Below are 140,665 nucleotides of genomic sequence, written 5' to 3'. Positions count from 1 at the left end.
TTGGCTCTGGCTGTCCCCACACCCCCAACCCTTGTAACAGGAGACTACGGCCCACCCCCCACTACCACCATGACTGTGAGCCCAGCACATCGCACGGAGAATAAGATCCAAACTCCTCCCCTGCCCACTACCCAGCTGGGCCCCTTCCCTTTCTCTCACCAGCCCCAAGGCCTCCCTCCTGAAACTATTAATAGCTCTGTCCTGCCTCAGCGGCCTTGCCCTTGCTGTTCCTTGTTCCTAGAACACTGATCAACCCCAGGTCTTTGCCAGACTCCTCATTCTTCAAGTCTCAGGTCAAATGTCACCTCCCCAGAGGCCTTCTTAGACCCCCCTTCAGCTACTTTCTTTCACATTCTCCTGCTCTTATTCACTGAATTCATTACCATAGGAAATGATCTTTGTTTTCTTGTATATTTTCCATTCCTTGCCTCCTCTTCCCTGCCCAGGCTATGCGCTCTAAGAGAGCAGGAACCATGGCTCCTTTGGTCACTGCTGTGTCCCAGAGCTGAACTAGGGTCTGGCCCAGAGAAGTTAAGCAACTTGCTCAAGGTCACACAGCATACTACTTGAAACACAGTAATGTAGTGTCCGTTGAAGAATAAATTGTTGCCTTATGGTTCAGTGTCCTCCTGTGCAAAATGGGCACAAAATATGAACTTAACCCGCAGAGTTATGACACCTCGGCACTTAGCACATGGTAAGCATTCAGAAATGGAAACCACAAGAGACCGTTCTGTTTCCATCCTGGGTTGTCATTTTTCCATCCCCCAAACCCGGCAGGAGGCTCTGAGGGGGCACATAAAGGGTGTGGGGCTTCAGGCTCCCTCCCCTTTAACAGGCATGAAACCCCTCAGTTTTCTCATCCACACAATGGGGACTGTCCCCAGGCCCTCCCTCCTAAGGATTCCGTGCTGTGCCCCTGGGTGGTTTCAGGGAGTGTGGGGGTCCAGGCCTGTGTCCACCTTTCACCTCCCATCCTGTTTTCCAGAGAGGCCCCAGAACAATGGACGGGAGGCTGGAGCCTGCCAGTCTGGGCCCCTCCCAGGTCCCCTGCCGATGGAGGGGGGTGGGGCCTTCCTGTGGCTGGACAAAGGGCCACTGCTGCCCAGGTTCTCCAGCAGCCAAAGGCAGGGGCAGAGCCAAGGCTCAGGGAGCTCCCATCTTAGGTTACTCAGCGCAGGCCAAACCTGCAGGGTTACACAAACACACTGCTTCGCACACCCACAGAGCAATATACAAATGCACACACCTACACGCCCAATGTGGCACTTATATGTACGATTCACACAACAGACAAACCCAACAGTCACACACCAATAGACACAACCTGCCAAATGCACAACGCACAACAGTACACCATAATATACAACCAACACACTGACCTCAGCACACACTACCGAAACACCAAATCTGCACAACCAACACACCAAAAAATAGAGAACAAGGAAGCAATGTCTCAGAACACCCCATTATCACTCCTAACAGAACCACATGCAATCAATCCCCTCAACAAACAGGACACACAGACATGGGCACCCACACTACAACATTGTAAACACAACACGCACACCTATACAGTCCTGCTCACGCCAAAACACCTGGGACTCCAAGATGCCAACACACATGCCCGCAGCCTTAGAGAAATCCACCACCTGAAAAAGGATAAACTGGCTTCCTGCAGGGACCCATCCCCACCGTGCGCACCATGCGCACCGTGCGCAGACCCAACCAACACCCACCCGTACCACGTCAGAGATCTCCCACCACAGCCTTTCTAGAGTACACAGTCCCCTTACTCTCCACACACACACAATTCAGAATCCTGAATAAAGGCCGGGCGCGGTGGCTCACGCCTGTAATCCCAGCACTTTGGGAGGCCAAGGCAGGTAGATTACATGAGACCGGAAGTTCGAGACCAGCCTGGCCCACATGGTGAAACTCCCTCTCTACTAAAAAGACGAAAATTAGCCAGGCGTGGTGGTGCACACCTGTAACTCCATCTACTCGGGAGGCTGAGGCAGGAGAATTGCTTGAACCCAGGAGATGGAGGTTGCAGTGAGACGAGATCGTGCCACTGCACTCCAGCCTGGGCGACAGAGCAAGACTTTGTCTCAAAATTAAAATAAATAAAATAAAATAAAATAAAATAAAATAAATAAAATAAAATAAAATAAAATTCCTGCATAAGCCCCAAGGACACACAACCACACCCATCCAGGGCCCAGGCGTCTCTCTCCTCTAGCACCCATGAATGCAGGCCTTGGCCCTGCCCAGCGTGGAGGCGTGGGAGCTGACCTGACCCTGGCAGCCTGGGAGGCATCAGCCACCAGTCAGGAGTGCCCCGAGGCCAACTGGCTACACCCTGGGCAAAGCTCAGCAGAGACCACTGCCCCTAGCTGCAAGGACCTCTGAGGTGAGAGTGGAGAGACTGGGCAAGAGGCCTCCGGGCCTCTGTGGTGTCCCCATATGACCACTGGGTGAGGGACGGAAGGCCCCAGAGGTCCGCTCCCAGAAGCAGTGGCCCTCCTCTCTGGCGCCCAGCCTGACCCTCCTTTGACTCACCTGCCTCCCATATAACTGGCTTCCCTCACTGCTCCAGGGCCCGGAACCCAGGAACCAGCTGGAGTTGAATGTCTCAGGACCCCGCCCAGCTCCCTGCCCACCTCACAGAGCCTGGGGCAACCACCACCCTCCTGGCTCAACCCAACCCTGAGTACCCAGTCACCAGGGGGCGGCGCCTCCAGCTGCACCCTCACCTCGGGCCGATTCAGAGCTGTACTCCTCAAATACTATGACTCATGATAATGTATGTTTTCTTTTAAAAAGTATATATTTTTTCTGGCTGATGCAAAAGCAATGATGTGCTGTTTAAAAGAAAGCTAAAGGCTGGGTGCGGTGACTTACGCCTGTAATCTCAGCGTTTTGGGAGGCTAAGGCAGATCTTGAGGTCAGGAGTTTGAGACGAGCCTGGCCAACATGGTGAAACTCTGTCTCTACTAAAAATACAAAAAAAGGCCAGGCTTGGTGGCTCACGCCTGTAATTCCAGCACTTTGGGAGGCTGAGGCAGGCGGATCATGAGGTCAGGAGATCAAGACCATCCTGGCTAACATGATGAAATTCCGTCTCTACTAAAAACACAAAGAAATTAGCCTGGTGTGGTGGCGGGTGCCTGTAGTCCCAGCTACTCGGGAGGCTGAGGCAGGAGAATGGAGTGAACCCAGGAGGCGGAGCTTGCAGTGAACCGAGATCGTGTCACTGCACTCCAGCCTGGGCGACAGAGCAAGACTCTGTCTCAAAAAAAAAGAGCTGGGTGTGGTGGTGTGCACCTGTAGTCCCAGTTACTCAGGAGGCTGAGGCAAGAGAATCGCTTGAACCAGGAAGGTGGAGGTTGCAGTGAACTGAGATTGCATCACTGCACTCCAGCCTGGGCGACAGAGCAAGACTTGGTCTAAAAAAAAAGAGTTTATGTGATTTAAGCCTGGGCACAGTGGCTAATGCCTGTAATATCAACACTTGAAGAGGCGGAGGTGGGAGGATGACTTGAGGCCGGGAATTCAAGACCAGCCTGGGCAACATAGCAAGAACTCTCTATAAACAAATTAATAATAAAAATTAAAAATTAAAAAAAATATCAGCTGGGCCTGGTGGCACATGCCTGTAGTGCTAGCTACTGGAGAGGTCGAGATGGGAGGATTCTTTAAGTCCAGGAGTTTGATGCCGCAGTGAACCCCATCTTGCCATTCACTCCTGCCTAGGCAACAGAGGGAAACCCTATAAAAAAAAAAAAAAGAAAAAAAAAAGAAAAAAAAAAAGACGGGCTGGGTGAGGTGGCTCACACCTGTAATCCCAGCACTTTGGGAAGCCAAGGCAGGAGGATCACTTGAGGTCAGAAGTTCAAGACCAGCCTGGACAACACAGCGAGACCCTATCTCTACAAAAAATTTTTTTAAAAAGCCGGGGCTGGGGCAGTGGCTCACGCCTGTAATCTCAACACTTTGGGAGGCCCAGGAGGATGGATCACCTGAGGTCAGGAGTTTGAGACCAGCCTGGCCAACATGGTGAAATCATCTCTGCTAAAAATACAAAAATTAGCCAGGTGTGGTGGAGGGTGCCTGTAATCCTAGCTACTCAAGAGACTGAGGCAGGAGAATTGCTTGAACCCAGGAGGTGTAGGTTGCAGTGAACTGAGATTGTGCCACTGCACTCCAGCCTGGGTGAAATTCTGTCTCAAAAAAAAAAAAAAAAGAAAGAAAGCTGGTGTGGGTGGCATGTGCCTGTAGTCCCAGCTACTGGGGAGGTTGAGGTGGGAGGATTGCTTGAGCCTGGGAGGTCAAGGTTGCATGATGATGCCACTGCACTCCAGGGTGACAGTCAGACCCTGTCTCAAATAATTAGAAGGAAAAGAAGGCTGGGCGCAGTGGCTCACACCTGTAATCCTAGCACTTTGGGAGGCCAAGGTGGGTGGATCACGAGGTCAGGAGTTCGAGACCAACCTGGCCAATATGGTGAAACCCTGTCTCTACTAAAAATACAAAAAGTAGCTGGGCGTGGTGGCGTGCACCTGTAGTCCAGCTACTCAGGAGGCTGAGGCAGGAGAATCGTTTGAACCTGGAAGGCGGAGGTTGCAGTGAGCTGAGATTGCACCACTGCACTCCTACCTGGGCGGCCGGGCGAGACTCCGTCTCAAAAAAAACAAAAGAAGGAAAAGAAAAAAAAAAAAAAAAAAAAAAGGCACGCAGGTTCCTGGCAGTCAGTATTCAGCAGGCAGTAGTTATTATTACAGTGACTATACCTCTAATTGGGCATCTCCACCACCACTGAAATAGAGAGCTTTACAATCATTAAATAATAAACGATTAGTGTGCACTTGCTTTGTGCTAGGCAAAGCATGGAAAGAACATGACCTAGGCTCATGCTCTTCAGAGCTACATTTAGTTGAGGGTACTCAAATGGGAATAAACACCGCCAGTCATGTGGTTGCTTCCTTGCTGCTGTATCCACATGCCAAGGACACAGAGGTGCGGTGGGTAGGTAGACATGGGGTCTCGCTATGTTGACCTGGCTGGTCTTGAACTCCTGGCCTCCCAAGGGTGTGCTTTGTAGGAATTAGAAAAAGGAACCCCTTACTTCAAGCAGATGGAGCCTTCCACAAAAGCACTATTTGTAGCACCTTTGTGTTCCTTTCAGCCTGCTCAGTGGCCCTGCAAATGTGACCTCTTCCTGGGGAGCTCATAGTCCGCTGGGGAAGACAGACCATAATGAGACAGTCACCCCTCAAGTCCCCAGTGCTGTGATGGGAAAGCACATGAGGTTATGGGAAGCTGCCAGTCAGCTAAGGGAGATCCGAGAGGCCTTCCTGCATGAGGAGGTGATAGTCCAGCTGATAGACAAAGTGAGGAAGCGTTATGCAGATGCTCCTGAGCCCCAGCATTTGCATATCTGGGATGTCAGCAGGAGACAACTGCAATGTCACCCTGCAAAAAACATTAAAGTCTGGCCTAGCACATGGCTCACATCAATAATTCCAGCACTTTGGGAGGCCAAGGTGGAAGGATGACTTGAACTCAGGATTTTGAGACCAGACTGGGCAATATAGCGAGATCCCATCTCTAGAAAGTATTTTAAAGGGCCGGGCGTGATGGCTCACACCTGTAATCCCAGCACTTTGGGAGGCCGAGGCAGGTGGATCACCAGATCACCTGAGGTCAGGAGTTCAAGACCAGCCTGGCCAACGTAGTGAAACCTTGTCTCTACTAAAAATACAAAAATTAGACGGGCATGGTGGCAGGCACCAGTAATCCCAGCTACTTGGGAGGCTAAGGCAGGAGAATCCCTTGAACCTGGGAGGCGGAGGTTGTGGTGAGCTGAGATTGCGCCATTGTACTCCAGCTTGGGTGATAAGAGTGAAACTCCGTCTCAAAAAATATATATATATACATATTTTAAGGAAAAAATTAGGCATGATGGCACGTGTGTAGTCCCAGCTACTGGCTACTGGGGAGGCTGAGGCAGGAGAATCACTTGAGCCTGGGAGCTTGAGGCTGCAGTGAGCAGAGACGCTGCCACTGCACTTCAGCCTAAGTGACAAAGCGACATGCTGTCTCAAAAAAATAAAAGGCTTGTCTTCAAAAAGAAAAAAATTAATAAAAGTTTAAAGTCTGATAATATAGAAAATGTTGGTAAGCATGTGGGAAAATAACGCTCATCCAGTGCTGGTGGGTGTGTAAACTGGTATGACTACTTGGGAACTCAATTTGGCAATATCCACCAAAAGTGAACATTTGAAAACACCCTATGAGCCAGTGATTCACTCCCACGGACATACCCTGGGAGTCCTGCACACGAGAAAGCAGATGTGGGCAAGAATGTGACAGCCATTTCTCCAAGAACAACAAATTGAAAACTAGGCCAGTCGCAAGCGGCTCATGCCTGTAACTGCAGCATTTTGGGAGGCCAAGATAAGAGGATCAGTTAAGGCCAGGAGTTCAAGACCAGCCAGGTCAACATAGCGAGACCCCATGTCTATTTTAATAATAATAATAATAATAATAAAAAATTGAAAACTACTTACTTGTCCAACGACAAGAAAACAGGGAAATGAAATGGCGATGGAATCGTACCCAGTATTGAACAGGAATGAGCTACATCTGTGTGTATTCTGCTAGATACCTGCATAACAAAATATTGCTTAGGGAAAATGCAGACTTTTTTTTAGAAGTATAAATTTTAAAAAACACACAATGGTAATATATTTACATGTAGTAAAAGTATCAAAAAACATAACCTGGAAGAAAACATACCCAAGTCATTATGTTAATATTAATTGGGGAATTGCATGGTGGGTGGGGTGGCAAATAGTCTTAGAGAAAAGGGAAGACGGCTCTGGTTAAAAGAAGGCTAGTAGCTTGGTTTGCTGGCTCATACCTGTAATCCCAGCACTTTGGGAGGCCAAAGCGGGAGGATCACTTGAGCCCAGGAGCTCCAGGCCAGCCTGGGCAAAATAGTGAGACCTGCCTCTCCAAAACAAAAATTAGCCACTCCTGGTGATGGGCACCTCTAGTCCCAGCTACTGTGGAGGCTGCAGTGAGCAGATCCCTTGAGCCCTGGAGTTCAAGGCTTCAGTGAGCTGTGACCACGCCACTGCACCACTCGCCTGTAATCCCGGCATTTTGGGAGGCCGAGGTGGGCAGATCATGAGGTCAAGAGATGGAAACCATCCTGGACAACATGGTGAAACCCCGTCTCTACTAAAAATACAAAAATTAGCTGGGTGTGGTGGCATGCGCCTGTAGTCCCAGCTACTGGGGAGGACTACAGGGCAGGAGAATCCTCTGAACCTGGGAGACGGAGGTTGCAGTGAGCCGAGATTGCACCATTGCACTCCAGCCTGGGGACAGAGCGAGACTCTGTCTCAAAACAAAACAAAACAAAAAACACAAAAAGACAGGAGCACTCTCTGTAAAGGTTTGTTCTTTGGAGAAAGAGAAATAGGCACAAATACAGCTGACAGTTGTCAGTCTTGAGTGGTGGGAATGTGATACTAGGAACATAAATCGCTATATTTCTCGGTAATTTTTATATTTTACAAAATCAAGAGTTAAGCAGGCAAAGGAAAAGGGGTGTTCCAGGGTGAGGGGCCACCGCAGTTGGGAGTTTTTATTTTCACACGTCCTCCCAGCATTTTATTTTATCAGACTTTAGCGTTTTTTGCAGGGTGAGATGACAGTTGTCTCCTGCACTTTGGAGGTTTGGGGTTCAGTATGGAGAGGATGCCTCAGTGAGCCCGAAGTATTTGGTGCGGGGGAAGAGCGGGTGTGGGGCTGCGGCCAGGGGGACACGCGGGCCCTTCTGGGGAGAGGCAGGAGGGGCGGCGGCCGCCCTTGGACCCAGCAGCCCCGGGCGGCGACTTTGGGGTACAGCCGCGGGGGGAGAGGCCATTCACCCCGACTTTGTTCGGTGGCGCACCCGCCTGAAAGGCGTTCCTGGGCGCCGTGTCCCGCCCTTTGGGACGCCTGGGGGCTGGACCCGCCGCGCCTGGCAGCCGCTCGCGGCAGATGGGCCGCCCTGGCTTCCCGCACTCGGACCGTGGGAACCGGGCCCGGCGGGCGGGGGCCCGGGCGCCGGGAACCGCCCCAGGGGAGCCGCGCGCAGATGGGGCGGGAGCCGAGGAGGCGGCAGATGGGTGCGAGGCCGGCCTGCGGCCGCGCGACAAAACCGAAGGGCAGATGTTCTCGGCCAGATGTTCCAGGAGCTGGGGGAGCCTGGGAAAAACCAGCTTGCCTTCCCTCCGCCCTTCCCCAGCGGCAGCTCTGGGCGGGCGGGTGGAAAGTGCGGCTGGCTTGGCCGCCCCCCGGGGCCACTAGGAAGGTGGGAGCTGAGGTCAGGGCCTAAGGACTTCTCAGGTGAAGCTTGTACCTCTAGCCTCCTCCACCACACCAGCTGTCCCACCTTCTTGCTGGAGAGTACTAAAAATGACATCTCAGGAATCTGGTCTGAACGCCCCTCCCCCATGTGACCGCCTTCCCCCCACCCCTCTTCTTCTGCACCCCGCTGTCTGCCACAACACCATCAGCATGGTGGCAGCAGTGCTCGCTGATATTTATAAAGCTCTTACCGGGCTTTAAAGCATTATCTTATTTAATTCTTACACCCACTCTGTGCTGAAGGTCGCCTCTATTCTGATTCAAGCAGCCGAGACAGAATGAAAACGTTAAAATAATAATAATAGGCCGGGCGCGGTGGCTCAAGCCTGTAATCCCAGCACTTTGGGAGGCCGAGACGGGCGGATCACGAGGTCAAGAGATCGAGACCATCCTGGTTAACACGGTGAAACCCCGTCTCTACTAAAAAATACAAAAAACTAGCCGGGCGAGGTGGCGGGCGCCTGTAGTCCCAGCTACTCGGGAGGCTGAGGCCGGAGAATGGCGTGAACCCGGGAGGCGGAGCTTGCAGTGAGCTGAGATCCGGCCACTGCACTCCAGCCTGGGCGACAGAGCTACACTCCGCCTCAAAAAAAAAAAAAAAAATAAATAAATAAATAAATAAATAATAATAATAATAATAAAAATAAAAATCCCCCGGGCGCGGTGGCTCATGCCTGTAGTCCCAGCACTTTGGAAGGCCGAGGCGGGCGGATCACGAGCTCAGCAGTTCGACACCAGCCTGGCCAACATGGTAAAACCCCGTCACTAGTAAAAATACAAAAAAATAGCTGGGCGTAGGCCGGCGCAGTGACTCACGCCTGTAATCCCAGCACTTTGGGAGGCCAAGGCGGGCAGATCACGAGGTCAGGAGATCGACACCATCCTGGCTAACACGGTGAAACCCCGCCTCTACTAAAAATACAAAAAATTAAGGCCGGGCGCGGTGGCTCAAGCCTGTAATCCCAGCACTTTGGGAGGCCGAGACGGGTGGATCACAAGGTCAGGAGATCGAGACCATCCTGGCTAGCATGGTGAAACCCCGTCTCTACTAAAAAAATACAAAAAAACTAGCCGGGCGCCGTGGCGGGCGCCTGTAGTCCCAGCTACTCGGGAGGCTGAGGCAGGAGAATGGCGTGAACCCGGGAGGCGGAGCTTGCAGTGAGCTGAGATCCGGCCACAGCACTCCAGCCTGGGCGACAGAGCGAGACTCCGTCTCAAAAAAAAAAAAAAAAAAAAAAAAAAAAAAAAAAATTAGCCGGGCGTTTTGGTGGTGGGCGCCTGTAGTCCGAGCTACTCGGGAGGCTGAGGCAGGAGAATGGCGTGAACCCAGGAGGCGGAGCTTGCAGTGAGCCGAGATCGCGCCACTGCACTCCAGCCTGGGCGACCGAGCGAGACTCCGTCTCACAACAGCAACAACAACATAGCTGCGCGTGTTGGCGGGCACCTGTAATCCTAGCTACTCAGGAGGTGGGCACCTGTAATCCTAGCTACTCAGGAGGCTGAGGCAGAAGAATCCTTTGAACCCGGAGGCTGAGGTTGCAGTGAGCCTAGATCTCGCCATTGCACTCCAGCCTGGGCGACAGGGCCAGACTCCATCTCAAAAAGAAAAATCCCTTTCAGGTGACGGACTGTGAACAGGGAGCTCTTGAGTGATAAGGAACTTCTCCACGGTGGCAGCGAGTACCAGGCAGAACTGGGGTTGGAGTCCCGGATTCTGGAAGCTGTGGAGCATCTCTTGCTTGCCAGGCTGTGGGCTAGCGCTGGCATATTACAGTAAGCAGAATATTGTTGCACTAATCTGACTGGTATGAACCCAAAAGCAGCTGAAACAGGTCTCAATCAATTTAGAAAGTTTATTTTGGCCCAGCACAGTGGCACACCTGTAATAGTAGCACGTTACGAGGCCAAGGTGGATGGATTGCTTTGGCCCAGGAATTTGAGACCAGCCTGGGCAACACAGCAAGACCCTGTCTCTACATTAAAAAAAGAAAAAAAACGCCTAGGCTCAGTGGCTCAGGCCTGTAATCCCAGCACTTTGGGAGACCGAGGCGGGCAGATCACCTGGCATCAGGAGTTTGACACCAGCCTGGCCAACATGGTGAAATCCCATCTCTACTACAAATACAAACATTAGCTGGGCATGGTGGTTTGCGCCTGTCATCCCACTAACTCGGGAATCTGGGGCAGGAGAATCATTTGAATCCGGGAAGCGGAGGTTGCAGTAAGCCAAGATTGCACGACTGCACTCCGGCCTGGGCGACACAGCAAGACTCCGTCTCAAGGAAAAAAAAAAAGAAAGAAAGAAAGAAAAAAGAACTTTTATTTTGCCAAGGTTAAGGACATGCCCATGACGCAGCCTCAGGAGTGTGCCCAAGGTTGTAGAAGGGAATGTCTGGGTTACAATAAGTGGTTGTGACGACCAAGGTTTTATCATGCAGATGAACCTCCAGGTGGCAGGTTTAAGTGAGAATAGATTGTAAATGTTTCTTATCAGACTTAAGGTCTGTGTTGATGTTAATGCAAGTCAGCTTTTCCTGAATTCCAAAAGGAAGGAGGGTGTCATGAGACAAGTTCGACGCTCCCCCAACACCTGCTTCCATCATGGCCTGAACTCATTTTTCAGGTTCATTTTGGAATGCTCTTGGCTGAGAGGAGGGGTCCATTCAGATGGTTGGGGACCCTTAGAATTTTATTTTTGGTTTTACTCTTGTATATAGTGAACAGAATCGACAGAAGTCTGTCTTGTGCGGTTTTTATTCTGGGGGACACAACACAGTAAGTGCAATATCTATGATCTCATCTGGTGATAAAAACTTAGGCGCCGGGAGCGGTGGCTCACACACGTAATCCCAGCACTTTGGGAGGCTGAGGCGGGCGGATCCCCTGAGGTCGGGAGATCAAGACCACCCTGGCCAACATGGTGAAACCCTGTCTCTACTAAAATACAAAAATTAGCCAGGCGTGGTGGCAGGCGCCTGTAATCCCAGCTACTCAAGGGCTGAGGCAGGAGAATCGCTTGAACCTAGGAGGCAGAGGTGGAAGTGAGCCGAGATCATACCACTGCACTCCAGCCTGGGCATCAGAGCCAGACTCTGTCGCAAAAAAAAAAAAAAAAAAAAAAAAAAATTAGCTACCTCTCCCATCCAGAAATGAGAGTCGAGGCTTCTGACTTCCCGGGCTCAATTTATCCTCCCGCCTCAGCCTCTTGAGGAACTGGGACTACAGACGTGCACTATCACACTTGGCTAATTTTTTTGAGATGATGTCTTGCTCTGTGCCCAGGCTGGAGTACAGTGACACAATCTCAGCTCACTGCAACCTCCGCCTCCTGGGTTCAACCGATTCTCTTGCTTCAGCCTCCCAAGTAGCTGGGATTACAGGCGTGCCCCACAACGTCCAGCTAATTTTGTATTTTAAGTAGAGACGGGGTTTCACCATTTTAGCCAGGCTAGTCTCAAACTCCTGACCTCGAGTGATCCGCCCACCTCAGCCTCACAAAGTGCTAGGATTATAGGTGTGAACCACTGTGCCTGGCCAATTTTTGTATTTTTTTGTAGAGATGGCGTTTCACTATGTTGCCCAGGCTGGTCTTGGACTACTGGCCTCAAGCGGTCCTCCTTCCTTGGCCTCCCAAAGCGTTGGGATTACAGGTGTGAGCCACCACACCTAGCCTGGAGTTTTCCCTTCTCCTGTGACCACCTATTACTGTTCATGTCTCATCACCACCAGTTGTTTTTGTTCTTTTTAACTGACCCTGTATGGACCACTTGTGTCTGAAGCTGGGCATGGTGGCATGCTCCTGTAGTTCCAGCTACTTTGGAGGCTGAGGCCAAGGATCACTTGAGCCCAGGAGTTCTAGGCCAGCCTAGACCCAGTGTCTTTAAAAAAAAAAAAAAAGCCGGGCGCGGTGGCTCACGCCTGTAATCCCAGCACTTTGGGGGGCCGAGATGGGCGGATCACGAGGTCAGGAGATCGAGACCATCCTGGCTAACCCGGTGAAACCCCGTCTCTACTAAAAAATACAAAAAATTAGCCGGGCGAGGTGGCGGGTGCCTGTAGTCCCACCTACTCGGGAGGCTGAGGCAGGAGAATGGCGTGAACCCGGGAGGCCGAGCTTGCAGTGAGCTGAGATCCGGCCACTGCACTTCAGCCTGGGCGACAGAGTGAGACTCCGTCTCAAAAAAAAAAAAAAAAAAAAAGATTATATATGTATTTGCTTGTATCTCACTAGGTAACTGATGACTGTGGCTGCCTCCAATGGGGAAGAAGGGAGACATCTGTCCTTTCTGAATGTTGTAACAGGAACATATATTACCTATTCAAAAATGAAATGAAATTAAAATATAAAGAGGAGAGGTCTGGATTCAGAAAAGATTAAGAAAAAGCTCTGGGCCGGGCGCGGTGGCTCAAGCCTGTAATCCCAGCACTTTGGGAGGCCGAGACGGGCGGATCACGAGGTCAGGAGATGGAGACCATCCTGGCTAACACGGTGAAACCCCGTCTCTACTAAAAATACAAGAAAAAAATTAGCCGGGCGTGGTGGCGGGTGCCTGTAATCCCAGCTACTCGGGAGGCTGAGGCAGGAGAATGGTGTGAACCCGGGAGACAGAGCTTGCAGTGAGCTGAGATCTGGCCACTGCACTCCAGCCTGGGCGGCAGAGCAAGACTCCATCTCAAAAAAAAAAAAAAAAAAGAGAAAAAGCTCTATAGCCTTGGGATTTTTTTTTTTTTTTTTTTTTTTTTTTGAGACGGAGTCTTGCTCTGTAGCCCGGGCTGGACTGCAGTGGCCGGATCTCAGCTCACTGCAAGCTCCGCCTCCCGGGTTTACGCCATTCTCCTGCCTCAGCCTCCCCAGTAGCTGGGACTACAGGCGCCCGCCACCTCGCCCAGCTAGTTTTTTGTATTTTTAGTAGAGACGGGGTTTCACCGGGTTAGCCAGGATGGGCTCGATCTCCTGACCTCGTGATCCGCCCGTCTCGGCCTCCCAAAGTGCTGGGATTACAGGCTTGAGCCACCGCGCCCGGCCTAGCCCTGGGATTTTTACCCACTCTGAGATTGTGTGGTTTGGAGACATCTGTGAACAAGTGGGTTAAACTCACCTGGACCCATGATTGATTAGGTCTAATAGTTGCTCAGTCATAGCCACCTGGAAGTGGGATGGGAGTGCAGTGGGGGAGGGGTGTGGGAAGTGGGGACCTTGGAGGTAGTGAATGCCTTATCATTGTGCTGGGTGCTCAGAAACAGGAGCATTTCTTTTCTTTTTTTTTTTTTTTTTGAGACAGAGCCTCACTCTGTTGCCTAGGCTGGAGTGCAGTGGCGCGATCTTGGCTCACTGCAAGCGCCACCTCCCAGGTTCACGCCATTCTCCTGCCTCAGCTTCCCGAGTAGCTCGGACTACAGATGCCCGCCACCATGCCCGGATAATTTTTTGTATTTTTAGTAGAGATGGGGTTTCTCCATTTTGGTCAGTCTGGTCTCGAACTCCTGACCTCAGGTGATCTGCCCACCTTGGCCTCCCAAAGTGCTGGGATTACAGGCATGAACCACTGCGCCTGGCCCCCTTTTTTTCTTTTCTTTTTTTTTTTTGGAGACGGAGTCTCGTTCTGTCGCCCAGGCTGGAGTGCAGGGGCTGGATCTCAGCTCACTGCAAGCTCCGCCTCCCAGGTTTACGCCATTCTACTGCCTCAGCCTCCGGAGTAGCTGGGACTACAGGCGCTGGCCACCTCGCCCGGCTAGTTTTTTGTATTTTTTAGTAGAGACAGGGTTTCACCGTGTTAGCCAGGATGGTCTCGATCTCCTGACTTTGTGATCCACCCGTCTCAGCCTCCCAAAGTTCTGAGATTACAGGCTTGAGCCACTGTGCCCAGCCCCCCCTTTTTTCTTTAACAGCTTTATTGAGAGATGATTCACATACCATAAAATTCACCCATTTAAATTGTACAACTTGGATGGGTGTGGTGGCTCACACCTGTAATCCCAGCACTTTGGGAGGCCAAGGTGGGCAGATCACTTACGGACGGCTAAGAGTTTGAGACCAGCCTGACTTACTTGGCAAAACCCTGTCGGTACTAAAAATACAAAAATTAGCCAGGAGTGGTGAGGTATGCCTATAATCCCAGCTACTCAGGGGGCTGAGGCAGGAGAATCACTTGAACCTGGGAGGCAGAGGTTGCAGTGAGCCAAGATTGCACCACTGCACTCCAGCCTGGGAGACAGAGCGAGACCCTGTCTCAAAAAAAAAAAAAAAAAAAAAAAGTGATAATACTGATTTTCTGTTACTTGCTATAATTATCCTCACCTCCCAGAGGCCTGCTGTGATTGCTCCCAGCCACCCCAGTCTCTGTCACTTCTCACAAGGTGGAATAGTGTATTTATTTGGAGAGTCATTTATTTCACCAATATTTGAGTTCCTGGTGGGTACAAATCAAATAGAAATTATAATTCCAGCTAGGCATGCTGGTTTACACCTGTAAACCTCAGCCTCCTGGGTTTAAGCGATTCTCCTGCCTCAGCCTACTGAGTAACTGGGATTACAGGTACCTACCATCACACCTAGCTAATTTTTGTATTTTCAGTAGAGATGGAATTACATCATGTTGCCCAGGCTGGTCTCGAACTCCCGACCTCAAGAGATCCGCCCGCCTTGGCCTCCCAAAGTGCTGGGTTAGTAAAGGCATGAGCCTCCCAGGGTGTTGGGATTACAGGTGTGAGCCACTCTGCCCGGCCTTTCCCTCTTTATTCTGGCAATCCAGTTCCCCAGCGTGTCCTTACTACCATTCCCATTATAATCCTCCCAATCACCCTGTTTGAGAATGAGGAAACAGGGTGCTGAGGATGGACTGGGAGTCCGAGGACATGGGTGCCCTCTCTGACTTACTCTTGCGACCAGGGCGCAAATGGGGCTGGGGGCTGGGAGGAGGCGAGCTGGTCTTCCCCTCCATCCGCCTCTCTCCCTTCCCTGGGAAAATCCAACAGGTGGTGGGGCCGTGGCGCTGTGGGGCATTGTGCGGGCCCTGGGAGGGTCGGAGGGCCCAGTGTGTGTCTGGGAGAAGATGGATGCCTTCATTACCATGTGAATCCTGGGAAACCGCTGCCTAGGCTGGGTGGTGGGTGGGCGTGGGCCGCGGGTCGCGGGGCTTGGTGTTCTCAGGCCCAGACCACACAGCGGCGGCTGGGAAGGCGGGGGAGGGGGGGGGGGCGGGGGGCGGGGTCTGGTGGAATCCCGAGAGACCCACTAAAAAACACCACCACCACCACCACCACCCAAAAACCAGAACAGATCATGGACTTTTTCCCTCTTCTTTAATGTCTTATTTTAGGACATTTCTATCCTGTGGGGCTTAAGAGAGATACAGACTGGGAAAAAAAATTTATTTTATTTTTTATTGAAAGCATCACGAATTTGTGTGTCATTCTTGCTCTGGGGCAATGCCAATCTCTGTCTAGTTCCAATTTTAGTATATGTGCTGCCGAAGAGAGCACCGAAACCAATTTTATTAAGGAAGTAAATACTCTCGTGGTTTTTCTTTTTCTTTTGGCTTTCCCTGTTGCAACTTCCCCAGATTGTGCCGCCCATTTGGGCCTGAACAGAAAAATCTGAGCCTTTCACAGCATGCGCACAATCAGCAGCTCTGTGGAGGCATTCCCAGGAGCACTTTCCCCCAGTGGCTTCACTCTGGATGATTAGCAAATAGCTGCTGAGCAAATTGGAAGAAGCAGGTTTTAGGCTTGAAAAACAAAGCTGTCGTCAATTTGGCCAGAGCAGAGAAGACTGGCTGGTGTTTTGGAAGGGGGCAGGTAGCAGAGAGAGAAGAGTAATCGGAATAACAACAAGGACCACTGACTATTTATCCCCATTTTACAGATGAGGAAACAGCCTTTGAATCAGTTGGCCAAATCACACAGGGAGAGAATGGCACAGAATTCCAAACCCTGTTTCTCTAATTGCAGAGTCTGTGCTCTTTCTGGGGTTTCTCCATGAGGCCAGAAGAGAGGAAGCCACAGAGAGGCCGCTGCAGAAACAGACTGTGCGGGGCCTCATGCCTGTAATCCCAGCACTCTGGGAGGCTGAGGAAGGAGGATTGCTTGAGGTTAGGAGTTTGAGATCAGCCTGGGCAATATAATGAGACCCTGTCTCTACAAAAATATTAAAAAATTAGCCTGGCCGGACGCGGTGGCTCACACCTGTAAGCCCAGCGCTTTGGGAGGCTGAGGCGGGTGGATCACGAGGTCAGGAGATCGAGACCTTCCTGGCTAACACGGTGAAACCCCATCTCTATGAAAAATACAAAAAATTAGCTGGGCGTCCTGGCGGGCGCCTGTAGTCCTAGCTACTTGGGAGGCTGAGGCAGGAGAATGGCCTGAACCCGGAAGGCAGAGCTTGCAGTGAGCCGAGATCTCACCACTGCACTCCAGCCTGGGCGACAGAGCGAGACTCGGTCTCAGAAAAAAAAAAAAGAATTAAAAAGTATTAGCCGGGTCAGTGGCACACATATAGTTCTAACTACTTGGGAGGCTGAGGTGGGAGGATTGCTTGAGACCAGGAGCTTGAGAGCTTGAGGCTGCAGTGAACTGTGACTGCAGTGAGCTGTGACTGCACCACTGTGGGATGATCCAGGCAAAGGGAAGCATGAAACAAAAAAACAAGACCTGAAACACACACACACACACACACACACACACACACACACAGAGAAAGCAGGGCTGGGTGTGGTGGCTCATGCCTGTAATCCTAGCACTTTGGGAGGTCAAGGCGGGCGGGTCACCTGAGGTTGGGAGTTTGAGACCAGCCTGTCCAACATGGAGAAACCCTGTCTCCACTAAAAATACAAAATTAGTCAGGTGTGGTGGTGCATGCCTGTAATCCCAGCTACTCGGGAGGCTGAGGCAGGAGAATCGCTTGAACCCGGGATGCAGAGGTTTCGGTGAGCTGAGATCCCGCCATTCCACTCCAGCCTGGGCAACAAGAGCGAAACCCTGTCTCAAAAAAAAAAAGAAAAAAAAAAAAAAAAAAGAAAGCAGATGGAACAGCGCACATTCACAAAACTTGCACAGGCAATGCCTTTGCAAAAGCCCTTTTATCAACCCAAACACTTCCACATGATCTCTGTCTCTTACACACACCCACACACCAACGCAGGCACTTGCTCACAAATGTTTTCAGAAACACATACTCCTAAACATACGCAGACACAAACACACAATCATGCATTCAGAAACATAACCATATAGAAACCCATCTGCAGCACTGGTCCACGTAAGATTTCAACTTCACCCTTACCCACAACTTGTAGAAACCCAAACATTAGCACAGATTCTCCTTCCTCTGCCTCCCAGGTTCAAGTGCTTCTCCTGTCTCAGCCTCCTAAGTAGATGGGACTATAGGTGCGTGCCACCACACTAGAGTAATTTTTGTATTTTTAGTGCAGACAGGTTTCACCATGTTGACCAGGCTGGTCTTGAACTCCTGACTACAGGTGATCCGCCCGCCTTGGCCTCCCAAATTGCTGGGATAACTGGCATGAGCCACCATACCCAGTCCATTAGAATAGATTATCACAAGAGCAGGCACTCTCAGTCAAACACCTACCCCCCACCCCAGCATGCACACATAATTGCACAGAGAACCTGTCAAGCAGAAAGGACCCCGGTCAGGCAGAAAGAGGCTCAGCTTCTCCCCCAAACTCCACACCTAAGAATCCTGCTTTCCAGACTCAGTGCCCTGGGTTTTCCCTCACCTTCTCTCCATCTGAGTGTTACCAGTGCCTCCACCTCCCCTCCCCCACTTCAGAGCCCAGCTGGGCCCTGGGGTAGCCTGAGAGGGGGTGGGTGCCCAGCTTCTGGCGGCAAAGGAAAGCACCTGTCTGAGGTGGACGGGCCCATGGGGGTCTTGAAGCAGCACCTTCTCTGAGTACCCCTAACTCTGGGCTGATCCCAGGGGGCACAGAGCTGGGACTGATGGCTTTGGGAAGGCAGTAGGGAGGGCCCATTGAAGACTCCACCAGGCATCCTCTGCAGGGGTCTGCCTTCACATGAAGATACCCTTGTTTGTCACACCTGTCTGCCTTAAAATGACAAAGGTTGGATGCTGTCTGGGTGTGAGATGGGATGACGACTGGAATGGGAAGAAGGTTGTTAACTATGGAAAAAATATCTCATTTAGATCTGATTTGGGTTAAAAAAATGATAAGCACAGAAAAAAAATATGAAAGTAATCTATGGGTGGCCGAATGTGCTGTTTTATTTTCAATGTTTTTTACAGCTATTCTAATTTTCTTTTCTTCTTTTGTTTTTCTGAGACAGGGTCTCTGTCACCCAGGCTGGAGTGCAGTGGTGCGATCATGGCTCACCTGCGGTTCAGGTGATCCTCCCATCTCAGACTCCCAAGTAGCTGGGACCTCAGGTGTGAGCCACCAGACCAGCTAATTTTCGTATTTTTTTGTAGAGATAGTTTCACCACGTTGTCCATGCCAGTCTGTAACTTCTGGGTTCAAGCGATCCACCTGCCATGGCCTACCAAAGTGCTGGGATTACAGGCTTAAACCATGGTGCCCGGTCTTTTCAAGACCGAATCTTGCTGTGTTGCGCAGGCTGAAGTGCGGTGGCACTATCATGGCTCACAGCAGCCTTGACCTCCCAAGCTTCCTCCTTGGCTCAAACAATCCTCCTGCCTCTGCCTCATGAGTAGCTGAGACTACAGGTGTGTGCCATCATTTCTGGCTAATATTTTAATTTTAATTCTGTAAAGATGGAGTCTTGCTATGTTGCTGAGGATGGTTTCAAACACCTGGCCTCAAGCAATCCACACGCCTCGGCATCCCAAAATGCTGGGATTACAGATGTGAGCTACCATGTCCAGCCTAATTTTTTTTTTTTTGAGACGGAGTCTCCCTCTGTTGCCCAGGCTAGAGTGCAGTGGTACAATCTCGGCTCACTGCAACCTCTGCCGCCCAGGTTCAAGCAATCTCCTGCCTCAGCCTCCTGAGTAGCTGGGATTATAGCTGGCTACCACCGCACCCGGCTAGTTTTTGTTATTTTTTTAGTAGAGATGGGGTTTCACCATGTTGGCCAGGCTGATCTCAAACTCCTGACCTTGTGATCCACCCGCCTCGGCCTCCCAAAGTACTGGGATTACAGGTGTAAGCCACTGTCCCCAGCATTTTTTTTTTTTTTTCTTTTTTTTGAGAAGGAGTCTTGCTCTGTTGCCCAGGCTGAAGTGCAATGGCACAATCTCGGCTCACTGCAACCTCCACCTCCTGGGTTCAAGCGATTCTCCTGCCTCAGGCTCCTGAGTAGCTGGGATTACAGGTACCTGCCACCATTCCTGGCTAATTTTTGTATTTTTAGTAGAGACGGGGTTTCACCATGTTGGTCAGGCTGGTCTCAAACTCCTGACCTCAGGTGATCCACCTGTCTTGGCCTCCCAAAGTGCTGGGATTACAGGCATGAGCTACCGCGCCTGGCCAAGAAAATTTTTTTTAGAGATTGGGAGGAGTCTTGCTATGTTGCTCACGCTGGTCTTGAACTCCTGGCTTCAAGCATTCCACATGCTTCTGCATCCCAAAGTGCTGGGATTACAGGTGTGAGCCGTGTCCAGACTAATTAAAAAAATTTTTTTTTTTTTTTGAGATGGAGTTTCACTCTTGGTGCCCAGGCTGGAGTGCAACGGCACGATCTCAGCTCAGTGCAACCTCCACCTCCTGGGTTCAAGCGATTCTTCTGCCTGAGCCTCCCGAGTAGCTGGTTCTACGGGCGTGTACCACCACACTCAGCTAATTTTTTTTTTTAATTTTTAGTAGAAACAGGATTTCACCATGTTGGCCATGTTGATCTCAAACTCCTGACCTCAAATGATCTGTCCACCTTGGCCTCCCAAAGTGTTGGGATTACAGGTGTGAGCTACTGCACCTGGCCGTATTTCTTTTTAATACAGACGGGGTTTCACTATGTTGGTCAGGCTGGTCTCGAACTCCTGACCTCATGATCTGCCTGCTGGGGCCTCCCAAAGTGCTGGGATTACAGGGGTGAGCCACCGTGCCTGGGCCAAAGGTTTAACAATACAAAATGAGGCTGGGTGCAGTGGCTCACGCCTGTAATCCCAGCACTTTGGGAGGCTGAGATGGGTGGCTCACGAGGTCAGGAGATCAAGACCATCCTGGTTAACACGGTGAAACCCATCTCTACTAAAACTACAAAAAAAAATTAGCCAGGCCTGGTGGCTGGCGCCTGTAGTCCCAGCTACTTGGGAGGGTGAGGCAGGAGAATGGCGTGAACCCGGGAGGCGGAGCTTGCAGTGAGCTGAGATCGCGCCACTGGGTGACAGAGCGAGACTGCTCAAAAAAAAAAAAAAAAAAAGAGCAGGGTGTGGTAGCCCGCACCTGTAGTCCTAACTACTCAGGAGGCTGAAGTGGGAGGATGGCTTGAGTCCAGGAGTTTAAGGTTACAGTGAGCTATGACTGCTCCACTGCACTCCAGCCTGGACTACAGTGACAACCTGCCTCAAAAACAAACCAACAAGCAAAATACGCATGCATCCACACACAGCTTAGTTTACATATATAGCAAAAATCTTCCAGGCCACCTAACTCCTTTGTATATTCCTTGCCCTCAAATTTACTCAAATAGTATTTCCCTTTGGAGCCTCTTCCATAAATATCTACTGAGGACACACTATGTGTGATTTCCATGTATTATTTATTTTACTTAATCGTCACAGCCATGAAGTAGACGAGGAAAGTGAAGCTCAGAGATGGGAAGTCACTTGCCTGAAGCCGCAGGTTGGTAAACATTAGACTCAAGGTAATTTGATAATTTGTGTCCATTTATGAAGTGCCTGCCATAGCCAGGCCCTGAGGATTGTCCCAAACCTTTATATTCACTCATACAACAAATACTGAGTGCCTTCATGTTTCAGGCAATGGGCCAAGTGTTGGGGCTACAGTGGGGAGGAAAATAAAGGCTTAGCCCATGGTTGAGGGAGGTTCAATTGTTCACCCCATTTTTCAGGTAAGAAAACCAAGGAAGAGAAGGGAAAGAAATTGTCCTGAGGTCACACGAAAATAGCTGAGGCTAGGCGCGGTGGCTCACGCCTCTAATCCCAGCACTTTGGGAGGCCGGGGTGGGAAGATTGCTGGAGCCCCAGTTCGAGACCAGCCTGAGCAAGCGTGAGAACCGCCGTCTCAACGAGTAAAACAAACAAACAAACAAAACAGCCAGGCGTGGTGGGACACATCTGTAGTCCCACCTGAGGCGTGAGGATCGCTTGAGCCCAGGAGGTCGAGGTTGCAGTGGGACGTCATCACGCCACTGCACTTCTGCCTGGGCGACACAGCGCGACCCTGCTGCACAAATAAAAAAGGAAAAAGGGAAAAGAGCGGAGACAAGCAGCCCCGCTTTACAGGTAGGGAAACTGAGGCACAGAGCAGTAAAACGACCTATCCAAGGAAACTCAGCTAGTAAAGGCAGGGACAGGGATCGCAGGCTCTCGGAACTCACGAGTCCCCGCCAGGCGCATGGCCGCTCCTTTCCCCCGGTGGGCGTGGCCAGGCCAGGCCCGTCCCCTCCCCTGAGCGCGTTCCTGGCAGCCCGGCCGGCCGTTTCCTGCCTGCGTCGCTGGGCGCGCGGGCGGGCGGGCAGCCCATCTGGCGGCCCCCGCGGGGCGGCGCGGGGAGGCGGCCCAGACTTGCTGGAGCCAGGCGCCTGCCCGGGGGCCCCCCTGCCCGCCTGGAGAACCCAGGTGTGGCCGCGGCGGGGGTGGGGGGTGGTGCTTTCCTTCCCGCTCGCTCGGCTCTTCCTGACGCACGAGGGCAGGATGCAGCCTCCTCCCGTCCTCTCCTCGGCCTCCGCCTCCCGCGCCCTGGCCCGGAATCCTGGAGGGAATCCAAACGCGGGGCGGGGAGGCCGGGGCAGGCCCCTGAGGCCCCGCCCCTGATAGCCATTTAATACCACCGCAAGTCTTGACCGTATTTTGGGGTGACCCAGCTTCCCTGCTTGTGCAAGAACAGCTGAACTCTGACCTCCTGGATGGCCGACTTTTACCTTGCTCCTCAGGGACCCCAGACATGATCGTAGGAACCGGAGTCACTACTGCCGTAAGCCATAGCGCTTGACATTATCCATTTATTCAGCGGTTTCAAGTCCCGGCAAGCGGCGTTTGACCACTTCTGTTCCCTGCCCAGTGCTTAACTGGTACCTGGTGCCGGCCTGATGGAGGTTCTGAAGGCTTTCCCTCAGAAAGCTGGACCCGCCCTGGGAAGCAGGTCCTTCCCCCTTCACAGTCGAGCACAGGGCAGCGTGGGCTAGACCGCTCCATTCACACTGCAGGAGCCAGCCCTGCTGTCAGACTCCGAGGTTGCCGAACCTTCTCCAACGCTGACCCCCCAAAAAGGGAACAAGGGATCCAGTATCCTGATCATGTCAAACAGCACCACGGTGAATACGAGTCTTGGAAGCCAGACACTCTGGGTTCACATGCCCCCTAGGCCCTTACTTACGGTCTCTGCCTCAGTTTCCCCATCGTAAGAATGATGTAGGTACCTCAAAGGGTGGTTACAGCGATTAAGTAAATCTAAGATACATTTGAAACTTGAACACGGGTTTGAACTGTGCGGGTGCACTTATACATGGACTTTTTTTCTACCTCTGCCACCCCTGAGACAGCAAGACCAACCCCCTCCTCTTCCTCAACACAAAGACCAGGATTAAGATCTTTATGTATGATGATCCACTTTCACTGAAAAAAATTTTTTTTTTTTTTTTTGAGACGGAGTCTCGCTCTGTCCCCCAGGTTGGAGTGCAGTGGTGCAATCTCGGCTCACTGCAATCTCCACCTCCTGGGTTCAAGTGATTCTCCTGCCGCAGCCTCCCAAGTAGCTGGGACTAGTCGCCTGCCACCACACCTGGCTAATTTTTGTATTTTTAGTAGAGACGGGGGTTTCACCATATTGGCCAGGCTGGTCTTGAACTCCTGACATTGTGATCCGCCTGCCTCAGTCTCCCAAAGTGCTGGAATTACAGGTGTGAGCCATAGTGCCCAGCCCATTTAATGAATAATATATTTTTAAAACTTATTTTTTGGGCCGGGCACGGTGGCTCAAGCCTGTAATCCCAGCACTTTGGGAGGCCGAGACGGGTGGATCACAAGGTCAGGAGATCGAGACCATCCTGGCTAACCTGGTGAAACCCCGTCTCTACTAAAAAATACAAAAAATTAGCCGGGCAAGGTGGCGGGGGCCTGTAGTCCCAGCTACTCGGGAGGCTGAGGCAGGAGAACGGTGTGAACCCAGGAGGCAGAGCTTGCAGTGAGCTGAGATCCGGCCACTGCACTCCAGCCTGGGCAACAGAGCGAGACTCCGTCTCAAAAAAAAAAACAAAAAAAACAAAAAAAACCTTATTTTTGCATTCCCTCTACTACTAAATATGTTTCTCTTATGATTTTTTTTTTTTTAGACAGTCTTGCTGTGTTGCCCAGGCTGGAGTGCAGTGGCGCCATCTCAGCTTACTGCAAGCTCTGCCTCGCGGGTTCACGCCATTCTCCTGGCTCAGCCTCCCGAGTAGCTGGGGACTACAGGCGCCCACCATCACGCCCGGCTAATTTTTTGTATTTTTAGTAGAGACAGGGTTTCGCTGTGTTAGCCAGGATAGTCTCGATCTCCTGACCTCGTGATCCGCCCATTCCGGCCTCCCAAAGTGGTGGGATTACAGGCGTGAGCCACCGCGCCCGGCTTTTTTTTCTTAATAACATTTTCTCTAGCTTACTCTATGATACAAATACACTCTAGTACATATAACATACAAAATGTTTTGACTGTTTTATGTTATCAGGTAAGGCTTCTGGTCAACAGGTGGCTATTATTTGTTTTGGGGGACTCAAAAGTTATACAGATTTTTGACCATGCGGTTTGGTGCCCCTAATCCCTGTGTTGTTCAAGGGTCAGTTGTACTACCATAATGCTAGTGACATGTGAAACACAAAGCGCACACTGGGGTCTCAGCAGGGCTGGTTTTCCCCTTGGAGCCGTCATGGGATACTGAGGCACAGAAACAGAACCGGATGAAGCAGGGTAGAACTTGGGTTCTAGAGCAGTTTCCTAAGGATTCACCCCAAACCAGGTGAGACTGGCATCAAGCCCACTCGGGGCCCTGTGCAACCACCCACACTCCCTCCCCAGCATGCAGGCCCAATCCTTGCCCTGCCTGGTGCCATTTTTCCATGGGACTCTGGCGGTGGCGGTTCACATCTGGAGTCTAGACTCGCAGGCTCTGTGGGCCGGGCCTACTGCCCGGGCTGGGCCACCACTGCCCGCTGTTTGCTCAGCTGAAGCTGGTTAATTGGAATTAGAGTGGCCTCTGCGGTGCCGGCTGGCCGGGCGGGCCCTGGTCCGCTGCTCCGGAGGTCTGCGGAACATCTGGCTGTGCCAGGACAGTCATTAGGTGGCAGGCGCTCGGCGCCACTGCCACCTCAGCCTCTGCCGGGGGCTGGTGGTGACTCAATAAGGCTTTTGTGGGCCCTGGGCCGCAGAGCCAACCATGCTGTGTGCCTGGGCCGCCTGCCCCATCTGCCGCCCTCAGAGGGGCCTTGTTCCAGGACCACATGGCCTCAAAAGTCGGCTGGAGTGGGTAGAGATTCCAGAAGCCGCTGAGAGGGAACCCCCTCCCTGAAAGGAAGAAGCCTTTTGAGATTTTCTACCCCTTTCCCTTTCTATAGAATCCTGGAGCCAGTAAAGTTGAGTGGCTGGGCCTCAGGGATGCCCAGCACACCAACCACAGTGACTTGGTCACAGGGGTCTGGGGAGGATCTGCGGTCCTTAGGAACTTGGAATTCAGTTTGGTTTGGCTAAGGTCAAATTGATGTCCATAGGCAAGCTGCCTCAATTCCCTCATCTGCACAGTGGAGCTAATAATAGCACCTACAGCCCAAGACTCAGAAGGAAGTGAAATCCTCTATCAAGGTACTTAGTACATGTTAATACCTAGTGAAGGTACTACAATCACACTCCTGAGTCTCTGGTCATGATTGTCCTTCGGTCACTTCCAAACTGGACGCCACTATTATTTTCAGCCTTTGAACCTGAAGCTTTGGGCAAAGAAGAGCCCTGGGTCCATCAGTTCAGTGGCCACCCTCTTCTGTTTCCCCACTCAGTGACCTCATACCAGATGGGTGGATGAGGGTTGTGGCCACTATTTGCCTGGTTTGGGGTGGTGTGGGGTCAGTCTCCTGCTGGCCAGGGCTGCTGTCTTCAGCAAACTTTAGGGAAACCCGGGCCCTAAGATTTCAGCTCTTAGGCCCCAGAAAGCCTCTGACAATCACTAGGCTCAATCCTTCCTCACTCCAGCCTCTCTAGAGGTCCTGGCCCTTGTGCTGTGACTGGCCCCACAGCAATTTTGGGAAGAAACCCAGGAATGGGCAGAATGGGAGTGAGAAAGTCTTGATCTTCAGGGTAACCTAGACTCCAAGCCCTCACCAGCTGAAGCCATGTGGCCACAGGGACCAGGGAGGTTGGCAGGTTCTACAGTTACTGCTTCCCTTGTGAGTCAGGTCAGCCCTGGGTACTCCGCACCGCTCTCACCACGGTGAGTGGGGGACTCTCATCTGCCAGCAACCTTGCTGCCCCCAAGTGTTTCTAGGAAGGTGGTGAGAAAAGTGACAGCTGGTGAGAGAGAAGGCTCGTGGGCCCCCTCTACTGGCTAAAAGGTGTTTTTGGGGTGCAGGGCTGGCCAGGCACTGGGGTGGGCACCCTCAAGGGGCTTGCAGAAAAGATTCTGGGTGGGCAGGTGAGACCTAGAAAACCGAGGGCAAGACACTGGGTGCTTACGCAGAGAACCTTCCGGGAGCACAGTGGCCCGCCCTGGCCATGGGATGAGTTTTTAATGTGAGGCAAAATCAGTCCACAATACAAAATCTAAAAATCACACCCACTTTTCCCACTTGGCTCCGGGGGAGGGGGAAGCTGGGGGTTTCTTTTGCCTGCAGGGTGTGGGGAGGAGCAGAGGAGGGCCAGGAGAGGGAGAGGGAAACAGAGGCCACAGAGGCCTGGCTGGAGGTATCCTGCTGGCCCCTGCCCTGTCCTGGAGCTGCCCTCAGTCTCCTGTGCCCTCTGCCCGTGCATGCCTGTGTGGGCCCAGCCCCCATCTGTCTGGTCTGGCCCTGAAAGGCTCGGGCACCAGCCGCATCATTTCTCTTTCTTCTCCAGCCCCTTCGATGCTGATGCCTCTGTTCCTTTGGATTCTGTCACTGCCGCTGGATCCTTAGGATTTGACTCCTCATAACTGACCAAAAAACAAAACAATAATAATTCATTTAGAGGAGAGGGTGAGCAGAACCTTGGTTGTCCCCTTCCCCCACCCCCATCCTAGGAAAGCGCCTGGTCACATGCGGAGCGTCAGCCCTGTGTCCACTGCCCAGCACCTAACAGCACCTGGCCCCAGCCCTACTGCATGCTCTCCTCAGACAGGCTGCTCTGCTTTCTCTGAGCCCCGGGGGTGCCAGGAGGCAGCGAGGGCAGCACCCAATGGAAGAGAGGTTGGGCCTGGGCTTGCGTGGGCTGACTTCAAGCTTCCTGAACCTTCTGCTATAGCGTGGAAAAAGGGGCGGCCATGACAAGGCTACAAGAGATGGAGATAGGCTGCCTCCCAGGGCACACAGCATCAATCAAACAGCTCAGCGCCAGAGGTGAGGGCACTGCTGTACTGGCAAGTGGCAAGGTGCTGCTTTGAAGACAGGCACCCTGGCTTAGCTCCTTCTATGGGCTTCACTTTTCAAGCAACTGAGTTCATGCCAAGGACAATACACATATTTCCTCACCAGATCAACCCCGTGAGGCAGGAATGTGCCCACTTACAGATGAAGAAAGTAAGTGACTTGCCTAAGGTTATACATATTCCTTGAATGGTAACAGTATCTACTACTGCATGACAAGGGCCATTTCCATCCACTATGAGTGGGTCCCGCATTACTGTTGAGGGCAGGAAGCTTAGGGGTTGTCCTGCTTCCCAGCCCCATGGCTGGGTGCAGCCACTGCCCAGTGGTTGTAGAGGAGCTGCCTCTTGCGGCCTACTCCTGGTAATGTTCCCTGCCCTGTACCCTGGAGCTGCAGTGTCTGCCCTACCTTGGGCCCCGGGGCAGTAGGGGGAAGCGGGCAGGTGGGCACCCGCTGGGCATTACATGGCGCTGGGATTCTGCGGGCGCCGGCGGCGAGGGCCAGCTAGCTTCTGTTGCATGGAGTCGGCCAGGCTGGCTGGGGAGCCCGAGACTGTGGGGAAGTGGGTGAGCCTCGGGGTATGAGGCAGGATTTCCGCCGAGGACTCGTAGCTGTGTGAGAGACAGAGAAGAGACAGAAAAAAGAGATGGATAGGGAAAGACTAAGGGAAGACAGAGACTTCCTTTCCAAGGAGCAGAGAGCAGAACCGTCTTGTTTTTACCTATTTCTGCACTTCCAGATTTTATGGAAAGAATATTTGGAAAATGAAAAAAGATGTACCTAGACAAAGGCACATCAGGCCACTGTGCAAAAGAACAAGCATGCTCTAGAAGTGTATGTGCTGCTGTGGAAACACCTCTAAGAAATACCGTGGAAACGCAAGGTGCAGAATGCTCGAAGAATGCCACCGTCTGTGCAAGAAGATGTATACACACGTCCGCGTTTCAGTGCACAGGTGTCTGAATGTCTGTGTAACACTGCTGGCCTCTGTGGGATAGCTGGAGCATGAGGGTGCTCTCTCTGTTACAGCTCTGGAATTTTTAACTATGTGAATGTGGTATCAATATAAACATAAGTAAATCAATAAAAAAAGGGGGGAATAAAAGGGAAAAGTAAAACAAAAGGTGGAGAATTAGGGGAGAGAAATGGGGAGGAAGGAGGGAGACAGACAGAGAGAGAGAGATCACTTGCTTTTTACCCCAATCTAAGAACGTCCAGGGTAGGAGTGGAGGACAAAAAGTGGGGGCAGGGTACCTGTATGGCAGAACATTTAGCACCAACCAGGTAAAGGCCACGGGCACTCTCTGCCTTATGTATTCAGAGCTTTGCCTGATGAGGGCACAATAGCATTGGGAGGTTACCCCAAGGGGAAGGGCAGGGAAACCTGGGCTGGATGGGAGGCAGAGGGAGGGTGAGAGGTGGGTGCTAAGCTCAGGGATTGGGTGCCATGCCCACTCCCAAAGCTCCCCGAGACCTGTCCCCAAGTTCACCCCTAGGTCCCACTTGCCTAAGACCACAGAGCTTTGCTGGGTGAGGCAATGTGGGCAGGCAGGCTGGGGGCTGGGGATTCTAGGCAGGACAGGGAGGGCAGAGGCAGGTCCGGGGGAAGGGTGAGTCATAGGCTCCCCTGCGGGGAGCCAGGTGCACAGGAGGCCCTGGCAGGCACTCTAGGGACAGCTTGGAGGCCAGGCAGGTGGAACTGGGCGGAAGGCTCCCGAGTAGGCAGCTTTAATCGCAACTGGCAGCTATTTCTAGGTCCCTGGCAGGCAGTGTCGGCAGTGCTGTGGGCAGACACCTGTTGGAGTCACGAAGGCCTTAGGGTATGGGTGGGGCTGTGTGCAGGATGTGGCAGGTGTGGATATGGCCCTGGGGAAGGGGTATCTGTGTGAGATACAAACAGATGGAGAGAAAGCAGTGAGCTGTGGGTTACAGCCACAGAGGTGAATGAACAGGGACTGACACCTGCCTTCTACTCAGGGCACTTTCTACCACACTAGGGCATCCCACATGCCCCCTGTTCTATTACTCACATGTGAAAACTGAGCCCATGAGAGGGGAAGACATGTCTGAAATCACCTGGGGGCAGAGTCACCAGGGCTTCTGACAGTAGGCAGAGAAAAATCCACAACAGCTATTCTTAAGATCTGGCTAGCATTTGGATGGGGGGATGCCTAGAGGGCCCTGATGCCTTGTGCTCCCCTGGCTCCTGGCTCAGGGGAAGGTTCCCACTGGTACCCACAGGCCAGGTACCCATGTACTACTGGTGGAAAGGGCGAGGGGTGGGGCTGGTGGCAGGAACAATGTTCCCCCTGAGAGGTGTACAGACACAACCAGCAGGTTCCACTGACTGCCAGCAGGTGCACTGGTGCCCATGAGGACATCTGCCCCCCACTCTGCCTTACCTGAACATCTCTGTCACTTCTCCCTTGGCCAGCGCCACCAGGACAGGAAAACCGATGCAGGCAGGGACCAGGTATAGGAGGGCAGGCTACGAGAGGACACAGGCTGGTGAGGCCATGCTGGGCACGGCACTGCTTCAGGGCCATACCCAGCACCCCAGACCCCTCCTGGGCTGAACTGAAGGACAGTGACTGGTCCAGGACCACAGGAAATTAGTGGCTGGACCTGAACCCAGGGCTAACTCCCAGACAAGGACTGCTCCTCCTGAGAGGAATGCAAGAAAACTAAGAAACTCAAGCAAGCAGGGCTTCAAGGGTTCCCAGGGGTTTGGCTGGCAGCATCTGAATCACCTGGGTCACTAGGTTCAAAATGCAACTTCCTGGTTTGGTCCTACTCCCAGAGACTCTGCTTCCTGAGGTCTGGGGCTCACACCTGCATTTTAGCAAATGCTCCAGATGCTATTATAGTGATGATGACGTCACGGCTGCGCTAATGAGTACTTGTTGCAGCCTGTATTAAGATGACCTAGCTGGCCACTGGCTCCCCCAGGATTCACATCCAAGCAATTTGGCATGTCTGTGCCGAGACTCCTGGTAAAGCTGGGTTTGGAGAAAAAGATAGTTATACTAAGACCCCAATCATGAACATCTACTGTACAGGCACTGAGCTTAGCCTTCCCAGGAATAGTCAGCCCACTGGCACATCCCATGATGGTTATCCTTTTGCAGAGGAGGAAGATCAATGCTTCACAAGGAGAGGGCTCAGCCACCCAAATCTGGTTTTTTTTTTTTTGAAATGGAATCTTGCTCTGTCACCCAGGCTGGAGTGCAGTGGCACGATCTCGGCTCACTGCAAGCTCTGCCTCCCGGGTTCATGCCATTCTCCTGCCTCAGCCTCCCAAGTAGCTGGGACTACAGGCGCCCACCACCACGCCCAGCTAATTTTTTATAGTTTTAGTAGAGACGGGGTTTCACTGTGTTAGCCAGGATGGTCTCGATCTCCTGACCTCATGATCTGCCTGCCTCGGCCTCCCAAAGTGCTGGGATTACAGGTGTGAGCCACCGTGCCCGGCCAAGTTTCTTTTTTTGTTTTTTGAGACAGAGTCTTGCTCTATCTCCCAGACTGGAGTGCGATGGTGTGATCTTGGCGCACTGCAACCTCTGCCTCCCAAGTATCTGGGATTACAGGTGTGCACCACCATGCCCAGCTAATATTTGTATTTTTCAGTAGAGATAGGGTTTCACCATGTTGGCCAGGCTGGTGCACTTGCGTTCCTTCACATGGAGTCAAGTCCCTTGCTACATGCTCTGTAAGTCCCTCTAATTTCCCTCACAGCATTCTCACTTTGTCTCCCGGACTGAAATGCAGTGATATGAACATGGCTCACTCACTGTAGCCTTGACCTCCTGGGCTCAAGTGATCCTTTCACCTCAGTCCCACAAGTTGCTGGGCCTACAGGTGTAAGCCTCCATGCCTGGCTAATCTTTAGGGTCTGGTAAATACTCAATGAATGGCTCCTTCATGGCGCTTCTTCATGGGTGCTCATGAAGTGAAGAGGTTGTCCTGAAGAGGGTGAGAAGACTTCATTCCCTTTTTTTTTCTGAGACAGTTTCGCTCTTGTTGCCCAGGCTGGAGTGCAATGGTGTGATCTCAGCTCACTGTAACCTCCGCCTCCCAGTTCAAGAGATTCTCCTGCCTCACTCAGCCTTCTGAGTAGCTGGGATTACAGGCATGCACCACCAAGCCAATTTTATTTTATTTTTTGAGATGGAGTCTCACTCTGTTGCCAGGCTGGAGTACAGTGGCGCAATCTTGGCTCACTGCAACCTCCACCTTCTGAGTTCAAGTGATTCTCTGCCTCAGCCTCCCCAGTAGCTGGGACTACAGGTGCCCACCACAACGCCCAGCTAATTTTTTTTAATTTTTAGTAGAGACGGGGTTTCACCATGTTGGCCAGGATAGTCTTGATCTCCTGACCTCGTGATCCACCCACCTCGGTCTCCCAAAGTGCTAGGATTACAGGTGTGAGCCACCATGCCCGGCTAATTTTGTGTTTTTAGTAGAGATGGGGTTTCCCCATGCTGGTCAGGCTGGTCTCGAACTCCTGACCTCAGGTGATCCACCCACCTTGGCCTCCCAAAGTGCTGGGATTACAGGTGTGAGCCACCACACCTGGCTGGAGACTTCATTCTTAATGTAAAGCCAGCCCTTGGCCAGAGAACAAATAAATCTTTCCCACATGCCCTTGATTCTAATATTCAGACTTATTTCTTGCCATCTGCCATAGGTGGGCTGTGATCAATGCTGTATTACGTATATTAAATTATTGAATCTAACAATCCCTAAGTAGGCTGGGAGTGGTGGCTCATGCTTGTAATCCCAGCACTTTGGGAGGCTGAGGTGGGTAGATCAGCTGCAGTCAGGAGTTTGAAACCACCCTGGCCAATGTGGTGAAACCCTGTTTCTACTAAAAATACAAAATCAGCTGGGCGTGATGGTGCATGCCTGTAACCCCAGCTACTTGGGAGGCTGAGGCAGGAGAATTGCGTGAGCCCAGGAGGCAGAGGTTCCAATGAGCTGAGATCACACCACTGCACAAAGGCAGAGGTATCCCTTACCTCGAGCACTGGGACTACCTGTGTGTTGGAGAGCAGGGGACCCCATGGAACACAGTCCCCTCACGTCCTGGATCCCCTTTCCAAGAAGAATTTTTAGAGGTGCCCACTTGGATGACTAGGGAGAATGGCTAGGCTGCTGCTGGTAACACAGGACTTGGGCCAGGGTTCAGGAGTTCGTTAGTCCAGAGTCCAGATAGCCATCCAGGGCTCAGCCTGACGTAGTGTCCGCATTCTTTCAGCGCTGCAGTTGCCCCATAAAGGAGGACTCCTGTGTGCCAGAGCTCTGAATGGGTGCCTTTTCCCAGTCCAGCCAGGCAGAAGGCGAGGTTGCCCCCTTGTGGCCACTGGGGGAACTGGCTCTGGGCTTGGACTCCAATAAGGGGCTGAGAGCTGCAGAGACCTCCAAAAGGCCTCTTAACTAGTTCTCCAGTCCAGCCAGGTCCAGTCACTCTCTGCCACCCCTTGCCATATGCATGTTACTCTCAGCTTACACACGCTTGAAGCCCTTGAGCAGAAGTGAGAGGCAGTTCCACAATGGTTCTTGGTTTTTCTACTTATGGGCTAGGGGCCTTTTGACCTTCCATAAAGTAATACTAGGACTAAATGAGTTATTAGCAAAAGAGTTTAGCACAGTGCCTGGCACAGAGTGATTTAAAAAAACTCCAGCTTTGGTGATTAATTCAAAGATGACTCGTCTGTATTTGGGCCCTGGGGAAGGGGAAAGGGGACAGAAGCAGCAAGCCCAGAGTTGTTACCACAACAGGGCTCCCTTAGCCCCTGTTCCATGCTGGCTTTCCCATGGCCAGGGCTTGACAGCCTGGGTGTGGTTTCCATGCTGACCCAGGTTTGAATCCCGGCTTTATCACATACGTGCAGTGTGCCACCTCAACTCGTTTCCCCACCTGTTCACAAGGACCCTCACGGGTGCAGAGCCTGGCATGTGGAAGTGCTTAACAAACAGGAGTTCTTATTATTTCCAGCAGAGAGTAGGGCAATCCTGTCTGCTCACTTTCCCCTGAATCTTCCCCTCTCAAGGCCACACTGAAGGCTCCCAGTCCTTGTGCTATGTTGCCTCATTCTGTGGCAGCTCAGTACTCCATCCTCATCTTGGTGGGAGAAGGAGGCAGAGCCTGGGCTACTTGGGAGTAGGGGGAGGGAGGCCCCAGTACCCAACACCTACTCCAATCCTGTTCTTCTCTGTCTGCTTCCCACTACCAAGGCTGAGAAGCCAAACCCTCTTTCCTGGACTCTCCTGTAGCCAGGGTTGCTTTAGGACCCCAATCTGGCCCATAAGATGCTGAGAGGGTTCTGGGAAAGTTCCTGCCTTCCTGATGAAGGAAGCAGTCATGGCTGTTATGCTTTTCCCTCCTTCTTGCCTATAACGTGCCCATGCTGCTTGGAGCAGTGGCAGCCATCTTGCAACCACAAATGAAAGGCCAAGAGAATCACAGACATGACTGCTTCAACACCAGAGGAGAGTGCCTATCTCTGGACTGCTTGCATTTACAAATAAATCCTCTGTAAGTTCCTCTATTTGCAGTGAGGTGTTCTTGACACTCTGATACCATCCTGCTCACCTGAGCATGCTTGAAGATGTGCATGATGAAGATGGTAAGGCCCAGGCCAAAGATGTAGGCCGCAAAGCTGGTGTAGAAGTAGGTGTGGGTATTCTTCTTCAAACTTCAGGGAAGGTGTGAAGAAAGAGGAGGGTTAGATATAACACCCCTTCTGAGGGAGCTGGGGAAGACCCTAGAGGTTGTGGGGGTGACTGAGCTCTGGGGTGGGAGTCTGGAGGTGGGTGTGCACGCTGATACTGCCCCCAGCTATGTGTCTCTGGACAAGTTGCTTTCCTTCTCTTAGCCTCAGTTTACACATCTGCAAATGGGAAAATGAGGAGCTCATCTCCTTGGTAGTTATGAATGTCAAATGCTACAACCTAGAACAGTGGCTGTAAGACTTTAGTCAGCATAAAAATCATCTGGAAAGTTTGTGAAAAAATGCAGAATTCAAGGTCCCATCCCCAGGGAGTCTGATCTAATAGCCCTAGAGCAAGGTCCAGGAATCTGCATTTTGAAAAAACATCTGCGTTGAATCTCATACTGTTGGATCATGCTTTGAGAAACACAGATACAGAAACTGCAAAGGTAAGTTACTACTTTTAAGTGCAGTGGACGTAATAGTTCAGTAGCCGATTTGTGGTACTAACAGATGCTGGCTGCATAAATAAATGCCAGTGGCTTCCTGGAGGTGATTCATCCAAGATCAGCTTCAGAACAGATGAATCATATGCAGCCCGACATTGCCATTACGTGACTTCCCTCTCCAATGCCAGCTCCATAACCTCTGCATGTCCCCAGTGCCTGGGATGTGCCCAGCCAGTACTATGGACTCAATTAACATTTGTGGAATGAATGAGTGCTTCTGACGCCCTTCTCTCCTTGTCCTGGGTGCTTCTAAGCCTTTAGCTGCAAGTACATTGAAAACTCGCCTATCGTGAGAATTTGGGTACAAGTGACTCCCTTTGGGAATGTTGCACTGATTCTGGAATCAGCTGAGGAGCTGCTTATGCTGTGAGCCCAGGCTAGAAATGAGACTCTGTCTCTGAGGGTGCTGGCAGTCCAATCTGTTTCCAGCAAATAGCCTGGGGGTTTCTGATGGGTTTCACTTTGTATTACCTCTGAACAGCCAGGAGTAGACACGGCTGGCACAGACATCCCTCTACTTACAGACTGGCCAGGTCTCTTCCAAAGGTGACTATGAGCCCATATGCTCCTAAGGTTCGAAGTGGCACTACACTAATAACCCAGGTGTATGTGAGTGGGAAAAACCTAAGTTTCACATGGAAACTGGATTTCAATGATGCTGTTAGTAAGTCTCTCATTATCACTGTCACTGTTATTACTGCTTTTGCAACTATCAGGCATAAGGAAACCAAGAGTTCACAAACCACCTCAAAGTTAAGTGCACACACTGCCAGCCCTCACAGAGATGACGGAGTATAAAATGAATGGAGCTGTTGCTGGCGCCCCCTGCTGACGGCAAGTCCTGTTGCACACAGGTGCATTAACTCGGATAAGACCTTTCCTGTGTTTTAAATGCTGACCTAAGTTGGCCCACCTTCTCTTCCTCGTGCTGTCTACAACAGACTGAAAAATGTCTGAGTAAAGAGAGGGCAGGGAACAGCTAGAGGAGCTGAGACATGGTGACCTGACCCTAGGCTGATAAAAGATGATGATGATGACTGCAACCAGGATTCAACCAAGAGCTGAGGTCAGTATGTGCTCAGCACTCTCTCCAGATTTTCATGGTAGGAACTCTTGTTATTAACTCAAGATGAGAAACCGGAGGCTCAGGGAGGTCAGGCCACTTGTCAAGGTCACACAGTGAGAAAGCACTGTGAGTACCACCAGGTCCTTGTGGGTTTAAAACTCTTGGCCTGTGATTCTTAAAACATTTTTTTGACCACAAGCTCTTCAAACACTTAGAACTTCAAGATGCAAAATGCAGATAAAATCAGAATTGCTCTGGCTGCTATGGGGTGGAGGGTCTGGTCCCCTGAGGTACCTTCTCTGGGTTCCTGAAGGCCACTGGAGAATCCCTGGAGAACCCCATGCTGGGGCAGGCCCTCACTCACTCACCTGATGTCAAAGCGCAGCAGCAAGGCAATGAAGATCCCTGTGGGAGAAAGCCGGGGTTAGTGAAAGGGAAGCAGCCGGGCAGTGACCTAACAAGAGACTGGGTCCTGGTCCCTGACCTGGTGTTCCGTCTTGGAGCAATCATTGGAGACCAAGGGTGTGGCCACTACTCTCAAGTGCCAGCAGAACGTCCCATTTCTCTGCCTAGAACAATGAGAGTGGCCCGGGATTTTACTTTGGCCTGGGACAATGACCCGGTCCCTCACTGCACCATACTGTCACACTGTGACTGCCCAAATGCTTATCAAGTGCCTACGTACCAGATGCTATGGACAATGCAGGAGTAGGCAAAATAACTGCTCCCACAGAGCTCAGCCAGGGGGACACGGTAGCCACACTATGACATACCTCAAATAGTCATGGACATCACTGTGAGACTGTAACTGTTAAAGAGTGCTTCCACTTTGGAAGGCCAAGGTGGGTGGATCACGAGGTCAGGAGTTCAAGACCATCCTGGCCAACATGGCAAAACCTCGTCTCTACTAAAAATACAAAAATTAGCCAGGCATGGTGGCACGCACCTGTAGTCCCAGCTAATCGGGAGGCTGAGGCACAAGAATTGCTAGAACCCAGGAAGTGGAGGCTGCAGTGAGCCGAGATCGCACCGCTGCACTCCAGCCTGGTGACAGAGCGAGACTCTGTCTCAAAAAACAAAACAAAAACCGAAAAATAGCCAGGTGTGGTGGCAGGCACCTGTAGTCCCAGCTACTTGGGAGGCTGAGGTGGCAGTGAGCTGAGATCACACCACTGTACTCCAGCCTGGGTGACAGAGTGACTCCGTCTCAAAACAAAAAACAAACAACAAACAACCCCCCTCCCCCCAATCTGCCAGGCATGGCAATGCACGCCTGTAATTCTAGCCACTCGGGAGGCTGAGGCAGGAGAAATGTGCTTCCCACGTCTTGAGAAGGTATAACAGGATGAGACCTAGGCTGGGCGGGGGCAAAGGAGGGGAAAGAAGGAAGGCTTCTTGGAAATGCCACATGCCAGGAGGAGAGAACAGCACGTGCAAAGGTCCTGGAGAAAGAGGGCTCAGAGATGTGGCAGGGACTGAGGGGCCACTAAGGCAGCTTGCCCACCGGCAGGAGATGAAATGGACCAGCCCTGCAGGGCCCTGAGGACCATGGGGAGGAGTTGGGTCTTTATCCTCAGTGAAGAGATGCCCTGGAGGAGTTCTGAGCAGAACAACCTAAACAGATTTTGAAAAAGGTCCCTGTGGCAGCTGTGTGGCTGGATGGGGAAGGAGGAGGGGCAAGTAGCAGGCCATTTGAAGGCTCCACAGGAGCACAGGAGAGGGTTACCTCAGTCTACCCACCTCACTCTGAAACTTCAAAACCAAGCCAATTATAAGCAATGGTTCTGCTAAAAAAGAAAAAAGAGAGACATCCCAGAAGTCTAAGCATCCCCAAAACACAGCCAAGCAGTCCTGCCCCTGTGCTATACACACACCCTGTGTGTCTGCCTCCCTCACTGGGCTCTGAGTCTCATTTACTTCAAGGAAGGCATTGATAAGAAGCACTGCCTGGCTGGGCACAGTGGCTCACGCCTGCAATCTCAGCACTTTGGGAGGCTGAGGCAGGTGGATCACCTGAGGCCAGGAGTTCAAGACCAGCCTGACTAACATGGTGAAACCCCGTCTCTACTAAAAATACAAAATTAGCTGGGTGTGGTGGCACATGCCTGTAATCCCAGCTATGCAGGAGGCTGAGGTTGCAGTGAGCTTAGATTGTGCCATTGCACGACAGCCGGGGCAACAAGAGCAAAATAAAATTCCATCTCCAAAAAAAAAAAAAAAAAAAAAGAGCAGCACTGCCTGTCAACATATGATTAATTTTAAAGAGGGAAATGAATTAGTTCTCGATGAATACTCTGTAGGAGTAGGGAGTTGGTTGGGGAGAGAGCAGACAACTGGTTATTCTGGAAACAAACTGGGAACTCAGCGCCCCCTGGCGGCTGATTTCTACAAGTGTTCTCCAGCTAATCCAGGAGTCAGAGCTCTGCCAGGGGCTCTCACTCCTTTTTTTTTTTTTGAGACGGAGTCTTGCTCCGTCTCCCAGGCTGGAGTGCAGTGGCCAGATCTCAGCTCACTGCAAACTCCGCCTCCCGGGTCTACGCCATTCTCCTGCCTCAGCCTCCCGAGTAGCTGGGACTACAGGCACCCGCCACCTTGCCCGGTCAGTTTTTGGTATTTTTTTGGTAGAGACGGGGTTTCACCGTGTTAGCCAGGCTGGTCTCGATCTCCTGACCTCGTGATCCGCCCGTCTCGGCCTCCCAAAGTGCTGGGATTACAGGCTTGAGCCACCGCGCCCGGCAAAACTTTCTTCTTTTAAGCAAGCTTCTAACCCTCTGACTCTGAGACTAGGAAGACAAGTACGTCCCCTGGGTTCACTGCCCCCACTACTGAGCCCAGATCAGCAGACACACAACACCTGAGCCTCAGTCACTTCAGCTGCCTTCAGAGTGGCAGCTCAGCTTTGCCATTAGTCTCTTTCTTGACTGGTAGTTTGAGCTGCTCCTGCCCCAAGGTGAGGCCAGGCTGTGGGTATGCAGGATGTGCTCTCCTGCTTGGACTGTGGACGGGGCCCCTGTGTCCATACCCATAGACACACTGACTAGAACCCACACGCAGATTCAGGGGCTCAAAGGCCAGCTTCTGCAGACAAGCAGGTTTGCATGCACATGCTCCTCTGCTTAGAGTGCAGACACAGGAGCCCACGTGTGTGTTCTCCCTGGAGACATCTTGGCACAGGGAGGAGAAGCAAGGGAGCTATGGCAATTCTGGTACATCTGTGATGCCTGCAGACGCTGGGAAGGGGTATGTGTATGTGTGGGTGTGTGTGAGAGGGGTTCAGTCCATTAAGATTGTCATGAAATGTGCTTTTTCAGAGTGTACCTCAGTCTGTCATTAGACTTTTACTTTTGTAGTTCTTGAGCAACATCTGCTCACCTAGACCAGAAGCTCTGTGAAGACAGTCTTGTTCAATGATGCCTGACCAGGGCCCAGCCTGGAGCATGGCACCTGATTGGCACTCTGTAAATAGATGTTAAGGTGGAACCCTTCACCAGACCCCAGCCTGATCCAGCCTTACTTTTTCTCTTTCTAAGCTGGTAAGCCTGTCTGTTTAGCAGTAATCCCCTTGCTCCAGGGAATACTCTCTCCACCCCTTTCACATGGCCCCCACCCTAGCAGGCTCACCTGGAATGACGACATCTCCAAGTCCCAGCATGGCAAAGTTGTTTGCTTCGAGGCCTTTCTCCAGCAGATCCTGGGGAAACACCACTGAAGGGGGAGGCGGGGATGTGAGGAGTCAGCTGGAGCCCAGTTTACTTTTTTTTTTTTTTTTTTTTTTTTGAGACAGGGGCTTGCTCTATTGCCGAGGGCAATGAGGACTGCAATCGGGAGTGCAATAGCATGATCTTGGCTCACTGCAACCTCTGTCTCCTAGGCTCAAGTGATTCTCCTGCTTCCTGAGTATCTGGGATTATAGGCACCCGCCCCATTTTTGTATTCCCAGCTTAATTTGACTCCTAACCCCGCATTCTTGTTGTATGAAACTCACACATTTGTGTTTCTGGGTGGGACGTGGGGGATGAGGTGGTGAGAGGATGCAGGGCAATGTCTCCATCTGAGTCACAGCTGGTTAGAGGGGGGAGGAATCGGGTCATCTAGGCTGAAGGTTTAATGCCTTTACTGAGCTGTAACTCAAATAACCATACAATTTCAATGCCTTTTTACAGCTATAGAACACTTTGGTTAAATGGGATTGACACTAAAGCCCAGTATGTAAGAAAAGAGCCACACAGTGCCAACATCTACAAGGTTTCCCATCTCACAACAGGGGTATGGACAGATGGTGGCCCTTGTTCTGAAGCAGCGTGAGCCTGGGCTATAAGCTCCTTCTGTATTTGCTGAGAGAGAAAATGCCACACACCCGCAGATTCCTTCCTTAAGGCCCCTCACTCAGAAATCTTGCTGGATAGCTTGTTTGAATAAATAAAGATTAGGGAGAAATGTCTCCCTCTGTGTCTAGTTATAGCAAAAGGAGGTTGTAACTGGATTTCATCCATAGGGCCTTGCAAGCAGAGCAGTTACAAGTGGGTTTTAAAGTCTGACTTGTGGGTCTGTGGGTCTGAGCCCTAGCTCTGTGCTCTGCACAGTTTACTTACCTGCCTTAGTTTTCTCACCTGTGAAATAGGTAGACAACAGAACTGACCCCTCAGGGTAGTAGTGAAGATTAGATGATTTGTACACACTGTTAACTGCTACCCCATGCCTTCTGTACTAATCCAGTCCTGGTTTTGTGTGAGGCAGCCTTTCCAGGTGACAGGTCAAGTGTGGTGCAAGACTAAGCCACTCAGGAAAATCCTGTTCCTTGAATTCCTTACTTGCAGGTAGGGGGTCAGCTCTGACCAACAGTATGTTTTTTCTTTTTGAGATGGAGTCTTGCTCTGTCACCCAGGCTGGAGTGCAGTGGCACAATCTCGGCTCACTGCAACTTCCGCCTCCTGGGTTCAAGTGACTCTCCTGCCTCAGCCCCCCTGAGTAGCTGGAATTACAGGCGTGTGCCACCACGTCCGGCTAATTTTTGTATTTTTAGTAGAGATGGGGTTTCACTATGTTGGTCAAGCTGGTCTCGAATTCCTGACCTCGTGATCTGCCTGCCTCAGCCTCCCAAAGTGCTGGGATTATAGGTGTGAACCACCACACCTGGCCATTAAAAAAAAATTTTTATTTTTTATACATACATACGTATATATATATGTATATATATTTGAGACACAGTCTTACTCTGTCACCCAAGCTGGAGCGCAGTGGTGCGATCTTGGCTCGCTGCAATCTTCATCTGGCCAACAATATGTACACAGAGGTACACAGGGTTTCTGGGTAAGCTTGTGCTTCCCTAATACATGGATAGGTACCCTTGCCCTGCCTGCCTCTTCCTGCCTTGTATGTACAACGCACAGTGGTTTGCAGATTCTCTCTCTCAATCCTGGTACCATTCAATTCTGAGTGGCAGAGACTATAGTCTCAATTTTACAGTTCTAGAAACCAGGGCTCAGAGAGGACAAGTCTTCTCCCCAAGGCCACACAGTCAGCAAGTGGCAGAGCTGAGATTCAAGTTCAGGCAGCCTGACTTCAGCATATGTGCACTTCACTGTTCTGCCTTTCTGCCACTGAGCTCTAGTCCTAGCAGTAGAAGGCAGTGGGTCTTCCCCCCAGCCCGGAAAACCAGACCCTAAGTATCAGAAACCAAATATGACAGCACCACTTTGCTGCTCGGACCCTTCTGGTGGCCTATGGGGCAGTGTCCAAGCTCCTTGGACAGACATCCTTGGCTTCCCAAATCTGGCCTCTGCCTACCTCTTTCCAGCCTCTTTTCCCTGAACTCAGTTACGCCCACTCCCTGATTCTCTGCTCCCAGGTCCCTCCATGCACCTTCCTGCCTCTAGCCCTTTGCTGAAGCTGTACATTATCTTTCAAATGCCCATACTGCCCCTGCATGGTTGGGAAATGTGTATTCATCCTTCATGACCCAGAAAAGATTTTCCTGACACTCTGGCTGGGTTCTCTGGGCTTCGACACTTCTGGACTCATCCATCAAGGCATGTGGGGAACAGCTGTTGCTCCGGCTGGCCCAGCATCTGTTCCCTTGCTCTGGAGAACTGCCCTCCCCTTGTACACTTGGTTCTGGGGGGCTGCCAATTCTAATACTCTGCCTTCAGGCACTGGAGAGGGCAGTGACCCTGGCCTGTCCATCGCGATCCTCCATTTCTCCAGTGGGAGTGTCTGGCTCATGGGCCAGGCCAGGCCTTATAGGTTTATTCAGGCCAAAGCTGGGAGAAACCTGTTTTCCTCTGGGGTCACTAAGCTGGAACCACAGAATTCAGGAGCTGTTTGTGGCCATGAAGCTCTCCCCAACGCAGGGAAAAAGGCTGTCCACAGTGGTGGAGAGTGAGTCATGAGAAAGACAACTGTTTCTTGATTCCCTGAGTGGAATCTCCCCCAATCTCCCCTGACGACTGCCTGTCGCCACGAGCCAGTGCTTTCATGGCACATGCTCACTGTTGCCTGCCCTCCCGGCAGCATCTTCCTCTCTTCCTTGCTAGCATGCCTGACGGATTCTGTTCCCCTCTTTGAGCCTTGTAATCCCAGGAGGTGATTCTCCACTAGTCTAAAGCTTAAACTCTAAGCCAATCATGTTTCCTAACCCCCTCACTGGTGAATGGTTTAGACTTGGGCCTGTGACCCAGTTTTGACCAATAAAGTATGAGGGAGGCTGCACAGGAGATCTGGGGATAACCATCCCTCCCTGAGACATCATTTCCCCTTTCTTTTTCTGGACATGGCTATGTGAGGAGTCAATGCTGGGAGCTGCGGCAGCCATCTTGGGACCGTGAAGGGATGACCTAAGGGGCAGGTGGACATGCTGAGAATGCTCCTGAAGTAATCTTGGCTCTTGGTGAAGAGAGGGTTATTAACCCACTCTGAGCCTTCTACCCCTGGGCTTGCTGTAGTGTGAGATGACAAAATTTCCCCCTGTTTAAAGACAGTTATACAGGTTGAGTATCCCGTATCTGAAATGGTTTGACCAGAAATGTTTCAGACTTTTTTTGAATTCTGGAATATTTGCATATACATAATGAAATATTTTGGGGATACAACCTAAGTTTAAACATGAAATTCACATTATACTTATAGCTTGAAGGTAGTTTTATATATGTACACATATACATACATATATTTATATACATACAAATTTTAGAGACAGGGTCTCATTCTGTCATCCAGGCTGGAATGCAGGGACATGATCATAGCTTACTTCAGCCTGGATCTCCCAGGCTCAAGTGGTCCTCCTGCCTCAGATCCTCCCAAGTAGCTAGGACTACAGGTGTGTGTCACCACACCTAGCTAATATTTTAATTTTTTGTAGAGACAGGGTCTTGTTGTTACCCAGGCCGGTCTTGAACTGCTAGCCTCAAGTGATCCTCCCGCCTCAGCCTCCTAAAAAGAGTTTTATACAATACTTAAAATGCTATTTTCTGCATGAAACAGTTTGTTAAGTCCTTGTGTGTGGAATTTTCCACTTGTGGTGTCATGTCAGTGCTCAAAAAGTTTTGGGTCTTGGAGCATTCTGGATTTCAGATTTTCGGATTAGAGACGCTTAACCTGTAGGTGGCTTTTCTATTACTTATAAAGAGAGGATACACTGAAGAACAAAACCAAGGCAGTTTGAGCGGCACGGAATAGATAGCACCTGACACTCAGGTGCCAAGGGGACCCCAGTGAGGGGTGCTACAGGTCTCGGCTTAGAGGTTTTCTCTCCTGGAAAGCCCCTGCATGTGCCCCCCGGGTTGGGTTAAACAGTTCCCTCTACGCTTGCTCCCATTTTGCCTCATTTCACACTATGCTGCACCATGACCAAGTGGCCAGAGGCCGGGGCCTGGGCACGATGAACACAGTCAGATGAATCAATGAGGATGAGGAAACCAGGCTGGAGAGTCACAGGAGGAAGAGGTACATGGGGAAGAGATAGGGGGATGCACTGACTGAAACGGGATGTGGGGGTATGGCCTGGCAGGGGTAGGGGAGGGGTTCCCTATGGCGGGGTGGTCACTTACATTTTATTGGTGCCTCAAAGGACTTGGCCACTGTCACCATCACATTGGTGCCAAATACCTAGAAGGAGAAAAGGGCAGTATGAAGGAAGTAAGGGGCTGTGGGGGAAGAATGGCTGTCCCTGGGCTTCTAGAAGTGCTGTTGCCTGGAATCTGAGGGGAGCTGGGAGGGGCTCCGGTGCAGATCTGAAGTTGAGGTGAAGTGGCCACTGATACTGGTTCTGGGCAACAAAGAGGGGAAATTCGAGGGAGTATAGAAAGGACCTCTGATGGCCCAAGCCAGGCAGCCTATGTTTGTTCACAGTTCTGTTCCTCCCAAGTGATAAAATCCCCCAGCGCCACCCACTCAAGAGAAGAGGCTGCCTGGGGCCAGGAAAAGGGTGCCCGAGTCAAGCTGACCTCAGTCCCTCTGCGATGCCTCTCAGAGTCAATGTGAGAGGCATCACAGGCCAGGGCTGGTGTGCAGCTGAGCACAGATGGCCTGTCCTCCCAGGTCAATGCCCTTGCTGGGCCCATTCATCAACATTCTTCCACCCCTACCTGAACTTCTCTGAGTCTCAACTCCCTTGCCGAGGAGACAAGGGATTAGGTAACACCCCTACTGGCAAGGAAGATATGCAGGTGGTTGGAAGGCACTGGGCATGAGTGTGCTCTCAGAAAGAGGTGGAATCTGCTCTCTCTGGCTCCATCTCACATATGGGCCCAGAGAGGACTTGCTCTGGGGTCTGGAACTTCAGCCCAAAACAGCTCTTCTCTATCAGATGACTGCCACTTGGGCCAGAGAGGCAGGGCAGTAGGAAGATGAGATGGTCCTGGAGCCAGACATCCTTGGTATCCCCGCCTGACTCACCCAGAAGACATCGTAGATGAAGAGTCCGCCCAGCAGGATGCAGCCAGTGCTGACATTGTTGAGGTGCAGGAGCTCTACTCCATTAAGGGAGAAGGCCAGGCCAAAAAGGTTGTTGGCAATCCAGTGCTGAGGAAAGCGGGGAGTGAGACCAGCTTGCTGTGCCCCACCCTGCCCTGTCAACCCCATCCTCCCCTTCTGCCCAGGTCCCGGCTACTCACCTTCCTCAGCAGGTACCAGACGCCAACGATGCTGCTCAGGCCCAGGCATACCAGGTCCTTGGTGTCAAATTCATAATTGATGATCTCTGAGCAGAGAGGCCAGGTAAGTCCACTCCCTGGGGCGGCGCTACCCCTCCCACCTGTCAGCCCCTGGATGGAGGAGGGCATGGCTATGGGCACTGTGAGAGGTTCACAGGCTGGGGGGGCTAAGCTTGGCTGCCCTAGATTAGTATGAGTTTCAGGAAGGGGAGCGCTCACTGGAGCCACTCCAACCCCTCCAATTTCCTACAGGAGGGAATGGAGGCCCAGAGAAACTTACAAGCCTGGCACAGGGTCAGCGGGAAGTGGTCTTTGGTGTTAGAAGCACAGGCTTTGTTACTTGTAGCTGGGTGACCTTGGGGAAGGCAGTTCCCTCTCCGAGCTTCAGTTTTCTTACGTGTAAAAAGGGGACAACAGCATCCCCTCTGAGGGCTGCTGTGGGGAATAAGTAAGATAGTCCTTACAATGCGTTCAGCACAGTGCCTGGCACATAGCAGGTGCTCAGTCAATGCCAGCTGCCACTGAACCCAGGTCTTTAGAAAGGTCTGTTAATTCTGGAATCTTTCTACTTTGCCACCAAAGGATGAAGAAGGTTAGTGGCAGCCTTAGTTCACTAGCAGGCGATGAAGAAGGGAAGAGATGCAGGTCTCAAGGAAAGGCCAGAGTCCCCGAGGCTGCTTTTGTAGAGGGCCCTGTGGTAGACATCTTGATGTTAGACCATTCTTGATTGCTTCCAAGCTTCCTAAGAAGACAACTAGAGGCTGTGGAGTTTGCCAGGAGTCACAGAGTCCAGTCATTCCTTTCACATTCCAGAGTGTAGCCGACTGCTTACTGCTTGTCCCCTAATTTGTTTTTTCCTCTGTGGTAAGAGCACCCTGATTTGTTTTCTATAAAGTATCTGTTAAACTTATTTAGCATAACCACAGAGGCATTGTCTTCACGCTGTCACACACAGACACAAACACACATACGACACAATCAATATCTACATTTAGCCCCCCAAATGCATTCCTTCTGAGGCTCATTTATATGTCTTCATGTGCCACAGCCCATCATTTAAATAATGGATGTTTTCAATGCCAATTCCTTTGTTGACTTTCTCAATATCTTCTGCAGACATCTTCATGACCCCAACACACAGAGCATGCTGTTTTCCTTCTGCTGTGACTGCTACAATGGTATCTACCGCAGCAGGGTACAGCTTAGCTCCAGGAGAAGTTAAACCTGGACACATAATATTTGCGCCGCTGAGTACAAATTTGATAGCTCCTTTATCAACCTGCTGGTGTGGCAGGATAAAAGGGTATTTGTGAAGCAATCTTAGAGTTGGACAAAAAGGCCCCATTCTTTGTCTAAAAAACAGTAATTCTCCACTTACGGTAAGGATTTCTGTATGTTCGTGGCATCGTACTATTTTGACAGGATCTTTCTTAGGCATGATTTGATTAAGCCATGGTTCAATACCTGGAAACTGCTCTACCAGTTGGCTCTTAATGCCCTTAATAACTGACGTTTTCAACTGGATGCAGTTGGACACACTTTCCTTTTCATCAAACTTCTTGAACATGATCCAAGGTGAAGCGGGCGACAACAGGGAAACAAACGGAATTGGCAAAGCTCCAGTAGAGTCCCCTGCAGGAAGGCCAGTGCAGGCGCCACGCGGACTGCGGACAGAGCCGTTGTCGCTAACCGGAAGATGACACAGCCAGCGCGCTTTACGGCCCGGTGAAATCTGACAACTTCCGCTCTCTTAACGCCACGTCACGACTGCGCTTGGCCCTGCGCTTGTTTTTTCGACTGTTGATTCCTCTCCAATGAGGATCGCTGAAAACAGGAGGGCTTGAGAAGCAAGAAGTGATACGAATGCTTTCTCCTTGCCGAAAGAGAAGACGAGCTCCGCACCCTGATGAGTTAGTTCCAACTGGACATGACGCCGACTCACGGCCATTTTCAAGCTTCTCTTATAGCTAAATGGACCCAGGATATGGATGCCTCTCCTTCCCTCTGGCTGGACAGTGGAGTGATGACACCACCCTGACCCGAGGGCCAGCGCTGTATATGGCGGAGCATGAGATAGATAGGGTCTGGGACCTTGAAGACTCTGTGGTACAAGCTTAGCCTTTTTACTATTTATTTATTTATTTATTTATTTATTTATTTATTTTGAGACGGAGTCTCGCTCTGCCACCCAGGCTGGAGTGCAGTGGCCGGATCTCAGCTCACTGCAAGCTCCGCCTCCCGGGTTCACGCCATTCTTCTGCCTCAGCCTCCCGAGTAGCTGGGACTACAGGCGCCCGCCACCTCGCCCGGCTAGTTTTTTCGTATTTTTTAGTAGAGACGGGGTTTCACCGTGTCAGCCAGGATGGTCTCGATCTCCTGACCTCGTGATCCGCCCGTCTCGGCCTCCCAAAGTGCTGGGATTACAGGCTTGAGCCACCACGCCCGGCCTATTTATTTTTTTAGACAGGGTCTTGCTCTGTCGCCCAGGCTGGAGTGCAGTGGTGTGACCGTGGCTTACGGCAGCCTCCAACTCCACGGCTCAAGCGACCCTCCTGCATCAGCTTCTCAGTGTTGGGATTACAGGCATGGGTCACCGCGCCTGGCCAAGCTTAGTCTTTTTTTTTTTTTTTTTTGAGACAGGGTCTCACTCTGTCGCCCGGGCTTGAGTGCAGTGGCGCAATTTAGGCTCACTGCAACCTCCGCCTTCCCAGGTTCAAGCAATTCTCCTGCCTCAGCCTCCCGAGTAGCTGGGATTTCAGGTACACGCCACCATGCCTGGCTAATTTTTTTTGTATTTTTAGTAGAGACGGGGTTTCGCCATGATGGCCAGGCTGGTCTGGAACTCCCGATCTCAAGTCATCTCCCTACCTCAGCCTCCCAAAGTGCTGGGAGGCATGAACCATCTCACCTGGCCCAAGCTTAACCTTAAAAAAAAAAAAAAAAAAAAAATCAACACTTGTTTCTTTGATAGAGGTTCCTTAGAGATGCACAAAGCAATCACATAAAATTGCTGCCGATTAGGGACAAGACAGCATGTGCTAGGCACCAGTAAGAGAGAATGCTATGGCCGGGCACGGTGGCTCACGCCTGTAATCCCAGCACTTTGGGAGGCCAAGGTGGGCAGATCAAGAGGTCAGGAGATGGAGACCATCCTGGAGTGAAACCCCATCTCTACTAAAAGTACAAAAAAATTAGCCCGGTGTGGTGGTGTGCGCCTGTAGTCCCAGCTACTCGGGAGGCTGAGGCAGGAGAAGGGTGTGAACCCAGGAGGTGGAGCTTGCAGTGAGCCAAGATTGTGCCACTGCACTCCAGCCTGGGCAACAGAGTGAGACCCTGTCTAAAAAAAAAAAAAAAAAAAAAAAAAAAAAAAAAAGGCTAGATTTCACATGCTCAGTATTTTACAGGAGAGAAATACCTGCTGGGCGTGGTGGCTCACTCACGCCTATAATTCTAGCGCTTTGGGAGGCTGAGGTGGGCAGATCACTTGAGGTCGGGAGTTTGTGACCAGCCTGGCCAGCATGGCAAAACTCCATCTCTACTAAAAATACAAAAAAAATTAGCTGGGCGTGGTGGCACAGGCCTGTAATCCCAACTACTCAGTTGGCTGAGGTTTCAGTGAGCTGAGATGGCGCCACTGCACTCCACCCTGGGTGACAGAACAAGGCTCTGTCTCAAAAAACAACAACAAAAAAGAAATACCTGCTATTTGGTCAAGCCATTGATAATCTTGTTACAGTATTTCAATCCATACCCTAACCTGCAAATTCCAGGATCTCCACACTTCCCCATAGTTTGCATTTTTTTTTTTAAATTAATTTTTTTATAGAGATGAGGTCTCACTATGTTGCTTAGGCTGGTTTCAAATTCCTGGCCTCAAGTGATCATCCTGTCTTGGACTCCCAAAGTGCTGGGATTACAGGCATGAGACACTGTTTCTGGTCAGTTTTTATTTTTGAAAAAGAGCTGTGGAACCCCCTTTTCAAACCTTAGGTGAGGCACTGATCACACTAAAAATATATACGAATAAAATAATCACGAAGGCCAACTTTGACTGAGTGCTTACTATGAGCCAGGCAGCATGCTGAATGCTTTCCACTTACTGACTCGCCATCTTAACAACATGACTGTGAAGGAGGTCCTAGATTAACACTTTCATTTTACAGATGGGAAAACAAAACAAAACAAAACACCCAATGCTCAGAGAGGTAAGGCATTCACCCAGGGTCCCATGTCTAGGTAGTAGCAGAGTTGGGATGTGAATCCAGGCCATGAGATTCCAGAGCCCACTTCTTCCATCATTCGCTCTATTGGAGAACCCCAATATTGGAGAGACAAAAGGAATGGCAGAGGAAGATACCCAAGGCACACTACAGGGAAAGTGGTTAGCACTGACCTTCCTTGTTTTCCCCAGAACCCTGTGTGAAGAGCAGCTGGTACTGTCGATTTGGAAAGGTGGCCGGAAAAAACTTATTCATGAAGGGGCTGGAAGGAAAGACAAAGCAAGTCGGCAAACAGAGCCCCCATGGGCAGTCAGCCTTAACACTCCCCTGCCCCATTTACAGCTGGCACCCTTACAGCTGTCCTGATAGGTAGGTGTTATTGTTCCCACTCTACAGATGTGAAAACAAAGGCCCTCAAAAGGTAAGTGATTTGCCCAGAGTCACACAGGGGTCCTATATCTCGGCTGAGACTCAAACCTAGGTCTTTGCACTCATAGTAATTTCTGTACTGCCTTTTTGTTAACATCAAAGAAATGCAAAGCAGAAGCAGACAGACTTTCAGGCAAAATACCATTTTTGGGAGAGAAGTCTGGCCCACATGCCACCTATACGAGTCCCTTGTCAAGAAGCATATTTGTGGACTCCCTTCCAGGCCTATCAAGTTGATGACCTGACAGTCACCCCCATCCCACTCCATGACTTGACATTCTGCTCTCCAACAGCAGGCCTGAGATTTTTACAGACTCAGCTGGAATCAATCAGCCAGATGAATCATAGCCCCTGGGCAGGATCACCATCACATTCACTCCTTCCACAAGGCCTCAGTTGTTTAAGACCAGCTTGGTCTTGTCTCCAGAAGCATTCTCTCTGATTACCCAGCATGCCCCACCTCCCAGCCAGGCAGGAAGCAGAGACCTTCTCTGGACCTTTTTCAGAGCAAGATAAGCAAACCACGGCCTCTCGACCCAGCCTCGTGGCCGTACTGTGGAGTGGCTACAAGCCTGGGTGGCCCAGCCCTGAGGCCTGCTCTGCCATGTGGCTGTGGGAGACCATTTCAATGGCTCTGTCTCCCTGGACCTCAATTTTCTCACCTGTATACAGGGCTAACAATACCACCTGTCTCAGAGCATTGCTATGAAGATATGAAAGGCAGGACGAATGCTTCGCCTGGCATGGAGTCTTTAGCAGGGATGAGGCAGGCCAGGAAGTACCCACGTCACAGTGAAAAAGGGAGGGAAAAGGGAACTCCCTTCTTTTTTTTTTTTTGAGATGGAGTCTTGCTCTGTCTCTCAGGCTGGAATGCAGTGGTGCAAGCTCTGCCTCTCGGGTTCATGCCATTTTCCTGCCTCAGCCTCCCGAGTAGCTGAGACTACAGGCACCTGCCACCATGCCCGACTAATTGTTTTTGTATTTTTAGTAGAAATGGGGTTTCGCCATGTTAGCCAGGATGATATCCATCTCCTGACCTTGTGATTCACCCTTCTCGGTGCCCCAAAGTGCTCGGATTACAGGCATAAGCCACCGTGCCCGGAAGGCTCGATGGGAACTCTCTTCTAAAGACCCTGGTGGCATGGAGCAAGATGTAGATTCAAGAACCCTCTCTGGCCAGGTGCAGTGGCTCACGCCTGTAATCCCAACATTTGGGAGGCTGAGGTGGGCGGATCACTTGAGGTCAGGAGTTCGAGACCAGCCTGGCTAACATGGCAAAACCTCATCTCTACTAAAAAAATACAAAAATTAGCCCAGTGTAGTGGCAGGAGCCTGTAATCCTAGCTACTCAGGAGCCTGAGGCAGGAGAATCGCTTGAACCTGGCGGGGGCAGAGGTTGCAGTGAGCCGAGATAGTGCCATTGCACTCCAGTCTGGGCGACACAGCGAGACTCCGTCTCCAAAAACAAAAACAAAAAACCATCTCTGGCCCTCCATTTCTCCACTTTTCAAAGAGCCAATCCCTCCCAGCCTGTAGAGCTGTGGTGTGAATGATGGTAGGGCTTTGTGAACAGAAGCACAGCAGGTGTAAGGGCAGAATTGGAAATGGGCTCCCACAACAGGGTTTTGAGGCGGTGGGAGGCAGAAGCTGGGTGGGTGACTGGAAGCTACTTTCAGATTAGTTTGCTGAATCAGTTTTGGGGGAGTCTGAAGTCAGGGTGTGAGTGCAGGTATGGACAGAGGCAGAAAAGCAGGCTGAAGAGCTAAGCCCTTTGCCCATCTTAGCCGGCCTCTTCCTTAGGAGCTTGGTGCTCAGCTTCTGAACCAGCAGAGTGTGATAGTTAAAGACACGGACTCTGGAGCCAGACTTCCTGGGCTCAAATCGTAACTCTGCCACTTATTAGTGGTCTGATCTTGGGAAAGTTCTTTAACTGCTCTGTGCAACTGTTACTCATCTGGAATGCTATAACACCTTTCTTGTAGGGCTACTGAGAGGATTAAATGAGCACTTGGTACCCTATAAACTTAACTGCAGCTTCAACTTCAAGTAGCAAGTCTCCAGATTGGTGTCTGTTATTCTGAGAAAAGAGAGGCTGCTCAGCACTACACAGGGGAAGAGTCAAGCGACTAGGCTAGCACTGAGTCTGTGGACTTGAGAACAGAGGCCCTGTCTCATCATCCTCACCCTACCCTGGGGTGAAGATGCCTGGTGCCTGCTAGACATCTGCTAAATGCTTACTGAATGACTCTGAAAGCAGACTTTTGTAGCAGGCAGAGATTCTTCCTGGCCCTTGATGGCTCATGTCAAACGTAAAGGTCATTCCTTCCCACTGACAAGCCACATCCTGGTGCCCTTCTCCCCTGGGGGTGGAAGGCAGGGTCAGTGAAACTGGTGACGTGGCTTCCTCCTCTGGGGTGGCAGATCTGGACCTTCTGGGCTTTTCTTCCCTCTAAGGTCAGCTGGGTGGGGCACGAGCTCAGACACAGATGATGAAGTAAGCTGAGGTTCCCTTTGCAAGAAGGATGTCTTGGGTTTGAATCTTGGTGACTACACAAGGTAAGGCAGGCTGTGGCCCCTGCCTTCCTCCAATACCCCAGCTGGGGTTTGTTCCCAAAGAGGCTTAATGTGGGCTTGGAAGTGGTAGTGGAGGTGGAGGGGACCCTAAGAACCTCAGCCTGTGCTGACACAGCTCAGGTGCAGCTCTCTACAGCCTTTCAGCAGGCCTCTCCTCTGCCAGTCCCCAGGAGACCACAGGCTCAATGACAGGAGGTGGCCAGCCCACCCTCTTTAAGCTCCCCCAACTTCACTTTTGCCAAAACTGTAAAGAATAGGGGTTTTGGAGTCAGACAGACCTGAGCTCAAAACCTCACTCTGCCCTTACCAGCTGTGAATCCTGGTGGTCACATAACCCCTCTGAGCCCAATTTCCCTGTCTTAAACCTTTGGATCTGTTGTTCGGATCCTGAGGAAGGTCTAAGTTTATGGATACAGGCAGTTGATCAAAATTCTAACAACACTGTAGCCTTTCCTTGAGAAATTATTTAAGAAAACTTAATTTAATTGAAACATCAATTTAATTAGTGGACCAACTTTCTAAAAAGCATGATCAAATAATCCCTTACTTACTAAAATTATTTTCACTAGATTCAGTTCTTTTCCATGTTAACTTTACAATAATGATTTCCTTCATCTGACAGTTTTTGGTCCCCATCAGATTTTTTAGCCCCATATGGTGAGCATCCCTTCTGCCTACGGCCATCCATGATTCTTATTTTTATATTTTTGAGACGGGGTCTCACTGTTACCCACGCTGGAGTGCAGTGGCACAATCACAGCTCACTGCAACCTCTCTGCCTCCCAGGCTCATGCGATCATCCCACCTCAGCCTCCCGAGTAGTTGGGACCACAGGCACACACCACCATACCTGGCTAATTTTTGTATTTTTTGTGGAGACAGCGTCTCAACATGTTGCCCAGGCTGGTCTCGAACTCCTGAGCTCAGGTAATCCACCGGCCTCGGGCTCCCAAAGTGCTGGCATGACAGGTGTGAACCACCATGCCCAGCCGATCCATTTTTAAAAGGTATGGTTTTCCCAAGTCAAATTTTGTTGCTCTAAATTTCATTAAGAAAATGATTCTTCTGTTAGTTTCTAGTCACTCATACATTTTACCATGTGCACTTTTAGCTGCTGTTGGTTTTTAATTCTCTGTTGATAATATCTATCTATAAAAATTATGAAGTGGCTAAAAGATAATCAATTCTTCCTCTCTCTCTCTCTCTCACTCACTCTCTCTCTCTCTCCCCCCCCTCCCCCTCCCTCCCTCTCTCTTTTTTTTTTTCTTTGAGATGGAGTCTCCCTCTGTCACCCAGGCTGGAGTGCAGTGGTACGATATTGACTCACTGCGACCTCTACCTCCTGGGTTCAAGGGATTCTCCTGCCTCAGCCTCCCGAGTAGCTGGGATTACAGGGGCATGCCATCACACTCGGCTACTTTTTTGTATTTTTAGTAGAGATGAGGTTTCACCATGTTGCCCGGGCTGGTCTTGAACTCCTGACCTCAGGTGATCCACCTGCCTTGGCCTCCCAAAGTGCCGGGATTACAGGTGTGAGCCACCATGCCCAGCCTCAATTATTTCTTGACATAGATTAATCATCTATGAGAAATTGGGACAATGTCCCTTAGTTATTGTTCTAAAAAGGAAAAAAAGTCTTTGGTGTCGAGATGATAAAGGTTCATAATACCCTAGAGAGCTGGGTAGAGATAAGATCTTCATTGTAGGGTTGTTGCGATAATGTTAAATAATCAGTTCCTCAGCAAACAGCCTAACAGTGGCTTTCAAAACACACTGGGCTCTCTCTGAGGTGGAGGCTGAGCTGTGGGGAGACCTGGGGGTCTCAAGCCTCTCACAGATGCTAGGGTAGGATGGGCTAGAGTTGGGGAGGATCCTAATCAGCATGGGAAAGGACACCCAATGTCTGGAAGTGACTGCCCCCACCCCACCCCAGGTCTACCACGAAAGGACAGGTATGTCCCATGAGCAAGGGCGACTGGGCCTGCCATTATCTTGGTTGGGTCCAAGTCACTCAGGTTGCCTGGGCCTCCATTTTTCAGGATGCAGGGCTGGACTAGAATTCTCCCAAGCTAGCTAGAATAAAATTTTGTGGGTGAAGAATCAGTGCAGGTGAGGACAACAATGACCTCAGTTGGAAGACGAGAGGTGAAGTCCCAGCTATGTAACCCTGGGCCAGCCACTAGGCCCACTGTGTGCTTGGCACTGTGCTCTAGGAATGTTACAGTCTGGGGCTCACTAGACCCTCCCCACACCTCTGAAGAGGTACCTGCAGTCTCTCCATTTTATAGGTAGAAGAACTGATGCTCAGAGCTTGAGTAACTTACACAAATTAGAGCTGGCAGCACCAGGTGTTGGTCCCAAGGCTGCCTGCCTCTTGACCCCATCCTCCTGACTACCACACTGTCCTGCCAGTGTGCCTAGAAGAATGAAGTCACATTCATATTGGCCTTTTTTTTTTTTTGAGATGGAGTCTCACACTGTCACCAGGCTGGAGTGCAGTGGCACGATCTCGGCTCACTGCAATCTCTGCCTCCCGGGTTCAAGTGATTCTCCTGCCTCAGCCTCCTGAGTAGCTGGGACCACAGGCATGTGCCACCAAATCCAGCTAATTTTTTTGTATTTTTAGTAGAGACAGGGTTTCACCATGTTGGCCAGGATGGTCTCGATCTCCTGACCTCGTGATTTGTCCGCCTTGGCCTCCCAAAGAGCTGGGATTATAGGGGTGAGCCACCACCTGGCCTCATATTGGCTTTCAGTGCTTTTGGGAGCAGATTCTGCCTATGCCCTCAATGTGCACAAACTTTCCAGCACCTGACCTCTCCCTCCTTTGTATGTCTTCCAGGTTTCCTACCCTTCAAAGAAAGCTAAGTTCAAGTTGAGTTCCTTCCTTCTGGGAACCCTGGCCACCTCTTGGTCTATCAGTGTTTCTCAGCCTGAGGCTGCACCTCTTCAACGGGGTAGACAGAAACATACTGGGACATCTTTGTAGTCACAAGCTGGGGAAGACGGGTATGCAACTCCCATTTGGTGAGCAGGGCAAGGATGCCAACTGTTTGTAATGTGTGGGATAGTCCTGCAGAGTGGAGAACTGGCCTGTCCAAAACACAAGTAGCAACCCCCTAATGAACCACTCTCCCCACTGAAAGGACATGAGCGTGTGGCAGTTTGAGTTAAGGTAGCAGTGGGAAGAGGATGGGCTCTGGACCACACCTGGGTTTGAATCCTGGCTCTGTTGCTTATTAGCGGTGTGATCCTAGCAAATTTCTTAACCTCTCTGGGCTTCAGTTTCCATGACTATCATACAGGTGTGAAAGCAAAAGCAACCCATATAAGGTTGTCTGGCAGGTTAACACAGATAATGACAGTGACAGCTAATAGTTACTGAACACTTTATATCACCAGATACTGTGCTAAAGCTTTCCACATGACCCCATGGGAAGGGTACTATTATTTTTCTCCACATTCACTAGGAAATTGAGGCCAGAGAGATTAAGTAACTTGCCCAAGATCACAGAGCTATTAAGTGGCAGGGTCTGGACTCAAAGGTAGTCAAATTCCAGAGCCCACGCTCCTAACTTTTTACTATGCTGCCTCTGGCTCCTTATGAAACAAGATCATGTGTGAGAAGCCCAGCATGACGCTTAGCACACAGCTAGGCCACAACACCCGGCAGGTGGTACTGGTGTTACTCACCTGAGTACTGTCACAACTAACATGACATTACTGCTCACAAATCACTTTCCCAACAGCTGTGGTGGTGGAAACACCCACCAGATCCTCATCATTTCTATAAGGAAACTGTGGCCCAGAGAGGTCATTGTTCTTGTCCTAGTCATCTACAGTGTGCAGGGGAAAGAGTCCCTTCAGTTTTATAGCCAGGATTCAAACCTGGCTCTGAGTGATGCCAAAAGTCATGTTCTCATCCAAGACCCTGTACTGGTTCCCGAGAAAGCTGCTTCAAATGTTGCAGAGAGATGCCTTCTGACCTGATGGTGTGGGATAGGGCCAGGATTCCCAGCACGAAGAAATACATGGACAGCAAGAGGTTGATGTACTCCTGGGAGAATATCTGAGGCAGAAATACAAAGAGAAACAGGAAGTTAGGGTTGCCAGTGGCTGTGAGGAAACCAGAGTCCCTGCTTCTCTTCTGGAGGTTGGTTTTACCCTTCTTGAGTTGGGGGGCCGTCAGGAAGAGTCTCAGACAATACTAGTGGCATTCTAGTTTCTGCAGCTGTGGGGGAAAGGGAGAAACCTCAAGCCCCTAGATGTATCTTGCAAAGGGGTCTGCAGGTTTACATTTAGTGGCTCTATTATCTGGAGAGAAGCAACTATGTTTGTGCTCAGAGTGCTGCACAGGGGTTCTGAAGGGATAAGGGAGTCTTCAGTATAGAGCCCCAAGAGAGCTGCTGGAACCTCAGAACTCACTCTTCCACACTTCCTTCTCCCTGTTTAATCATCCAGGGAGCCCCTACAGAGTGGCCACCCAGGCTCCAAGCATGCTAGTTACAAGACATCTTTCCCACTCCATTTTCCACATTCTGCTTTCTGATGACTCCTCCTGCAGTGATGGCTGAAGCTATGACAGCATGCCTGACAGCTGCTTCTTGGTCTTTTTGTTGTTAGGTGAAATTTGAGAAATATTCTGTCACAATGTTCCAGTCAATGGTCACGTGTTAATTCTGGACTTTGGAAAGGCTATGCCATGGTGCACCATGTTTGCTGCATCACTGCTGAATTTATTACTATGATGGTCTCTAAGCTGGAGGGAATAATGTGCTGTTGTGTGGGGTGTAGGGAACCTGGCCACTCTCAAGCAGGGCTGTTTTGGAATCTGCTGAACACCTGTCAGATCATATCATTCCCTTGCTAGAAGCCTCTCTGCAGCTAACTTCTGCTCTCATAAGCTGAAAGCTCACATCCACCTGTTGGCCTCCTGCCCTCGTGGTGGCCACCACAGGTCTCCTGAGCCTTGGCTCACACATGCTCTTGCTCTACACACTGCAGCCACACTGGCCTTTTTGCAGTGTGATGTGTGTTACATGCCCACCCACAGGCAGCCGTGGACAAGCTCTCCTGCTGCCTGAGATGTTCTCCTCTCGTCTCTCTTCACCGAGGCCACCCCTACTCAACCTTCTTTAGCTCCCAGATCAGAGAAGCTTTGCTCACATAGTTTCCATGACACAATCAACCCCTCAGTAATTCAGCCCATATTGATTGATTGCCTACTATGTGCAGGGCATTGTGCTAGACATCAGTGATTCAGCAAGGAATCAGGCAAAGTTGCTGCTCTCCTAGAGTTCATGGGCCAGTGAGGGAGAAAGAATCTCGAAAGAAACAGTTACATATAATGTTAGGTGGTAATGGGCACTAAGAAAAACAAACCAGGGCAGGGAGATAGAAAATGAAAGGGCAGAGCTGCTATTTTAGACAGGTGGTCAGGGAACGCTCTGGAGGAGAGGACATAGGACGAGAGTCATAAATGAAGGGAGCAGGTGCAAAGGTCCTGAGGTGGGTGCATGTTCATGTGTGCAGGGACTACAGAGGGCCTCTGAGCCTCGAGCTAAGGGAGCATGGGCACAGTGTCAGGAAAGGAGGCTGGGTGGGAAGAGGGAGCCAGACCCTGCAGTGCCATGGGAAAGTCTTTAGATTCACCTGCATGAGACAGGCTGGTACTGGAGTGCTGAGGGCAGGGTTTGACATGATCAGACAGCATGAGAGGACCCCTCCGCTGCTGTATAGAAGATCCTGCAGGGCAAGAGTGGAAGCGGGAGCAGGAGGGGGACGGTGCCCTGGCTTAGGGGGATGGAGGGGAAGTGATGAGCAGTGTAAGGATTCCAGATCTGTTCTGCTCCCCCTACTCCTGCCCTCCCCGAGATGGAGTTTCACTCTTGTTGCCCAGGCTGGAGTGAAATGGTGCAATCTTGGCTCACTGCAACCTCCACCTCCTGGGTCCAAGTGATTCTCCTGCCTTAGTGGCTGGGATTACAGGCATGCACAGCCACGCCCGCCTAATTTTGTATTTTCAGTAGAGATGGGGTTTCACCATGTTGGTCAGGCTGGTCTTGAACTCCTGACCTCAGGTGATCCACCTGCCTTGGCCTCCCAAAGGTGCTGGGATTACAGGTGTGACCCACTGCACCCAACCTCCAGATCTGTTCTGGAATTGGAGCTGCAAGAGGTGTGAAGGGGCTGGATATGAGGGCTTGGCAGGGCAGGGAGGATGACTCCTGGGGTTTTGGCCGAGCTAGGTCAATGCAGGTGCTGTTGTGGATAAGGGGCTTGGGCAGAAGCTTCACCCTGAAGCTGGTTCTTCCATGCTTTCCTAGTGCTATGGACCTTGCCTTGACAGCACTTTGTACAGGTGTAACTTCACATCTATCTATGTGATTGGTGTCTGTCTCTACCGCTTAACGAGATGCTTCTTGAGGGCAGGGATGGTCAGCTGTTTTTTTCACTTCAGTATCCCCAGTACCCAGCCAGGGCCTGATGTAGCAGGCTCTCAATAAATGCAGAATGACTGAATGGAAGGGCAAATCGGTGGTCCATCATGTTAGTGCTACAAGAAAAAGACCTATGAGTAGACTTTGTAGGCATATGAATTGTGCTTTATTTATGAAGATGTGGCATACCTCTCACATTGCATTCTTTCAATCTAAGCCCTTGGGGCAAACTGCTCTCAGGCCACACCTCTGAGCTTCTGGGTGGTTTCACTGTGACCCATGCGGATTGGGCACCAGGTCTCACTTTCCTTTGTGCTTTGGCTGCTAAAAAGCCAGAGCCACAACTAAGCCCATTTCTAGCAAGAGGACAGGCTTTAGAGCATGGGGTATGGGTGTGGTCCTCACCCAAGGGTTGTTTTATCTTATTTTAATTTTCTCCTTTAACTCTATTTCTTTTGTTTTTCTTATGCTGTTGGGTTTAATTTTTTGAGTTGCCTCAAAGGAATCAATTTTAAATAAGGTGGGATAAAGTAAATGCTATGATTTTGTGAAATGTTACCGTATTGTAAAAAATTTTTTTTTTTTTTTTTTTTTTTTTGAGACGGAGTCTGGCTCTGTCGCCCAGGCTGGAGTGCAGTGGCCGGATCTCAGCTCACTGCAAGCTCCGCCTCCCGGGTTTACGCCATTCTCCTGCCTCAGCCTCCGGAGTAGCTGGGACTACAGGCGCCCGCCACCTCGCCCGGCTAGTTTTTTGTATTTTTAGTAGAGACGGGGTTTCACCGTGTTCGCCAGGATGGTCTCGATCTCCTGACCTCGTGATCCGCCCGTCTCGGCCTCCCAAAGCGCTGGGATTACAGGCTTGAGCCACCGCGCCCGGCCCCGTATTGTAAAAATTTAAAACTTATTTTAAAAACCTATTTTACAGGCCGGGCGCGGTGGCTCAAGCCTGTAATCCCAGCGCTTTGGGAGGCCGAGACGGGCGGATCACGAGGTCAGGAGATCGAGACCATCCTGGCGAACACGGTGAAACCCCGTCTCTACTAAAAATACAAAAAACTAGCCGGGCGAGGTGGCGGGCGCCTGTAGTCCCAGCTACTCCGGAGGCTGAGGCAGGAGAATGGCGTAAACCCGGGAGGCGGAGCTTGCAGTGAGCTGAGATCCGGCCACTGCACTCCAGCCTGGGCGACAGAGCCAGACTCCGTCTCAAAAAAAAAAAAAAAAAAAAACAAACAAACAACAACAACAAAAAAACCTATTTTACAGATGATGCCTCAACATCCCCACAAATAGACTATGAACATTCTGCCCAGGTTCTCCTTCTGGCTCTCCTCTTTTTTTTTTTTTTGAGACGGAGTCTTGCTCTGTCGCCCAGGCTGGAGTGCAGTGGTGCGATCTTGGCTTCCTGCAAGCTCTGCCTCCTGGGTTCATGCCATTCTCCTGTCTCAGCCTCCCGAGTAGCTGGGACTACAGGCGTCTGCCACCATGCCCAGCTAATTTTTGTATTTTGTTTAGTAGAGATAGGGTTTCACCGTGTTAACCAGGATGGTCTTGATCTCCTGACCTCGTGATCCGCCTGCCTCGGCCTCCCAAAGTGCTGGGATTACAGGCGTGAGCCACTGCACCCGGCCCATTTCTTTTTTTTTTCTTTCGAAATAGGGTCTCACTTTGTTGCCCAGTCTGGAGTGCAGTGGCCCCATCTTGGCTCATTGCAGCCTTGACCTCCAGGGTTCAAGTGATCCTCCTGCCTCAGCCCCTAAGTAGTTGGGGACACAGGTGTGTGCCACCACACTGGTTAATTTTTGTATTTTTTGTAGAGACAGGGTTTCACCATGTTGGCCAGGCTGATCTTGAACTCCTGGGCTCAAATGATCTGCCGCCTTGGCCTCCCAAAGTGCTGGGATTACAGGCGTGAGCCATGGCACCTAGCCTCTGGTCCTCCTCTTCTATGACCTAATACCATACAAACATACTGATAAATCCCCTCATGCTCTCTGCTTGTACCACCCTGAGCCCCAACAAAGGCACTTGCCCAGGGGTCCTCCCCTCTCCTTCCTTCTCTCTGTCCTCTCCCCTTTCTCCTCACCTGCTTGGTTGAGTGGCTTCCTCGGAGCTCCTCCCATATGGCCCCCTGTGTGGCATGCATGCCTCCTTCTCTAGAACATGTGAGTATAGTAAATCCTGTAATTTCATAAGCCTCTCTGAGCATAGTTTCTGTGGCTGTGTGCGAGTGATCCTTAACGACTTCATAAAGGGGGCTGAGTGCAGTGGCTTATGCCTGTAATCCCAGCACTTTAGGAGGCCAAGGCGGGAGGATCGCATGAGGCCAGGAGTTCAAGATCAGCATGGGCAACGTGGCAAGACCCCAACTCTACAAAAAATAAAAAAAAAAATTAGGCGGGCATGGTGGTGCATGCCTGTAGTTCCAGCCACTCAGGGGCCTGAGATGGGAGGATTATCTGGGCCTGGGAGTTTAAAGTTATTGCGAACTATGATCGCACCACTACACTCCAGCCTGGGTGAAAGAGTAAGACTCTGTCTCTAAAAACAAGAAAAAAAAAAACCTCACAAGGGGAACTTCCTTTTTACAACACAATTGGTGATGAGGATGGGATCATTCTAAACTCAAGGTGAAAGTCCTTGAGAGAGAGGTATATGAAATGAAAGGATTTATTATACTCATAGGTCCTACAGAAGGAGACCCATGGCCAAGTGCCTTTCTTGGGGCTTAGGGTGAAAGACACAAGCAAAAGGGGATCTCACTGATATGTCTGAATGTCACTAGGTCACAGTAGAGGAGGGCGAGAAGGGAAATTGTGGCAGGGACCAGCCTTATCACAGGTACCTGTTCACCTGGGCAAAGTGTTCATGGCCTGTTGGTGGGATGTTGAGGCAACAGGAAAATATGAAGTTTTTTTGTTGCTTTTTTTGAGACAAAGTCTCACTCTGTCACCCAGGCTGGAGTGCAGTGGCATGTTCTCGGCTTACCACAACCTCTGCCTCCTGGGTTCAAGCGATTCTCCTGCCTCAGCTTCCCAGTAGCTGGGATTACAGGCATGGGCCACCGCGCTTGATTAATCAACTTTTTTGTATTTTTAGTAGAGATGGGGTTTTACCATGTTGGCCAGGCTGGTCTCGAACTCCTGACCTCAGGTGATCTGCCTGCCTCGGCCTCCCAGTGTTGGGATTACAGGCGTGAGCCACTGCACCCGGCCCTGAAGTTTTAAAAAGGTACAATGCAGTTACAAACTCCAGTGCCCCAACCAGGAGGAGGGGAGGAAAAGGGCTGACGCAGAGCTGCTGTGGTGGGTTGTTTTTCTGTTAAGCAAACCAACCAGCCAGACGTCAGGGGGGACTCCAGGAGGAGCCCAGTGGCTGTGCTGTCCAGGCAGCTGCCTTTCAGAAATCTTACTGGGGACACTTTAAAGGCATGGGGAAGAGGTATACTCTGTGCTTCTGGCACGAGGCAGACTGAGGCTTACCTGCCCAGAGAGGAGGAAAGGCTGAGCAATAGGAAGCCAGTGCCTTAAATAAAAATGCTCACACCCACTGCTGCCAGAAATTCCTTTTGGGAGCATCTGGTCTAAGGAAAGAATCCTAAATACTAAAAATGTTAGAAGGTCTCTCAAGACTTCAGAAATATCTGCCAAAAGCAAAGGCAGAAGCAATGGGCTGGATGTACACAGAGCCACAGAGAGATTTTAAGGTACAGAGAGTGGAAAAGGAAACAGAGGGAGATGCAATGCACAGTTCTATTTATGGAAATGCAATTCCCACTCATACACACAGATACACCAACACTATATATTTTATAACAAACATATACATCTAAGGACAGAAGTCAAATGCATTAAAGCAGCTGCCTCTGGCAGAGAGAGAAATGAAGGTGGGAAATGGAGGTGGATATTGGAGTGAAGTGGGAGAAAAAAAAAACAAAGTAGGGGGGCCTGGCATAGATCAAGGATGGTATGCTATGAACCAAGGCACTTGATAAATTCAGCTGTTTTTTTGTTTGTTTTGTTCTGAGATGGAGTCTCTGTCACCAGGCTGGAGTGCAGTGCCACGATCTCGGCTCACTGCAACCTCCAACTCCCTGGTTCGAGCTATTCTCCTGCCTCAGCCTCCCAAGTAGCCGGGATTGCAGGAGTGCGCCACCATGCCCCGCTAGTTTTTGTATTTTTAGTAGAGATGGGATTTCACCATGTTGGCCAGGATGATCTCGATCTCCTGACCTCATGATACACCTGCCTTGGCCTCCCAAAGTGCTGGGATTACAGGAGTGAGCCACTGTGCCTGGCCTAAATTCAGCTCCTTACCTGAGGTCCAGGAAAAAAGAAAAATAAATCTGTGAACAGTCAATGTTATTTAGTGCACTCTTATTTCTTAGAGTAAAAATCAGAATGACATTTTCTGTTTAAAGTGAGGGGGATGCTTTAAGTCAACTGTGCTGTATCTGCTTATAGGGATATTTTTCTTTTATTGTCAGGGTAACATTCGTGTCCAGGCTGGAGTGCAGCGGCATGATCATAGCTCACCACAGCCTTGAACTCCTGGGCTCAAGTCATCCTTCAGCCTCAACCTCCTGAGTAGCTGGGAATATAACCCTGCACTACCATGTCTGGCTAATTTTTAAATGTTTTGTAGAGATGCGGTTTTGCTATGTTGCCCAGGCTGGTTGCTTGTGGGGACACCCTGTAACCATTAAAAAGAGCATTTCTCAGGAGGCTGAGGCAGGAGAATCGCTTGAACCTGGGAGGCAGAGATTGCAGTGAGCCGAGATCATGCCACTGCACTCCAGCCTGGGTGATAGAGAGCGACTCTGTCTCAAAAAACAAAAGAAAACAAAACAACAACAACAAAAAACAACAAAAAAAGAGGATTTATAGCTGGGTGTAATGATATACGTCTATAGTCCCAAATACTCAGGAGGCTGAGACGGGAGGATCACCTGAGCCTGGGAGAACAAGGCTTCAGTAAGCTATGATTATGTGACTGCACTCCAGCCTGGGCAACAGAGCAAGAACTCATCTCTAAAAAAAAAAAAAAAAAAAAAATTTGATCCAAAATGAGGGAGCTATGAAATAGGAAATAGGTGTTAAAAAATTATGTTTTTGGCCAGGCGCAGTGGCTCACACCTGTAATCCCAGCACTCTGGGAGGCCAAGGCAGGTGGATTACCTGAGGCCAGGATTATAGCAAGGTGAAACCCTGTCTCTACTAAAAATACAAAAATTAGCCAGGCATGGTGGCACGCACCTGTAATCCTAGCTACTTGGGAGGCTGAGGCAGGAGAATTGTTTGAACCTGGGAGGTGGAGGTTGCAGTGAGCCGAGAATGTGCCACTGCACCCCAGCCTGGGCAACAGAGTGAGACTCCATCTCAAAAAAAAAAAAAAAAGTTTTTTTATTCACTCACAGACTGGAAAAAAACTAAAAATTTTGGTGCTATCCAATGCAGGTGAGCGCCTGGGTAGGCCAGCACGCTTGTAACTGTCAGTGGGAATGTAAAATGATACAATCTTTTTGGAGGGTGATTTGGCACTATCTAATTACAAATGGAGATGCATTGGACCTGGTAGACCTACTGCAGATAAACTTGAAGAAAATAAGTGCACAAATTAGGTGTATGAAGTGTTCACGACAATACTGCTATGATACCCCCAACATGGGTCAGATCTTAAACACCCTCAGGGTACACTGTAAAACAGAACCATGAACAGCTGTTAAAAAGAATGAGAGAGGCTGGGCATGGTGGCTCATGCCTGTAATCCCAGCACTTTGGGAGGCCGAGGCGGGCGGATCACAAGGTCAAGAGATCAAGACCATCCTGGCCAACATGGTGAAACCCCATCTCTACTAAAAATACAAAAATCAGCTGGGCATGGTGGCACACACCTGTAGTCCCAGCTACTCGGGAGGCTGAGGCAGAAGAATCGCTTGAACCACAGAGGCGGAGGTTGCACTGAGCTGAGATCGCTCCATTGCACTCCAGCCTGGTGACAGAGCGAGACTCTATCTCAAAAAAAAAAAAAAAAAAAAAAAAGAATGAAAGAATGGGGTAATTTGACTTGGTTGATATAAAAATACCTCTGTGGTAAGAATCATGTATTTGATACATATATAATTTAACATAAGTATAGATTCTATGCATGACAGAATCACAGGAAACTACTAGGGAGAGGATTATGGTTCATTTGTACTTTAGGTTGAAAAAAAATTTTTTTAAATTTTGAGACGAAGTCTTGCTCTGTTGCCTAGGCTGGCAACAAATTTTTTAAATGATGTACATTATTGATGAATTGGTTTATTTATTTACTTATGAATGAGATGGGGGCTCACTGTGTTGCCCACACTGGTCTGTAACTCCTGAGCTCAAGTGATCCTCCCACCTTAGCCTCCCAAAGTGCTGGGATAACAGGTGAGCCACTGCACCAGGCCTACATGTATTTTTTTTTTTAAATTGAGCCTTTTTTTGTTTTTAATTGAGACAGAGTCTTGCTCTGTCGCCAGGCTGGAGTGCAGTGGTGTGATCTTAGCTCACTGCAACCTCTGCCTCCTGGGTTCAAGTGATTCTCCTGCCTCAGCCTCCCAAGTAGCTGGGACTATAGGCACATGCCACCATGCCCAGCTAATTTTTGTTATTTTTAGTAGAGACTGGGTTTCACCATGTTGGCCAGGATGGATTTTTTGTAGTTTTTGTAGAGATGGGGTTTCACCGTGTTGGCTAGGCTCGTCTCGAATTCCTGACCTCAGATGAATTCCTGACCACCCACTTCGGCTTCCCAAAGTGCTGGGATTACAGGTATGGGCCACTGTGCCCAGCCTACATTTTAAGATGTAAATTAAAGTCATCCTTGAGGAATTTTCAATGACCAGGAAAAAAGTTGATGTACTATTAAAAGAACAAGAAGGGGCCAGGTGTGGTGGCTCATGCCTGTAATACCAGCACTTTACAAGGCCAAGGCAGGTGGATAGCTTGAGCCCAGGAGTTCGAGACCAGCCTGGGCAACATGCAAAACCCCATCTCCACTAAAAACACGAAAATTAGCTAGGCGTAGTGGTGCACGCCTTGTAGTCCCAGCTACTCTGGAGGCAGAGGTGGGAGGATCACTTGAGCCCAGGAGGTCGAGGCTGCAGTGAGCCATGATTGCACCACTGCACTCCAGCCTGGATGACAGAGCAAGACCCTTTCTCAAAAATAAAACAAAATAAACAAAACAAGGGCCTGGCATGGTGGCTTACATCTGTAATCTTAGTGCTTTAGCAGGCCAAGGAATTGGTAACCAGCCTGGGCAACATAGTGAAACCCTGTCTCTAAAAAAAAAAAAATAAATAAAATAAAATCAGCCAGTTTTTTCCACTTGAGTCCAGGAGTTGAGGTTGCAGTGAGCCATGATTGTGCCAGAGAACTCCAGGCTGCGCAACAGTGAGACCCTGTCTCTAAAAAAACCAATCAACAAAGAAAAACCTAACATAAACAATAAAAAGAAGATCTAACACTACAGTTATGATTATAATAATGCTAAACAGGCCGGGCACGGTGGCTCACGCCTGTAATCCCAGCACTTAGGGAGGCCAAGGTGGGTGGATCACAAGGTCAAGAGATCGAGACCATCCTGGCCAACATGGTGAAACCCCATCTCTACTAAAAAATACAAAAATTAGCTGGGCATGGTGGCATGTACCTGTAGTCCCAGCTACTAAGGAGGCTGAGGCAGGAGAATCACTTGAACCTGGGAGGGGGAGGTTGCAGTGAGCCGAGATTGTGCCACTGCACCCCAGCCTGGCAACAGAGTGAGACTCCATTTCAAAAAAAAAAAAAAAAAAAAGCTAAACATATGCTTTTTAAAAGGCGTACTGTCCCCTAGGCTGGAGTCCCCCATCCATCCGTGGGGGATGGGGGTTAGATCCAGTGGATGGATGCAGTGGCTTATGCCTGTAATCCCAGCACTTTGGGAGGCAGAAGTGGGAGGATTACTTGAGCCCAGGAGTTTGAGACCAGACTGGGCAACAAAGCGAAATCTTATTTCTAGTAAAAGAAAAAATTGGCTGGGTGCAGTGGCTCACACTTACTATAATCCCAGCACTTTGGAAGGCCGAGGCGGGCAGATCATGAGGTCAGGAGTTCAAGACCAGCCTGACCAACATGATGAAACCCTGTCTCTACTAAAAATACAAAAATTAGCTGGGTGTGGTGGTGTGTGTCTACTCCCAGCTACTCAGCCGGCTGAGGCAGGAGAATCACTTGAACCCGGGAGGTGGATGTGGTAGTGAGCCGAGATTGTGCCACTGCACTCTAGCCTGGGCGACAGAGCAAGACTCTGTCTCAAAAAAGAAAAAATTAGCCGGGTGTGGTGGCGCGTGCCTGTAGTCCCAGCTACTTGGGAGGCTGAGGCAGGAGGATCTCTTGAGCCTAAGAGGTTGAGGCTGCAGTAAACTGTGATGGCGCCATTACACTCCAGCCTGGGGGACAGAGTGAGACCCTGTCCTAAAATAAATAAATAAAAAGCCCAAAAGGAGATACGTCAAATTTTTAATGACTACTTCTGTGTTGTGGAATTTATTTTTTCCTCTATTGATATACTTTCTTTAGTTTTTCTGAATATATTACTTTTATAATCCAGAAAATAGTACAACTAAAGAGAGTTTGCAGTAACATGACAAAATGTTTATGATGTTATTAATGTGAAGTGAAAAAAGCAGCTACAAACTGAATACACCATGTGGTCACAGCTACGGAGAAACCATGCACAGGGAGAAACAGTGGAAGGACACACCTCCGAAGGGCAACTGTGACTGTCTCTGGTAGTGGGGTTTTGGATGACTGCTGTTTTTCCCTTTTTACTTTTCTGTGTTTTCCAGGTTTTCAACACTGAGCCTGTGTAACTTTTATTGGGAAAATAAACCTCGATAAATTAAAAAAAAAAAAAAAAAAGGCCATTAGTATGGTAGAGGTATGTCTGGGCACAAGCTATACCCCATCCCAACATAAACAGCACAATGAAACCAAACTGATATCACACAAACAAAACAAAAAGCTACATGGAGAAAAGAAATACAGACTAGTGAGAAAGGGCCCCAAACACTAACAGTTGTTGTCTTTGGGTAGGTCTATGGGTGAATTATTAATTTTTCTCTCTCCTTTATTTTCTATAAATGAACATGCATGGCTCTTGTGATGGGAAAAATAAAATAAAATAAAATCATTTAGATCAAATGACACAACAGGTGGCAAAAGACTTACTTTGAAAAAGAGGTAGAGCCCCAAGAGTGTGCAGCTGGCGATGATGGGGAAGCGGGCGGCATCCCGGCTGGTGATCGTTTCAGGCATGTCCGAAGCATTCTAGAGGAGAGAAGAATGGCAATAGCTCAGCACGGCTGGTTCCCATGTGTTCCTGCAAGGCTCTGCAAATGCTGTTCCCTGGGCTAGGGATGCTGCCTGCCTCATCCTGGGGCAGGATGCTCTGATCTGCCACTTTTTTTTTTTTTTTTTGAGACGGAGTCTTGTTCTATCACCCAGGCTGGAATGAAGTGGTACAATCTTGGCTCACTGCAGCCTCCGCCTCCTGGGTTCAAGTGATTCTCCTGCCTCAGCCTCCCGAGTAGCTGGGACTATAGGCATGTGCCACCATGCACAGCTAATTTTTGTATTTTTAGTAGAGATGGAGTTTCATCATGTTGGTTAGGCAGGTCTTGAACTGACCTCAAGTGATCCACCTGCCTTGGCCTCCCAAAGTGCTGGGATTACAGGTGTGAGCCACCACGACTGGCCGATCCTGCCATTCTGCCATAAGGAGATCTGGACCCTGATCAAGAGACCAAGGAGAACCCAGGGCAAGTGTGACACATCTGGGGAGAGGGGCTATGACAGAGGCCATTCCAGTACGGAATAACTGAAAGAAGAAAACTTGGACACGAGTGATGCCACAGCAGTTTCAGACCTCTCGAAGAGAATTGTTTTCAATTTTCTAATGGATCAGCTAAGAGGGAAAAATGACTATTCTGTCATCCAGTAGGTAATTAATATTATGAGTTGAAATTAACAACAAACAAGACAGACAATGGCTGAAACTGCACATAGGGAGACACCAACTGTGAGGAGAAGCAAATCTTGACAAAACTTAAATTTAAGAAATTTGACTGGCAGACTTGAAAATGGTAAAAATAAAAGCCACAATTAAATTTATAATGGCAGATGCTACAGTTGGCAAGAATGTGATGTGGGTAAAGAACTGATGAAGGATAAACATTTACATGAAAAAGAACTAAATGCAATAAAAACAATCTCAGTGTTATAAAAATGAAAAGAATTAAAAATGGAGTAACAGACCAACGTAGGAATAAATTAGCTTCATAGAATTTATGACAAAGAAGGCTGGGCACAGTGGCTCACGCCTGTAGTCCCAGCACTTTGGGAGGCCGAGGTGGGTGGATTACGAGGTCAGGAGTTCAAGACCAGCTTTGGCCAACATGGTGAAACCCCGTCTCTACTAAAAATACAAAAATTAGCCGGGTGTGCTGGCACACGCCTGTAATCCCAGCTATGGGAGGCTGAGGCAGAAGAATCACTTGAACCCAGGAGGCAGAGGTTGCAGTGAGCCAAGATCATACCACTGCATTCCAGCCTGGGCGACAGAGTGAGACTCTGTCTCGGGGCGGGCGGGGGGGAAAGAATTTATGGTGAAGAACTTTCTTTTTTTTTTGAGAGAGAGTTTCACTCTGTCACCTAGGCTAGAGTGCAGTGGCACAATCTTGACTCACTGCAACCTCTGCTTCCTGATTCAATCAATTCTCCTGCCTCAGCCTCTTGAGTAGTTGGGACACAGGTACATGCCACCATACCTGGCTAATTTTTGTTATTTTTTGTAGAGGGGGGGTTTCGCCATGCTGGCCAGGCTGGTCTCAAACTCTTGGCCTTAGCCTCACAAAGTGCTGGACTACAGGCGTGAGCCATTGTACCCAGCCAGAAGTTTCTAATGAAAATTTATCAATGATAATATAGTACTGGTATAAATTTATTTTCTTTCTTTTCTTTTTTTTTTTTGGTATAAATTTGTATTCCAAACAGGGTCAAAAGCTTTCAGGATCACAGTGCTCTCTACCTGCCCTCTCTCTGCTAGGCAAAATCCTCACAGTCCTCAAGGGCCTAGTAAATGTCACTGCCATGAAGCCCTTCCAGATTTTCCCACTGGGACAAGCCTACTCTGCAACTGTTTTATATCATGGCTACCGAAAGTCCTAACAATGCCAGATTAGACTTCTGCTCATGCCGAAGTCCTTTCCATAGTAGCCACAGACTCATTACAGTGCCTGAGATTCTACCATCACCATGTCCATCCTGCGAGTAAAACACCAGCATCCCTAGAAGACGGGATCACATTCAGTTACGGAGACTCACAAATATTTTGGCTCACAAAAACCAACAATAAAAAATCTGCTAAGAGAGAGGGTGTCTGGAGAAGGTAAGGCTGGCTCAGAGAGGCCCTAGTGTCCCAGGTGGAAGGTTGCAAAGAGGGAAGGAGATGGGGCAAAGGGCAGTAAGGCCACAAAATGACTACTAGGAGAAGGAGGTGTGGGCTAGATTCGAAATCCTGGGCTTAAGTAATCCTCATGCCTCAGCCTCCCAAGTAGCTGGGATTACAGGCATTTGCCACTGTGCCCGGCTAAAGGAAGTACAGAGACAGCACTGGCCTAGAGTATAAACCTGTCCAGCCTTTTGGGGAGGGCAATTTGGCAGGATGCATTAAATTGAAATTTCCACATGCCCAAAGATACAAAAAGAAGAGCCACAGAACAAGAACTACAAATGGCTCTTAATAGTAAAAAAAGAGTGTTTATTCTCACTCTTAACGAGCTCAAACTAAGCACACTGAGATTCTGTTTTTTGTCTATCAGAAAGGTAAGAATCTACACACTGGGTAACATACTGAGTCGGTGGGGCTATGGGGGAAAGAGGTAGTCTCCCACACTGCCTATGGGAGTCAATCTGTCTTCCTGTAGAAAGCAACTAGGCAATACATAAAAAATCACAAATGCACATACCCTTTGACCAAGCAATTCCACCTGTGGGAATTCTCCCTACAGATATAGTTCATACATAAGTAAAATGCTACACATAAAGTGTATCCAAGGTATTCCTTGCTCTGTTAATGGCATGCTGAGTGACTGTGTTTACTTCTCTGTCAAACAGGAGGACAATCTCTAGCCTCACTTCAAAAAAGGTCTAAAAGCCTTCTTTTTTTAAAAGAAGGCTTTTTAAAAAAAAAAAAAAAAAAGAAAATAAGCGACAGGGTCTTGCTCTATTGCCCAAGCTGGAGTGCATAGCTCACTGTAGCCTTGAACTCCTGGCATCAAGTGATCCTCCTGCCTTGGCCTCCCAAAATGCTGAGATTATAGGTGTGACCCACCACACCCAGTCCCATAAGAGTCTTAAACCAAATGAGATATGGGATGCGAAACAGCCTGGCAAACTGTAAAGTACTGTGCTTGTATTGGGGGTTGTGACTATCAGGGAGAGGTGAGTGAGGAGGCCCCTAACCACACCCTTGCCTATGCATGGCTGAGGCAGCCCAGGCACTGGGCTGGAAGGTAGACTATCCCCTCTGGAGCCACTGGAGGCAGCTACATGTGAGTCACTTGGATGGCTTTGCCAGGAGGTGGGAACGGGGTGGGTGAGCAATACCCACATGAGAGGCCCGGTTTCCTTCCTTCTCTATTCTCTCCCAACCCTTGGCTTCTGCTTTTGCTTTTTTTTTTTTTTTTTGAGACAGTCTCGCTCTGTTGCCCAGGCTGGAATGCAGTGGCGCAATCTCGGCTCACTGCAACTTCTGCCTCCTGGGTTCAAGCAATTCTCCTGTCTCAGCCTTCCGAGTAGCTGGGACTACAGGCATGTGCCTCCACGCCCAGCTAATTTTTTGTATTTTTAGTAGAGACGGGGTTTCACCTTGTTAGCCAGGATGGTCTCGATCTCCTGACCTCATGATCCGCTTGCCTCGGACTCCTAAAGTGCTGGGATTACAGGTGTGAGCTACTGCAGCCATCCGGAAAGGTACTTTTAATAGTTCTTTTACAGATGAGGAAGCAGAGGCCTAGAGAGGTGAAGTAACTTGCTTAGTGTCACACAGCTGGTGAGTGCCAGAGCTAGGATTCAAACTGAGGCAGTCCAGTTCCAGACCCTAAACTCTTGGCAGCTGTTTCCTAGAAGACCTCTATCTTTCTTATCCGGAAATTTCTGTTGGAAAGTTGTAACAGGAAGATACTTGGGAAGCCTGCAACCTTTCTGAGGAACAGAATCCTGAAGGTAACTGAACAGTTAATCTTTGTAGTTACAAAAATACTAAAAAGTTGTTAGGATTCTTTATCAATCCAATTGGGATTTTTTAACCAGATGTGCATATGTAAATACAATAGCTCCTGCAACACGAAACACAATTAGAGAGTGGGGGAAAAACCTGACACAAACAGCAGAAGTAAATGTAGCTTCCAGTGACATTCCGCATGTTGTTATCAGAGCGGAAACAAAAGCTGTAAGAGAGGACAGATGCCTGCTTCAAGCCAGTGGCACGGCTCAAGCTCTTGGAGTACTGCGTCTATGCCAGGCCCTGGAAATGATCCGGAATTCATGGGCCATTCTGTTACTGTTGCCCCAGCTGGAGACTCCCGGGTCTCCACTCCTTACCACAACATCCAGTCACTCAGCTCTCCAAGGTTACCTTTCTTGACCTAACTTCCTACCCCAATCCTTTGACCCCCATTGCTGTCTTCACAACCCCTGCACCAACATTACACTTTTCCCTCCTGCCTATCACCCACCCTGCCATGTGCTCTTTCTAAAGCCCATACCTGATTGTATAATGTACCTGCTTACAAACCTCTGGAGAGGCCAGGCACGGTGGCTAATGCCTGCAATCCCAGCACTATGGGAGGCCCAGGCGGGCGGATCACTTGAGGTCAAGAGTTTGAGACCAGCCTGGCCAACATGGTGAAACCCTGTCACTACTAAAAATATAAAAATTAGCTGGGTGTAGTGGCACGCGCCTGTAATTCCAGCTACTTGGGAGGCTGAGGCACAAGAATTGTTTGTACCCGGAAGGCGGAGGTTGCAATGAGCCAAGATCACACCACTGCACTCCAGCCTGGCCAAAGAGTGAGACTCTGTCTCAAAAAGACAAAAAACAAAAAACAAAAACCTCTAGAGAACAGACTACTCCACAGTCATTAAACAAGAATTGAGGTCATTGCTGTGGGAAAGTAAACTGATACAACCTCTGTAGTGGACCATATGGTAAAATCTATCTAAATAAAAAGTGTGGGCTGGGCACAGTGGCTCACGCCTGTAATCCCAGCACTTCAGGAGGCCGAGGCTGGCAGATCACCTGAGGTCAGGAGTTTGAGACCAGCCTGGCCAACATGGTAAAACCCCACCTGTACTAAAAATATGAAAATTAGCTGGGTGTGGTGGGTGCGCGCCTGTAATCCCAGCTACTCGAGAAGCTGAGGTGGGAGAATTGCTTGAACCCAGGAGGCAGAGGTTGCAGTGAGCTGAGATGGTGCCACCGCACTCACATTCCAGCCTGGGCGACAGAGTGAGACTATCTCAAAAAAAAAAAAAAAAAAAAAGAAAAAAAAAAAAAAGTGTGCATAGCCTTCAACCCACCAATTTTGAGAAATTTATCCTACAAATACACAGACAAGTGTGAAATAAAAATGTGTAAAGATATTAATTTCAGCATGGTTTGTAATAGCAAAAGACTGAAACCACCTAAATGACCAGTAGGGGACAGGACTCAAATTCTCAAATTTGAGCATGCATCAGAATCACCAGGTGGGCTTACTAAAACACACATTGCTAGGCCCACCTTGAGCTTCTGATTCAGAATGTGCATTTCTAACAAGTTCTGGGGTGATGCTGACACTGCTGGCCCAGGGACCAGATACTAGAGAACCAGCATGCTAAGCAAACTGGGGTACAGGTGGGACACCATACATCTGTTAAAGAACACACCCACACCCTATGTACTGGCATGATTGGCTCTGTAACACATATTAGGTGAAAAAAGCAAGGTGCAAAGAAGAGTGTACTGGCTGGGTGTGGTGGCTCACACCTGTAATCCCAGCACTTTGGGAGGCCGAGGCGGGTGGATCACCTGAGGTCAGGAGTTCAGGACCAGCCTGGCCAACCTGGTGAAGCCCCATCTCTGCAAAAATACAAAAATTAGCCGGGCATGATGGCAGGTGCCTTTAATCCCAGATACTCGGGAGGCTGAGGCGGACGGACGAACTGCTTGAACCCAGGAGGTGAAGGGTGCAGTGAGCTGAGATTGTGCCATTGCACTCCAGCCTGGGTGACAGAGCGAGACCCCCTCGTGCCTCAGCCTCCTGAGTAGCTGGGATTACAGGCGTGCCCCACCACGCAAAGCTAATTTTTGTATTTTTAGTGGAGACAGGGCTTCACCATGTTGGTCAGGCTGGTCTTGAACTTCTGACTTCAAGTGATCCACCTGCCTCAGCCTCCCAAAGTGCTGGGATTACAGGCATGAGCCACTGTGCCTGGCCAACATATTGTTAAAGAAACAAAATTGCTGGGTGCAGTGGCTCATGCCTGTAATCCCAGCACTTTGGGAGGCCAAGGAGGGTAGATCACCTGAGGTCGGGAGTTCGAGACCAGCCTGACCAACATGGAGAAATCCTGTCTCTACTAAAAATACAAAATTAGCCAGGCGTGGTGGTGCATACCTGTAATCCCAGCTACTCGGGAGGCTGAGGCAGGAGAATCGTTTGAACCTGGGAGGAGGAGGTTGCAATGAGCCAAGATCACGCCATTGCACTCCAGCCTGGGCAACAACAGCGAAACTCCGTCCAAAAAAAAAAAAAAAATCAGGTTGCAGGGAAATATGTATTATATAATCCAATTTTTATAAAAATAAATTTACATACGTCTATATACACAGACACATATACAATGTTTGTGTATACATAGAAAAAATTCTTGAAGGTTATATACCCAACAGCCAATTGGGTTGCTTTCAAGGAATAGTGCCCAGGAGGCTTTTCCTTTATACTTCTGCACTGCTTGATTTTTTTTTTTAAACAAGTGTATAGTATTTTTGTAACAATAATGATTAACCGCTGTGTTGCTTTCAGGATTCTCTTCCCCAGAAAGGCCACAGGCTTCCTGAACATCTTGTCACTACATCCAAGTCCCTCTCCTGGGCTCACACCATACTCCTCACTGCCTCCCTGAATACATCTTGTGGTCCCCCACCCCACCTTCTCCTGTTCTGCCTGTTGGACTCTTCCCATCCATGCAAAGACAACTGCTGCCCACTCCAGGAGGCCTATGAGAACTCTATTTACTTGGCTAGTCACATGTCTTGTTTCTCCTCGGTGACTGGGCTCAGTGAGGGCAGGGCTTGGCCTTCTTTGCCCCGGAACTCCTGGTACCCAGCCCAGAGCCTGGCCCAGAGCGGGCACCCAGTCCTGTTCACTGAGGGCCCTTTAAACCAATGTTTACTGTGCAGCTACTAAACCAATGTGCAGCTACTGCCTGGGCCAGATTCGCTTCTGTCTGGGATTTGGGCCTCTGACAGTGATGCGTGCTGCTCTGAGACTGCTCCTCCCAAGGCTACTTCTTCACAACATACTCCTGGAGGCTCTACCTTCTTCTCTCCATGATTTCACAATTTTCCCTGCCTGTTATGGACACCTTGACCCCTGGGGAGAATTCTGTCCTCACATTCCCTCTCTCCTAACTGGTTTTGGGGTCTAACACTGGTGGGAAATCAAAACTGGGTCCCCACACTAACTCTTCTCTCTCCTTTTCACATGACCAGGGAAACGACTCAGGGTGGAAAGGAAGTCATTTGGCCTGTCCTTTCCTTAGGTCAATGCTGCTTGTCTTTAAAGGTGCCTGTATTAGGAGAGAGCCCTGGACTAGGACTAGGCATACCTGTTTCTGCCCCTAAATGGCAGAGTGATCTTCAGAAGTCATTTCTTTGACTCTCAGTTTCTTTTTCTGTACAACGAGGATAATGAAACTGGCTCTGCCTGCCACCTCAGTTGCTGTGAGCATCAAAGGGAATAAAGGTTTTGCAAGTTTTACAGCATCTGGGTCACTGGTGGTGGCAGGCTCTTAATGGTCAGGTCCTGTTTGTAAATTCATACAGCCCTCCACACGCTGCTGCCCTGCAGGAGATGCTTGGGAGAGGTATTCAGAGGCTAAGGCTTTCTCCTATCCATACCCTCTGTTCCAGCCACACCATACCTTCCACTATTTCCTGAACTGCCTCGTAGCCTCCTGCCTCCATGCCTCTCTCTGCTTACCTGGTTTCTTCTGCTTAGAATGCCTTCTCCTGGCTGAAATTCTATCTCTGTGCCAAGGCTCAGGCCTGCCTCTAGCACAAGGCCTCCCTGCACTGCCCCAGATGTGCTCCATCTTTCTCCCTAACTCTTGTAGCATTGTTTGTATTATAATCACAGATCTAGTTATTATTCTTTCACCCAGGCTCCCGAATTCCTTGGTGACAGGGCTCCGACCTACTCGTCTTTGCAGCAATCCTCCCTTACCCCCGACAGTGGTGGAAGGTGAGGAAATACTGATGCCTGGAAGGTGTTTTCTGCAGAGATGAGTGATCCACCTACCGGAGGTGCCAGGGAAAATTACTCAGTTTGGAGAGCAGCTCAGATCAAGCTGCCCAGCCTTATGCCAGCTGTCCTTCACCTCCTCTGTCCTGGTTTATCTCAGAACTTCTCTCTACACTAAGTGTCTACCCGACAGGCATAGTAGAGAGGCTTAATATCACCTGAACTCTGCTTAGAAAAAGCCAAATAAAAAGGAAAATGGAGTCATGTTTGAGTCTCAGCCTAAGCCCTACCTAACTACTTTCCTTTGCATCTGATCACATACAGAGCCAGCAGTGAGTTCTCTGCTTTTGGGGAAGGAAGGTGGCAGGCCTCAGCTACTGCTCAAGTTGGGTAGTGTTTTGAGAACCTCAGCTTCAGCAGTTTCAAAAGTGGCAGCTGCTTTGTGGGCCTGCCCTCTTTGGGCAAGACAGTTTCTACTTAGGTCCATCTTCAGGTCTGGGTGGGGGAGGAGCATCTGGGAGGTGCAGATTAAGAGGTTGTGGAGGAAGGGAGAGGATGCCAGGAAGTGAGAAGCCATTGGTACAATGGGCTAGAGAGGGCTTAATATAGGGAAGAAGTGGGGCAGGGAAGGGGGAGGGGGAAGCAGAAGGTGAAATGTGCTGGAGTCCTCCTAGGTATCCAATGGGACAGATGTTGAGGAAGGCCAGGGATGGAGTCTGGCCCAGTCTCACAAGAGGGGCCAACAGTGGCCCAGCAGGCAGGCCCAGTTTGGTGGGGGGATTGTCTTGGAGGCATGGGGAGAAAAGCTATATTAAGGTAGGGTCAAAGGCTGGGTAGGAAAAGGGTTACAGGTTAGGAACAAGGTCTGGGTTTTGACTAGGCCATGTCCAAGGTTGGATGGTAGGTAGAGAGAGGAAACCAGGAAAATAAGAAGTCCATGCCTGGTTGGAAAGTAGAGGCATCAAGATGCCAGATTCTGAGGAGCTAGCTGACTGGGATGGTTCCAGAAAGTGATGTGAAAAACTAGGGACTGAGAGAGCGTTGTTTTAGAGGCAGGGGCAAGGGCCAGGTGTGGGGGCACTAAGTGCACATAAGGTGCCATAGGTTCCAGTGAGACAGGAGTCAAGACTCTAGGGATGGGTCTGAATGGTAGAAAGGGCCCTGGGGTGGGCCGAGGCAGAGTTCCTAACCGGGGATGACAGGAAATTCTACCATTCAGTAAGTTGTGAGGACTAGTATCCATCAGGTATAGATGGGGCTGGTCTGCCTGGGCCCAACAGGCTCAGAACAATCAGTGCCCGAGTCGCAGTGGGGGACCGGCTGACAGCGTTCCCAGCCGTGGCATGATGCACAGGGAGGGAAGTGTCAGGGTCCGAGTCAGGAGCAGAAGCAAGTTCCTATTGGGGAAGGTGTCATACTCTGGTCGGGGGTCGGTGCCCAGATCCCGGGGCAGGAAATGCCAGCCCCGGAATGTGGGCCCGAGATAGAGGGAACGGCGATGATTAGGGCTGGGAAGATTCAGTGTCGGGGGAGAGGAGGTGTCTGTCCCGCCTAGGAAGGGCCCATGTCGGCCGTGTTCGGTATGGGGGTGGAAAGTGCCCGGTTTTCCCCGCTGACCCTACCTTGCCGCGGGCGCAGCGTACGGAGCGCAGGGCGCCGAAGAAGATGGGCAGCAGCGCCATGAGCAGGAGGCTGCCGTAGGCCAGCGCGATGCCCTCGGGAGTGGAAGGCGGCCGCGTCGTGCTGTTGGTGGGGCCGTCTGCCTCGGCGCTGCCGTTATGCGGGTCGCTGAGGGCCGAGTCCATGGCGAGGGTGCGTTCGGGATCCGACTCCAGCTCCGGTTGATGCAGCAGGGACGCTGACGGACACACCGGCTCTGCAGGGAAAGCCACGTTCCCCTAAGGCAACAGGAAGTGACGTGCTCCCTCCCAAGCCCGCGCCGCGCACGCGTGCACACACGCTTGCACGCACGCGCGCGCGCGTGCACGTCTCCCCGCCCGCTCGCCCTCTAGTGGTGGCCGAGGGCCAGGCGACGAGTTGCTAAGCAACTTGTTAGTGGCCCAGACAGGGGCTCTGGACCACTGCGGTGGGCCCCAATGCCCATTTCCCAGTCCCAGCCGGTCTCCTCAATCCCAGGCTGTCCACTCTCCGCAAATCTTCATATTCCGAATAACTAAGAATGTGTTTATTCATACATGCATTTATCGGGTATTCAGTTGTTTATTCACTCCTTAAATATTTATTGAGTGTCCCTTAATATGCCAACGCCTGTCCTAGGCTCTAGGGACACTGAGGAGAACAATACAGGCAAAAGTTCGTCCTTGCCTTCATGAAGCTTGCATTTTAGTGCAGTGTGTGTCGGGGGACGTTGGGAAGACTATAAAGAAACTGAACAAAATAAAAGGCTGTAAAATGGGCCGGGAACGGTGACTCACGCCTGTAATCCCAGCACTCTAGGAGGCTGAGGCGGGTGGATCACCTGACGTCAGGAGTTCGAGACTAGCCTGGCCAATATGGTAAAACCCCGTCTCTACTAAAAATACAAACAATTAGCCGGGCGTGGTGGCGCGCACCTATAATCCCAGTTACTCGGGAGGCTGAGGCAGGAGAATCGCTTGAACCCGGGAGGCGGAGGTTGCAGTGAGCCAAGATCGAACCATTGCACTCCAGCCTGGGCAACAAGAGCGAAACTCCATCTCAAAAAAAAAAAAAAAAAAAAAAAAAAAAAGAAAAAGAAAAACAAAAAAAAGAAAAAGTTTGTAAAATATATAGTTATGTGTTACATAGCATGTTAATGCAGATAGAGAAAAAGCAAAATAGAGTAGGGTGTGTGTGGAGTTTGCAAATGTATTGAGTGCCTACTATGTGCCAGGCAATTATAATACCTCACCGGTTCATGCCCCTGTACAATTTATAAAGCTTTGTGGCTCTTTTCGGAATTGGAAGAATCTATTTATGTGATTCTTATTTTTTATATTGTTTAAAAAGTTAAAAAATATATTTTCTTAGACATGGCGTTTTGCCATGTTGGCCAGGCTGGTCTCAAACTCCTGGGCTCAAGTGATCCTCCTGCCTCAGCGTTCTAAAGTGTTGGGATTGCAGGTATGAGCCACTGCTCGCAGCCTACCATGGTTATGTTATATACTGGAACATCTAAGCATCAGTGTGTGACTGTGCAAACAAAAAACTTCAAAGAGTGCCTATTATTATTATTATTATTTTGAGACAGGGTCTCACTCTGTTGCCCAGGCTAGAGTGCAGTGGTGCAATCACAGCTCACTGCAGCCTCTACCTCCTGGGCTTGGGTGATTCTCCCACCTCAGCCTCCTGAGTAGCTGGGGCTATAGGTCTGTGCCACAATGCCCGGCTAACTTTTTGTGTTTTTAGTAGAGATGGGGTTTCGGCATGTTGCCCTGGCTGGTCTCAAATTCCTGGGCTCAAGCAATCTGCCCACTTCAGCCTCCCAAACTACTGGGATTATAGGCATGAACTGCCATGTCCCACAAGAGTGCCTATTTTAAAAAAGGTTTCTATGTATTGAGGCAGTTGTTTACTGCAGAATCAAGCCCACTTTAGGCTTACTACCAGCTTCTATCTAAAACTATTGACTGATAACCGAAAGTGTTCTAAAGGTGGTTATTCTGATCTATAGTTTTGTTTGTTTATCTGTTTGTTTGTTTTGAGATGGAGTTTCACTCTTGTTGCCCAGGCTGGAGTGTAATGGTGCAATCTCGGCTCACCGCAACCTCTGCCTCCCTGGTTCAAGCGATTCTCCTGCCTCAACCTCCCGAATAGTTGGGATTACAGGCATGTGCCACCACGCCCAGCTAATTTTGTATTTTTAGTAGAGATGGGGTTTCTCCATGTGGTCAGGCTGGTCTCAAACCCCCGACCTCAGGTGATCCACCTGCCTCGGCCTCCCAAAGTGCTAGGGTTACAGGCATGAGCCACTGTGCCCGGCCTCTGATCTATAGTTTTTAAAAAAAATATTTACAGAAAGTATAGAAGTTTTTGTGAATTTAATACAAGTTAGCCTCCAGTTTTCTCTTCTCAAATGCTTGATTTATAGTTTTTGCTCCTTTATACATTTGCTTTTTTAATTTCAAGATTTATAATTTTACCTTCAAAACAGTTCATTTTTAAAATTATAAAACATGTTTAACATATGCAGAAATAGGCCAGGTGTGGTGGTTCATGCCTGTAATCCCAGCACGTTGGGAGGCCGAGGTGGGCAGATCATGTGAGACCAGCCTGGGCAACATAGCAAGATCGCATCTTAAAAAAAAAAAAAAAAAGAAACATATCCGGAAATAAAAGTCAGCATTTTGAAATTAGTTGAGCTCAATGCAGTTCTACTCTTTGGAAGCAGATTAGCTAACTGAATCTGGTGCTCTTATTGAATAGAAATAGGTGATGGGACATGCCTATCATTTGACTTTATAAGGAGAAGCAAGATTTACCGTGATGCTTTGATTTGGGGATGTATTCCAGTCCATCATTGCCCTGGCACATGTCAGTTAGTACATACAAAATTCAATGTCAAATCTAGAGCCCCAGAGGAAAAAAATTATTTCCCAAGAGAACAATGATAACATAACAAAGTAAAATGTTATCTAGATTATATTGGCATTAAATTTATCTCTTACATAAAGTATATTGACTGTAACTATACATAGAAGATTCATAGTAACACCTGGAAGTTCCTTCTAATGTCATGTATACATTGAATTATGAAAGCTTTTTATATTACCTGTTTTATGGCCTTATAGATTTATTATACCAAATGAAAACTTCCCACTCTACCTCTACATAAGATAAAATCTATGTTTATTTTCAAAGTAGAGTTTTAAGTGACCATATTTCTTAAGCCACATTCAAGGGAAAATTTTATTTCAAGACACTTTCACTCCGTTACCCAGGCTGGAATGCAGTGGCATGATCACAGCTCACTGCAGCCTTGACCTCTCAGGCTCAAGCAACCCTCCCACTTCAGCCTGTCAAGTAGCTGGAACTACAGACGTACACCACCATGCCTAGCGAATTTTTCCATTTTTTGTAGAGATGGGGTTTCACCATGTTGCCCAGGCTGGTCTTGAATTCCTAGGCTCAAAGCGATCTGCTCACCTTGGCCTCCCAAAGTGCTAGGATTACAGGCGTGAGCCACCATGCCTGGCCATCAGAGAAATTATGCCTTAACTAAGTTTGAATGTTGTTCCTCTTCGTTTTGTATATGAAACTTCAGCTGATTTAATATTGACATTCATCATCTAGTCAAACCCTTCACATGTTCTTCAAGCCAACCAAATTTGGGGTTCTTGACATTTTCTGTGTCAATAAAATAAGATGTGGATCTTATCTTTTTTTTTTGAGATGGTGTTTCGCTTTGTTACCCAGGCTGGAATGTAGTGGCGTGATCTTGGCTCACTGCAACCTCCCTGTCCCGGGCTCAAGTAATTCTCCTGCCTCAGCCTCCTGAGTAGTTGGGACTGCAGGCATCCGCCATCATGCCCAGCTAATTTTTGTGGTTTTAGTAGAGGCGGGGTTTCACCATGTTGGTCAGGCTGGTCTCAAACTCCTGACCTCATTATCTGCCCATCTCGGCTTCCCAAAGTGCTGGGATTACAGGCGTGAGCCCCATGCACAGCCAAGATGCGGATCTTATTTAATTATTTATTTTTTGAGACAGAGTCTTGCTCTGTCGCCCAGGCTGGAGTGCAGTGGCGCTATCTCGGCTCACTGCAAGCTCCACCTCCCAGGTTCACGCCATTCTCCTGCCTCAGCCTCTTGAGTAGCTGGGACTACAGGCGCCCGCCACCATGCCCGGCTAATTTTTTTTTTGTATTTTTAGTAGAGATGAGGTTTCACCGTGTTAGCCAGGATGGTCTCCATCTCCTGACCTCGTGATTCACCCGCCTCGGCCTCCCCAAGTGCTGGGATTACAGGTGTGAGTCACCGCGCCTGGCCTGGATCTTATTTTATCTATATCTACTAGATTTGATGAAGACTTGTTTTTTCCTTGCCATACTGGTCTTCTAAATGACCTTTGAGTTGAATTTAGAAGACGGGGAAGTGTAGACCTGTCTTGGCCTGAGTTTTTTTTTTTTTTTGAGACGGGGTCTTGCCCTGTCACCCAGGCTGGAATGCAGTGGCACGATCTCGGCTCACCGAAATCTCCGCCTCCAGGTTTCAAATGATTCTCCTGCCTCAGCCTCCCCAGTAGCTGGGATTACAGGCGGCCACCACACCCGGCTAATTTTTGTATCTTTAGTAGAGACTGGATTTCACCATGTTGGTCAGGCTAGTCTTGAACTCCTGACCTTGTGATCCGCCCACCTCGGTCTCCCAAAGTGCTGGGATTACAGGTGTGAGCCACCGTGCCCGGCCTTTTTTTTTTTTTTTTGGGATGGAGTTTCACTTTTTTTTTTTTTTTTTTGAGACAGAGTCTAGCTCTGTCACCAGGCTGGAGTGCAGTGGCATGATCTTGGCCCACTGCAGCCTGCAGCGCCCTGGTTCAAGTGATTCTCCTGCCTCAGCCTCCCCAGTAGCTGGGATTACAGGCATGCACCACCATATCTGGCTAGTTTTGTATTTTTAGTAGAGACGGGGTTTCTCCATGTTGGTGAGGTTGGTCTTAAACTCTGACCTCAGGGGATCCACCTGCCCCGCCCTCCCAGAGTGCTGGAATTACAGGCGTGAGCCATCTTGCCTGGTCCGGCCTGAGTTTTTTAACAGCGGAGAAGAGGAAGAGAGTGAGACCATGAGGAGTGAGGGAGGAGACTGGCTGTTTACTGCAGGACACTGTCAATGCCTTATTGGTAGCATTAGCTAGACTTGGGGGCAGCTGTTATTCTGGAAGAAGTTACTTAAAAGTTACAACAGTTGTTTGAGCTGTGTAAGTCTGCATCGGTAGGAGCAGTGCCAGAAGCAGTAACCCCTACTGAAGCCTGGCCACCATCACTCTGCCCATGCCTGCTCCAACCCTGCTGGGTGCATCTTGCTTGATGTGATGCTGGGTGTGTAGAGAACTGCTGGCTCAGGGCAGGTGCAGGCAAGGTTGATGCTGCATGACTTTGGAGGCGAGGTCAGAAGAGGCCAAACATGAAGGTAAAATACTGTAGAGGAAATTAAAGAAAAAGGAAATAAGGAAGAAGCCAAACGGCTTCCACCTTGTTCAGTGGAATACTTGCTCAAGGACCTCTGAGCCACTTTTAACAAGTCTGACTGTCCAGAGACTGCCATGTTGTAAGGAAGCCCAAGTCACATGGAGAAGCCATGTGTAGATGCTTCAGTCGGCAATGCCCGCTGAGTCCAGTCTTTTCGTTATCTCAGCCCAGGTGCCAGACATGTGAGTGAAGAGTCCTCCAGATGATCCCAGTCCCCAGCTGCTTGAGTCACACTAAGCCATCAAGTCTTCCCAGCTGGGGCTCCAGAGAACATGGAGCAGAGTCAAGCCATGCCCACAAAGTCCTGTCAAAACTCCTGATCCCTAGAATTAGTGAGTATGACAAAATAGTTGTTTTGTGAGTTCCTCTTTATGCAGCAATAGATAACCAGAACAATATGTCAGTTATGATTGGGTTTGGCTGGTTGAATGCAACAGAAAACCCCCAAGTGACAGCGATTTAAAACAGATGAACTTAAAGAGGCCGGGCACAGTGGCTCACGCCTGTAATCCCAACGCTTTGGGAGGCCAAGTGGGCGGATCACCTGAGGTCAGGAGTTCAAGAGCAGCCTGACCAAAATGGTGAAACCCGGTCTCTACTAAAAATACAAAAACTAGCCAGGCGTGGTGGTGTGTACCTGTAGTCTCAGCTACTCTGGAAGCTGAGCCATGAGAATTGCTTGAACCCAGGAGGAGGAGGCTGTAGTGAACTGAGATCATGCCACTGCACTCTAGCCTGGGTGACAGAGTGAGACTCTGTCTCAAAAAAAAAAAAAAAAGAAAAAAAGAAATTAAAACAGATGAACTGAAAGAAATGTGGAGTCAGGCAGATCAGGGCCAGTACAGCAGCTCCACGGCTATTGGGGATCCAGTTCCTTCCATCTATTGTATTCATCATCCACGCATAGGACTTCCATCCTCAAGGTCACCTCATAATCTAAGAATGGTGCTCACCTAGCACTCTAAGAAGGGTGCTATAGCTCTGGACACCTTGTTCAAATTGTAGTCTGGAAAGAGGAGGAAAGAGCAAAAGAGCTTTCATCCCCTCCCCTTTGACAATCACTCCAGGAGTTCTATATAATGCTTCTACTTACATTTAATTGGCCAGACCATAATTACCTGGCCATGTTTAGCCACAAGGGAGGCTGTGTGCACTCTATTAGTGGGACAGCATTAAGCTAGTTATTGGAAATCTTGCAATTGCCTAGATAAAAATGGAGTATTCTTTTTTTTAAAAAAAATATGCCAAGCTGCAGAGTGCAGGAGTATTCTTACAATGAAAGAGGAGGAGAATGGAAGTTAGGAGGCAACAGCAATCTCTGCCATTGAAGGGCTCCCAGTGGAGTGGACATTTGAACCAAGTCTTGAAGGGTAAGGGAGATTCTATTTTCTATGTTTTATTTTTTTAAATAGCTAATGTATGGCCGGGCGCGGTGGCTCACGCCTGTAATCCCAGTACTTTGGGAGGCTGAGGAGGGCAGATCAAGAAGTCAGGAGTTTGAGACCAGCCTGGCCAACATGGCGAAACCCCATCTGTAATAAAAATTAGCCAGGCGTGGTGGCACATGCCTGTAATTCCAGCTACTCAGGAGGCTGAGACATGAGAATCAGTTGAACCTGGGAAGCAGAGGTTGCAGTGAGCCAAGATCGTGCCACTGCACTCCAGCCTGGGTGACAGAGTAAGACTGTATCAAAAAAAAAAAAAAAAAAGCAAAGGAATGAAAGAATGGTTACTCCATAGGCAGAACAGTGGCATGGGCTGGTTGACTGAGTATAGTTATTTCTGGATTATATATTAAACAAGGAGTGCATTATCCATGAGTGTTCTGGGAAAGAAGTGGGCAATTCTTGGAGCTGAGGGTTCCTCCCCTTTTTAGACCATAAAGGGTAACTTCTGGACATTGCCATGGCGTTTGTAAACTATCATGGCGTGAGTGGGAGTGTCTTTTAGCATGCTAATGCATTACAATTAGCATTTAACGAACAGTGAGGACCACCAGCGGTCACTTTTGTCGCCATCTTGGTTTTGGTGGGTTTTGACCAGCTTTTTTGCTGCATCCTGTTTTATCAGCAAGGTTTTTGTGACCTGTATCTTGTGCTGACCTCCTATCTCATCCTGTAACTAAGAATGCCTAACAGCCTGGGAATGCAGCCCAGTAGGTCTCAGCCTTACTTTACCCAGCCCCTATTCAAGATGGAGTTGCTCTGGTTCAAGCACCTCTGACAAAGTTCAAGCACCTCTGACAAACGTATATATCAGAAGGCCACATAGCAAATCTAACAAGATCGTTTACATATTAAAGAATGCATGTCAAGCACATTGCAATGGTTGCCTATAGAGGGATGGGAATGAGAGTGGCAACTGAGATTAAAACAACAACAAAAAATAGGCAGAGAAGTAAAATACAACAGGGGCTTTGTGGAAAATGGTGATGATAGGCTACGAGGAAGGAATGAGTATAATGAACTCGTCACTCTGCTCCTTTCAAAATAGAATACAAAAGGGAAAATAGACTTTAAGTGAAAATTGTCATTTCAGAGTTCCCTTTGTTCTTTGTTGAGTTGGGGATGGAGGCTGGATTTGCAAAGGGAATGGGAAGTGTTAGAGGGAGAACCTCTGACAGAATCAGGGTTCTGTGGTTTGCAAGGGATGGAAGCACAGTTTGAAGCCCTTTAGGCAAAGGCTGGAATGCACTGGCCTCTTGAACTCCAAGGAAGAGGGGAATAACCAAACCCCTGCAAGGACAGGCAGGCATGGAATTGGGCCTCATTAACCCCTGGAAGCCAGGATGTCTATGCTGCCAGGATCCTCTCTCTGCATCCCCTTTCTGCTTTTATTTGCTTAGTCTTCATTCTCTTTCACAGAAAACCAGGCTTTCTACTAACAGTGGTCCTCAGGAACTGGGTTAACATGTTATGGTTTGCTGCAGGAACCTAGAAGCTCCCAGATCTGTGAACTTCCTTGGCTCAAGTTGGTCAGGGGAGTCTTGAAGGGTGTCTAATTCTACTCTCAAAGTCCTCTGGGGTGGGTGGTGAGGCTTCTGTTACACAGGCTGAATCTGAAGTCAGTGAGGATTTCCATAATCTCAGACCAAGCCATAAGATGTTGAATGTCAGGCCGGGCGCGGTGGCTCACACCTGTAATCCCAGCACTCTGGGAGGCCAAGGCGGATGGATCACCTGAGGTCAGGAGTTCAAGACCAGCCTGGCCAACCTGGTGAAACTCCATCTCTACGAAAAATACAAAAAATTAGCCGGGTGTGGTGGTACATGCCTATAATCCCAGCTACTCAGGAGGCTGAGGCAGGAGAATCACTTGAAACCAGGAGGCAGAGGTTGCAGTGAGCCGAGATTGCACCACTGCACTCCAGCCTGGGCAACAAGAGTGAAACTCTGTCTAAAAAAAAAAAAAAAAAAAAAAAAAAAAAAGACGTCGAATGTCATGAGATGAACCAACCTCAGGGTCATAGAATGAATGCTAGCTTCACAGTGTATCTGGGTGAAAATGTTATTGTCCCGATACTGGTATTTTTCCTAGGGAGGGGACTGTATATATATATGTATATGTACATTACAGGAAGATACCACGGCAACCTGCTTGAGGAAAATGTGAGCCCTAAGCACCCTGGCTGGCAGGGCTGAAATGGCAAATCTGCTTTGCATTAGAAGTGAGCAGGAATCTGTGGGAGGCAGAGAAGTGGCAGACAGAAATATAAGGGAGCAGCGGCTGGGTGCAGTGGCCCATACCTGTAATCTCAGCACTTTGGGAAGCTGAGGAGGGAGGATCACTTGAGGCCAGGACTTCAAGACCAGCCTGGGCAACACAGACTCTGTCTCTACCAAAAAAACAAAACCTCAAAAAAAAAAAAAAAAATTAACCGAGTGTGGTGGCACATGTCTGTAGCTACTCAAGAGGCTGAGGTGGGAGGATCATTGAGCTCAGGAGGTTGAGGCTGCAGTGAGCTGTGATTGTATCACTGCACTCCCAGTCGGACAGAGGGAGACCCTGTCTCAAAAAAGAAAAAATAAAATAAAGAAAAGAAAAGACATGGAGGGGAGGATGTGGAAGGAGAGGAGCCAGTGAGATGGATGGCATGAGGCTGGGACACTGGTAGAGACAGGGGAAAACATTCCCAGTAGGAGGGTGGCCAAGCACCTTGTTTGTGGGGCTCTGATGTGAGCACCTCTGTTGTCCTGCATCTTCAGGACAGTTTTCTATATGGACAGGGTGCTCTGGTGGGTGGTGCTGTGTATTTCTCAGGGATTTCCCCATCCTGCTCAAACACTGAGGAGAAAGGATCTTGGAATCAGAAGACACCACGGGAACTCCGGCCGCTGAGTGGGAAATGGATTGGCCAGGACAAGAGTAAAAGTGAATAAATAGACTAAAGAAGTGATGTTGGTGGCTTTGACTGGGGGTGGGGGGCAATGGAGACAAAGAGAGGTGGACAGGATTAAGATAGATCTAGGATATTTCCAATAGGATTGTGTTTAGGAAATAGGATGAAAAGGACTCCCTGATGGGACGTGAGGGAGGAGGAAGTGTGAAGACTGTGTCCTGGGTTTCTGAGCTGACCTACTGCATGATGGACGTGCCAGGACCTGAGATGGCGAAGATGGGTGGGGTGGAGGCACCCGTCCCTGTCTCCACCTGGAGTTGTTTCTTTTTTTCTTTTTTTTCTTTCTTTCTTTTTTTTTTTTTTAGATGGTGTCTTGCTCTGTCACTCAGGCTGGACTGCAGTGGCACAATCTCGGCTCATTGCAACCTCTGCCTCCTGGGCTCAAGCGATTCTCCTGCCTCAGCCTCCCTAGCTGGGACTATAGACACGTGCCACCATGCCTGGCTAATTTTTTTTGTTTGTTTTTAGTAGAGACAGGGTTTCACCATGTTCACCAGGCTGGTCTCGAACTCCTGACCTCAAATGATCCACCCGTCTCAGCCTCCCAAAGTGCTGGGATTACAGATGTGAGCCACCGCGCTGTTAAGCCACCGCAGAGTTCTTTGGGAGGCTGCAGCTCCCCTTGCTCAAGTGCCCTCTCCTGCCAGCAGAGGGCAGCATAAGCCAGTTAACACAGAGCCCCGCGAAGTGGCTGGGTTCTGGAGGGAGGACACTGGGATGGATGGCCACCACCTGGCTTATGGGGAGGCAGCAGGCCTGCTCTGAGGCTCAAATGCAGTCTTTGACTTTAAGGCCAATTCCAGTCACAGAAATTTGGGGCTGTTGATATCTAAGGCAGCTGGCCAATCCAAGCCAGCCCATCTCTCCTGGGCTCATCAGCTTCTTGATTTGTCTCCTGGAGTCCCCTGCACATCGCATCTCTTTGCTTGAAACCCTTCAGTGACTCCCCGGTGCCCCTGCCCTCAAGATAACTTCATGCTCCTCACTATGGCCTTGTCGTCCAGCTCATTCATTGCATATCTCCTTTTGCAATCCAAGCTCTTTTCTGCCTTAGACCCTTTGTATAGGTGTCGCCTGCCTGGTCTTCTCTCTCCCTGCTTTTATTTATTTATTTTAAAAATTATTATTATTATTAAGATAGCTCTTTCTTATGGGTCCTAGCTTCAAACTCATCTTCCACCCAGGCTGGAGTGCGGTGGCACGATCTTGCTCATTGTAACCTCCACCTACCAGGTTCAAGCGATTCTCCTGCTCCAGCCTCTTGAGTAGCGGGGACTACAGGCACCCACCATCACACTCACCTAATTTTTGTATTCTTGGTAGAGACGGGGTCTCACTATGTTGCCCAGGCTGGTCTCAAACTTCTGGGCTCAAGTGATCCTCCCGCCTCAGCCTCCCAACGTGCTGGGATTATAGGCATGAGCCGCCACACCCAGCCCCTGACCACTTTTCTATCTTTATCTGAGTTACTTAAAAGACAAACAAACCCTCGCAGCACATAGCATTTACGTGCCAGGGTGACTGGATGTATTATTAATTCTTTGCATCTTTCTCTCTGTTTGTCCCTCCCCTTTCTGTGCTCTCTTGCCTAGGGGAGCTTTGGTTCTAGGGCCCAAAGCAAAAGCTGCTTCCAAGACTCTTTTCTTTCTGGACTCTGCTTTCTATAAGCTTAAACATTGTGGAGCAGATACCATAAATCGTCAGTTTTATGGGCCCAGTCCTGCTCACGGATGTGTTTTGTATGACTTTTGCCAAGGTTTAAAAACTGGCTTTAGTTGGGCATGGTGGTATGTGCCTATAGTTCCAGCTACTTGGGAGGCTGAAGTGAGAGAATCGCTTGAACCCAGGAGTTTGAGACCAGCCTGGGCAACATAGCAAGACCTTGTTTCTCTACAAAACATTAAAAAAAAAAAAAAAAAAAAAAAAGCCAGGCTTGGCGGCATGTACCTGTATTACTAGCTACTCAGGAGACTGAGGCGGGAGCATCGCTTGAGCCTGGGAGTTTGAGGCTGTGGTGAACTATGATCATGCCACTAAATTCCAGCCTGTGCAACAGAATGAGATATCGTCTCTAAAAAACAAAACAAAGCAAAACAAAAACAAAAATCTGGGTTTACTTAGTTACCACGGTTAAAAAATGGAGCAGTTTCAGAATAAAAATGTGGATAGTTGCCTTCTTTTGAACATTTAGTAGGTCTGGCAGTCTTGGCCCTGTATTTTCCTGTGATGGGTGCTAATGTTTACTGAGTAACTACTAATGTCAGTCACCGTCCTAAGTGCTTTCTCATGTGAAGCTGCCGTACCTACCGGTACAAGTTTTGGTTTTTTTTGGGGTATGGAGTCTCACTCTGTCACCCAGGCTGGAGTGCAGTGGCGTGATCTCGGGTCACTGGAACTTCTGCCTCCTGGGTTCAAGTGATCCTCCTGCTTCAGCCTCCAGAGTAGCTGGGATTACAGGCATGTGCCACCATGCCTGGCTAATTTTTTTTTTTTTTTTTTTTTGAGATGGAGTCTTGCTCTGTCATCCAGGCTGGAGTGCAGTGGCACGATCTTGGCTCACTGCAAGCTCCGCCTCCTGGGTTCACGTCATTCTTCTGCCTCAGCCTCCCCAGCAGCTGGGACTACAGGCACACGCCACCACACCCGGTTAATATTTTTGTATTTTCAGTAGAGATGGGGTTTCACTGTGTTAGCCAGGATGGTCTTGATCTCCTGACCTTGTGATCTGCCCGCCTCGGCCTCCCAAAGTGCTGGGATTGCAGGCGTGAGCCACTACGCCCAGCCTAATTTTTGTATTTTCAGTAGAGATAGGGTTTCGCCACGTTGGCCAGGCTGGTCTCAAACCCCTGACCTCAGGTGATCTGCCTGCCTTGGCTTCCCAAAGTGCTGGGATTACAGGCGTGAGCCATTGTGCCCGGCCACAAGTATTCTTTTTCATAGTTTAGGAAACAGGTACAGAGAGGTTAAGTGACTTGCCTAAGGACTCACAGACAGCAAAGAGTGGCACCAGAATTTGAACCTGGGCAGCATAGCTCTAGAATGCAACGCCCTAACCACTAGGCTACATTACCTGATAAGTTTGGTAAGCTAAGTTGTGCTGACCTTTTTTTATTGGGGGAAAAAAAAAACTTTCTGGGTGTAGAGATAATGTCATCTTCCTGCTCCAAAGCCCTGTGATTATAGATGTGAGCTATCATACCTGGCCTATGCTGGCCTTTTTAGGCAAGGCATGTGCTCTAGGTCACTAAGTCTCATACTTTTTTCTGTTGCTACCTGCTTGGCCCCTGGAGACTTGGAGTTTGCAAATGCTTGGTGCTCATTGCTTTTGAGGGCAGGAACAGGAGGACAGAAAGGAGGTGTCAGAGGCCATGAAAGTTGGTGGAGTCCAGGATCAGGGAGGTCTCCTACCCCAAGAGGTGGCTAGACCGTGGGGATGGCCAGGTGGTGTGCTTGGAGAGGCTGGATTCAGGCCTGGTGATTCCAGCCTCTAGCAAGACTCCTAGGCCCCTCGCTTGGCTTGGCTTGCGGGGACTACTGGACTTCAGGGGCTATTGAGGGCTTGGGCACTGTGGTCAGAGGCCTCATGTGGTCCAGTGCCAGGGGAAGGCCCTGTCTTCCCTCCTTGTTTCTTGTCATGGAGTGGCTTCAGTAAGGATGGAGATCGAATTTCTCTGCAGTTCAGAAGGATGGGAGTAGAGGATAGGAGTAGAATTTGCTTTTTAAGAAAATAAAAAATGAATATTTATTGCACACTTGAATTTGGAGGTTAAGATTTAGATCTGATACAATAATCTGTAATTCTTCTTCTTATTATTATTATTGTTATTATTTTGAGATGGAGTCTTGCTCTGTTGCCCAGGCTGGAGTGGTGTGATCTTGGCTGTGATCTTGGCTCACTGCAACCTCTGCCTCCCAGGTTCAAGCGATTCTCCTGCCTCAGCCCCCTGAGTTGCTGGGATTACAGGTGTGCGCCACCACACTCAGCCAATTTTTGTATTTTTAGTAGAGATGGGGTTTCACCATGTTGGCCAGGCTGGTCTCGACCTCCTGACCTCAGGTGATCCACCTACCTCGGCCTCCCAAAGTGCTGGGATTACAGGTGTGAGCCACTGAACCCAGCCTCTTTTTATTATTTTAATAACGTTGTCTTTTTTGGTTTGTCTCTTCTATTAGACTGTGAACTTGAGGGCAGAAATTATGCATGCTGTGTTCACACTGAGCTTCACCCAGTACTTCTACTGTCTAGAGAGTGCCCAGCACATAGTAGATTTTCAGTAATCATTATAATTATAACACACATCCATGGGGTACTGATTTGCCTCCCATGCACTGCACTAAACATTTACAAACTCACTTGATCCTCACACCATCATATGGGGCAGACATCTCCATCACCCTCATTATACACATGAGAACTCTGAGGTACAAACAGGCTAAATAACTTGCCCAAGGTCACACAGCTTGGGTTGCATTTAATAAATATTCATCAAATGAATGGATGAGTGGATGATTTCCTGCAGTGCTCTTTGCTCTCTTTTGCCTGTCAACCTATGCAGCTCCAAACCCTCCATCCCACAGTATCAGAATTGCACAGGTTAGACCCAGGCAGGGGAGTGCCTCAGCACCTTTGGTGAGTCCCTGAGGCCCACAGGGCAATGTCCTTAGCCCTGGGACTGGTGACTGATCCCTTTTAATCTTCTCTGGCTTGTCCTGCTAGGCTACTTTCTCTGTGTTTATTTGTTTATTTATATTCTTTTAGATATGGGGTCTCACTATGTTGCCCAGGCTGGTCTTGAACTCCTGAGCTCAAGTGATCCTTCTGCCTTGGCCTCCCAAAGTGCTGGGATTATAGGCCCTACTTTCTCTTTATCCTTACACTTCAACACACTAAGTACTCACAGGTTCCCTAGATTCTTTTCAGCCTCCCTGTTTTTGCTCATGATCTTCCCTGTGCCTGGGACATCCTTCCAATCCTGAGATTTCATTTTTCCCAAAGGAGATAGCGGGAAGGTAGGCCAGTTCTTTAAACCATGGCCATTCCTTGTTTGGTTATACTGAAACACTAGATTGCGTCTGGTCTCTGGCAGCCTTCTGATGGTAGTGGTGATAGTGATTGTAGAACAGTATCCTCATCCCCTTGTCTTCTGTGGGGATACTGAGTCCAAGAGAGGAAAAGAGACTTGATAAAAACAAACCAGGGGATCAGACTCAGAGCAGGGCAGCAACTTCTGCCTTACACAGTGGATGGGCCCGACCACTCAAAAAGAGATACTCAGTTCTGAGCATAGAGCTTGAAATTCCACCATTGGAGATTATTTCCTTTGGAGGGCAAAGGATGTTGAAGGCTCTTTGGTCTTCAGGGAGCCTCAGCCAATGTTGCAAACCCCTGTGATGAATCCTACACAAAGCTCATGTCAGCCTGTTCCCAGGAGGATTGGCTGGCTGACAGGCAGCCAAGGGTGAGATGCCGTGGGAAGGAGATACTGACTGAGGGCTGTAGGAATGTGGGAAGCACCAAAGCAGGCAGAAAAATGGGGATGGATGGGGGAGGGGGCAGTGTCAGCTGTAGAGAGGGTGGGGCTGCTGTGAGAGCCTTGGGTGGGGGACTCAGGAAGCTTGGTTGCACTGCCAGCTTGCTGTGTGATGTTGGGCAAGTCTCTTTCCTACTCGGAGCTCTGATCTGGGTCGGTGCTATGGAACAGACTTGCTTCTGAATTTATCTTAAGGCTCTTGAGTGTCAGAAAGTTGGTGCCCTGGGGTGGTGGTTGCCATGGCAACTATCTCTAAGGAGACAGTGACCAAGGAGACTGTAGCCATGACTATGGTGACCAGGTAAAGAGCCAAATGATTTCTTGGTTCCTCCTTGAGACAGGTTTCTCCCCATTACTTCCTTCCATTACCTGCTCAAGGTCAGTGTGTGGGGGGCCAGATAAACTGACACCTAAAGGAAGTGTCAGGAGTCAGGGACCTGCGTTCTAATGCCTTATTTTACACTGCCAGGCTGTGTGACCTTGGGCAAGTCTCTGCTTTTCCTTGGGCATTAGTTTCCTCATCTGAAAGATGAAGAGACTGCACAGGGCCTCTTCACCTCTAAATTTCTGCCATTTGCCTTTGAACAGGAGACGAAGTTGTGATCCAAAGGGTTGTTTCCAGGAGTGATATGAAAAATATTAATAATGATTGTGACCATCACTTACTGATGATCCACACAGCCCTGGGTGGCCCTGCCGTGGAAGGGGTACTACCCCTTTAATGGCTGTTAAGGGAAGGGGCCCTGGAGGGTTCAGAGGAAGGCCTGGATGGTCTGTTATGCCTGGTACTTGGAGGACACTCAGGGCAGGGGTTATTACCAACTATTAGGAATGCATTTAAATATTCTAACAATTAGTATGCCCATACCTTTGCATACTGAATAAGAGCCTTGGTTATATCCATAATGGTGGAATTATGGGCATTGTGAGTAGCAAGAGGAGATTTACCAGGCAGAGGGACCACACTGATGTCATAGAGATCAGGATGCATTTGATGTGGCTGATGGCTCTCCGATTTTGACCAGCCCTGGCGAAGATCTCTGAGAATAGGATCAATCCTTCTTCCTGGCCACCGCACCCTCCCTGAGTCAGCTGTGCACATCCCCAGAGAGTTGAGTTTGCCAGTATCTCCATTCCAGGAGTGACTGATGCCCAGATACATGGGCAGGGCACAGGAGGAGTTGGCAGAGCCGGGGAGCCCAAGGAGGAAGCAGGGAGCTCAGGGAATGCCTGCCCCTCCTCTCCCAGGAGACCTGGCCCTGGACAGATGCCAGATCCTCATCCTCCCGGATCTGCCCTTCCCGCTTCTTCACCCACCACGGTCCCAGCAGTCCCCTCCCCCTGGCCTCTCCCGGCAGGACATTGCAGACAGTTTCTCCGGATGGACGCGGCTGCGCCTCCTCCCTGCACACTTTCCATTCCCAGCCCTGAGCCTCGGCCAGGGTTCCTCAGGAAAATTGGCTGAAAGAGACATTTTCCATGCTCTTGCCTCCTCTGCTGGGTGGCTGTCCCTGCCTCCACTCTCTCCAGTCTCTTCTCCAGCTGGTCACCCAGACGCAGAAGGAAGGGGGATATTTCTTCAAATGGCTGCTTCTCACTCACCACTTCATTCCATGTGTCATTTCATCTCCCTGGGCCTCAGTTTCCTGATCTGTCAAATAAGCCAGCTACCCTGGGAAGCAGGCTTAGTTAGAAGTTGGACATTTCTGATTTAATCCTTAGAGCTGTTTTTTACTAACTCTGTGACTTTGGACAAGCTACTTAACATCTTTGAGTCTTAGTTATCTTTTATCTGTAGAATAGTGTTATCTCTTACTGTTGTAAGGATTAATGAAATAACCTGGGAAAAGGGCTTAAAACTCAGTGCTCTGCACGTGTCAAGTGCCAGTGAATGGCTATTAAAAAATTTAATTGTTATTAATGCCTGCTAGATGCTAGGTGCTGTGAGAGGTGCTTTACACACTCAGTTTCTAATCTATATAACACCTGTGCAAAGTGCTTGTCATCTTCCTTTTTAAAACTGACTGTCCAAAGGTTCAGAGAGGTCAAGTTACTTGCCCAAGGTCACAGAGCTGGCAAATGGCTGAGCCAGAGGGATTCAAATTCAGACCTGGCTGATGCCAGATTTCCTGTTCTGGAATCAGAACTCTGGGCTGATACCAAGAGTATCAGTAACTGGATACCAAGGCTCTGGTAATGGCTCTGGTAATGGAATAAAGCACACTCCTCTACCCCCGGCAGAGAATAAAGAATGAACTAGTCTAGGCTCAGAATTTAATGCAGCCCTTAAAAGCTGTAATTTCAAAGCTTCACTGTGGTTTTGGGCAGCTAAAGGGCACAGTCATTGAGCAGAATACAGCTCAACTTTGTTATAATTAGGGAAATGCAAAATAAGCAACGAGACACCTTCCTTCCTACTTTCTCTCATCTTGTCCCCGGTAGAAGGTCAAATGAGAAGAGACTGGTAATATTTCATGTGGGTCACAAAGCAGGGAATTTGGCACGATTCATCTGAATATAAACAAAACAGCCCCTTTGGAGGGTAATTTGGCAGGGTCTGTCAAAATGTAGAATGTATATGCCCTTTGACTAGTAAATTTGAATTTGGTAATCTCTTCTATACATGTAAAAATATTCAATGTCACACTGTTATGAAGGGCAAAATATTTGCACAAACCTTAAATGCCCTTCAATGGGTGAAATATGTTATGGTACATCCATACTGTATAAAAGTGTTACAGCCACGAAAAGCAAAAAGGTAAAGGAAAAATTGACCGACTGGAAGGAGAAACAGACACATACAACACTCCTTTCTCAGTAATTGATAAAACAAGTAGGCATAAAATCACTAAGTATAGAGAAGACTTGAACAGCATTATCAACCTCTTTGACCTAACTGGTATTTAGAACATTATGCCCAACAATGGCAGAAAACATAGTATTTCAGGTGCACATGAAACATGCATTGAGATGGACCATATGTTGAATTAGTAAACAAGTCTCAAATTTGCAACGGAAATAAACAGAGAACCCCCAAATATTTTGAAATTAACATACTTCGGAATAACTATGGGCATAAGAAAAAAATCACAGGGGAAATTAGAAAATGTTTTGAACTGAATGATAATGAAAAGCACAACATACCAAAATTTGTGGGATGCATCTAGAACAGTGCTTGGAAGGCAATTTATAGCTTTCAATGCTTAATTGGAAAATAAGAAAGTCCTCAAATAAATGATTGGGTTTTCTATCTGAAGAAGATAGAAAAATAAGGACAATATAACCTCCAAAATAACAAGGGAAATGTATAAGAATAAGGCATGGATAGAAAGCCAGTATACATTGAGTGAAAAAAGCACATTAACCAATACGTATGGCATTGTAGCAGAGATTACCGGTTGTCCCTTGATTGCTGGTTGTCTCTCAACGTCTTTCCTTCTTTTTTTTTTTTCTGCCTTGTCCCTCAATGTCTATTTCCTCCTTCCATAAACACAGAATCCCTGATTTCGAGCTGGTATGTGGCTATTTAGAATACAATACATTTCCTGGCTGGGCACAGGGGCTCACGCCTATAATCCCAGCACTCTGCGAGGCTGAGGCGGGTGGATCATTGAGGCCACGAGTTTGAGACCAGCCTGGCTAACATGGTGAAACCCCATCTCTACTAAAAATACAAAAATTAGCTGGGCGTGGTGGTGCCTGCTTGTAGTCCCAGCTACTTGGGAGGCTGAGGCAGGAGAATCACTTGAACCTGGTAGGCACAGGTCGCAGTGAGCAGAGATCATGCCACTGCACTCCAACCTGGGTGACAGATTGAACCCCCATCTCAAAAACAAAACAAAACAAACAAACAAACAAATCACAAAAACATTTCCTAAACTCCCATGTAATTAAGTGAGGCCATTTGACTATGCTTTGGCCAATGTGATGTAAGCACAGGTGTGCGTCTTCTGAAAGGCTGTGCCTTTTTTGACTCCTTACCACTTCCTGCTGGCTGGAATGTGAATATGATGGCTGCTGCTTGAGCAACATATTGTGTTGAAGATGAGGGAACCACAAGATAGAGAAGCAGGCACAGTTCCTGCCTCGTGGAATGCCATGCCTGCCTTGGACTGCCTGTTTGCGGACTTCATTTATTTGAGAGAGAAGTGCCCTTCTGTGTGTTTCTATCACTGCTATTTTGGATTTGTAATGGAATTCAGTCTTAATGTATATGGCTATAATCCTACTTATGTGAAAAAGGAAACAAACTTATACATGCATATCAGATTGATGATTTAGACTTTGGCACAGAAATCCCCACGATAATTTTTTTTTTTTTAAATTTTGAGACAGAGTCTCGTTCTGTTGCCCAGGTTGGAGTGCAGTGGTGTGATCTTGGCTCACTGCAATCTCCACCTCCTGGGTTCAAGCACTTTGTCTCAGCCTCTCAAATAGCTGGGACTACAGATGCGTGACACCATGCCTGGCTAATTTTTGTATTTTTAGTTGAGACGGGGTTTCGCCATGTTGGTCAGGCTGGTCTCGAACTCCTGACCTCAGCTAATCCACCCACCTTGGCCTCCCAAAGTGCTGGGATTACAGGCGTGAGTCACCGTGCCCAGTCCAGAAATCCCCTAAGAAAACAGTAAGTCTAGAAATGGGGAAGCACCAAGGTTGGTGTTCAGAGGCTTGACTTCATCAGCAAGGGTTCAGGTACTCCCCATCCTTCTGCCTTGCCATCCTCTGACTAGATCTCATCATAATTGCAAGATGGTGTCCACAGTTCCAGGTATTACATTCATACACTCCAGGGACCAGTCAAAGAAAAGGGACTGGTCTCTTCCTGCTGTAGCTCTTTTATTTATTTATTAAGCTCTTTTCTAAGAGCAAAGAAGCTTTTCCTACAAACCTCCAGCTAATTTTTCATCACACTTCATTGGCCATAGCTGGACTGTAGGTCCCCCTTTAATCTCTGGCTTATAGCAATCAGGATTTATTCTTGATTCCATAGATAAGAGGAGAACAACAGAGCAAAATTGCAATGCTGATTGTGTGGAAGAAAGAGAAGTGTCCAATTATCTTCTACAATGTGTATATAAGTGGAATGAAAAATATCCAGAAGGATATATCCCAAACTGTTAATGGTGAGTACCTCCAGGGAGTGCAGTGGGACTGGGAGGAGGATGGACGGAATTCTGTGGCAAATACCAAAGTTGTCTGTCTTACATCCTTCACCCACTTCTCCCTCATTCATAGAAGCCATCTTGTTTGGGGTAGCAAGAGGCAAAGGAAAACTTCTGGTAGAACAATATCCTCCTTGATAAAAATAAAACCTATTTCTGAACTTTTCCCTTTTATTTTATTTTATTTTTTTTGGAGACAGAGTCTTCCTCTGTTGCCCAGGCTGGAGTGCAGTGGTGAGATCACGGCTCACTGCAGCCTTGAGCTCGAGGGCTTAGGGGATCCTCCCGCCTCAGCTTCCCAAGTCGCTGGAACTACAGGTGTGGCCACCACACCTGGCTAATTCTTGTAATTTTTGTAGCAATGGGGTTTCACCATGCTGCCCAGGCTGCTCTTGAATTCCCGGGCTCAAGAGATTCACTGGTGTTGGCCTCTCAAAGTAAAGGGATCACAGACAAGAGCCACTGTACCTGGCCCAAGCTGTTCTTCTTCTTCTTCTTTTTTTTTTTTTTTTTTTTAAGAGAGTCTTGCTCTGTTGCCCAGGCTGGAGTGCAGTGGCACAATCTCGGTTCACTGCAACCTCCGCCTCCCGGGTTCAAGCAATTCTCCTGCCTCAGCTTCCTGAGTAGCTGGGATTACAGGTGACTGCCACCATGCCTGGCTAATTTTTTGTATTTTTAGTAGAGATGGAGTTTCACCATGCTGACCAGGCTAGTCTCGAACTCCTGATCTCGTGATCCACCTGCCTCAGCCTCCCAAAGTGCTGAGATTATAGGAGTGAGCCCCTGTGCCCGGCCCAAGCTGTTCTTTATAATTATGTACTAACTGCATGGAGCTAGGGGTGACCTTGCGGACTAGGGGATGGCTAAGAGTACATTTCTTTATCACTATTTGGATTTAGACCAGAGGTTATAAACTGCTAGCCTCTGGTCAGAATTTAGTTAGTAGACATGTTTTGCTTGTTCTGCCAGGGTTTTAGTTATTTATTTGACAGAGTCTTGCTCTGTTGCACAGGCTGGAGTGCAGTGGCGCAATCTCGGCTCAGTGCAGCCTCTGCCTTCCGGGTTCAAGTGATTCTCCTGCCTCAATCTCCTGAGTAGCTGGGACCACAGGTGCACACCACCATGCCTGGTTAATTTTTGTATTTTTAGTAGAGATGGGGTTTCACCATGTTAGCCAGGCTGGTATCGAACTCCTGACCTCAAATGATCCACCCACGTCGGCCTCCCAAAGTGTTGGGATTACAGGTGTGAAACACTGTGCCCAGGCACGAGGGTTTAAAAAAAAATCACAATTAGGCCAGGCACGGTAGCTCATGCTTGTAATCCCAGCACTTTGGGAGGCCAAGGTGGGTGGATCACAAGGTCAGGAGTTCAAGACCAGCCTGGCCAAGATGGTGAAACCCCATCTCTACTAAAAAAAAAAAAAAAAATTAGCAGGGCACAGTGGCAGGCATCTGTAATCCCAGCTACTCAGGAGGCTGAGGCAGGAGAATCGATTAAATCCAGGGGGCAGAGGTTGCAGTGAGCCAAGATTGTGCCACCGTACTCCAGCCTGGGCAACAGAGTTAGACTCCGTCTCAAGAAAACAAACAAACAGACAAACAAACAAAACACAAAATGACAATTAGCAATAATTATTTAAGAATTAGGGCTGGGTGGTCAGGTGCGGTGGCTCATGCCCGTAATCCCAGCACTTTGGGAGGCCGAGGCAGACGGATCACCTGAGGTCGGGAATTCGAGACCAGCCTGACCAACATGAAGAAATCCCATCTCTAATAAAAATACAAAAAATTAGCCGGGTGTGGTGGTGCATGCCTGTAGTCCCAGCTACTCGGTAGGCTGAGGTAGGAAAATTGCTTGAATCTGGGAGGCAGAGGCTGCAGTGAGCAGAGATCGCACCATTGCACTCCAGCCTGGGAAACAAGAGCGAATCTCTGTCTCCAAAAAAAAAAAAAAAAAAAAAAGGAAGAAAGAAAGAATTAGGGCTGGGTGAAGAGGCTCATGCTTGTAATCTCAGCACTTTGGGAAGCCAAGACAGGAGGATCATTTGAGTCCAGGAGTTTGAAGCCAGCCTGAGCAACTCTGTACAAAAAAAAATAAAATAAACCAGCACTTTGGGAGGCCGAGACAGGCGGATCACGAGTTCGGGAGATCAAGACCATCCTAGCTAACACGGTGAAACCCTGTCTCTACTAAAAAATACATAAAACTAGCCGGGCGAGGTGGCGGGCGCCTGTAGTCCCAGCTACTCGGGAGGCTGAGGCAGAAGAATGGCGTGAACCCGGGAGGCGGAGCTTGCAGTGAGCCGAGATCCGGCCACTGCCCTCCAGCCTGGGCGACAGAGCAAGACTCCGTCTCAAAAAAAAAAAAAATAAAAATAAAAAATTAGCTGGGCCTGGTGGTGCATGCCTGTGGCCCAGCTACTTGGGAGGCTGAGGCAGGCGGATCCCCCGAGCCCGGGAAGTTGAGGCTGCAGTGAGCTATGATCACACCACTGCACTCTAGTCTGGGCAACAGAGTGAGACCCTGTCTCAAGACAAAAGGATTGGGATACTTCACATAAAGGCTTTCTGCCTTTCTTAGAAAAACTGACATGTGGTATCTGGCAACACTGGATTCATATTCTTTTTTTTTTTTTTTTTTTTTTGAGACGGAGTCTTGCTGTGTCGCCTAGGCTGGAGTGCAGTGGTGCGATCTTGGCTCACTGCAAGCTCCGCCTCCTGGGTTCACACCATTCTCCCGCCTCAGCCTCCGAGTAGCTGGGACTACAGGCGCCCGCCACCATGCCTGGCTAATTTTTTGTATTTTTAGTAGAGACGGGGTTTCACCATGTTAGCCAGGATGGTCTCGATCTCCTGACCTTGTGATCCGCCCGCCTCAGCCTCCCAAAGTGCTGGGATTACAGGCTTGAGCCACCGTGCCCGGCCTGGATTCATATTCTAACAGCAGTCACAGGCAGCTTGGTTCCTATCCTCCCTTTAGGCAAGGCAGCTGATTGCAGTTTGCTACAGACTTTGATGCTCCCTAATGTCTTCTACCCAGTCAACTTCACTGACTTATATTATCGGTCTCACTCTGAGCATTTGAGTTAGTGAATCCTGGTTTCAGTTTTGGAATTAATGTGTATGCATGTGTGTGTATGTGTGTGTGTGTGTAAGACTCAAAAATTGCTTTCCAGACAATCTTTTTTTTTTTTTTTTGAAACTTTGTCTTGCTCTGTTGCTCAGGCTGGAGTGCAGTGCTACAATCTTGGCTCATTGCAACCTCTGCCTCCTTGGTTCAAGGGATTCTCCTGCCTCAGCCTCCCAAGTAGCTGGGATTACAGGTGCACGCCACCATGTCTGGCATTTTTTTGTTTTTTGTATTTTTAGTAGAGACAGGGTTTCACCATCTTGGCCAGGCTGGTCTTGAACTCCTGACCTCAGGCGATCCGCCCACTTTGGCCTCCCAAAGTTTCATTCCAGACAATTCTGTGAAAAGGCACCTATCCTCATTCACAGAGTTGGGCAGACCCTGAAGTGGACTGGATTTGGAATGGTCACACTCTGGACTGTTTTGTAAGACTGGAAAAGCTAAGAGCATGCACCCTTGACTGCCTGACTAGAGCACTTGGGGTGTTAACCCAGCTCTAGCTTTTCTTCTTGGTGTGGCCATGTTGTACTTTATGCAAACCCTGATTAACCTAAGCCACTGATTAGTTTGAAGGTGGCCATGTAACCAGATTCTGGCTAGTGAGAAATGAAGGACATTTGCTAGAGGGCTCTGGAAGAATTTCCTTGCTGATGAAAGGGACGTGCTGAGGAAGAAACAACCTTTTTGCTTTGCCTGGACTTGGTCATGTCCATGTTTGATGTCTGAAACCGGGGTGGCCATATTGGGACCCTAAGGGTAGCTACCCCAGGGCAAGCTGAGACCCAGAAGATGGCAGAGTGGAAAGATGAAAAGAGAAACTCTCATATATGTGCTCAAAGAGGCACATCAATGTTCATAGTGCATTGTTTATAGCAGAAAAAAGTCCATCAACAGGAATAAAGATAAATAAATCTTATATGTTCATACAATGAAATACTGTGCAGTGATGAAAAAGAATAGTTATAGTTACAGATTTCAACACAAGGAATCTCATAAATATAATGTTGAATGTGAAAAATAATAAAGCTGAAGGATACGTATAGTATGATGTTTAAAAGTATCCAATACTTTGCCTTAGCAAACTACATATGTGGGAAAAAGTATAAAGTAATGCATGGAAATGCATTACAATTTATTGAGTGTTTACTGTGTGCAAAGCATCATGCTAAGAAATAGCCAACCTGATCGAATTCTCATATTGACCCTTAGTGAGAAATACTATTTTTTTTTTTTTTTTTTTTGAGATAGAGTCTTGGTCTGTCGCCCAGGCTGGAGTGCAGGGACATGATCTTGGTTCACTGCAACCTCTGCCTCTGGGATTCAAGTGATTCTCCTGCCTCAGCCTCCTGAGCAGCTGGGACCACAGGCACATGCCACCATGCCCAGCTAATTTTTTTTTTTTTTTTGAGATGGAGTCTCGCTCTGTTGCCCAGGCTGGAGTGCAGTGGCGTGATCTCAGCTCACTGCAAGCTCCGCCTCCCAGGTTCACACCATTCTCCTGCCTCAGCCTCCCAAGTAGCTGGGACTACAGGCGCCCGCCACCATGCCCGGCTAATTTTTTGTATTTTTGGTAGAGACAGGGCTTCATCATATTAGCCAGGATGGTCTCGATCTCCTGACCTCGTGATCCACCCGCCTTGGCCTCCCAAAGTGTTGGGATTACAGGCGTGAGCCACTGCGCCTGGCCCAATTTTTTTTTTTTTTTTAATGGAGATGGAGTTTCAACATGTTGGCCAGGCTGATCTTGAACTCCTGACCTCAGGTGATCTGCCCACCTTGGCCTCCCAAAGTGCTGGGATTACAAGCATGAGCCACTGTGCCTGGCCAAGAAATACTATTAAATATCCCCACTTTCCTGATGAGAAAACTGAGGCCTAGAGAGGGGAAGTAAATTACCAATGGCATAATAGTGGTTCTTTCTTAAGTACTAAAAACCTCATTTAATCCTATGGGATAAGAATTATCACTTCTCATTTCAAAATGAAGGAAAGAAGAACCCAGCTCACAAAGAGATCAAGTGCTTGAGGTGGGATTAAACACAGGGTTCTTCTAGTTCCAAAGCCTGTGGTTTTCCACCAATAAATTGTCACATCCACAATGCACGGGAATGTAAGCCACAACGCACACATGCACATATTCACACACCCTAGCCTTGAACTTGAACCATATGGAACTGGGTTAAACCACATGCATTGCGGCACCCAGAGCTCCCATCCCATCATTTGTATTATTTTTAACTGAACCCTGAACTGAACAGAAGGGAACAGTGCTCAAATTGAAACTGAACTTGTATATTTTTTCCAGCTGTTGAACTACAATATTTAAATATTCTGGAGACAGAGACAATTACATAGAGAATTCTATGCTAACCCCTTCACTCTGTATATTTTGATTTGCCTAAGGTCATATGGTCATGACAGACCTGAGGGATTCTTAGTCATTACAAAGCAGTTGTAGGTGATTTTTTCACTACTTCTACCCGTCTTTTACCCTCCCTTTCCCTTCGTGGCCAGGGCAGGGACTTGGAAGTTCCTGTACCCACCAGCTGTGATCCTCTCTACATTCTCTACCTTCCTTCAGAGCCCACATCCTTGTCCACGTTTGCTGAATGAAGAAAGGAGGGAGCGGGCCCTATGAGATGTATATTTCCCATCTTCAAGGACAGGGAGCTCCAGCCCGAACCTGATTCCTTGGGGGTCCCTGAGCAGAAGCTTCATTCCTGGGATGAGAAATTGGAACTTTCCACGAAGGCCAATGATCCTCAGTATTTGAGCAGCCTGGCTGGGTGTCTTGGGATCCAGGTGGCCTTTGTCTCATCTGGCCCAGGCCATCACAGTATGTGGCCCTCCCCACAGCAAGAGGAGGGACTCTGAGGAAGCTTGGGGGCCCCTGGGGAGACATCCATCTTCCCAGAGCTTTATCATTTTTTCCATAACAGTATCCTCCCTTCAAGGTGGAAAGTCCCAGCTGGCAGCTGAGGATGCTGTCAATGTGCTTTTGTTCTCTGTCTTGCCCCTAGCTCAGGCAGCAGGGCTGGAGACAAAGACACCTACCTTTTTATACCAGCCTGTTCCAGGCTTGCTGTACAAACAAATGGTGTAACACAGACCACCCCTTAACGGGGTGAGCTAGACCTCCCTGGTTTGAATTCTGGTTCTGCTACTTGCTAACTGTGCAATCTTGGTGGGGTACTGAACTTCTCTGTGCTACAAGTTTCTCCATCTGAAAACTGGGGTGGTGATAATATGATCAGTTTTCAGGATTTAATGATTAATGTATGAAAAACACTTAGGACAGCACCTGGTATATAGTAAGAGTGATGTAACTGCTTGCTGTTTATTACATGACTTTGGGCTTGGACAACTCATCTTCTTTCTCTGAGTCTCGGTTTCTCTAATTGTACAACTAGGATGGCAATTCCTGCCTGCCTCTCGACCACTAATCTGGCCTTTTCTTGCTGTGTAGCCTTGCAGAGATTCTTGGGTTCTCCTGGCCTCTGTGTCCTCATGTATTAAACAGTACCTATTAAGTAGAGGGTTGTGGTGGTGAGCACGTGAGAAAACGTGTACCCAGCATGTAGCATGGGGCCCAACACTAACACAGAGAGTTAAAACGAAGTTAGTTATTTTTTTTGTTTTGTTTTGTTTTTATGGACGAGAAAGTACTTTTTAAACTATAATAGGCTGAGGGAGAGTGTGGTTTTCTCACATGCTTTCCCAGCCATTCCTTATTCACAGACACCTAGAATCAGAGAGGACAGGATTGGAAGGGCAACTTTACAGGTAATGGATAATGAATTAATGGGTATCTATTAATGGATAATGAATTAATCCATTCAACAAATATTTACTGAGCACCTACTATGAGCCAGGCAGTGTTGTAGGTGCTGGGGTCAGAGCAGCACTGAGGGCCCTTCCCTCAAGGAGCTTTCATTCCTGTGGGGCAGACAGACAAAAACATGTGAATACATATGCCAGGCAAAGACTCATAAGCAGGTCTTCACAGTCTCAGAATATCTTGCCCATAACATATCCTGGTTTCTGCAAGGCCTTAAGATAGGATAGCAGAGTGGGACCCAGTGGCTCATGCCTGAAATCTCAGCACCTTGGGATGTTGAGGCGGGAGGATCTCTTGAGCTCAGGAATTTGAGACCATCATGGGCAACACAGCAAAACTTTGTCTTCTCTAAAAAAAAAAAAAAAAAAAAAAAAAAAGAAAAAGAAAAAATTAGCTGGGCATAATGGCATGTGCCTGTAGTCCCAGCTACTTGGGGGGCTGAGGTGGGAAGATGGCTTGAGCCTGGGAGGCGGAGGCTGCAGCGAGCTGTGATTGCACCACTGCATTCCAGCCTGGGCAACAGACAGAGTGAGACCCTGTTTAAAAAAAAAAAAAAAAAAAAAAAAAAGATATGCTAGCGGGAGCCCACATTTATTGAATCTTCTTAGACACAGGAAGTGTGTAAAGCATTTTACACAACTTGAATCATTTAATCCTCACATCGATCCTAAATGAAAGAATTGTCATGAATTCCGTTTTATAGATGGAGAAACTAAGGCACAGAGAGATGGAGGGGAGCAAGGTTTGAACGCACACCCCCTGGTTCAGGGCAATGTCTTCAATCACCCTGCCATCTTGCTGTGCTGGTTGCATAACTTTCCTTCCCTCAACACCTCCCACCTCCCCATCTTGGTCTGCACCAGTTCTTTCTTCCCTCCCCCTTTCCTCCCCTATCCCGTTCTCAAGTATTTCTTCCACATTCTGAGTGGCCTGGGGTAAGCGCTCTCTCTCTCTGGCCCTCAGTTTTCCCATCTGAGGCTGGGGGATTGGACTGGATTATCTTCAGGTTCTTCCCTGACTACTCTAATTTTCAGCTCCTATCAGTTTGTGATTCTTTTATTTGCTGATTTGTTTTCTAATCTGCCAGCCCACCCTACTGTGAGCTACTGAGCAGTGAGCTCCCTCTTTCTGTTCGCCACATCTCCCCGGAGTCTGGCACTGTGCCCAGCACTTAGTAGGCCCTCAATAAATATTTGTAGATGAAGAAAGGAGGGGATGAGGGCGATCGTACTCAGTTTTCTAAAGCCAGCTCCTGCACGCTCTCCCGCGCCCCTCTTCTTTTCTCAGCTCTTCCCCCTCCCCGCTTCCCTCCCGCCCTCTCACCTCCCAGGGCCCACTCCGGCCCTCCATCCGGCCTGCATTTTTCCGGGTTTGATATCATTTTTTCCACTCTCCCGGCTGCTGCCGGCTGCCTCTGCCAACTTTCCACAGCTAGAGCCCCTCCCCCTGACCGCAGGTCGGAGACAGCTTGGGGTGGGGGAAGACCTTCCTTCTCTTCCCTTCCCCAGGCTGGGGTTGGGGTGTGGGATTGAGTGCCATCCGTCCCCGTTGGAAGGCTGGGGTGCGGGGAGTCGCGGCTGGAGGACGCGGCTGGCTGGCTGGCGGGTGCTGCCGTCTTTCTCTGCACCGCTTACCCTGGGACTGGCGTCTGGGCTAGTTGGGGGAAGGGATGTCCGGCATCAGGGAGACGATGGTCATAACGGTTTGCGTCTTGTTTTCTTCTCAAAGCCGTGACACCCCTTCCTTTCGGGCTGGAAACTCCTGACCTGATCCCCAACACCCAGCCCTGACCCCAGCCAGGCTGGATGCCTCACCACCTCCTTCCTCCCGCACAGCCAAAGTGAGACCCAGGAGTGGGCTGGGTCCTGGGGTGTAGTCCTCCCTGGCTGGGCGACTCTGGCATGCTCACCTCCCCTCTCTAGGCTTGTTTCTGACTTCGGGAAATGAGTGAGTTGGATTAAACTGGGGTCCATCCCGGGGATTAATGGATTGAGTTTCTTAGAGTTCCTGCCCCAACCTCGTTTAAATTGGATGTCTAATTATGTTTTTAAATTCATTTTCTCAAGATTCTATAGGGTTTTGTATCATCTTTAAAGAGGACAATGGATATGTTGGTCACTAGAGTCTGACAAGCCTGGGCTGGAATCCTGGCAACTTCGCATATAGCAGCTGTATGATCTTGGGTGAGCCTTCGGTGTCCTGTGCCTCAGTTTACTAATGAGCAAAATGGGGTTAATCGTAACACCTTTCTCCCAGGTGTTGGGAGGATTAATTGTTGCGACAGCTTAGTACATAGCTCCCAACAAACGCCAGCAATTCTATTGCCAGGATGAGTACTGAGGTCCTTCCAGACATGTGAATCTAGAACGTAAAAAATGGGTTAATGAGAAAGTAGCTGGTCACGAAACTGTGGTTGTGATCCACTGTCGGGAGAAGGGCCTGAGCACAAAATTGGTCCAAGTACTTTATTGATTGGCCCTGACGCCCAGGCCGGCAGGCTAAACCAGTCAGCCTACAGTCAAGTGTAGATGGGAGGGCAGTAGGTGGAGATGCCTGGAAGAGCCGAGACAGAGATGTCTGGGCATTCAGATGGGACATCCTTCTGGTCTGGTTTATTGTGAGGGTTTCTGAGGGTTGGCCAGAGCCCAGGGACAAGGAAGATTTTTTACAAAAAAACACCCACCACGTAAAAAACTACTTTGTGTCCAGCTTGGGGCTTCGGCCCCGTCGTCTGTCTCTTCATCGCTTTCCCGGGGTCCCCCAGGCTTGGATCTGGGGGATGCTCAGGCCATCAGGGCAGCAGGCAAGCAAGACACAGGATGCAGACTCCAGGTAACGGCACCTTTGTCCCGCAGTGGCGTCCGTGGAACCCATAAGGCAACTCAGCGACCCGCCAACTCTCAGAGGGGCGGGAGGCTTCAGAGCACGGCCAGATTGTGGCAGGACTTGGAGCGGGCCTTGAGTGCCCGGCGGCGTGCGCTGCGGGCTGTCAGACGTGCTAGGAAGCGACGAGCGCGCTGGGCTAGGCTGGCCGGCTGTCGGGGTGCTGGGGGCTCCTCGGCCGCACTGTCCCGGCGGCGCAAGCGCAGTTGGCGCACCACGCCCTCGAAGAGCTCAGCCACATTGTGCTGCAGCGTGGCGGAGGTCTCGATGAATTTACAGTCGAACACCACAGCGCAGGCGCGGCCCTCTGAGGGGGCGGAGCCCGGCGAGCAGGGGTGGAGCCATAACCGGAAGGCGGAGAAAAAGGTAGGAAAAGATGTGTTCAGTCTTGATTGGAAGAAATTTTTCCTGTGCCCATACCTCGTGTTGCTATCTGGGGACTCAGATAAATCAGACTGATCTTTGAGGGAAGACAGAGAGGCTGGGGCCAGGGAGGGGTCAGGTTGAATGCCAGGTAAAGGGTCTAATTTGCTGTGGATCGGAATTACCTGGAGGAGCTTGTTAAAATGCAGATTCCTGGACCCACCCTCAGAGTTTCTGATTCTGTAGGTCTGGAAATCTGTGCTTTAACAAAATCTCCTGGGGCTTATGTTGCAGTTTTTTTTTTTTGGATGTCTGTTCACAAAGCTTACGGTCTTCCACCTCCAGGATGCCACTGGGCCCGAGTTCTAGTCTTCAGGGACTGGTGACTGTGAAACTGACTTTTCCTTTCTAGGTCTCAGTTTACATATTTTTTAGATTTTACTCTGTGAGTAAGACCATTTAAAAATTGTTATGGGCCCCATCTGATATGTCAAACTTATTAAAATATTCCCCATCCCATTGTAAATACAATCCATATATGACATTTAAAGTTTTAGTTTGTAGTTGCTTGCTGACAAAATATGTTTTACAGACAATTAAAGCTTTGTGAAATTTAAATTTCTAATTTTTTTCACTATATTTTGGAGCCAGTAATGGTTCTTTTCAGTTCTCAAATGTAAGCCCTTGAAAGGCCTGTAGGCACTGGGCCTATCATCCTGGTGGATAAAGTGTCTCTGATTAAGAGGCTAGGGGAGCCACAGAGGAAATTACTATTATTATTTTTTTGAGAGAGAGTCTCATTCTGTCACCCAGGCTGGAGTACAGTGGCGTGGTCTTGGCTCACTGCAACCTCGGCCTCCTGGGTTTAAGCAATTCTCATGCATTAGCTGCCCAAGTAGCTGGGATTACTGGTGTGCACCACTATGCCTGACTAAGTTTTGTATTTTTAGTAAAGATGGGGTTTCACCATGTTGGCCAGGTTGGTCTTGAACTCCTGACCTCAAGTGATCCACTTGCCTCAGTCTTCCAAAGTGCTGGGATTATAGGCGTTAGCCACTGGGCCTGGCTAGAATATTTTTTTAAAAAAAGAGTTAAAATTATTTTTTATTTTTTGTAGAGAGAGGGTCTTGCTGTGTTGCCAAAGCTGGTCTCAAACTCCTGGGCTCAAGTAAGTCCTCCCGCCTTGGTCTCCCAAAGTGCTAGGATTATAGTTGTGAGCCACCATGCCCCACCACATACACGAATTTTTAAGAAGTGCAAATTCAGCTCTGGTCTTGGAAAATTCTGGCAGCTGGCAAGGAGGAATAATTGAGAAGTGGGAGGACTGGAGAAGGTGGAGATGCCAGGACAGCACAGAGACTGTAGGCAGAGAGGGAAGGGAATGTGGGATTAACGGAGGTGGCCTGACAGGACTTGGGGACTGGTTTGGGGGTGGTGAGTGGGAGACAAGAATGGTTCCTAGCTTTCAGGCTTAGGCAAGTGGCTGCAGGGTAGGGGCAGCTTGGCAGGGACAGTCACTGAGATGAAGAGTGCTGAAGAAGCAGCCATGACAGTGGGGCCCAGGGGAAGAGGAGGGGGTGGGATGGAGGGCTCACCTTCCACAGAGACTTCTCGGCAGCGGGCCAAGTCCGCCTTGTTGCCCACGAGGATGATGGGCACATGGTCTGCCTGATGTGTGCGCCGCAGCTGGATGCGGAGCTCAGAGGCACTCTCAAAGCTGCCTCGGTCTGCGATGGAGTATACGATGACATAGGCACTGCCGCCCTGCAGGCATGACTCCTGGCTCCATCTTTTATCCTGCAGGAGAGGGACCCAAGGCCCATCCTCAGAGGGTATCTAGGCCCTGGCTGAGGAAGGTAGAGCTGGGATGGTCTAATGGTTGGGAGGGGGCTGAGGTTTATAGTTTGGACAGGTGTGGGGGACAAATTCTGCCATAATTCCCTGTGTCACCTTAGGAAAATCGGTGATCCTTTCTGAGCCTCAGTTTCTCTGCTTGAAAATTTAGGCTAATGACACTACCTCACATAATTCTCTCACTCACTGACACTTTTGCAGGCTGGGTACTGGAGGCAAATTGACTTGGTTCCTCTTCCTGCTAAAGAGGGTTCTGCCTTGACCTGTTTAGCTCTTTTGTCTTGTTTCTGAGGAGGGTTTAGCCTTGCCAGAGGGTTCTTTGTGCCTGGTGAAATCCAGAATGAAGAGAAAAAAGGAAGAGAGAGAGAAGTGAGGACAGGAGGCTGACTTCAGAGGGAAGGCATTTTTCAGGACAGTTTTGAAGACAGAGGTGAAGGAGCAACTGTAAAGTGTAAGTTCACAAGGGGATGAGAGGGGCAAGGGACACTTTAAGAAGTGGCTTCCTTTCAAGTTGTTTGACCAAGAAAAAGAAAGAACTGCAGTGCTTTTGATATTTTGGATGGTGATCTTTTGTTAGGGACAGCCCTTCAAGACTGGACTACTTGGGTAGTAACTTTATAAGTGTTGAATAAGACACAGTTTCTGCCCTCCAAAAGCTCATGGTCTGGAAGAGAGCTTATGGAAATGGGGAGTTATAGTGTAGTGTGAAAGGAACAGTAAGAGGCATGTGCAAGTGGCTGGAGGAGCGGTGTGGGGAGGCCAGAACAACCCCACCTGGAAGAGTGTGCAAGGGCTTCACAGGGGACTGGCGAATGGGGTTAGGAAGGAGGGGCAGGCCAAGCAGGAGAGAAGAGATTCCAGACAAAAGGAACAGTCAGAGCTAAGGCCTGAAGTGAGAAAGACTGAGTGTGGTTGTGAGGTAGTGAAGAAGCCAGAAATTTTCTTTCATTTTTCTTTTTTTTGAGATGGAGTCCCACTCTGTCTCCCAGGCTGGAGTGCAGTGACATGATCTCGGCTCACTGCAACCTCCACCTCCTGGGTTCAAGTGATTCTCCTGCCTGGGCTTCCTGAGTAGCTGGGATGACAGGCGCCTGCCACCATGCCTGGCTAATTTTTGTGTTTTTGGTAGAGACCTTGAGAAAATTTTCTCCTCTTTTCTGGCCTTTTATTTTCCAACCAGTAAAATTAGGAAACTGAACCAGTTTCCCTGGTCAGTGACTGTGAAGAGAGGTCTCAAAGAGGGTCCAAGCAGTAGCAGCATTATCGAAATAAGTATCCATCCTTTCCATTTGTGCACTACATGGTACTCTGATATCAGAGAAGCTGAATCTGACAGAATTGGGTGGGCCTTAGGACCTTAGTGTACCAGGCTGGCTGACCATCAGGCCACTTGGAGTGTATTAAAAATCAAATTATCGGCTGGGGGTGGTGGCTCATGCCTGTAATCCCAGCACTCTGGGAGGCCGAGGCGGGCGGATCACCTGAGGGAGGGAGTTTGAGACCAGCCTGACCAACATGGAGAAACCCCATCTCTACTAAAAATATAAAATTAGCCAGGTGTGGTGGTTCATGCCTGTAATCCCAGCTACTCGGGAGGCTGAGGCAGGAGAATCACTTGAAACTGGGAGGCAGAGGTTGGGGTGAGCAGAGATCATGCCACTGCACTCCAGCCTAGGCAACAAGAGCAAGACTCTGTCTCAATAAATAAATAAATAAATAAATAAAAATAAAATTATCAGGCCTCACCCTGGCCCTCATCCTCAGCCTGGGCAACAGAGCGAGACTCCCTCTCAAAAAAGATAGATAGATAGATAGATAGATAGATAGATAGATAGATAGATACTAGAGCCCCAATTTTAGAGCTTCTTATTCTTTTTTTTCTTTTTTTTTCTTTTTCTTTTTCTTCTTTTCTTTGAGATGGAGTCTCACCCTGTCACCTAGGCTGGAGTGCAGTGTCATGATCTCGGCTCACTGCAACCTCCACCACCCAGGTTCAAGCTATTCTTCTGCCTCAGCCTCCGGAGTAGCTGGGACTATAGGTGCACGCCACCACACCCAGCTATTTTTGTATTTTTAGTAGAGACGGTTTCACCACCTTAGCCAGGCTGGTCTCGAACTCCTGACCTCAGGTGATCTGCCCACATCAGCCTCCCAAAGTGTTGGGATTATAAGCGTGAGCCACTGTGCCCAGCTGAGAATCTATATTTTTAATCACACTCTTAATGAGTTCATACTCACAAATCCATGCACCAACTGGCTTTTGTGATCTTGACACACAGCAAATCCTCCAAAAATATTTGTGCAATGAATGAATGAATGGTCAAGACTCACTTTCTCATTCTAGAGATGGGGAAAACTAAGACCCAGAGGAAGAAACCCATCCATACTCAAGGTTGATAACCCACATCTGTCTGACTCAAGCTGGGTGTGGAGTTCCAGTTCCTGCCTTCTAGTCTAGAATCTTTTCTCCCCTGTTTCCTGAGTGGGACTCCCAGTCTGATCACCCATCTTAACTCGCTGGACACTGCCCCATAGCATCCTCAGCTGCATCTGAAAAGTAGACCCTCTCACTAGCCTGTGAGGTCCACGAGGCCAGGGGGCATGTCTGCCTTATTCATCTCTGTGTCTCCAAGGTCCTGGTCCATGATAGACACCCAGCAAGTATTTCTGAATGAATGAATGAGCGAATGACTGAAACCTCAGCTGAAGGTTCAGAAGGTGATGCTCTTGACAGGGAGGAAAGTCATAAGACAAGGACTCTTATGCAGTCCTAATGCATAAGAATACAGCCTTGGCCGGCCATGGTCTGTAACCCCGGCACTTTGGGAGGCCGAGGTGGGTGGATCACCTGAGGTCAGGAGTTCAAGACCATCCTGACCAACGTGATGAAACCCTGTCTCTACTAAAAATACAAAAATTAGCGGGCGTGGTGATAGGCGCCTGTAATTCTAACTACTCGGGAGGCTGAAACAGGAGAATCGCTTGAACCTGGGAAGCGGAGGTTGCAGTGAGCTGAGATGGCGCCACTGCACTCCAGCCTGGGCAACAAGAGTGAAACTCCATCTAAAAAAAAAAAAAAAAGAATAAGATCTACAAAGATTTTGTAGATCTGGGTTTGAATCTCACTTGCTATTTGAGAGCTTTGGACACATTATTATTATTATTTAACCGCTCTGGTCTTTGGTTTCCTCATCAGTAGAATGGGAATCAGAAGACTCACCATTTAGTTTTTGAGACAGAACCTTGCTCTGTCGCCCAGGCTGGAATGCAGTGGCGTGATCTCAGCTCACTGCAATCTCCACCTCCCGGGTTCAAGTGATTCTCCTGCCTCAGCCTCCCAAGTAGCTGGGACTACAGGCCCATGCCACCACACCTGGCTAATTTTTGTATTTTTAGTAGAGGTGGGGTTTTGCCATGTTGGCCAGGCTGGTCTCAAATTACTAACCTCAGGTGATCCACCTGTCACGACCTCCCAAAGTGCTGGGATTACAGTCCTGAGCCACTGCACCAGGCCCAGTTTTTGTTTTGATTGAATTCATAGAATATGTCTAGTGGTTAACACAGGGGCTGACACTTTGGAAGCTGGCACTCCATAAATGTCAGGTACTGTTATAAGAGTCATCATCATTATTATGCTCATTTGGCCCCGGGTTTCCTTTTATGCTTTTTAGAAGGAGAGCTGTCAACCATTGTCAATCACCCACCAGTGTCCTCCTAAGCCCCACCCTGAGGGCAGGGCCTCCCTCAGTTTTAGGGGAGCAGCCTATCCCTTAGAGAGATGGGATCCCAGGTGATTTTAGATCCTTCTCTTTGCTTTGATGTTTTTCCTCAAAGTTCTACAACTTTCCTCAAAGCTCTACAATGAAATTTTGTATTACCCACGTAGCAAAAGAAAAGAAAACACAAACAAGATAAAATCATAATAGGGACATGTTCCTGCCTACTGCTCTCTTCCTGCTCTGGTTTCCTTTTTCTCTAGCTACCAAATCATAATTACTAAGAGTTATCATTTACAATTCTTCACCCCTATTCAGCAGTTTTTCATGCTTTAAACTGGGCTTACCTCTGAAATTGCATAAGAACTTTAAAAAACCAGCTGATGAGGAAAGCAGGAATGGTTAACCCATTTATCAGATGAGAAAACTGAAGCTTAAAGTGGTTAAGTCAATTGCACAAAACTACATAACTAGTAAGAAAAAGAAAGGGGGTTCAGCCTTAGGCATTTTGGGGCCAAATCCAGCGTTCCTTCTGCACAATGTGGGTGGGAGGGGTGGGACGAGGATGGAAATAATGATGGGGAGATCTGCAGGTGGAGAAGCACATTCTGAGATGGCTGGTAGGAGGGGATTGTGGAGTGAGAAAAGGGGTCAGGGTCATAAGGGTCTTCTGTTTGGGACTGGAAAGACTGCTTAGGAGCTGTGGGTTTTGGGGGAGGGTGCTGAGGATGGCTCTTGCTCACACCTGATCTGTAGTCCAGGACAGGACAGGAAAGAGTTTAATATTAGGCTCAGCACCCCTCTCCCCAAATTCTGCTTGCAGTGCCATACCAGTTTCTCGGCCTCCCAGGTGTCCACGACCACCAGCGTGGTGTCTTCTCCATCCACCGTGAGGGTCCTCTCATATACATCTTCTGCAACCAAGGGAAGAGCTGGATCTCAGGGAGGAGGGGCAAGCCTGAGAGAGTGTGGTGTTCGCTACCCCCCATTTCTGGTCACATCACCCCCTCCACTTGTCCTCAGAAGCACTTATCACACTTGTTTGATGCCTGTCTCTCCTGGTAGGAACCCATGTCTCCCCAGGTGCCATAGTACCTGGCACATAGTAGGTGCCAGAAAGATTTGATTGATTGAATAAAGGTGGGGTGGTGGGGTTAAAGCTGGGCTAGGAATTCTCCCAGGCCTGCTCTGTCTGACTTAGCGCGTGCTTCAGGCAGGTCATGTTATCCTCTCTTGACCTCAGTCTCCCTATCTGTAACACATATGGGTTCTCACTCTTGAGGCTGGGGGAGAGAAGTCAAGACTAGAGAAGAGTCTGGCTAGATGTCCCTACCTTTTCTCTGCATTTAATCAACCCCCTTCCCCTACTCACCCTATGTCCTTTTGGTCAGTCGTTCAGGGGCCTACCTTCATCTCTTCTATCTTCCCTGTATCCTACCACCCTGGGGCCCCTGACACTCTTAGCTCACCGCAGTTCTTGGGAATAAAGCACCCCAGGGCCCAGAACTTGGGGTCTAGGAGTCTCCCTTCTGCAAAGGATCTTAGTTTTGCTGTAGATCATGGTGACCATGGATGGGTGTCTATGGGACTGGGAGAATCTGAGAGTCAGAGGAGTTGGGGAGGGGAGTTTCTGAACTGGGTGGAAGTCTACCATTTCTTCATTCAGAAGAATTCAGAATTGCCACCCATATGACATGGAAATGAATCATATACTTCTTGTTCATGGGAAGTTGGCAGAATTCTTGTTCTATTCAAGAATTTCCCTCCCTTTGACCATTGTGCAGGCTGTGCCATGTATAACTTTGGAGGGCAAGGGGGCATCATTCATGTCATAGTCTAAGTAAATGATGTCCCTTAGAGTTGAACAGTGCATGACTTGTACAACTGTTCTTGGCAGCCCTGTGCCCCTGGTGACAGGGCTTTTGCTCCTTTGGCCACATCCCAGCCCAGCCCATATGGCCCCTACCTCCCAGCTGTTCATGGAGGTCCCTCTCTTGCTTCCCTGCAAAGAGGCTGGCCAGGCTGGTCTTCCCCACTCCAGGATCTCCAAGTAGCACCACACGGTAGAGGGCCTCCCAGGAGCCTTCAGAGTCACTGGATTCAGAAGACCAATCATCTGGGGCAGGTGAAGGTTTCTGGGTGGGAGGGTTGAGGGAGGCCGATTGACCCAGCCGGGGATGCTGGGATTGAGTGGAAGGCGCTGTGCTCAGGAGTCCAGGCTGGCGGCCCCGTGGGGACAGGGGCAGTGGGGTGCTGGCTCGCCGGTGCAGAGGGGTCTTTGCTTCCTGTCCGGTGTTGAGTGTCATCTTTGGTAGAGGGGGTTTTGCTTCTTCCTTCCTTCTGAAAGAAGGGGGAATTGGTTGTCAGTCAATTGCTTTAGGCTGCTGCTTTCTATAGCGTCCTGATGAGCTGCTGAGATGGCTTCTTCCAGATCCCCCTCTTGTTCAGATGGGAGTAGGTGGTGCCTCAGCTTCTTGGGGCAGAAAGCCCCTAGGCTTTCTGGCCTCAGGCTCTGCGTAAACCTGGATGCGGCTGGAAGGAGTGAGTGTGCAGGCTGTGAACACACAGACACACACACCCAGAGGCCATTCCCTCGCCTTAAGGATGATGACAGTCAGGCAGGCAGGCAGAGGGGCAGTAGTGAGGTGGGATGTCCTCACATGCACACTCCCCATTCCGTGCACACGGACCTGCCCTTCCCACAGAACATGAGGCCCTGGCTCTGAAAGGCATCCAAATTGTCTGCCTCCTCCCCTTCCCCACCGCTCTCTTTCACAGGTTCTGGGTTGGGAGTGCAGTTTCAGGTCCCCCCCACTGCAAGGGTAGGGGTTACTTAACTTTGGATGCCCAATTTCACGGGGTCTGAGGAGGAAGAGGCAGGAGGGTGGGTTGGAACTACAGAAGGGCGAGGCGGGTATAGGGGCAACCCGACTGTAACCCGAGTGCCCTGGTGCCATGGGAACCGCGTGTCTGACCCGCCCCCTGTGTGAAAAATTCAGGAGCGGCTGACGCTACGGCCTCTAACTGCTTTTGGGGACGGGAGCTGCCGCCGGCCAGGCCCCAGGTTAGGTGACAGGACAGGGTCCTGGCAGGGGACGGGGAGGGCAGACCACAGGGCCCGGGAACGCTGTGCCATTCCTGGAGTCTGGGTCCGAGCTTTCCCAGCCGGCATCCTGGGTGTGAATCCCCCATCCTGGGATTGAAGGGGTCTTTGTCCAGGACTGTCCAGCCCTCCGGGTCGCAGGTCTGAAGACCCTCACCCTCGGGACGCGGTTTCAAAGCCCTCCTACTCCTGCCAACGCTGCTGAATCCCCCTTCAATCGCCTGGAGAACTCTGCTCCAACTTGAGCGAGTTGGCCGCGCGTAGCGCAGGGCTTTACCTCGGCGTGGGAGGGGTCCAGGGTCCCTCGCAGCTCCAGCGGCTGGATGCTCCAGGCTGTACCACCCGCCTCCGCACGCAGCCCCTCAGGCCAATTCCCCTCCCCTCGCCGCCTGGGCCGGGGGAGGAGCCGCGACCCCGCCCCATCCAGCCCCGCCCCATTAGGGCAGCCCCGGGGTCCCCGCCCTAAGGCCCTGGCCGCTCAGTGACTTTTCTGAAAGTGCAGAGCTCAGCTGACCCGCTTCTGCCAGCCCTATGCACCGAGTGAGGGTGGCAGACGAGAGAGGAAGGATGGGGGCTCTGGATTCCTGGGTCTGGAGCTCCATCTGCGTAGGGGGTACACCAACACATTAGCCCCCAGAAAAACCACTTGGGGAACTTGCTAAATATTCAGGTCCCACCTTCCAAGAGAGGCGGATTCCACAGTGCTGAGAGAAGGGTTCAGGAATCTACGTTTTAAACAAGTGCCCCAAGTGATCCTGATGCAGATGGTTCATGGACCTCACTTTAAGAAACTCTGCTCTGGATGAAGAATTAATTTTGGGAGGTGGCTTGGAGGAAGAGGGAGCTCAGAAAGTCTGCACTGAAGAATTCTGAAAATCTTATTTTGGCATCATTCATTCATTCATTCATTCACTCACCAACTGAGGCTTAGCTGGGCCTGGGCCTGAGGTCCCTGCCATTCTGTCTACTGTTTCTATCACTCATGGCTTAAAAATAAATGCTCCCAGGTATGGAGGAGGAGGAAAGAGATCACTGGTGATGTTGGCTATCCAAGGGGCCAGGATCCAGACTCTTTGACTGGGGTGCCTCCCTTTAGGTCTTGAGAAATCGGGGTGTGTACGTGTGTGAAGCCATGGAGGCCAGGCAGCACCTGTGGGTGGGGCTCATTGTCATGGCTGAGGGGATTCAGGTGTTCAGCTTGGAATAACTCCCACAGCAGCTGAACAGGCTGGCTCAGCCCCCACAGGTCTTGGAGCTGATGCAGAACCCCCTCGTGCCTGGCTTCTTTCCGTGGCGTGGCCCTCTAAGCTTACCTTTCTAACTTGCAAGATGGGCCGTGAGTGGTGTGGTACCCTTCATTGTCTGGGAGTGAGGTGACTTGGCTTTTAGTTCCATCTCTGCAGCACAATTGCTGTGTGACCTTAGGCAAGTCAACTCCCCTCTTTGGGTTTCAGTTCCTTTATTTAAAACTATAATCTGAACAGCTTACACTCTTGCTAAAAAACTTTTGGTTGTCTATAATACAAAAGTCTGAACTTGGCATTCAAGCCCCATCATATTCTCTGCAGAATCATTTCAACCTCTCCTCCCAGGAAAACCCTTGCTTGGCTCATGCCCCCCTCTTTTAGGCACATTCTGTTCTTTCTGCCTGGGATACCTTTTCCCCTACTCATCTTTCATGATGCAATTTAGATTCCTGTGTACCGGACACTGTTCTAAGCTCTGCACGAATATTATCTCAGGGGTTCTCAAACTTTGGTGGTGTGTTAGAACCACCTGGAGGGCTTGTTAAGCCACATTTTGCCAGGACCCACCAATACTCTCATCTGTGACTAGTGATCTAACAAATGACCAGAGAGCTAACTTGTGACCAGTGTTAGTGAATCTGTGGTCTAACTTGTGACCAGTGATCTAACCTGTGACCCATGGGCTGCTCCGTGACCTGTGGTCTTCCTCTGCTTAGAGAGAGGTGAATTCAGTAGGTTCGGGGTAGGGCTAAAGAACTGGCATTTCTAACAAGTCCCAGGTGTTGCTGCTGCTTGCTGGTCTGGGAACCACACTATAGGAGCCACTCTATTACTTCATTTAATCCCCTAAATGAGATAGGTAGCTATTACTGTCTATGACATGGGTACTATTACTCTTCCCATTTTAGAGTAGGCCTGCATACATGCTGGTCACTTGGCCTTGTAAGGGATACTAGTCATCATTTCATAGACAACAGCCTGAGGCTCAGAGAGATTAAGTGACTTGTCTGATGTCTCACAGCAGTTAGGGGGAGATGTGGGGATTGAACTAGGTCTCTCTTAAGTCAAAGTTTTTCCACTGTCTTAGGTGGGGAAGATGTCTAGTTTCTGACCCTAAACAATGCCTCAGGAAATTCTACCCCCAGCTTCCGAGCTCAACAGGCTCCGGAGGGTGTGGCTGACCAGTTCCCACGTAGCTGGCTGAGATCCCAAGCAGCCTGGGGACTACATGGCCTCATACTCCCACTTAGGCCTGCTGCCCACAGCACTGCCTTTATCCGCAGCTCAATAAAGGCTGGGCTGGAAGCAGCGAGGCTCAGCATGCTTGGGTCTCTCTTGTGTTCTCTCCAGCAGCCTCCCCAGGAGCCCCATGGCCATGACACAGCTGCTTCTGCTCCTTGTGGCTCTCCTGGTTCTGGGTCATGTGCCACCAGGTAGCAACATTGTGTGCATGTGTGTGTGTCTGCACGTGTGTGCGTGTAAAAATGAGGACTAGACTCTTAGGTCCTGGAGGACAGAGGGGCCTCTACCAGCATTTAAGTTCTGGCCCCACCACTGACTTGGTGGGCAACTTAGAGCAAGTTGCTAAATCAGCCTGCACCTCAGTTTCCTAATCTATAAAATGGGATTCTCTCAATAAATATTCATTTATGTTATGATTGTTGTGAAATCATAACAGTGAAAGACATCTAGCAGTGAAAGAAAAGAAGGTCCTTGCTTTCATGCAGCTGATATTTTAGTTGGTAGAGATAGAAAATAAGCGGATAAACATGTTGGGTGGTGATAAGTGCTAAGAAGAGGAAAGGCAAGGGAAGGGGTTAGAGTGGTGTGTGCATGGAGAAGGGTGGGGATGGGAAGACTGATGAGGATGGATAGGGAAGGCCTCTAATAAGATTTGTTTCTTTTTCTTTTTTCGAGACGGAGTTTCATTCTTGTTGCCCAGGCTAGAGTGCAATGGCATGATCAGCTCACTGCAACCTCTGCCTCCCGGGTTCTAACGATTCTCCTGCCTCAGCCTCCCGAGTAGCTGGGACTATAGGCATGTGCCACCATGCCTGGCTAATTTTTGTATTTTTAGTAGAGACAGGGTTTCATCATATTGGTCAGGCTGGTCTAGATCTCCTGACCTCAGGTGATCCACCCGCCTCGGCCTCCCAAAGTGCTAGGATTACAGACATGAGTCACCATGCCCGGCCTAGATTTTTTTCTTTTTTAAAACTTTTTATTTTGGAAGATTTCACATATACATGAAAGTAGAGAGAATAACAAGGTGAGTTTTAAACATTTTTATTATGGGAAAATTTAAACTTATGCAGAAATAGAGAATACTGTAACAGCATGAGTTTTTAAAAGAGACTTCTTTATTTGACTTTTAAATTTGTGTAGAGATAGAGTCTCACTATGTTGCCCAGGCTGGTCTCAAACTCTTGGCCTCAAGCAATCCTCCAGCTTTGGCCTCCCAAAGTTCTGGGATTATAGGTATGAGCCCAGCCAGAAACTTTGGTATTTAGGAAAATTTCAACCAGAAATAAGAAATAAATAGTATAAAGAACCCCTATTACCCATCACCCAACCTCAACAATTACCAATTTGAACCAATCCTGTTTTGTTATTCACTTCCCCCTCCTCTCCTGTGAATTATTTTGAAGTACATTCCAGCGATCTTATTTTATATAAAGTGGATTTGAACCGAGGTCTGTTTTCTTTTTTTTTTTTGAAACGGAGTCTCGCTCCTTGCCCAGGCTGGAGTGCAGTGATGCCATCTCGGCTCACTGCAAGCTCCGCCTCCCAGGTTCATGCTGTTCTCCTGCCTCAGCCTCCTGAGTAGCTGGGACTACAGGCACCCGCTACCATGCCCGGCTAATTTTTTTTGTATTTTTATAAAGACAGGGTTTCACCATATTAGCCAGGATGGTCTCGATCTCCTGACCTCGTGATCCGCCTGCCTCGGCCTCCCAAAGTGCTGAGATTACAGGTGTGAGCCACCGCGCCCGGCCTGAACAGAGGTCTTAATAAGGTGAAAATACGAGAGAAGATTGTTCCAGGCAGAGGGAGCAGCAAGGGCCGAGGCTCTGAGGCAGGGTAATGGATGTGTTTGAACAGCAGCAAGGAGGCTGGTGTGGCTTGGGGAGGGAGCATAAAGGAAATTGGTGGGAGACGGAGTCAAAGACATGAGGAAGAGAGTGCAGATCATGCAGGAGAAAGGAACTGCTTCTGGATATTGGGGTGACTGGGAAGTTCAAACGCGATGGTGTGTTAAGAGTATTTCTTGGCTGGGTGTGGTGGTTCATACTTGTAAATCCTAGCACTTTGGGAGGTCAAGGCAGGAGGATCACTTGAGCCCAGGACTTCGAGACCAGCCTGGGCAACATAGGGAGACCCCATCTCTACAAAAAATAAAAGGATTAGTTGGGTGTAGTGGTGTGCACCTGTAGTCCTAGTTATTTAGGAGGCTGAGGTGGAAGGATTGCTTGAGCCTAGGAAGTAGAGGCTACAGTGAGCCAAGATTGCACTACTGCACTCCAGCCTGGGCAACAGAGTGAGACCCTGTCTCAAAAAAAAAAAAAAAATTATTATAGAAAGTGGCCTCACCTGGGAGCTAATGTCTCGGGTTCCGGTTCCAGACCCACCACTTAGTGGCTATGGGAGCTTGGGCAAGTTCATTCCTCTCTTTACTGGTAAGTGAGAGGATTTACCTAGAATGGGTCCTGGTTGTTCCAGCAATCTAAGCTATCATACTGATAATCTTGCCTCCTATTTATTGAGCATTTACTATATGCCAGGCACTGTGCTAACGTGATCCTTATCTGTGCTCTGAAGGAGAGTTGTACAGATGAAGAACTGAGGCCAAGGTCACTCAATGGGAAATGACTGAGCTGGGAGTTGGACCCAGGAGGTCTGAGCTGGGTTCACACCACACTATTAGCGATTATACTACACACTGTCTTCAGAGGGTGTATTCTTTGCCTCATGGAAATTTTGAGGCCAGTACTGTATCATTCTAAGATTCTCTACCTTAGCAAGAGGGAAGTGTGGACTGCTCGGCAGGCTGAATAAAACCTGCGGATATGCCCAAGGCATCATTTGAGGATTACATGGGATGTATTTTAATCCACAGAGATGCAGGGAAGCCTTTCCCCTCCACCTCCCATTCAGTGCTAGTTCTTCTGGGCTGCTTGCTCTCTGCTTGTCTGAGGTTGTATGTCTGGAAATGTCATTTAACAGTCAAGCTTGTCTACATGGTCCTAGTCACCCCTCACTTCCCACATTGGTTTTAACTGACCATCACAGTACCCTCATCATTTCCAATGTGGCAGTTACCACAGAATCTATTTCTTGTATTTATTTGCTTGTTTTTTAACTGTCTTCCTTGATGCTGGAAGCTCCTTGAGGGCAGGGACCATGACCATATTGTTCATTGTAGTGCCCCGTGTTTACTGAGTGAATAAATGAAGGACAGGCTCCATCCCATGTTGTGACCAAAGACCCTTGGAGGGAGCAAAGGACCTATTCCCCAAAGCCTTACCTTTTCCATGGCCCATGGTTGGAAATTCCTTCACTAAAACTTAACATTAAACAAGTCCCTATGTGTCAGGGGCAGTTCGTGTAATGGGTGTGGATTCTGGAGCCGGATTGCTTGGGTTTGAGTTCTAGTTCTGCTCCTGAATGGCGGTATGACCTTGGATAAGGTTATATTTTATATTTAATTTTTCTTTTTTTTTGAGATGGAGTCTTACTTTGTTGCCAAAGCTGCAGTGCAGCTCAGCTCACTGCAGCCTCCGCCTCCGCCTCCCAGGTTCAAGCGATTCTCCTGCCTCAGTCCCCCAAGTGGCTGGGATTACAGGCACCTGCCACCATGCCTAGCTAATTTTTATATTTCTGGTAGAGATAGGGTTTCGCTATGTTGGCCTGGCTGGTCTCGAACTCCTGACCACAGGTGATCCACCCACCTCAGCCTCCCAAAGTGCTGGGATTACAGGTGTGAGCCACTGTGCCCAGCTAGAGAAGATGATTAACCTCACTGAGCCTCAGTTTTCTTACCTGTATAGTAGGGATTGTAATAATACTATAATTGTATAGTGTTATGAAAAGTGCTTATGTGTACCTGGTGTGTTGTTTCACCTGGTCAAGAAATTAGTCTCTATTTATTTATTTGAGACAGAGTCTCCCTCTGTCACCCAGGCTGGAGTGCAGTGGCACAATCGTGGCTCATTGCAATCTCCTCCTCCTGGGTTCAAGCGATTATCCTGCCTCAGTCTCCTGTGTAGCTGGGACTAAAGGCACGTGACAACACACCCAGCTAATTTTTGTATTTTTGGTAGAGAAGGAGTTTTGCCATGTTGGCCAGGCTGTTCTCAAACTCCTGACCTCAGGTGATCTGCCTGCCTCAGCCTCCCAAAGTGCTGGGATTACAGGTGTAAGCCACCGTGCCTGGCCTTAGTCTGCAATTTGTAACTAATGGTCTAACCTGTGACATGTAGTCTAACCTAAATTGTAATCAGTACTCTCATCTATGACTAGTGATCTAACAAATGACCAGAGAGCTAACTTGTGACCAGTGTTAGTGAATCTGTGGCCTAACTTGTGACCAGTGGTCTAACCTGTGACCCCTGGGCTGCTCTGTGACCTATGATCTTCCTCTGCTTAGGGAGAAGTGAATTCAAACGGTGCTGGAAGGGCCAAGGGGCCTGCCGAACTTACTGCACAAGGCAAGAAACTTACATGCACCTGTGCCCGGATGCGTCCCTGTGCTGTCTCTCCTATGCATTGAAACCTCCGCCGGTCCCCAAGAATGGATATGAGTAGCTGGTTCTTGCTGTCCAATAAAACATGGGCTGCCAGTTGTCTCTTCTTTCTGTTTGCTCGCCTGTGCTCCTCTCCCCCCAGGGGTGGGGGATAGGCCTAGGATGTGGGAGAAATGGTCTGTGGAAGGAAGTGAGGGACCTGAGGAGAGTGGGCGCTAATGACCATTGTAAATGGTTCTGGTCCTGGCCACTTCACTTTCTCTCTGTCCAACTCCGGAAAAGTTACTGAACCTCTGAAAGTCTCCTCAACCATAAAATGGGAATAATTATAATATCAGGAGCTTAGCACTTTATAAAAGAAATGAAAGAAGAAAGGTAGAGTTAATAATAACAAGAGTTAATAATATAGTTGATAATAACGGTGAATAATAGTAGAGTCAAAAATAAGCTTCTGGAATTCAGAATGAGATGGCACATTTGGCTTGAGAGGCAGGCCCCACTGAGAGTGAAAGGGTTTTCCTATGTTCCTTGATAGGGTATCCTAACGACTTAGGGATGAAGCCAAGACCAACAGACTAGATACTTTTCTGAAAATTAAACCGCCATTTTCACACACAAACCGCCATTTTCCTCCCAGTGTTCAAATAGACCCTCATCTAAGCATACATCCAACTTCCTAAGTCATTAGGATACACCCAAAAAGCCGAAGAGACCAGCCAATTCTAGGGTGGAAGATTCCCCAAAATACCTCACAGATCAGGCCCACAAGCCCAGAGAGGAAAAGTGACTTGTCGAAGGCCGTACAGTTCCCGAGTGATGTGTCAAGGAATGGAGCCAAACCCTGGTAGGACAGGACAGTGTGATGGGGAAATTTTGGGAGGAAGGGAGTCCCTTGACACTGGAGATGTGCAAGGTGAGCCTGGTGGCTCTGGGATGCTAGAGAAGGAAGTTACCTGGATAGGTGCTCAGAAGTGTTTTTTTGGAGGACAGGTTTTACTCAAGCCAAACCAATCATTGAATGGTTGAGATGATAATATGTAAGTATCCTTTAGAAAGTGCCAATTGCTTTATTCATATCACCTCAGTTATATATTATGCCCGCCTTCCTTCCTTCCTTCCTTCCCTCCCTCCCTCCCTCCCTCCCTCCCTCCCTCCCTCCTTCCTTCCTTCCTTCCTTCCTTCCTTCCTTCCTTCCTTCCTTCCTTCCTTCCTTCCTTCCTTCCTTCCTTTCTCTCTTTCTCTCTCTCTCTCATTTCTTTTTTAACACAGGTCCTCACTCTGTTGCGCAGGCTGGAGTACAGTGGAGATCACATAGCTCACTGCAGCCTCACACTTCTGGGCTCAAGCAATCTGCCTCAGCCTCCAAGGAGCTAGGACTATAAGTGTATGCCGCCACACCTGGCTAATGTGTTTTTGGTTTGTTTGTTTTGTAGAGATGGAGTCTTGCTAAAAAACAAAACAAAACAAAACACTGAAAACAAAAAACAACAAAAAAAACATGGGGTCTTTCTATGTTTCCCAGGCTGGTCTTGAACTTCTGGGCTCAAGTGATCCTCCTGCCTTGGCCTCCCAAGGTGCTGGGATCACAGGTGTGAGCCGCCGCAGCCAGCCTATCTTTGCCTTTTCTATAAGGTAACTAAGACTCTATAAGGCAACTAAGAAAGTTGCCCAGGTCATACACCTAGGAAGTGGTGGAGATGGAACTCTACCCTGATCCTCTGTCACCTGATTTTGTCTCCCAGAGTCAGTCTTTTTTTGGAGACAGTCTTGCTCTGTTGCCCAGGCTGGAATGCAGTGGTGCAATCATGGCTCACTGCAGCTTTGAACTCCCCAGCTCAAGGAGTCCTCCCACCTCAGCCTTCCCAGTAGCTGGGACAGTAGGCATGTACCACCATGCCTGGCTAATTTTTGTATTTTTTGTAGACACAAAGTCTTGCTATGTTGCCCAGGCTGGTCTTGAACTCCTGGCCTCAAGCAATCCTCCTGCCTCGGCCTCCCAAAGTGTTGGGATTACAGGCATGAGCCACTGTGCCAGACTCCAGAGTCATTCTTACTTGTACTTTAAAAATAATATTTTTTTTCTAATTATAAAAATAATACATGTTCACTGAAAAACATGTAAACAGAGAAGCACAAATAAGAAAACTAAAATCATTAGTATTTTCACTGTACAGAAATACCCAGCAATAGGCCGGCTGTTGTGGCTCACTTCTATTAATCCCAGCACTTTGGGAGGCCGACGCAGGCGGATCACTTGAGGTCAGGAGTTCAAGACCAGCCTAACCAACATGATGAAACCCTGCCTCTACTAAAAATACAAAAATTAGCTGGCATGGTGGCGCACGCCTATAATCCCAGCTACTCGGGAGGCTGAGGCAGGAGAATCACTTGAACCCGGGAGATGGAGGTTGCAGTGAGCCAAGATCACACCACTGCACTCTAGCCTGGACAACACAGCAAGACTCTGTCTCAAAAAAAAAAAAAAAAAAAAAAAAGAAAAGAAAAGAAATACCCAGAAATAAAGAAAAATGTAAAATGTGACAAAAATAAAATGGAATCAAGCTGTAGATATTTTGTATCCTGGTTTTTTTCACTGATCAATATATCATAAAAATTTATGTATGTGCTTAGTCTTCCAAAACAATATTTTTAGCACTGAAATTCCTCCTGAAAAATTTTAAGTTACTTCTAGTTTTTATAACTTGAGTAGTACGTTTAAAATAAGTATGGAGGCCAGGCGCGGTGGCTCACACCTGTAATCCCAGCACTTTAGGAGGCTGAGGCAGGTGGATCGTCTGAGGTCCGGAGTTCAAGACAAGTCTGGCTAACATGGTGAAACCCCGTCTCTACTAAAAACACAAAAAATAGCCGGGCATGGTGGTGTGTGCCTGTAATCCCAGCTACTCGGGAGGCTGAGGCAGGAGAATCGCTTGAACCTGGGAGGTGGAGGTTGCAGTGAGCTGAGATTGTGCCACTGTACTCCAGCCTGGGTGACAGTGAGACTCCATCTCAAAAAATAAAAAATAAAACAAAATAAATAAAATACAGTGTCAAAAACTAAGAAAGTATGGTATAGATAAGCCTCAAAATAGTCACCTGTCTTTTATAATTCCTGTTAGTATTTTGGTGTATATATACATAAAAAATATGTAAATATATAAAATTATATATGTAAATATATATGTAAATGCATACAAATATATGTAAATATATATGTAAATACATATAACTATATATGTAAATACGTATATATGTAAATATATATAAAAATATAGATTTGAAGGCATTTTCACACACATCAGAGACTTCTACAAGAGGGGCTTCTGCTGATCAGATGGACACCTTTGGGGTCACAGGGAAGGAAAATAACCAGGAAGTTACAACAATGGATGGATACTGTAGGTAGTTCAGGGTAGACCTGGGTGTCTGACTTCTATCCCCACTCCCTTCTTTCAATGGCAGAGTGTTCAGTGGAATTGTTTATTATTCTGCTAGGGCTAGGTTTAAGTCTGAGAGCCAGGTGACAATCGCACATGACTTAAATTATCCTTGAAAACTGCTCAGGAAGGCACCTTTCTGGAGACAGACATACACAGCAAGTTTTCCTCCATTGATGGAACATATCACATTTCTCTGACCGTGCATTAAAGGAAGTGGTTGGTTATGTTTAGGCACCATTTTTTTTTGGTGAAAAATAAGTATCTTTCCATAGTGGAAGCACGCAGTGCAATGTGATGTTTTCACTGCCAGAAGCTTTCCCTGCACAGGAAATAATCCATTTCCCATCTCCCACTCATTCAGACACTGGCTCAAGGAGGGATTTTTCTGGCTTATTTGGACTGTTATTGTGCATATTTGCAAAACATATATCTGACAAAAGACTCATATCCACAATATATAAATAACTCTTACAAATCAATAAGAGAAAAAACAATAACAGAATGGGCAAATATTTAAACGACATTTTACAAATGAAAATACGTAAGCGGCCAATAAGTTTGTGAAAAGATGTTCAATATCATTAGTACATCAGGAGATTGCAAATTAAAATCACAATGAGATACTACCATACACACTCACTAGAATAATTAAAGTGAAAAGACTGACCATAGCAAGGTTGGTAAGGATATGGGGCAACTGGAATGCTGATACATTGCTGGTGGGACTGTAACATGGAGAACCACTCTGCAACTGGAAAAACAGGTGCATAATTACTTATAAAATTAAATAGACATATGTTGGCTGGGCAGGGTGGCTCATGCCTGTAATCCCAGCACTCTGGGGGCAGAGACGGGCAGATCACTCGAGGTTAGGCGTTTGAGACCAGCCTGGCCAACATGGCGAAACCCCGTCTCTACTAAAACAGTACAAAAATTAACTGGGCGTGGTGGCGCGTGCCTCTAATTCCAGCTACTTGGGAGGCCGAGGCTGGGGAATTTGCTTGAACCCCGGAGGCGGAGGTTGCAGTGAGTCAAGATGGCGCCAGTGCACTCTAGCCTGGGCGACAGAGTGAGACTCCGTTTCAAACAAACAGACAAACAACAAACAAACAAAATTAAATAGACATATATCTATACAAAGACTTCTCTATCCTTCCCTGTAACCCCAACGGTGTTTGGGGTAGAGCTGTTTGTTGCAGCTTTATTTGTAATAACCCATAAATGGAAACAGCCCAAATGTTGAACAGGTAAATGGATAAGTTGAGTTATATCCATACAATAGGCTACTCAATAAATAGTAATAATTTACCAATACACACAACATAAATTAATTTCAAAAACACTATGTTAAGTGAAATAAGTCAGATACAAAGAAATACACGCTGAGTAATTCCATTTATATGATTTTTCAGACAGGCAAAACAAAGTTGATTTAAAAAGTAAGAAAAAAAAAAGAAAAAACCCACCCCAAGTCTTATTTTCTTTAAATTTATCTTTTTTTCTGAGCACATGTAGTTGAGTCTGGGTAAACTATCTGTGCTTAGGATGCAGATTCTAATGGAGATTCGTGTCGTAAAGAGCTGGATGATCCAGGAGACTGGCGTAATGTTTTCAGGACTCTCTTAATGGTTAGATCAATGACTCTCAAGGGGAGATACTCCCCTCTAGCGGTTATTTTGGGAATTTGCTTTTTCTTTTCGGAGACGGAGTCTCGCTCGGTCGCCCGGGCTGGAGTGCAGTGGCACGATCTCGGCTGACTGCAAGCTCCGCCTCCTGGGTTCACGCCATCCTCCTGCCTCAGCCTCCCGAGTAAAGGCGTGATCCACCACGCCCGGCAATTTTTTTTTTTTTTTTTTTTTTTTAAGTAGAGACGGGGTTTCACCGTGTTGGTCATGCTGGTCTCGAACTCCTGGGGTCAAGTGATTCGCCCCCCTCAGCCTCCCAAAGTGCTGGGATTACAGGCCTGAGCCACCGCGCCCGACCAAGGCACAATTTTTAATGATATATCTCCAACATTTTGTACGTGTTCATTAATTTCGCTCCTTTCCTCCTAATTTGAACTCACGGTAGACTGGCTTAAGTGCAGTGAGCTCTTGGCCGAAACTAAAGTCTCTCTGATTTGGGCACGCCTCATGATTTCCATCCTTGTCCCAGCTGAAAATCAACTGTTGATGATTTTCACCTATGCACCACTAGCATCGGCACTCTATTTTTCTGTTTTTCATTAATTCAACTTATATTTATTGAATACCTTTTATGTGCCAGGTATTTTTCTAAATAGGGAGGACTCAGCAGGGGGCAAAACAGATAAATCCCTACCTGTATGGAGCTTACATTCTAAGAATAAGCCCAATTTTGACTTTGGTCTCAGTATCCAGCCTTAGCTTCACCCTTTGGAAGGATGAATTGCCAGATACCTACTTCAGAGTCACTTGTGGCACCGTGAACTTGTGTGTGTTCCATGATTTTGTAATTGCACGGTAAACCAGCATGTCCAATAAGCATAACACCTTTGGAACACAGCATTTGGATTTATCATTTACATATGAATATTCATTTTCACATGTAGTAAACACTTTAGATGTAACTTGGAATGAAATCTCATGCACTTTACATGTTTAAATTCATTAGTCATTTGAGATAGAAGTATATATTTATTACTGTAGGAATAAAATGCAACAGTTAAAGACGATTGTGAAAGCTATCAGTGTTAGAAAAATAATTAAGAACTTTCAACAATTCAACTTAGGAGAAAATATGAGTTAATTTAAATATTGAGACCTAAAATTTGTTAGCTTGATAACCTTCAGAATGTGATATCCAATCAATATTTTAAATATTTTGAATATTAACACTAGGCAAAATAATGGAGATTATATTATAGTTCAAATCTTTGTTAAAATACCATTCATCGAATTAAAAAAAAAACAACAACTATTAAGAGGCCACACGTGGTGGCTCACACCTGTAATCCCAGCACTTTGGGAGGCCGAGGTGGGTGGATGGCTTGTGCTCAGGAGTTCAAGACCAGTCTGGGCAACATGGTGAAACCCTGTCTCTACAAAAAATACGAAACTTAGCCAGGCAAGGCGTTGTGTGCCTATAGTACCCGCTACTTGGGAGGCTGAGGTGGGAAGATCGTTTGAGCCCAGAAGGTTGAGGCCGCTGTGAACTGAGATGGTGCCACTGCACTCCAGCTTGTGTGAAAAAGCGAGACCCTGTTTCAAAAAAAAAAAGCACTTGCCTTTAGTTATTCTTTAGTTATTTAATTCCATTTAGGCCATAAGCCTTTTAGGAAAAAATTATGGTTGAGAATTTCTCACACCTTGTAAAGATGAATAAAAAGCTAAGTGTGAATTTTGTCACCTCAAAATTTCACAGGTAGGAAAGACTCCAAAACCATGTACCATGACATCGATGATAAGTCACCTTCAATTTATACACACTGTTGGGTATAAAGTCAATGAAGAACAGAGGAAAGTGTTAGGGAAGAGTGAGGCACCCTAGGCATATTTTATTCTCACTAATTTTCAAAATCACAAATTTTATGAAGGCTAAAAAATTAAACACTGAAGTTTGCCAAATATTTTTTCTATAAACCACAACTAGTTTCACTAGTTGAAGATAGAATATTTTTGACATTTTTTCAAGGTGCAAATTCTAAATTTTTAAATTTGAAAGTTTTTTATAGGAAGTATGTTTCTGAAATTCATTTTCTTTTAAATTATTTTTATTTTTAAATTTTTAGTTATTTATTTTTATCTTTTAATTTTGAATTTAATTAATTTATTCAGTTTTAGAGATGGGATCTTGAGATGTTGCTCAGGCTGGACTTGAACTCCTGGGCTCAAGTGATCCTCCTGCCTCAGCCTCCCAAGCAGCTTGAATTATAGGTGCACACCACCATGCCTAGCAATTTTAAAATTTTTATTAAAAATGAAAAAAAAATATTTATACATATTTATGGGGTACATGTGATATCTTGATACATACATATAATGTGTTATGGTCAAATAAGGGGATTTAGCATATTCATCACCTTTATTATTTCTTTGTATTGGGAATATGAAATTCCTTTGTTGTTTCCTTTTTTTTCTTTTTCTGAGACAGGGCCTCATTCTGTCATCCAGGCAGCTGGAGTGCAGTGATGTGATTTCTGTTCACTGCAGCCTCAACCTACTGGGCTCAAACAATCCTCCTGCTTCAGCCTCCCAAGTAGCTGGGACCACAGGCACATGCCACCATGCCCAGGAAAATTTTTAATTTTTTTTTTTTTTTTTTTGGTAGAGATGAGGTCTCCCTATGTTGCCTAGGCTGGTCTGGAACTCCTGGGCTCAGGAGACTCTCCTGCCTCAGCCCCCCAAAGTGCTGCAATTACAGGCATGAGCCACCACATGTGGCCAAATTCATTTTTTTGAGTTAACATTCTTCCATGACTGAAAAAGTTAGTGGATGTTGAAACAGCATTTATTTAGTACAGCAAATAACATCTATTTAGTACAGCATCTATTTAGTACAGCAACTCCTTCGCTTCAAGACCAGCCTGGGCAACACAGGTCTCTTTTTTTTTAAAAGAGACCTCATCTCTATTAAAAAAAAAATTAGCCAGGCATGGTGGCACATGCCTGTGGTCCCAGCTACTTTGGAGGCTGAAGTAGGAGGACTGCTTGAGCCCAAGAGGTTGAGGCCACAATGAACTGAGATGAGCAGGACAGTGACTGCAGGGATAATTGTTCCTGCATTCTAATATTAAACCTTTAAAACGTGACTTCTAGAATTTGTAATAATTAATACCGATGATAACTTTTTTGGGATGTTACTTCAGATTTATACTTACATCTCAGAAGTTAAATGGTGTGCCAGTGCGGCCTCAAACCCAGCCTATATTCAGCTCTGTGTTGCTGGGGCTGGGAGTCCGATATTACAATTTCCCAGACTCCTTCACCAGGTGGCTTCCTGCTAAGAGTTTGCTAATTGGAGACAATGATGGGAGTCTGGAAAGTGGGAGGCGAGGAGAGAAGGCATTCTCTCTCTACTTTGGATTCCATCTGTATCCTCCCAGCAGCTTAGGTAGTTATGGGTTCATTGCCAGTACTGCAATGTCCTTCAGAGGCACCAGCTCCAATCATAAGGTACCCCCCCTCCCCAAGCACTAAACTGGCACATAGGTACTCAGTAAATTTCTAGTTGAATAAACAAATGAATACATATATATTCATATATATATATATTCATCTGGGTAGGCAATATATATTTATTCAATATAAATGAATAAATCATGTCCCATGTACTGTTTCAGTCAGATCTAGCTAGAAAACAAAAGCCATACTAGGTATTTCAATGGAGGGAATTTTACACAAGGAACCCCAAATTTATTTGGGAAACTGGATCCTCAGGTATGAGCCACTGCACCCAGCCTGTAATCCTTTCATAATACTGCTTTCTGTTTTCCCTGCACATACTGTCCCAAGCACTGATGAACTCTCACTGCACTGATGAACTCTACTGTAGATTAGTTTACATTTTCTAGAATGTTTAAGGAATGGAATTATACTGTCTGTACTCCTTTTTTATTCTCCTGCCACAGCCTCCTTAGTAGCTGGGCTTACAGGTCTGTGCCACCATGGCCAGCTAATTTTTGTATTATTAGTAGAGACGAGGTTTCATCATGTTGGCCAGGCTGATGTCAGACTCCTAACCTCAGGTGATCCGCCTGCCTCGGCCTCCCAAAGTGCTGGAATTACAGACTTGAGCCACCATGCCCGGCAGGTTTGATTTTCTTTGTGTCTATGCTGCTTTGGAGTTCACTGAACTTCTTGTGGATTGATGTCTTTTAACAATTTTGGAAAAATTTCAGCTATTATCTTTTAAAAATATTTCTTCTTCCTCATTCACCTCTTTAATTTTTTTTTTTTTTTGATGGAGATGGGTGGGGGTTGGGCATGGCGGCTCATTCCTATAATCCCAGCATTTTAGGAGGCTGAGGCAGGCCAAATTACTTGAGCCCAGGAGTTCACGACCGACATGGTGAGACCCCATCTCGGGGGAAAAAAAAAAAAAATAGAGAGGGGGGAGTCTCATTATGATGTCCGAGCTGGTCTTGAACTCTTGGACTCATGTGATCCTCCTGCCTCAGTCTCCCAAAGTGCTGAGATTACATGTGTGAGCCACTGTGCCTGGTCTCCCATCTCTTCTTCTGGGATTTAATTATATACATGTTAGATCATTTGATATTGTCCCATAAGTCTCTCATGCTCTGTTATGCTTCTTTTGCATTTTTTCTCTCTGTGCTTTGGTTTGTATATTTTCTAATCTGTCTCTGAGTTCACTGATTCATTCTTCTACAATGCCCTGTCTTCTGTTGTTAAACCCATCCAATAGATTCCTTTTTTTAAAGAGGTGGGGTCTCGCTATGTTACTCAGGCTGGAGTACACATGTGGCTATTCTGAGCCATGATCACAGCATACTACAGACTTAAACTCCTGGGCATAAGTGATCCTTCTGCCTCAGCCTACCAAGTAGCTGGGACTACAGGCATGTGCCACCATGCCTGGCTTACCATCCAATACATTCTTAATTTTAGTATGTCTCAGTTTAGAAGGCCCAATTTATTCTTAGAGTTTCCATCATGCTCTTAGTATTCATGCCCTTATGTAGTCCTCTTTCACAGTGACTAGCATATGACTTGCCAGTGGGACTTCAGCAAATGTAATACAAACAGAAATCTGAGAAATGCCAGATGTTGAGGTTTACCCATATATGTCAGAAAACGTATTTAAGAGAACTCTAGAGATGAAAATAGGTGTTATTTTTTCCCTAAGGGAGAGCATATCCTTTCTTCTGTTAGGCAGTTAGGACTGTTGTTAATATACCTCTGCAAGGCCAGGAGTGGTGGCTCATTCCTGTATTCCTAGCACTTTGGGAGGCTCTTGACCCCAGCTATCATGGAAGAAGCCAAGGTTAACTTCTTTGAGGTGGAGAGGCTATGTGAAGAGAGATGTAGTAACATGAATGACCTCTTGAGAATATCAGAAGAACCACTTAATCAATGCGCTGAATTGTGAAAAATGACGAATAGTTGTTATTTTAGTCTACTAAGTTCTGGAGTGGTTTTGTAATGCAGTAGGGGAAAATAATACACTATTTGTCTGTGTATTTAGATTCTTCATCCTTTCATTCATTTTATCAATATTTTCTTCTAATTTCTTTAACATATTTATAACAGTTATTTTAAAGTTGTCTGTTAATTCCAACTACTCCATCTGTATTAGTTCGTTCTCATACTGGTATTTAAAAAAACCCTGAGACCAGGTAATTTATAAAGAAAAGAGGTTTAGGCCAGGCATGGTGGCTCACGCCTGTAATTCTAGCACTTTGGGAAGTCGAGGAGGGTGGATCACCTGAGGTAAGGAGTTCAAGACCAGCCTGGCCAACATGATGAAACCCTGTCTATACTAAAAATATGAAAATTAGTCAGATGTGGTGGTGCACGCCTGTAATCCCAGCTACATGGGAGGCTGAGGAAGGAGAATCGCTTGAACCCGGGAGGTGGAGATTGCAGTGAGCCGAGATCACTCCACTGCACTCCAGCCTGGGCAACAGGAGTGAGACTTCATCTCAAAAAAAAAAAAAAAAAAAAAAAAAAAAAGGGGTTTAATTGACTCATGGCACAAGGAGCATGAAGGCTTCTGAGGAGGCCTCAGGAAACTTTTGAGCATGGCAGAAGGTGAAGGAGAAGCAAGCCTGTCTTACATGGTCAGAGCAGGGGGAAGTGAAGAGCGAGGTGGTGCCACATACTTTTAAACAACCAGATCTTGTGAGAACTCTATCACAAGAACAATACCAAAGGGATGGTGCTAAACTATTCATGAAGGATCCACCTCCATGATCCAATCACCTCTCACCAGGCCCCACCTTCAACACTGGGGATTACAATTCAACATGAAATTTGGGCGAGGACACAGATCCAAGCCGTATCACCATCTTTGGGTCTGCTTCTAATTGATTATTTTTATTCTTGATTATGGGCCATATTTTCCTGCTTCTGTGCATGTCTTATAATTTTAAAATTGTATATTTGTCAGAAATTATATTCAAGAGAACTATAGAGACAAGAATAGGTGTTATTTTTTCCCTAAGGGAGAGCATGTCCTTTCTTCTGTTAGACAGTTAGGACTGTTGTTAATATATCTCTGCAAGGCCCCATGGGAATGGTGGCTCATTCCTGTATTCCTAGCACTTTGGGAGACTGAGGCGGGCCAGGAGTTCAAAACCAGGCTGGGTAACAAAGCGAGACCTTATCTCTATAAAAAATAAAAAATTAGAACAAAATACCTCTGCAAACCAAGACGACAAAGTGTTCTTATTTCTTGTGGTGCAAGGTAAGTTGTGGGATTTCAAAGTAATGACTTATTAGATGATAATGAAGGTATAGAGAGTAATTATTACAGTTAATAATATAACCAAAGATAGTTTGTAAGGGGACAGTAGAATTACTGAGAACAAATTGCATGAATCTCTGAAAATGAGCATACTTATATTTTAAGCCTTCTACCTTAAAAAATTCTACACAAGAGCACATAAGCACATCTTTCGTTAGCTGCCAGAACAATTATGTCATTATATGTCATGGAGATTCCAGAAAATTCCACTATACACTTGTGAAAGAGAGAGCTTAAAAAAGTAAAAAATGTCGGGAGGCCGAGGTGGGCGGATCACAAATTCAGGAGATCAGAAACATCCTGGCTAACACAATGAAACTCCGTCTCTACTAAAAATGCAAAAAAAAAAAAAAAAAAAAAAAATAGCTGGGCGTGGTGGCGGGCGCCTGTAGTCCCAGCTACTGGGGAGGCTGAGGCAGGAGAATGGCGTGAACCCGGGAGGCGGAGCTTGCAGTGAGTAGAGATCGCACCACTGCTCTCCAGCCTGGGCGAGACTTTGAGATGGAGCGAGACTCCATCTCAAAAAAAAAAAAAAAAAAAAAAAAAAGTAAAAAATGTCTTATTTATTGTGAAAACAGTTTTGACATTCCAAACCACCCGAAAGGCACTCCTGAGAGCTGCTGGGCTTCACTAAGAGGCAAACGCAGGGATCAGCCAGAGGTGTTTATTGATAGAGTGTGGGAATCCACTGGGTAACTTCATCTGCATTTTCATGGCTTCAGGCTTCAAGGCACTTAAAATGGCCCCCACTTTTCTTTTGGCTGGTACTTGGGCTTCACGCAGCACATTTTATTATTTAGGCAGTAAACATAGACTCTTTCCTTCCTGGAGCATCTGTGACGGCATTTGCCATAAAGATTCCAGCATCTTTGGGTGTCACCTGACACAAAGCAGAAAAAAGAAGGGAGACAGTGTCAGTCCTAAGAAGTAGGCTCTGGATTTGAAAGGTCTGTAAATGGATGGAAACAGATGTGATAGAAGGGCCCTTGTTTCCCTTGCCTTCGACCCTTTTCACCTATCACTGTTTTTCCTTTACTCTCTGTTTTTTGCTCCCCACCTTTGACTGACAGAGTGACCTTGGTGCACATCAGCTGAATAAAGCCTTTATGTGAGTGGTGTTTTTTTGTTTTTTTTTTGTTTTTTTTTTGTTTTTTTTTGACGAGTCTTGCTCTGTCACCCAGGCTGGAGTACAGTGGAATGATTTTGGCTCGTTGCAACCTCCTCGTCCCAGGTTCAAGGGACTCTCCCACCTCAGTTTCCCTGAGGAGCTAGGACCACAGACATGTGCCACCATGCTTGGCTCACCCTCTAGTCTTTAAGTACCTTTCTGTGCATGTGCAAGAGGAAACTACCAAAGGCCTGGGGGAAAAATAGCGAACACCAAAAAGAAGTAAGCAAAACAATTCCCAGTGATTGCACAGGTCTGGGAATAGCTTGTGTTTCCACCTGCCTGAGTGGAAAGACCCTGTAAAATTTGCAGCATTTGGTACTCGGAAGGCTATTGCCTTAGTAGAGGGGGCTAAATTAACCCTAGACTAAAGAATACCCTATACCCATCCTAACGAAGCTTAAAAGTCAGTCTTGAAAATATTCATCTGATTCCCACTAACTTAACTGCATGCCAGAAAAATATTTAACACTCTTTAAAGGAGTATAACAAAATACAGAAACCGAAAGTGTAAAAATATTTTTCAGGCATACCAAAAAAAAAAAAAAAAAGCAAGAAAATATGAGCCATAATCAGGAAAAAAACAAATTAACCAACACAGAAATGACAATGATGATGAAACTAGCAGACAAGGATGATAAAACAGCTATGATAAATATGCTCCAAGTAGTAAAAAAGGTAGAGGAAGCCACGAGCATGATGAGAAGAAATAAAGATGTAAAAAATGTTCATGGCCGGGCTCAGTGGATTAAGCCTGTAATCCCAGAACTTTGGGAGGCTGAGGCCGGTGAATCACCTGAGGTCAGGAGTTTGAGACCAGCCTGACCAACATGGAGAAACCCTGTCTCTACTAAAAATACAAAAAAATTAGCTGGGCGTGGTGGCACATGCCTGTAATTCCAGCTACTCAGGAGGCTGAGGCAGGAGAATAGCTTGAACTCAGAGGCGGAGGTTGCAGTGAGCCGAGATCGTGCCATTGCACTTCAGCCTGGGCAACAAGAGTGAAACTCTGTCTCAACAAACAAACAAACAAAAAACATGTATATGTATATATTCACAAGGAATACTTGAGATGAAACATTAAATATTAAATGAAAAACATACTTAGTAAGATTAATAGCAGGTTAGACTGAAGAAGAAAAGATAAACGAACTTGAAGACATAGCAGCAACAGAAATCATCCAAAATGAAACATGGAGAGAAAAAAGATGGGGGGATGAAAGAGCAGAGTGTCAGTGACCCATGGGACAATAACAAGTAGTGTTAACATGCATATAATTGGGATACCAAAAGGAGAGGAGAGAGGAGAGGCATAAAAAGTATTTGAAGAAATAATGGCTGAAAAATTTCAAGTTTGATGAAAACTCTAAGCCCATTAGAACCATGACCCTCGGTGAACTACGAGCTGAATAAAACCAAAAGAGAAGCATGCAAATAATCAAATTGCAAAATCATATGAAAGAAATCTTAAGCCAGAAGAAAAGACACATTTTATACACAGGAGAAAATATAAAAATGCTAGAAGAGGCTGGGTGTGGTGGCTCACACTTGAAATCCCGGCACTTTGGGAGGCTGAGGTGGGAGGATCGCTTGAGCCCAAGAGTTTGAGACCAGCCTAGGTGAGACCCTGTCTCTCCAAAAAAATAGAAAAATTAGCCAGGTGTGTTGGTGTGCACCTGTAGTCCAGGCTACTAGGGAGGCTGAGGTGGGAGGATCGCTTGAGCCCAAGAGTTTGAGACCGCCTAGGTGAGACCCTATGTCTCCAAAAAAATAGAAAAATTAGCCAGGTGTGTTGGTGTGCACCTGTAGTCCAGGCTACTAGGGAGGCTGAGGTGGGAGGATCACTTGAGCCTGGGAGGTCGAGGCTGAAGTGAGCTGTGGTCACGCCACTGCACTCTAGCCTAGGTGACACAGTGACACCGTCTCAAGAAAAAAAACAACCACCCAGAAGAATTATTGTCAGAAACTGCACACTAGAAGATGGTAGAGAGAGATCTTTAAAGTAATAAAAGGAAAAAGCCCAGAATTCTTTACAGAGTAAAAATATTCTAAAAGTGGAGAAATAAAGACTTTTTCAGGTATTTGAAAATGGAGAAAATTGATCACTGAAAGCTCTCCTCTTTCCGCCTTCTCTTGTTCACCCCTCCCACTCCTCCTCACAAACCTCTGGATACAGATGCCAATTTGCAGAAAATGCAGAGGTCAGAGGAACATGTTGAATTTTACCTTGAGTATGCAATCAGCAAAATTTATATTGTGGAAAGTTATAGATCAAATGACTTATGTATAACTTGTAAAGATAAGGGATGAATATGGAACCAGTAGATTAAAAATTCAAGGAATCTAAAGAGATATCAGATTTTAACAGTATAAATAGGGTGTCTAGGGATGCACCCCTAGCAATGAGACTGTAAAGGAATGCAGAGAACTGATTGCTATAAAAGTCAGGAGAGTACTTAATTTGGAGGATGAAGACAATTGTGATGGATGGAATAGGTGGAGACATTTTTGGGCTGACTGTCAATACTCTGTTCATTGACCTGCATGGTGGTTACAAGGATGTGCACTTATAACCTCCATTAAGCTGCACACTTGTATTATGTGGTGTGCAGTACCTGTGATTCTGTGTTTTAGTTTACAAAAAGATAAGGAAAAAGCGACCATTTAACAACAAAATCTCAATTTTTAATTTAAGAGTGTCAAGAGGAACTACTGGTGAGCGAGGGGAATGACATTCATACACTTTTTTTAGCATCTGTGGAGGCTACTGAGCAATAACTTACACATTTTAAAGCTATACACAGTCTTTACCTAGCAATTCCTTTCCAGATGTCTACACCAGGGAAATACTCACATGTATAGACTGAGAGGCCTATACATTGGAGATAAAACTATACATGAGTGAGACACCTACCCTCAGAGAACTTCCAGTCAAATCAGGGGAGAAAGAGCCATTAAAAAATAGATACCCAGATATTTGATTAACTAGAATCTGGTGAAAATTATAAAGAAAGAACTCAGGGTGCTGTGAGGATGTATAATGGAAGGGCAGGTGTGCCACCTAAATCTCATCTCTGCTGGGTTTCTGGGCTTTACATATGTCTCCTGAATTCCCACAATTAACCTAACAGTGAGTATGACAATATTTTGAAAATATTAAAGTGATGCATATTTCAATCCCCTTTAATCATAAGATCCATTGATTGTCATAAAGCAGAATTGGGAAGAGTTTCTGGGTTTTGGGAGAATCGTGAACAACAGAACAACAAACTCATTGCTCAGCTTAAATGAGATAAGGGTTGTGCATAGAAAGACAATTTTAAGGACCAACATTTATCAAGGAAGTTCAGGGATTTCCAAATTTCAAAGAGCTCCTTTATACATTATTAGGCGAACCTGGCGGGTTCAGGCAATACCACTTCACCATAAGCTATAGGAGGCTAAAGCTGAGGGTCAGGCTAAAGTAGCTCCCATTTAACCTCTGTCACCACTACCATACCCAATGGGAAGTAGAGGGGAAATACTCTACCCATAATTTCCAGGGAAGCTGGAAGTTTAAATCCAGCTCCTGCAGCAGCAGCACTGGGCCTGAGAGCCCTGCTAGAACCCATGCCTCATTCTGCCAGCCTGATGGTGGACACACCAACAAGCTAGGGACAAAGGCCTTTCATGTGTCTC

At 48.2% G+C, this 140,665-nt stretch overlaps 5 protein-coding genes, 2 long non-coding RNA genes and 1 other non-coding gene across 16 annotated transcripts in view; 2 read left to right on the top strand and 6 right to left on the bottom strand.

Annotated features, from left to right (window-relative positions):
* Positions 1-15,802: 15,802 nt before the first annotated feature.
* On the bottom strand, positions 15,803-15,906 carry LOC119618646 (U6 spliceosomal RNA). Its single transcript, XR_005235022.1, has one exon. It is a non-coding gene; the product is annotated as a U6 spliceosomal RNA (small nuclear RNA).
* A 10,365-nt stretch (positions 15,907-26,271) lies between these two features.
* HM13 (histocompatibility minor 13) lies at positions 26,272-77,743 on the bottom strand. 4 transcript variants are annotated; one of them, XR_503099.3, is made up of 13 exons: positions 77,423-77,715; positions 67,462-67,560; positions 55,769-55,851; positions 48,953-49,041; positions 44,521-44,606; positions 44,303-44,428; positions 43,456-43,513; positions 39,032-39,115; positions 35,779-35,815; positions 33,718-33,820; positions 29,525-29,610; positions 27,531-27,733; positions 26,272-26,691 (listed from the first exon to the last, which is right to left on the bottom strand). XR_503099.3 is itself a non-coding variant. In XM_008019987.3 (13 exons), exons 1-13 carry the CDS (start codon positions 77,603-77,605, stop codon positions 26,595-26,597), a joined length of 1,278 nt encoding a protein of 425 aa, XP_008018178.1. In that variant the 5' UTR covers positions 77,606-77,715; the 3' UTR covers positions 26,272-26,594. The 4 variants fall into 4 exon arrangements, 2 of the variants coding, with proteins under 2 accessions (XP_008018178.1, XP_008018191.1); XM_008019987.3 differs by having other exon boundaries at positions 27,587-27,733; XM_008020000.3 differs by lacking the exon at positions 27,531-27,733 and having other exon boundaries at positions 77,423-77,743.
* Positions 45,476-46,300, bottom strand: MCTS2 (MCTS family member 2). Its single transcript, XM_008019973.3, has one exon. The coding sequence runs from the start codon at positions 46,124-46,126 to the stop codon at positions 45,581-45,583; it is 546 nt and encodes a 181-aa protein (XP_008018164.1). The 5' UTR covers positions 46,127-46,300; the 3' UTR covers positions 45,476-45,580.
* Positions 77,744-104,446: 26,703 nt separating the features above from the next.
* LOC140709273 (uncharacterized) lies at positions 104,447-106,596 on the bottom strand. Its single transcript, XR_012089749.1, has 4 exons — positions 106,351-106,596; positions 105,212-105,375; positions 105,048-105,125; positions 104,447-104,931 (listed from the first exon to the last, which is right to left on the bottom strand). It is a non-coding gene; the product is annotated as an uncharacterized lncRNA (long non-coding RNA).
* LOC103247897 (uncharacterized) lies at positions 106,421-107,984 on the top strand. Of its 2 annotated transcripts, XR_012089748.1 has the most exons (4): positions 106,421-106,483; positions 106,756-106,974; positions 107,094-107,210; positions 107,883-107,984. It is a non-coding gene; the product is annotated as an uncharacterized lncRNA (long non-coding RNA). The 2 variants fall into 2 exon arrangements; XR_503092.3 differs by lacking the exon at positions 106,421-106,483 and having other exon boundaries at positions 106,556-106,974.
* REM1 (RRAD and GEM like GTPase 1) lies at positions 107,479-118,291 on the bottom strand. Of its 3 annotated transcripts, none has more exons than XM_008019896.3 (5): positions 117,224-118,291; positions 115,810-116,183; positions 114,675-114,757; positions 109,869-110,070; positions 107,479-108,217 (listed from the first exon to the last, which is right to left on the bottom strand). In XM_008019896.3, exons 1-5 carry the CDS (start codon positions 117,382-117,384, stop codon positions 107,946-107,948), a joined length of 1,092 nt encoding a protein of 363 aa, XP_008018087.1. In that variant the 5' UTR covers positions 117,385-118,291; the 3' UTR covers positions 107,479-107,945. The 3 variants fall into 3 exon arrangements, with proteins under 3 accessions (XP_008018087.1, XP_008018100.1, XP_008018108.1); XM_008019909.3 differs by having other exon boundaries at positions 115,810-116,375; positions 117,224-117,328; XM_008019917.3 differs by lacking the exon at positions 117,224-118,291 and adding an exon at positions 117,104-117,211.
* On the top strand, positions 108,173-124,033 carry DEFB124 (defensin beta 124). 3 transcript variants are annotated; one of them, XM_037982923.1, is made up of 3 exons: positions 108,173-108,276; positions 119,544-119,626; positions 123,841-124,033. In XM_037982923.1, the coding sequence occupies exons 2-3, from the start codon at positions 119,563-119,565 to the stop codon at positions 123,996-123,998; spliced, it is 222 nt and encodes a 73-aa protein (XP_037838851.1). In that variant the 5' UTR covers positions 108,173-108,276; positions 119,544-119,562; the 3' UTR covers positions 123,999-124,033. The 3 variants fall into 3 exon arrangements, 1 of the variants encoding a protein (XP_037838851.1); XR_503094.3 differs by lacking the exon at positions 119,544-119,626 and having other exon boundaries at positions 108,174-108,276; XR_012089746.1 differs by lacking the exon at positions 119,544-119,626 and having other exon boundaries at positions 108,211-109,441.
* Positions 124,034-136,469: 12,436 nt separating this feature from the next.
* Positions 136,470-140,665, bottom strand: part of DEFB123 (defensin beta 123) — a 7,226-nt gene continuing 3,030 nt past the window's right edge. The window contains exon 2 of the mRNA XM_008019932.3: positions 136,470-136,699. Coding sequence (XP_008018123.3) covers positions 136,554-136,699 — 146 coding nt within the window. The 3' untranslated portion in view covers positions 136,470-136,553. The remainder of the gene's footprint in view (positions 136,700-140,665) is intronic.

The sequence above is a fragment of the Chlorocebus sabaeus genome, chromosome 2 (genome assembly GCF_047675955.1).
Source record: "Chlorocebus sabaeus isolate Y175 chromosome 2, mChlSab1.0.hap1, whole genome shotgun sequence".
Lineage (NCBI taxonomy): Eukaryota > Metazoa > Chordata > Mammalia > Primates > Cercopithecidae > Chlorocebus > Chlorocebus sabaeus.
Note: the sequence above shows the minus strand (reverse complement) of the source record. Positions and strands in the feature narration are given on the sequence as shown.

Excerpts from the sequence above, each read along its gene's own strand:
- MCTS2 (XM_008019973.3), bottom strand. The coding sequence starts at position 46,126 with ATGTTCAAGAAGTTTGATGAAAAGGAAAGTGTGTCCAACTGCATCCAG.
- HM13 (XM_008019987.3), bottom strand. The coding sequence starts at position 77,605 with ATGGACTCGGCCCTCAGCGACCCGCATAACGGCAGCGCCGAGGCAGAC. Across the intron at positions 55,852-67,461 it reads GGCTCTACCTCTTTTTCAAA|ATATTCTCCCAGGAGTACAT; the intron begins GTAAGTCTTTTG and ends TTTCTGCCTCAG. Across the intron at positions 39,116-43,455 it reads CTTTGAGGCACCAATAAAAT|TGGTGTTTCCCCAGGATCTG; the intron begins GTAAGTGACCAC and ends CTCCCCCTTCAG.
- REM1 (XM_008019896.3), bottom strand. The coding sequence starts at position 117,384 with ATGGGGCGGGGCTGGATGGGGCGGGGTCGCGGCTCCTCCCCCGGCCCA. Across the intron at positions 116,184-117,223 it reads TGGACCCCTCCCACGCCGAG|AAGGAAGGAAGAAGCAAAAC; the intron begins GTAAAGCCCTGC and ends CCCTTCTTTCAG. Across the intron at positions 114,758-115,809 it reads CCTCCATGAACAGCTGGGAG|AAGATGTATATGAGAGGACC; the intron begins GTAGGGGCCATA and ends CCTTGGTTGCAG.
- DEFB124 (XM_037982923.1), top strand. The coding sequence starts at position 119,563 with ATGGCCATGACACAGCTGCTTCTGCTCCTTGTGGCTCTCCTGGTTCTG. Across the intron at positions 119,627-123,840 it reads TCTGGGTCATGTGCCACCAG|GGAGAAGTGAATTCAAACGG; the intron begins GTAGCAACATTG and ends TCCTCTGCTTAG.